Below are 144,179 nucleotides of genomic sequence, written 5' to 3'. Positions count from 1 at the left end.
AAAGTTATTTAAAAAACAGCTGAGGGAGAATTTTAAATATTAAATCACTCTGTTATTTTATTGCCATTTAAAAAGTATTGTTCTTAAAATCTACGTTATCTAGGTCCTGAAATAATTTTAGAAAAGGTACATATTTTTCAAAAGGTCATGAGTTAGTACAAGAAAAAGCTTTCAATCATGCTTAGTTACAATCTTCCCCATACTATGCCATCCTCCTCTAATGTAGAAAACTAAAGTATACATAAAAATTTCAAGTAGCTGTACATTTCCTAGAATGGGAAAATATAGAAAATATCCAAGTTAGATTAACTGTGTTCAAAAATGAAGAGGTGAAACCTTATTTGTGTTGGAAGATGGGAGCAAATGCTGTTGGATGCTTTTTGAACTTGATACTGTATGTCCACTTTCATTAATTCATTTGGATTTAGTCTCTCAGATCCCTTTGGCAACAAAATCCATGGTCTAACATGATCTCAGTAGAAGCAAAATAATAATAATAATAATAATAATAATAATAATGGTAATAATAATAATAATAGTAATAATAATAATATAATGAAACAAATCCCACACACAAAAATAACAAAAAACAGCAACAAAAAATCTAACACAGAAAATACATTGAGAAGGTAGTAGCCCAGACATCTTGAAAGAATTTTCTGTACTCAATTAGAAATTTCTTTTCACCCTCATAGTATTTTTTTTTTGTTGTTTTTTGTTTCATAATGTTGATTACTAATGAGTTTTTGGCTTGGTCTATGATTTTGGATGATGATGGGAGAGATAAGAGTGCTCAGAAGGTTTATATATCTGAGTATATAAAAGTGCATTGTGGTAGAGTCCTTAATTTAGAATAGCACAAAGAATTTGAAGATTATGTCAAAGGGCATTTAAAAACCATGTATTTGAAATTCATGATAAGAATGTGTGTACTTTCTGAAGGAACAAAGTTCTTAGGTAAAGTTTCTACTAAGACTTTCAGTGAGAGGTATTTTGAAATTTGATGGCAGAAAATGTGCAAACTAGAGATATGTTCATTTTCTTGCTCCTTTATATTTACAGACTAAAGGTAGTATGAGGTGCTTTCCTATTTGGTTGAAATGCCTTGAGAAAGCAAACATTTTAAAGAGAGCTGCTTATCTGCTGCTTATTTCAACTATCCTGACCCTTCTTTAATAATTTGGCTTTTCATTTGTTTCAACAGGTACTCCATTCCCATCTTATTACCAGTCCCTAGCAATCCTCCCAGTCCCAGGCTGCTAGACAACTCAGAAAACCAACTCTGTGTGAGACCTTCTCACCATGTAATTAAAATGATTGTCACTGTGATTATATTGTTCTCATAGGAGGATCAGGAAAATTAGTCATCTGCATTATGGTATACCTTAGAGTTCTAAAATTGAAACACAGAGAGTCAGCCTAAAAACAATGTCAACTATTTTTTAAAACTGTATTATTTTACCTAAGAAAAGTAATATGTAATCACTGCAGAAAATGAACAAAATGTGAAATTTCAAGGTTAACACTTCCTGTCCACCTAACCTAACTTTTTCAAATTAAGGCATGATGATGTACAGACATCCAGTTATCTTTTCTTATTGAGTCTTACACGTTTTATGGAGTCTCTGGACTATACCGTTGTATAGTAGGTATGACAGATCTCAGATTAGGCGAGTCTGGAGCCTCATCAGTGGCCTCAATAAAAACCAGATCTTTACCCTACAAATAGTTCCTGAAGTCTTAAATGCATGTTGAGAGAAAAAACATTTTTATCCAGACTAGATGAAGGTAGACAAACCATAGGATACAGTTTTTAATAAGATTCCATGATTAAAGTTCTCTAAGCTATATTGGTCTCTGTTTTGTTATTACCATTTGACTTTGGAATCTATAGTCAGTTTTGGATAACATTTCAATTTATTGGAAAAGAGAAAACAATCACCCTATTTAAGTCTGTGATAGATAATTGCTATAAATTATGGTGAGCAGATTGCATTTAGAGGACATTTCTATGTTTCTGATACAATAGCTTTAATGATATTATATGGAACCTTAATCTGACTCTTAAACTATTGTATTTTGTGTCCCTTTAACTTATTATAAACAAACAAAAAAGTAAAATTCCCCAAAGCAAATGATAACATTTCAAAGGCAATTTGGAATTTCCTTTAAGAAAGTAATTGTTTATTAATTGGTTTGTTTGTTAAAGGGCATAAGTATAAATTATAAAATTAAATGTTCCATATTACTACAGATTTTACCCTTTTTGAGCATGGTTACAAAGATGAGAGATGCCAAAGAGAAGGAAAAGCTTCAACACTTAACCAATAAACATTTAATTTGACTTTAATGGGAATTGTTGATGTGAAGGAAATGAAAATTGATTGCCAAATTCCCAAGGATTAAGAACAATCTGAGAAAAGGACATTCCATTTCTATGGATCTGGGATGAAAAAAATCCCCAACAGAGCTTTCCTTTAGTAGTCTTCAATTTATCAGACCATTTCTAGGTCCTCACTCACTTATCAGCTCCAGTAAGGGAGACAGTAATGCTTAATAAAAGTGACCGGGGCCTCTCACCACAGTGGAAAGCCACTTTTAAAATGACATCAACAAATCCTCACCAAGCCTTGTGACTTTACATAAATAATGGCTTTTCCCCATTGAGACTGGCTGTGATAATCATTGGTGATGATGTGGACAAAGATGTTGGACTAAGGGACCCAAGGTCTGGCCTTACAAGGGGTAACAACAGAGAGTGTTCCTTTTACTTTTACCCCATGCAGTGAAAAAGTGCAAGTTCATCAGGCAGAGCCCCAGAAGGTAGGCTGGCAGGTCAGATGTATCATACTGTTATGGTTCCTTTTTGTATTTGTATTTGTTATGGACTATAAACCATGATGATGCAATAAAGGACTTGGACCATGAATTCTAATTGGCTGTGCAGAGCTATTTCATGGAGGGGCAAGTTCAACTGTAATGAATTCAGACGACATAATGATTTCAGTTTCACTGCATTGCTCTGCTCCCTGGGAACATGCGAAAGATAAGTGAATGGGCAGCTACCATAAATCCAGACATGTATACAATATGAAAACAACTGGCAAAGCTTTAAATCAATGCAGAATGTTATACCAATAAAAATGTTGATTAAAATATTTGGCGAAAAATATTAATTAACTAGGAAATTTTGATAAAATGTGTTTCTAGAAAAGATGAAACTGCTGAAATATCTTTCTTTGTGCTTATTTGTATCTGCATGAATATAAAATGTCATTGGTTCCTCATCTTCAATACCTAGGGGATTTATAAGCATATTGCTTCAATAAAACTTGGTTCATCTGTACAGTACGTGGATCAGATATGCATATTTAATTACTCTGAAAGTAATTTACTTGTACAGATGGTAGTATTAGAGTGTCTTACTTCAATTTAAATTACTTTCATTGGGAAAAAATGTATTCCTTGGCTATGATTTCCAAGTAAAAATTTAACTTTTATAACATATGGAATATATCTGCCTGTAGTAATTATACATGAATAATCCCACACATGCAAAATAAACATTATTGTAAAAATTTTAAACAACTCACAGGGAGTAGTATCATAACAAGATAATTCAAGAGTCTTTCAGATGCACAGCTTATGGTGTTGTAAACTCTAAACTTGCAGCCAAAGTATATAAATGAGCTTAGAAAAAAGCATGGGCATCAATTTGTAGCTGAAAGTACTGAGCAGTCTCCTTAGCAGAACACTGCAATGTAGCTCATATGTTCATTAAAACCTCTCAAGTGCCTCCTTCGTGTGTGGAACCTGAAGGAATTAGGAGATAATATGTTAGCCATATCCCTGGGAAGACCTTTAAGAATCACACAGACCTGTGTGGCCCTAGCAGAGTGTGCAGTCATTTTGGACTCCCCTCTCTAGAAAAGGAAAGGCTACTTTCACATTACAGCCTGGTGGCTTCTGATATGGAATATTCATCCTGTTGAAATAAGCACTCAAATAAAAATCATTACTTTCAGAGGCAAGCCAGTCACAAAAACAGACAAATGGCTTATAGCGTATTGTATTGATTATCAAACAGTAGCTGGATATTAAAAATCGGGAAAATATAAGTGATTTTGATAAAGATATTGTTTTCTATTATAAGCTTATAAAAATGTGTCCATGTGTTTGTTCATTCTTCACTACAAATATTTCTTTATTGAAGCACTGTATCTCAGAGGCAGCACCTGTGCCATCCACTGCTCCGGTTGCTATGGTAAGTAGTAAGGTTTTATTGAAAAATAAATGGCCACCACCCATATGAATGGCTCACAAATGACGTTAGCATAAGCTCCCTCCTCACCTTTTTTTTTAGCCATCCTGATTTGTTTTTGATAAATGTGAATTTTCTTCTTATTTACAGTATGACAAAATCTTTCTGTTGCCTTATTCCAAATCTGTCTTTTAAAACAACTCTATTCATTATGGGCCATGAAGACCAAAAAAGAGTCCAATTCGATAAAAAGAAGGGAAGAAAACACAAATGTAGGTTTTATTACAAATTTAAAAAATACTTTATTAATACTTTATATTTTATATATTATAATTTATAATGCTTTTTCATATACTTGAATTTATTTAATAATCCTTGCTTTGTTAGTCAAGTCATATCAGCCTTAAAAATGTTTGTGATTTCACACATATATGATATATATGTATATGTGTGTATACACACATATATACACATATATATATACATATATATACATATATACACACATATATGTATATACACATATATATGTATATACACAAAATAAGCATATAATACTTTGGAGATTGTATTGCAGAATTCATATTAAATACTGAAATGAGAATGCAGACAAAAAACATTTTGGTGGTGTGTGCATGCTTGGGGATTTCTAAGACATCTCTACAATGTGAATTCACATCCATGAAGCATATTTTCAAATCTGCTGTACTGTGTATCTATAATGGGGGGGGGGTGTTATATGTTGATAATCTGACTGATTGCCAGTCTGAAGACCTCGAAGCCAAGTAGGGTTTAAGTGAGGTCCCTTATCACTTCAGCTCAAGTCATGACTGTTTGGTGTGGGTATTACCAAAAAAAAAAAAGCCCCACAGAAGTGCTTTACCAAAACACTTGCGTTATGAAGACAAAATCTCCCATGACAGTGAAAAAACATCCTCTTGGAATAAAAACCCTGCAGTTAATCAACATCATTCAGTTTCCTTAACAAATTCAGCTAACAATTTCTGACCTCTGTCATTTTTTTTTTTATTTTTGCTCTAGCTGCCTCAAATTTGTCTTGAAAATGATTAGGCTGTATCGCTCACTTGGACCACATACATATACCTTGGTGCACAAGTTTTTCTATCATTTGGGGTTAGCTGAATTGTTATTTTCTCACCAAGACTGAAAAACTACTACCATTTCATGAAGAAGAAAAACACAGGGCAAGGTGAGAAAAGAGATAGTGGAGAACAGTGGGATGGATAAGAAGAGTGTTTTTTAATTATGCCATAGATTGTCTTTGGTGGGCCCTTTTCCTACCCTGTTATGTGCAAAATTAACTGGCACAAGTGACTTCCACAGCTGTGCCTCTGAGACATGCAGGAGGAGACTGTTTTTATTTTTAAGAAAAAAAGTAAAAGAAGAAGAAAAGAAGTTGATCAAATGTGTTTAAGATTTTTGTCTTTATTTTATTTTTTCATTCCTGTTTATTTACATATTCTCAATTGTAAGGGTATTCCCCCCCACCCGCCATATAATTCTTTTTATTGATTTGCACATTAAGCAATTTAAAGCAATGCAGTATCATTTTCTGGTATAATAGAGCCATAGAAGCATAACAGCAGACACCTCACTGGGGAAAATAACACTATACAAATTAGCCTCTTCTAATACAGTTAATAAAAGAAAATAAACACTTGCAGATGGAGTAGAATTAAGCAATACATTAGAGCTCAGTACAGGAGTGTACTGTAGCCTTTTCTTTTTATTATAAATGACCATCACTAAAATGTTTCTAAATACTCCATTAAGGAAAACTTACTTGCTGATAGGTAGAGACTAATGAGGCAATAGAAAGTATAATTGGAGAACTCGCTACCTCAACCACAGAAAATTATACTAGTATGCATAACCAAGTACCAGTGTCTGTTCAAAAATTTTACTTAACCCTTAAAAGTGAAAAGTGCATATATACTTCATTCACTCATGAGTTCATTCATTCAAATTTTATTTATTACTTCATATGTGTAAGTGTTAAATGCCAGTGGAGATAAAAACATGGGACCAACGAGTGGAGTTATAGCAGTGTGAGAAATACGATTCTTTACTTGTCATATAGAGAAAACTATTTCATTAAGATTGGCAAAGGTATGAGAAGCCCTAGACCTTAGAAAGAGAACTCAAAATGGTAATGAGTGTCCAGCCATGACAATAAATCTGAATAGAACAAGTGAATAACCACCACTACTTCCCATGTGTGCCTTTTTATTAGCTTCCTCCCACTGTGATCTCATGTTTCCCCGTGGACTTTGGTTCTCTCACATGCCCTATGTGGATTAAGTGTGCCTTGTTCCATTAGCCATATCTTCAACTCTGCTTCCATGAAAGGAACAGGAATGCAGTTTTGCATTTCAACAATAATTCTTCAGTATCCAATTCCAGACCCGCCCCTGACTTTCAGCTTCATTACTCTCACGTTTTTCTGACAGGTGGTAGTGGCTTGCCCTGAAATGCCATCAAGATAAAATAAATAAATAAAAACAAATGTAATTCAAGATACAACATGATATGTACCATTAGAAATAGATAAACAATGCTGTGGGATTTGGGGCCGGAAAATGCCACAAGAATGTGTTCTCATGCATTCAGATACAATCTACACTTTTACCAGTTACATGTTTCTTGGAAACAGGAGAGTGGGAATCTTCATTTTTAAATCACTGCAGGAGATTCTGACTCAGGAGATTCATGGATTTCCTGTTGAGAAACAGCTCCAGAGCCTCCACCCTCTGGTCTGAGACTAGGCTAGCTGAGCAGGCGCAGCGGATAAGGAAAAGCAGTCTCAGAGTTACCTGACTTGTCTAGATGTGTCTGAGGAAATATCCCATCGAAAAAAGAGAACTTATATTAGGAATCCAAAAGAATGGAGTTAGGGCTCAGAGTACTAAATGGACAATGAGAACTGGATGTATGAGGTGGAGCTGAAGTGGAGAACCAGAACAGTGATGGTGTGTGGAAGGGAAAGTGAGTAAATGGGAGCAAAGGAGAAGGTGGGGTGGAGCAACGCTGAAGGTCAGTGAACTAATCCTTCCATGTGAACAGCTCTGAGTTAAACAAACCAGGAGTCTTTTGATTTAAGGGGCTGAGGAGACTGGTAGGAGCCAACACCTGCTTAGCGAAGAGGGAGTCAAGTAGCCTAGATTTTCTAATTACCATTACAACAGTTCTCAGACAGATTCTAACTACAACAGAGTCTCTCTCATTCACTTAGTTTCATATCTGGGGCCTAGGGAGAAGGAAGGCTGTGAAGAAAAACTAAAAGATCTATGCTCACTGGGAACTCTTGTCATAAATTAAGGAACAAACAGTATAGGTTGGGTGCGTGTTTCAACAAGGAATTACAAGAAACGAGGGAGAAGGAGCAAGAGAGAAAGAGAGAGAAGAAAGAAAGAAGGGAAGGAACGAAGGAAGGAACGAAGGAAGGAAGGAAGGAAGGAGGTAAGGAGGAAGGAGGAAGAAGGCAGGAAGGAAGGGTGAATGAGAGTGAAGGACAGATAGAGAGATGAGAGAGGAGAGAAGGAAAGAGATAGAGGAGAGAGAGAGAGAAGAGAAGAGATAAAAGAAAAAAGAAGAAAGAAAAAGAAAAAAGAAGAGAAAGAAAGAAAGAAAAAGAAAGAAAAGAAAAGAGAAGAGAGAGAAGAGGAAGAAAGAAAGAAAGAAAAAGAGAAAAGAAGAAAGAAAGAAAGAAAGAAAGAAAGAAAGAAAGAAAGAAAGAAAGAAAGAAAAAGAAAGAAAGAAAGGAGGGGAGGAAGGAAACAATCTTCTCTATTTTGCCACAGAATTCTTTGACACTTCAGCTCCATAAAGACTCCAACGTATGAACAGCCCCAGCAAAAGAGGAGGCAAGGATACCAGAGGGTTCTGCAGGAAAGCCTGGATAGGTGGCCATGCTGTATGGGCTTGCATAGTAGAGGACAGGACAATATTCTTAAAAGTGGGATTCAGGAAATGGCAGCAGTGACTGTCAGAGCCATATTGTGCTTCATGGATTTTATTCCTGAGCACATTTGAGAAGCTCTTGGGGACTTAAGTGGTGGGAAAATGTTTATTAGAGAGCTTGAAGGCTCTCTAATAGCAGGTAGGAATTGGATCAAACAAGTTAAATATTGTTATTAAATCAAACAAGTTATTAATGTCAAAATGACCTACTTATTATCAGTCAGCCCACTGGATCTCAAAACTGACTGAGAAAAAAAGTTGCACCACACGTAATCAGTCTCCATATCAATTAAATGTGAATATTACGATTGTTGAGTATTGTAGAGAAACTAGTATTGTGTTAATGTTTTCAAACTAATTCAGTAGAGAACTGTAGAAACATGTAAAATACAAAGACCTTTGGCACTGAAAATTTTCAGTTGATGCCACATATTTATTTAATATAAAGGAACGATAAGAGCTGGAGAACTAAAAACCATATTGGGCAATAGATGCAAGAGTAAGTAAAGAAATAGTTCTGGAAAAAAACATCTAGATAAAATTTCTATAACAGTTAATGCCAAAGAGGCACACGGTTTGCAGAAGTCAAACATAGATGTCAATGACCAGAAACTTTGTAAATAAGATAATTAGAATTTCTTTTGGGAAAAAAAAAGTCAAAAGTTATGTGGCACTTGATAATATTATATTCTACTATGTTATTTCTTTTAGATTTTACCACAATTCATTATCCTTCCTTCTCTTTCTACTTCCGTTTTTTCTTCTTTCCTTTTCCCTCCCTCTTTTTCTGTCCTTGTCTATACCCCTCTCCTTTGCCATAGCTCTTTTTCCCTCCTCTCTTCCTTCCTTTTCCCTCCTCTTTTCTCCCCTTTTCCTCCCTCTCTCCCTTTTAACCTTCCTTTTTTCTAACCTTCTCTCCCTTTTTCCTCTTTCTCTCCTTCCCTTCTTCCTTTCTTCCCTTCCTCCTCTCAGAAATGCTTAATCAAATGCCTGTATTATCTTTCTCAGGAATCTACAATTTACCAAAGGACCTTTTTTACGTGGCAGTTTTACCCCAAAAGTCAGGATGTTCCTACATACCCAGTATGTAGTACCAGTCAATGACAGGATAGATTTAGGGTTTAAAGGGAAAGAAGCAACTCCTCAATGGTCATGGAGGAAAAGTTGTCCATGCAAAACTAACATATTTAAGTTATCTCTCATCATTCCTAACTGACATTTTCATATCTGAAAGACTCTTTAATTCCAAAAGTATCTGTAGGATTGGATTACTCGGCATTAAATGTTAGTTCTGAGTGTCTACTGAGTGAAAGGCCCTTACTTAACACGTTAAGGGAATGAAAAATGAAAAAGACATATTCCTTGGAGGGAACAATGAATTCACTATGAAACAAAGTAATATTGAAAAAACAAGAGACAATAATAGAATAATAGAATGATTCCTTAAACAATTAGGATGAATTTGGTTTTAATAGAGGATGTGAAAGGTAAGGACATACCATACTGAGGAACTAGCATAAACAAAGGCATGGATTGGTGAATGTGCATGGAGCTGTTTGGGAACCAGGACCTGTTCGATATGACTGAAATGTAGAGTGTGTGCAGGCATGTAGGTTTATTAAAAATAAAATAACTTTTCTTGAATGTGCAGAACTTTTGAGCAGAGATTTCGCAATAACCTGCCTCAGAGACACTGTATAGGAAGAGTAATCTTCTATGTTGCCTTCTTACTTGAAGATTTTTTAAGACCTGTTGGCAAATACATGCAGAGAACAAATGCATTCTGGAATTAAAAGAGAATGTACGTTGAGTTTTGAAATTCTCATGAGCAGAAGAAATAGATTCAGATTTACCAAGGCATTTTACAGTTGCTTAGCTTATCAGTGATTAAGTTAAAGGCCTGAGTGATTGTAGAGGGATCTGCTAGATGAACCACATGTTAGAACATGGAGCCTAAAGGAGAGATAGACTTTCATTCCCAGTGGAACCAAAATGTCTGAGAACCACTGAGCTCTATTATTCTCCAAGTCTTCACATTTGAGCTTAAAATAATGAATTCATAATGAAGGTGAGTCATTATGTTTCTAGTCACCATTCTAGAATCGACAATATTATTCTTCTTTAGCTAAATTTAGTTGTTCTCTTTAAAAGGATTCATAATATACAACAGGAATCTCTGAATTCTCATCTTAGAGCTATCATTCTTGTCAAATTTACTAAGAGAAGTGGTATACCTTTCTCTGGCTTCTTAAAATATGTTTTCTTTTTAAAAATACTGATTATGATAGTAATACAAAATGACTGTATACATTTTTAAAAAATACAAATAAGTACAAGTAAGAAAAAAATACTTGAAATACCCTAGCTGCTATTATTTTGGCATGTTATCTTTTAAGGTGTTTTTTCATACTTTATGAGCAGCCAGCATGAAACAGTAGTAAGTGGAAACAAACACATAGACACATGCACATACACATAGACATTCCAAACTAAAACAGCTCTATAAGTTATTTTTACTTAAAACATATATTTTTATATCAATTATGTTTCCTTCAGGACATAATTTCTAATTATTCCATAGAATCTTAATATACAAATATACTATAAAATAATTAATATATAGATACCATTATTTAGCCAATCTCCAGTCTTCAGTCATACAGATCTTTTCCTAATTTTTCATATTAAAAATGTAGTATGTATTATACCTAACTAGTTAGTGAGTTCGCTATCATTTCCTTTCAATAAGATTACAGGGTAAAAGCGTTCACAAAATTTTAAGGGTCTGGACACACATTGCCAAATCACATTTCAGCTGAGCATGAGTGATTATTTCCCTGCATACTTTCTGACATTGGATATTGTAGTTAAAAAAAAAAGAAGAAGAACAAAATTTTTAAATGTGGTATATTATTTTCATGTTTTCTTGAGTAGCTTTTTTATCACTATTGAGGTTGAGCATTTTAAATATGATTATTAGCCATTCATTATTTTTCATTTCTAAAGCTTGTGTTTATTTGGAAACTTGTGTTTTATTGGTTTCTAAGAGCTCTTTAAATGTTAGAGATGGCAAGCTTTTATTTATCACATATGAATTCTTAACCTAGAATCACAAAAATGCAATTCTACTCATCATGGATGTACCATAATGTGGATACATTTTGCCATATACAGTAAGTTATTTTAAAAAATAATATACAGAAATAGAAAAATTTGAAAGTAAAATATATTCCACCATTCTTATGAGAAAAAAGAACAGGTCTTAATTGCTCCACTACAGATTTTAATACTAGTCTTTTAAGTTAGAAATAGGATAATTAACTCCATAAACCTGCAGGAATCAGAATGAAAATCAGAGAATGAGATACTGCTTCATCAGAAAAGCAATAGGTATGTTTTTAGTTGTCAAACCAAATTTCATACAAAACTGTGGGGAACAATGACTGACAACACATTGAAAATATGTACAACAGTGAGAACCAGGGTTTTGTGTTGATGTAATTATTTTTATTTTTATTTCAGACTTTTGATCAAGATTATGATGTTCCAGAAAGAAAGTCATAGCTTAAAAATAAATTGTTCTATTGGTAGAGCCACTATGGAAAACAGTATGGAGGCTCCTCAAAAAATTAGAATTACCATATGAACCAGCAGTCTCTCTCCTGGGTATCTATCTATGTACTCCGATGTTTATTACAGCATTATTTACAATGTTCAAAAACGGCAACAACCAAAGTGTCCTTTGATAGATGATTAGATAAAGAAGATGTACCAAAATAATGTATGTACATCTTAAGAAAGGAAAATTGTATTAAAATTGTAATACTCAATATATAACAATAACAAAAGATGAATACAAGTCACGTTTAACTTCTGCAATTACAAGAGGTGCTCAAAGTGGTTATCATCAGCATCCAGACACTTCTGATTAGGCGAACTACTGCTTGAGCAACGTTGACCAAAGTGTCTATTTGTATACATTTTTTTGGCACCCCCAGTATACACAATGAAAAGATGAAACACTGCCATTTGCAACAACATGGATAGATCTTGAGATTATTATGCTAACTGGAATAAGTTACACAGAAAAAGTCAAGAACCATATATGACTTCACTCATATGCGGGTACAAAACTGAAAGCAACAAAGGAACAAGACAAACAAACAAAGAAACAAAAACTCATAGACACAGACAACAGTTCAATGGTTACTAGAGGGTAAGGAGGGTGGGGGTGGTAGAAGAGTGTAAAGGGGATCAAATATATGGTGATGAGAGAAGAACTGACTCTGGGGTGGTGAGCACACAAAGTGATATATAGAAGATGTACACTTGAAACTTATGTAATTTTACTAACCATTTTTTTGTCACCCCAATAAATTTAATAAAAAAGGAAACAAAACAAAAAAAAATTGCTCTGTTAACTTTACTAGAACATATATATTTAGTGATAAATTACGAAGATTTATTTGACTTCTAGGAACAAGCTATTCAAACAGAAAATCAGGACCTAAACTATCTTCCAGAAATCTCTATTCTACAGCGTTTTTTAAATTCAATTGGAAAATTGCATTAATCATGATTAACTTTATCCTTTTCCCTCTTCAGTTACTTCCTTCATAAGAAAAATCTTCAGTACCAGAAGAATGCATTGCAGGTAAACAAGGTTCTTCCTCATGCTTTCATTTCTGAGTCCAGTTCAGACCCTTAGTTAAAAACATCCACCCTGAATGGCTCAACAAACTGGTACATCCATACCATGAAACACTGCTCAAAGATAAAAATGATGCACAACTTGAATGTATCTCAAGGACATTATGCTGAGCAAAGAAAAGCCAATGTAAATGGTCACAAACTATATGATTTCATTACTGATATAGCATTCTTGAAATAAATATGGAGGACAAGTTAGCCAGAGGTTAGGAATGGTAGGGGGAAGAGGGTGGATATGACTATAAGGAGGAGTGATGGCATAGTTCTATATCTTGATTGCAGTGATCGTTATATAATCTAATATGTCATAAAATGGCATAGAACTATACACACACATTGTACTAATGTCATTTTTTGGGTTCTGGTATTATACCATATTTATATAAGAGGTAATTATTGGGAAAACTAGGTATAAAGATCTTTCTGTACTATCTTTACAACTTCCTGTAAATACATAATTATTTCAAAATAAAAAGTTTTAAAAGTCCACCCAAATGGGGGAGGAGGTAGGAGAGAGCCTTTCTGAAGGTTCAAGGGTGAAGAAACAATTTTCACCAGTCTACAAGCCAAATCTGTTTTTAAAAATAAAAACAAAACAAAAAACTGCATGCAGAAAGTGTGTACTGACCCTTCAAAAGTACACTTAAAATTAATATAAAATAATATTAAATGTCAACTATAATTGATCATTTAAAAAAGGGAGGGAGGTGAAAGAGAATAAGAGGTTCAAATTTTCAGGTATGAAACAAATAGTCATAGGGATACAGCATAGGGGATATAGTCAATAACATTGTGATAGCATGTTATGGTGTCAGATGGTTGCTGGACTTATCATGGTGATCATTTCTTTAAGTATATAAATGTTGAATAACTATGATGTACACCTAAAACTAATATAATATTATCTGATAGCTATATTTTAATAAAAATCTTAAATAATATACTATAAAAAAGAATTTAAAAAAGTAATTGTTCATAATTCTCTTTTTCAAGGTTTAGAAAAAAGTATGTGTATAATTTTGTTGAGTAATTTTACAATGTATACTTTTAAATATAATATGAATATATTTTATTTTTATTTTATTTTACATATCATAGACTTTTTTAGTATATACATATTATGTACTTTCTACTATACATAATACATAATTTTCTTTAGCAAGTTTATCTTTCTAAATTTAAGAAAGATGCTCGTGGTAGCCATGGAAGTCCTTAAAAAATTTAAAAAGGTGCTATCTTCAGGTCTCTGAGTGGAATCATCAATTCTAAAGTATAATAAAACTAAAGATATATAAATCCAAATTTTTGATTTGAAGATGTAGTACAGTATGCTAATTAGCTTCCAGGTAAACTAAATTTAAATAAATTTGAAATCCTGATTTGAAGATATAGATTAGAATGTTAACTGGATTTGTGTAAATTGAACTTGTATAAACATGAAGTCTTGATTTAGAAATGCAGTTAAAGATGTCAGTTGACTTGTGTGTGTATGTGTTTGTATTTAATTTGCATAATGTGACAAATTATATAATTTGCATATTTTATCACTTAATAGTTGGATGACCTGGGACAACTAATGTAAGCTCACACTACATTTCTGGACTATATAAATGACAATAATATCTGTTTTACTTTCTTCACAAGGTACAACACTGAACAAAGGTTATTATTGCTACTAATAAAAATAATTACAACAGGGCTGTTCTGTGAACCTGTGGATGTGATCTGTTGATAAAGTACATCATTCCCACCTCTAAAGAAATACATGAATGAGTTGGAAACCAAAGATGTTCCTGATTAGATCTTCCAAGTAAATAGCATCAAATGAAACTCTTAAATAAGCAGAAAGCATAGAAATTTAAAAAGACATCCACAAACAATGGTACAGGATACGTATGTTGCTTCTATTGCTATAATTTCCTGCCCCCATTTGTGAAATTATTTTCTTCTTTCTAGCATCCAAACTTTCAAGTTATACTATCTCTTTGAAGACTGCTTATTGACTCTAATTTTAGAAAATAATGGTAGCATTTTTTATAATAGCAAAAAATGTAAACAGACTAAATATCAAACAAGTAGAAAATGAATAAATCTTATATTTATCACTACCATATATATGACATTTTCAGAAACATAATTGAAAGCAACCAAGATTTGCATGCTATCATTTTAACTATATAAAAATTCATGATAAAAACTCTCAACAGAGCAGATATACAACAAATTTACCTCAACATAATAAAAGCCATGTGTAGCAAACCCACAGCTAACATACTCAATGGTGAAAAGTTGAAAGCTTCCCCTCTGTGATCAGGAATAGGACAAAAATGCCCACTCTTACTGTTTTATTCAACATAGTATTGGAAATCCTAGCCAGTGCAATTAGTCAAGAAAAAGAAATAAAAGGCATACAAACTGGAAAGAAAGAAATAAAACTGTTATTATTTGCAGATCACATTATATTATATATAGAAAACCCTAAAGATGCCATCAAACACAGAATAAACAAATTCAGTAAAGTTGCAGGATACAAGATCAATATACAAAAATCAGTTACATTTCTATATTGTAATAATGAATTATTAGATAAATTAAGAAAACAACCCAATTTAGAGTTGCATCAATATAATAAAGTACATATGAATAAATTTAATCATAGAGGTGTAAGACCTTTACACTAAAAAAAAAAAGACACTGATGAAATAAATAGAAGACACAAATAAATGGAAAGATAGTCTATTCTAATGGATTGAAATAATTACTATTGTTAAAAAAGAAATGGAAAGAAATGAAAAAAAAAAATCTACAAATTCAATGCAATTCCTATCAAAACTCCAGCGGCATTTTTCTCATAAATAGAACAAACAATCCTAAAATTTGTATGGAACCACAAAAGACCCTAAATAGCCAAAACAATTTCAAGAAAGAAGAACAAAGATGGAGGCATCATGCCTCTGGATTTTAAACTATTTTACAAAGCTATAGTAATCAAAACAGCATGATACTGGTATTAAAAAACAGACACAGATCAATGGAACAGAATAGAAAATTCAGATATAAACCCACACATGTGTGATCAATTAATTTATGACAAAGGAGGTAAGCATATGCAATGAGGAAAGGATAGTTTCTTCAATAAATGGTGCTGGGTAAACTGAACAGCCACATGCCAAAGAATGAAACTGGAAAACTACCTTACACCATATACAAAAATTAATTCCAAATGGATTAAGAACTTGAACTTAACAGCTGAAACTATGAACTCCTAGAAGGAAACATAGGCAGTAAGCTCCTTGACATTAGTCTTGGCAATGACATTTTTTTTTTTTGACTCAAAAAGCAAAGACAACAAAAGAAAAACACAAGTGGGACTATCTCAAACTAAAAATCTTCTGCACAGCAAAGAAATATTCAAAAACATGAAAAGCTAGTATATGGAATGGGAGAAAATATTTGCAAACCACGTATTGGGTAAGCTGTTAAGATCCAAATTATATGAGTTCGGGCAATTACTTTCATGAACTCATCCTAGAAAAAGTGCTACATACCTCACTGCTGAATATCACTACAGTCACCTTTAAGTACTCTCCTTGGGAAGATATGCACTGACGCCAGTGCCTAGCCCACCCTTCAAAACAATTTTGGAACTCTTTTTCTGGAATGGCCATCAGAGCTGTCATCATACGACCCTTGATGTCCTGAATGTCATCAAAATGTCTTCCTTTCAATATATCCTTTACCTTTAGGTAAAGAAAGAAGTCACTGGGGCCAGATCAGATGAGTAGGGAGGGTGTTCCAATACAGTTATTTGTTTACTGGCTAAAAACTCCCTCACAGACAGTGCTGGGTGAGCTGGTGCATTGTCGTGATGCAAGAGCCATGAATTGTTGGTGAAAAATTTAGGTCGTCTAAGTTTTTTCACGCAGCCTTTTCAGCACTTCCAAATAGTAAACATGGTTAATTATTTGTCCAGTTGGTAAAAATTCATAATGAATAATCCCTCTGATATCAAAAAAATGTTAGCAACATTGTTGCAACAAGTTCACGAACTTAATTGTCGTCCTCGTACAAAGACCATATATGACTCAATAATGACACAAAAACAAACAACCCAATTAAAAAATGGACAAGGGACCTAAATAGACATTTTTCTAAAGAAGACATATGAATGTCCAGCAGATACATGAAAAAGTACTCAACATCACTAATCATTAGGGAAATGCAATTCAAAACCACAATGAGATATTACCTCACAACTGTTATCAAAAAGACAAGAGATAGCATGCTGGTCAGGAAAGTAAACTGTTCGTGGGAAGGTAAACTAGTACAGCCACTATGGGAAACATTATAGAGGTTTCTGAAGAAATTAAAAATAGAAATACCATATGTTCCAGCAATCTCACTTCTGGGTATATATCCAAAGAAAATGAAATCAGTATCTCAAGGAGATATCTGTCTATACTGCCATGTTCATTGCAGTATTATTCATAATAGCCAAGTTATGTAAACCTAAGTGTCTGTCAACAGATGAATGGATATATATATTTTTTTCAGCCTTAAAAAAGAAGAACATCTTGTCATTTGCAACAACATGGATAAAACTGGAGGGCATTATGATAAATAAAATAATCCAGAAAGAGAAAATACTGCATTGTTTCACTTATATGTGGAAACTGAAAAAACAAAAAATGTCAATCTCATACAAACAGAGTTGAAAAGTGGTTACTGTGATTTGGGGGATAGAAATAGGGAGAGTTAAGTAAAAATGTATAAACTTTCAGTGATAAGATGAATAAGATCTGAAAGTCTGACGAATAACATGGTGACTATAATTGAAAACCCTGTGTCGGATAATTGAATTTTGTTGAGAGAATAGAAGTTAAATCACACAGAAAAGATAAATATTTAAGGTGATGGATATGTTAATTAACTAATAGGGGAATCTTTTCACGGTGTATATGTATATCATGTTGTACACTTTATCTTACAATTTTATTTGTCAATTATCCCTCAATAAAGCTGGAAAAATAGGTCAGCATAAGCATATATTTAAGTTATATGGAGGTTAGGACTACCAAGTAAAACTGAAGGTTAAAGGGAGTTGCTTCTGGATGATAAGGAAGTGAACATATGGGACATGAGATAATTAAAAGTTTCTCAAAATTAGCTCTTCTCTGCCATTAGATTGTCTAATTGTGTTTCTGTACTAATTTTGGTAAACAAATCTACTCCCCAATTTTTTTATTCTGATCTGCACTGCTTTTATACCCTGCTTAAAAAATTATTCAGACACTTCCTGTGCTTTTGTTCTCTTGCCTGCCTGGACTTCAGTGACTCTGCTTTAGTTCAGTATCTGAACCCCAGTCTTTAATTTTGCCCTTCCATAGACTCAGCTTTGGTTTTCCTTTGATCCACTGATCTCCATGCTGTGTTCATCCCTAGCGGGATGGAGCTGAGAGTATTTAGCAACTGTGCTTGTTATGGCTTAGCTCATCAGTCTCAGTGTACATCATCCTTACCATCTGAGAATTATGTTTAGTTACTTATTAGGCAATATATTTCATAAAAGAAGATGGTATCATGAGGAAATCATGGTTTAGACTTTACTGACCATCTCTAAATATCTTGTGTGAAAATAATTTATGACCTCATCAACAGAGAAGTGAGCCAAGACCATCTAATTGTTCAAACAGAGAAATAATCACCAATTGTTATACTGCTTATAGCTCACCTTACACCTCCCATTTCCAGGGAATATCTATTAAACCAACAATGTCGTTTTACTTGTGATGGAAAGTGTCAGGGTCAGTAACACAATCTTCTTAAATTCTACTTTCAACCAGGCCAAAATAAAGGGAATAGGCTCCTGACTGGTGCTATTTTGATGATACAAATGTGAAAATGCCCACTATTAATAGTTAGCAAAGTAGATCTTCCATGTATATTTATATTGTAGATGATGCTGCAAAGTGATATGGAAAGATATGACACACAGCACAAATATTTACAGCAGACTCAACTATTTGTTACAATACTCATTTCTAAATGAACTACCGTGTGGGTAATAGTAAAGCTGAAAACTGACATACAAGGGTCAGATTCCTCCTGTGAGATCTCCCTTGTAAAATTATCCTAAATGTAATAATACCACATTATTGACTTAAGCACACTTCCCAGTGACAAGCCATAGCTGACCTGTAATTTTTATTCTACATGATGCCAGCCCTAATAAAATGGCACTTGTGAATGTAAATTAAGCTCACAAAGGGGACAGATTGCATGATTCTGGTTTCTCTCAGATGCCTGTAGGCTATCACAGGTTCCATATGTGAAGTAATTATGTTCACTGAAGGAAAGAATAAATGCTGTCAAATTGTGTACTGAGAGAGAAAGCAGCTATTATATTTCAGTAGTCGCTAGAGCATTGCCCCCAGACAGTAGAAAGATGTATAAGAAAATAAAAACTGTGCCAGCCATATATTACACATCTGCCTTTACATTTGTAGCTTCCTTTGAATGCGTATTATACACAGCCAATAACTTATCAATGAGCGTTTCAGCTGTCTTCTTTGGCATATTTTCTGTGGAGCCATTTTGGAATATGTGGCATGATGGTTATAGAATAGATAATGAATATAGATGTTTCTTAGTTCTTAGTTCTGTTTTCATTTATGTTGTTCTGCAAAGCAACAACCCTGTTGGATTTCTGATGTTTGGACTTAGCTTTTCTTTCTTTCTTTTTTTTTTTTTTTTGAACAATATTTCAAATTTAACCTCAGACCTGCCTACAGCTGTTTTCATTATAGCTGATAGACATTCTCCATTCTAAAACTTCCTTACTTTAAGTGCATTAAAAAAATGAAGAAGAAGAATTTAGATGGGATAATAGCTAGCAATGATTTTGTACTCATTGTGCATCATGTAACTTATTAGATGAATTCTCATACTTTACCTTGTTTAGCATCTCAAGTAAACAAAGGAATGATAAAGATATATATTTTTTAAAGCGTATGGTTTCCAGCACAGAGCTAAATGGGACCTCTCTAAACCATCCTTTTTTTGCCTAGGGGAAATAGCATTCAGACATGAGCAACACAGCCAATGAGCTTTAAGGCTGGATAATCACTGAAGGAGGAAAGTTTTATCTTTTAGGGGATCTTGTCTCTATTGTCTGAGAAACTTTTTAGAATGGGGGCCTCTCACTCCTCTTCTGAGCCCGCTGAGGAGTCTGTTGCCCTTATACTTGTTCTTCTTTGACCAAAGAGGCTTGCAGTCAGGCTCCTAAACTTACTCTAAACTACCTCATGCCCCAATCTTCCTTTCCATCCTCTGAAAACAAAACAAAACAAAATCTGACGTAACTCTCAGAACGTTTTTTTTTTTTTTTTTTTAGCTGGGTATTAAAATAATAACCACAACAAAATACAGGGGGTACCTTGGTTTTCTAATGTAATCCGTTCCGAAAGACCATTCAAGTTCTGAAACATTCGAAAACTGAGGCATGGTTTCCTCATAGAAAGTAATGCAAAATGGATTAATCTGTTACAGACCTTTAAAATCAACCCCTAAAACTGCAAATTTAGCATGAATTTTACTATCTAATGATACCATAGATCCATAAAATTTACGGCATTTGTAACTGAAATGTTCATCAATGGAGATGTTCGAAAACCGAGGTACCACTGTATCCTAATACATTGTTCACTAGTGAGAGGTGGTTATAATTATTTGCACTTTACAAAGAAATATTCATGAAACTAAATGACTGATTCCAGACTGGGTGATAAAATGAATTATGGAATTTCAGGTGGAATAGATTTTAATGTCTTTCTATATCAATTAAGAAACAGAGTTTATCAATTTCAGTGTGAACAATGCCAGTGCCTGGGAATGTTAGACCTCATGGAGGTTCTATTTTATCCATTAATTGCTAAAAGATTCTTTTTTGTAACATGGTAAAATTTAAAACTGACATTGATAATATTTACTCTATGATGGCAGATTTCTCTTTTGGAGCTGCAAAGAAAACCCCACTCCCTCTCCAGCACCCTTCAAAATTGGAAAGCAGTGACTACATTCCCATTCCCCATACCTTTTCATTGAGAGATTTTCTCCATTTCTTCTATGCTTCATTTTATAATATTGTTTAAAAGCTGTGCTATGCCTTGCATACACTGAGGAAATACAAGGGGAGAACATGTTGAGAGAACTTTGTATCTTTTAAGTCATACTACATTAGTACCCCCTACTATGGCAATTCTAGCATTTTGTGCTTATATCTGTCTTGGATTATTATCAATGAAGGCTGAATTCTGTGAGAATGATATGAAGAAATCTAAAGTATTTAAACTTCTAATTAGTTGTTTCCTGTTTTCTTTTAATATCTGGAACTGGGCGAGGTTATCATGCTGGAATGTAGAACAAAACAGTGATGTGGGATGTCCATGAAAATGTCTACTGTCTTAAAGTCACAGGAGATCATCTCAGAAAATGTATTATGCCTTGTGAACTAGGCAGAAGCTAGATTCTCTCTGTTAAAGCAAAATATTTTTCCTAATTCATCAAACACTGTAGTTTGTGTTCCTGAAATTAAAAAAAAAGTTAATAAAATTATTTGAAACATGTGACTATGAAGGTGCTGTTGAGTCTATGAGCCTCCAACAATTGGTTTTAAGTGAGCTTTTAATGTAAGTTACTTCAAATAATCACACAGTAGGTCAGATGAATCAAAGGAGAGGTGTGAAAAGCCCTGCTGAAATGAAGAGGAATTTTGCCTAATGATGGGTTTCCATTTTATCTTTAGCAGCAAAATTCAACTTTATAATAACAGAGGAATCATTGACTGTCTGTACTGGGGAAGAAAATTCTTTGCAAAAGCTTTTTTACTGGGAACTCAACAGAAGAAAAGGAAATGGAGGCTGGGAATATCTGGTATGGACATTTAACAGCTTTATTGAGATATAATTCACATACCATACAACTCACCCATTTAAAGTGTATAATTCCGTGGTGCTCAGTATATTTTACACAGCTGTACAACCATTATCATAAATCAATTTTAGAACATTTGCATAACTACCAAAGAAATCCTGCATCTATTAGCAGTGGATACTTCCCATTCCCTTCTCAACACCATTTCTGACAACTTCTAATTTAATTTCTGTCTCTATAGATTTAGATTTGCCTATTCTGGACACTTCATGTAAATGAAATCATATGTGATTCCATATATTGTTGACCCTTGAGCAACTGCATTTGAACTGTGTGGTTCCACTTATGTGTGGATTTTTTCAATTGACCCACACAGTTCAAGCCCACGTTGTTCAAGGTGCTACTGGTGGTTGGGAATCCGAGTGTGTGGAGCGCTGACTGTAGTTATACTGGGATTTTTGACTTTGCAGATGGTTGGCACCCCTAAAACCCACATTGTTCAAGGGTCAGCTTTAAATGGACTTGTACAAAGAAACCTGGCTTCTTTCACTTCGTATACTGTTTTCAAGGTTCATCCATGTTGTAGCGCATATCAGTACTTCATTTTTTTTATTACCAAATAATATTCTATTTTATGAATATACCACATTTTGTTTATTCATCAGATGATGGACGTTTGGGTTATTTCCAACTTTGGCTACTTGAATATTACTTGTATGAATATTTGTGTATAAATTATTATGTAGATGCATGTTGCATTTCTCTTCTTCCATAATTTCTGGGTCATATGGTAACTCTATGTTTAACATTTTTGAAACTGCCAAAATATTTCCAAAGTGGATGTAACATTTTACATTCTAACTAACATTGTATGAGAGTTCCAATTTCTCCACATTCATACCAACATTCTCTGTCTGATTATAGCATCCTAATAGGTATAAAGTGGTATCTCATTGTGGCTTGATTTATATTTTCCTAATGATTAATGATATTGACCTTTTTTTAAAAATTTATTGGGGTGACAATTGTTAGTAAAATTACATAGATTTCAGGTGTACAATTCTGTATTACATCATCTATAAATCCCATTGCGTGTTCACCACCCAGAGTCAGTTCTCCTTCCATCACCATATATTTGATCCCCCTTACCCTCATCTCCCACCCCCCACCCCCTTACTCTCTGGTAACCATTAAACTATTGTCTCTGTCTATGAGTTTCTGTTTCTCATTTGTTTGTCTTGTTCATTTGTTGTTTTTGGTTGATATACCACATATCAGTGAAATCATATGGTTCTCTGCTTTTTCTGTCTGAATTACTTCACTTAGCATAATACTCTCAAGATCCATCCATGTTGTCACAAATGTTCCTATATCATCTTTTCTTACCACTGAATAGTATTCCATTGTGTATATATACCACAACTTCTTTACCCATTCATCTATCGAAGGACATTTTGGTTGTTTCCATGTCTTGGCCACCATAAACAAAGCTGCAATGAACATTGGAGCACACGTGTCTTTATGTATAAACGTTTTCAGATTTTTTGGGTAGATACCCAGGAGAGGGATTGTTGGGTCATATGGTAATTCTATTTGTAATTTTTTGAGGAACCTCCACACTGCCTTCCATAACTGCACTAGTCTGCATTCCCACCAACAATGTATGAGGGTTCCGTTTTCTCCACAGCCTCTCCAACACTTGTTACTATTTGTCTTGTTGATGATAGCTTTCTGACTGGGGTGAAGTGATATCTCATTGTGGTTTTTATTTGCATTTTTCTGAAGATAAGTGATGTTGAGCATTTTTTCATATGTCTAGTTGCCTTTTGTATGTCCTCTTTGAAGAACTGTCTCTTCAAGTCCTCTGCCCATTTTTCAATTGGGTTGTTTGTTTTTTTGTTGTTGAGTTTCATGAGTTCCTTGTATATTTTGGATATTAGTCCCTTATCGGTGGCACTGTTTTCAAAAAACTTCTCCCATTCAGTTGGTTGCTTCTTTATTTTGTCAATGGATTCTTTTGCTGTGCAGAAGCTTTTAAGTTTCATATAGTCCCATTCGTTTATTTTAGCTTTCACTTCCCTTGCCTTTGGAGTCAAATTCCTAAAATGCTCTTTGAACCCAAGGTCCATAAGTTTAGTACCTATGTTTTTTTCTATGCAGTTTACTGTGTCAGGTCTTATGCTTAAGACTTTGATCCATTTTGAATTAGTTTTGGTACATGGTGACAGACAGCAGTCCAGTTTCATTCTTTTGCACGTGGCTATCCAATTCTCCCAGCACCATTTATTGAAGAGGCTGTCTTTCCTTCATTGTATGTTTTTAGCTTCTTTGTCAAAAATTGTCTGTCCATATTGGTGTGGTTTTATTTCTGGGTTCTCAATTCTATTCCAAGGACCCATATGTCTGTTTTTCTGCCAATACCATGCTGCTTTGATTATTGTAGCCCTGTAGTACAAGCTAAAGTCAGGGAGTGTGATACCTCAAGTACTGTTCTTTTTTCTTAAGATTGCTTTGGCTATTTGGGGTCTTTTGTGGTTCCAAACAAATCTGATGATTTTTTTGTTCTATTTCTTTAAAAAAATGCCATTGGGATTTTGATGGGGATTGCATTAAATCTGTATATTTCTTTGGATAATATGGCCATTTTAACTATGTTGATTCTTCCAATCCATGAACACGGAATGTCTTTCGATTTCTTCAATTTCTTTCAAAAATGTCTTATAGTTTTCAGCTATAGGTCCTTCACATCCTTGGTTAAGTTTATTCCTAGGTATTTTATTCTTTTTGCTGCAATTGCAAAAGGAATTGTTTTTTGTATTTCTTTTTCTGAGATTTCATTGTTAGTATATAGGAATGCAATGGACTTTTGTATGTTGATATTGTAGCCGGCAACTTTACTGTATTCGTTGATTGTTTCTAATAGCTTTTTGGTGGAGTCTTTAGGGTTTTCTATATATAGCATCATATCATCTGCAAAGAGTGATAATTTAACTTCTTCATTCCCAATGTGGATGCCTTTTATTTCTTTCTCTTGCCTGATTGCTCTGGCAAGAACTTCCAACACTATGTTGAAAAGCAGAGGTGATAGGGGAGGGTCCTGTCTTGCTCCTGAATGTAGAGCAAAGGGCTTCAGTTCTTCAACATTAATTATGAGATTAGCTGAGGGCTTGTCATATATGGCCTTTATTATGTTAAGGTATTTTCCTTCTATACCTATTTTATTAAGTGTTTTAATCATAAATGGATGTAGTATCTTGTCAAACACTTTTTCTGCATCAATTGATATAATCCTATGATTTTTGTCCTTTATTTTGTTTATGTGATGTATCACATTAATGGATTTGCAGATGTTGAAACATCCTTGTGTCCCGGGGATGAACCCCCCTTGGTTGTGATGAATAATATTTTTAATGCATAGTATTCGATTTGCTAGAATTTTGTTTAGGATTTTTGCATCTGTATTCATCAGAGATATTGGTCTGTAGTTTTCTTTTTTTGTGTTGTCCCTACCACGTTTTGGTATCAGGGTAATGTTGGCCTCAAAAAATGAGTTAGGGAGTACTGTCTCTTCTTCAATTTTTTGGAAGAGTTTGAGCAGGATTGGTATTAGATCCTCTTTGAAGGTTTGGTAGAATTCACTAGTGAAGCCATCTGGTCCAGGACTTTTGCTTTTGGGAAGGTTTTGGATGACTGATTCAATTTCATTACTGGTGAACAGTCTGTTTAGATTTTCCAGTTCTTCATAGATCAGCCTTGGAAGGCTATATGTTTCTAAGAACTTGTCCATTTCTTCTAGGTTATTGCATTTGGTGGCATATAGTCCTTCATAGTATTCTTGGATGATCCTTTGTATTTCTGTGGTGTCCGTGATAACTTCCCCTTTTTCATTTCTGATTTTGTTAATTAGTGTCTTCTCTCTTTTTATCTTAATGAATCTAGCCAACGGTTTGTCAATTTTGTTAATCTTTTCAAAGAATCAGCTCTTTGTCACATTATTTTTTTGTATCGTCTTTTTGTTCTCTATTTCATTTAGTTCTGCTCTGATTTTTGTTATTTCCTTTCTTCTGCTAACCTTGGGTTTCACTTGTTTTTCTTTTTCTAGTTCTTTAAGGTGTAACATGAGCTTATTTATTTGGGATTTTTCTTGTTTCTTGAGATAGGCCTGTAATGATATAAATTTCCCTCTTAAAACTGCTTTCGCTGCATCCCCCAAAATTTGGTAGGATGTATTTTAATTGTCATTTGTTTCTATGTATCTTTTGATCTCTCCTCTAATTTCTTCTTTGACCCAGTCGTTCTTTAAAAGTATGTTGTTTAATCTCCATGTATTTGTGTTTTTTCCTGCTTTCTTTTTGCAGTTGATATCCAATTTCAAAGCCTTGTGATCAGAGAATATGCTTGGTATGATTTCAGTCTTCTTAAATTTGCTGAGGCTGATTTTATGTCCCAATATATGGTCTATCCTTGAGAATGTTCCATGTACACTAGAAAAGAATGTATAGTCTGATGCTTTAGGATGAAGTGCTCTATATATGTCAATTATGTCCATTTCATCTAATGTGTCATTTAGGGCTGCTATTTCGTTATTTATTTTCTGTTTGGATGATCTATCCATAGCTGTCAATGATGTATTTAAGTCCCCTAGTATAATTGTGTTTTGGTCAATTTCTCCCTTTATTTCTGTTAGTAGTTGCTTGATATGTTTCGGTGCTCCCTGATTGGTGGCATAAATATTGATGACTGTTATGTCTTCTTGTTGTATAGTCCTGTTTACCATTATGAAATGTCAATCTTTGTCTATTGTTATCTTTTTCACCCTGAAGTCTCTTTCACCTGATATCACTATGGCTACACCTGATTTTCTCTGGATACCATTTGCTTAGAGTGTCAATTTCCACCCTTTCACTTTGAGTCTATGCTTGTCCTTGTAGCTGAGATGAGTCTCTTGGAGACAGCATATGGTTGGGTTTAGTTTTTTGATCCAATCTGCTACTCTGCGCCTTTTAATTGATAAGTTCAGTCCATTTACATTTAGGGTGATTATTGATATGTGAGGATTTCCTGTCATTCTCTCTTTAGTTTTCTGGTAAGGCTGTGCCTCCATTGTTTCTTTGCCTTTTTGTTGTTGTCTATTATTTCTGTGTGGTGGTATTCTATGATGTTTCCCTCTGTTTCGTCTTTTATTACAGTATATATTTCAGTTCTGGATTTTTTTTTGAGTGGTTACCCTTAAGTTTATGTAAAAGAAAGTTTGATATTTAGAGTATTCCATTTTCTTCAGCACGCTTACTTTCTCCATTCCCATATTCCAGTTCAGGGCTTTACTCTCCCACTTTTTATGTTTTGGTTGCCACAAATTGTCCCTGTTGATGGCGGTCAAATAGCCTCCTTTAGTATATCTTGTAGTGTAGGTCGTGTATTAGAAAATTCCCTCAGCTTCTGTATGTCTGGGAAGGTCTTTATTCCTCCTTCATATCTAAAGGATATCTTTGCTGGGTATATTATTTTTGGCTCATAATTTCTCTTTTTCCATAGTTTGAATATTTGGTCCCACTCCCTCCTGGCTTGTAGAGTATCTGTTGAAAAATCTGATGCTATTCTAATGGGCTTTCCTTTGTAAGTTACCGTCTTCTTGTCCCTGGCTGCCTGGAGGATTCTTTCTTTGTCGTTGATTTTAGACAGCTTCAATACAATTTGACTTGGAGATGGCCTGTTGGCATTGAGGTAATTAGGTGTCCTATTCGCTTCTTGGAATCGAGGAGCCAGTTCTGTCTACAAGTTTGGGAAGTTCTCATCAATAATTTGTTTGAATATAGTCTCTGTTCCTGTCTCTCTTTCTTCTCCTTCTGGTATGCCCATTATTCTTATATTGCTTTTTCTGATGGAGTCAGAAAGTTCTTGTAGACTTCTTTCATTTCTTTTAAGTCTCAAGTCTCTTTCTTCTTCCATCTGTGTAATTTCCAGGTTTCTATCTTCGATTTCATTGATTCTTTCCTCCATCTCGTCAACTCTACAACCTAAGCTGGTTATTTCATTCTTAATTTCTTCTATTGAGTTCTTAATCTCCAGAAATTCTATTTGGTTCTTTTTTAAACTTTCAATCTCTTTCGTAAAATGTTCATGTTGTTCTTTGATTGTGTTTCTGAGTTCGTTAAACTGCCTTTCTGTGTTTTCTTGCATCTCATTGAGTTTTTTCAGAACTGCAATCTCGAATTCTCTGTCATTTGTCACATATTTCCATATCTTTAAGTTCCGTTTCTGGAGACTTTTCACTTTCTTTCTGAGCTGCCTTATTGCCTTTGTTATTCATGGCAATTACTGATTTATTATTTCTCTTCTTAGACATCTACAGGAGTGGCTTCTGCAACAGGTTGATAGGAAGAGGTCTTTCTTTTGTTTCCCAGTACTTGTTGGTAGAATATTTTGTTTTCTCTCTGACTACAGCCTTTTTTCTCTCTCTCACATGGTAGTGCTATGTTTTCTCTGCACTATTCCAGCTTCTCACACAATGGGGGCATTCCCTGGGACATGGGCTTCTCTTCTGTTAACAGTTCGCCTGGGTCACAGGGTGCAGTGTCCGTGTGGGTATGCGGAGAGCTTTTGAAGTTCCAAAGCTCTTCCTGCACCAGATTCAGAGCCTGTATGTTTCAGCAGTTCTGTTTACTCCTGCAGGGATCCGCCCAGATAGGTGGGGCCAAGGGTGGGGTGAGTTGTGATAGGTAGCCCAGAGCAATGGTGGGGAACACCACCACAGCCGGTCCTGCTTCGACAGTTCCCTCCCCTTTGCTGGAACTAGTTGGGCTGCGATTTTGTGTCTGTGGTCCACAGTTCTCAGAACAGCAAATATTCTGTTCTTTTGATCTGACACCGCTACAGTTCTGCTTCTAGCACCAGGCAGGTGGGGGCTGGCCGAGCTCTGGGAAGATAGGGAGGGGGCGGCTAGTCTCAGTGCCTAAGGCACTCTGCTCGGCAGTGAGGGCTGAAACCACCGTTTTCAGCCTTCTTCCCTCAGTCTTTCCTCCGAGTTCTCTGCTGTGAGCATTGGGTTCAGCCGTGTTATATGCTGCCCCCTCAGCCCTGTGGGCCATCAGCGGAGCCCTAGCAGTCCAAGATCTTCCCTCTCCCGCAGCTGCAGTAGTTCCGGGATGCAGCGAGCTCAGAGCACTGAGCTAGGTCTGCGTCCTGTGCCCGCGCGGCTCCCTGTCCGCACTTTTCCCTTCCCTCTTCCCCCTTCGCGCAATTTGCCCACCTTTAGGTGAATTCAGTAGTGGGCCTCTTCGTTTTGCCTGTCTGCTGTGCAGGGAGTCCTTTGTGGAGTTATTGTTGTTCAATTAGTTGTAAATTCCAGGGGAGCTTTACAGAGGCTCACCTCACGCTACCATTTTGATGATGTCCGAGCTTTTTTTTTTATTATTGGGGAAGGAGAACAGGACTTTTATTGGGGAACAGTGTGTACTTCCGAGACTTTTTCCAAGTCAAGTTGTCGTCCTTCCAATCTTAGTTCTGGAGGGCACAGTTCAGCTCCAGGTCTAGTTGCTGTTGTTGGTTGCAGGGGGCACAGCCCTTGCGGGAGTTGAGGCATCAAACCGGCAACCTTGTGGTTGAGAGCCCACGTTCCAACCAACTGAGCCATCTGGCCACCCAGGAGCTGAGCAGCAGCTCATTGACTTCGTTCTATTTGCAGAGGGAGCAGCTCACTGGCCCATGTGGGAATCCAACTGGCAACCCCATTGCCCAGAGCTCGTGCTCTAACCAACTGAGCCACCTGAACACCCGAGCATTTTTTGAATGTGTGCTTATTGCTCATTTGTATATTCTTGTAGAAATATCTATTCACATTGTTTGCCTATTTTTAAATTGGGTTATTTATATATTTATTGTTGAGTTGTAATACTTCTTATATATTCTAGGTCCTTGTTTCTTATTAAATATGTGACTTGTAAGTATTTTCTACCATTTTGTAGGTTGTCTTATTACTCTCTTGACAGTTTCTGTTAAAGTATGAAAGTTTTTAATTTTTTTTTTGTTTAATATGTTTGTTTGTTTGTTTGTTTTTAGTTTCAGGTGCACAAGACAAAGTAATACTTAGACGTTTATCATTTATATCCCTCACACTGTGGACCACCCTCCCCCCCATCCACTATCTCTCTGACATCGCACCGAGCCATCCCATTTCCACTATCTCCACTCCCAATGCTGTACTCTGCCTCTTGTAAATTTATACATACCTATATATACATATATATATATATATATATATATATATATATATATATATATATATATATAATATTATAGTTGGCATTCATTATTGTTCAGCTTCAGGTGTACAGTGCAGTGATCAGGCATCTACATCTTCCCTGAGATGGTCTCCCAAATGGGACACGTGTCTATCGGATACCCTACACAATCTTAACAACATTATTGATTACATTCCCCAGATTAATTTTCAAAACCCCATGGCCATCTTGTGGTTACTGATTGTTTTCTAATCCCCTCACCTTCCCCCTTACCCTCACCCCCCGCCCCTCTAGCAACCCTCAGTTTTTCCTCTTTGTCTCCAAAACTGTTTCTGATTAGTTCATTCACTTATTCTTTTCTTTAGATTCTGCATATAAGTGAGATCATATGGTACTTATCTTTCTCTGTCTGACTTATTTCACTTAACATAATGTTCTCTAGGTCCATCCATGTTGTTGCAAATGGTAAGATTTCTTTCTTCTTTATGGCTGCGTAGTACTCCATTGTATAAATGTACCACATTTTCTTAATCCAGTCATCTACCGATGGGCATTTCGGTTGTTTCCATGTCTTAGCTATTGTGTATAGTGCTGCAATAAACATAGGAGTGCATAAAGATTTTTGAATTGGAGTTTTGGATTTCTCCTAGGAGTGGAATTACTGGATCATAGGGTAGTTCCATTTTCAGATTTTTGAGATACCTCCATACTGTTTTCCATAGTGGCTGAACCAATCTTCAATCCCACCAACAGTGCACAAGCGATCCCTTTTCTCCACATCCGCGCCAGCACTTGTTGTTTTTTTGATTTATTGATGATAGCCATTTTGACTGGGGTGAGGTGGTATCTCATTGTGGTTTTTATTTGCATTTCTCTGATGGTTACTGAGGTTGAGCATTTCTTCATATGTCTGTTTGCCATCTGTATGTCCTTTTTAGAAAAATGTCTCTTCAAGTCCTCTGCCCATTGTTTAATTGGGTCGTTTGTTTTTTTGGAGTTGAGTTGAGTGAGTTTTTTATAGATTTGTGATATTAATCCCTTATCAGATATATCATTGGCAAATATCTTTTCCCATTCAGTAGAATCCCTTTTTGTTTTATTGATGGTTTCCTTTGCTGTGAAAAAACTTTTTAGTTTGATATAATCCCACATGATTATTTTTTCTCTTACTTCCCTCGCACGAGGGGATATATCAGTAAAAATCTTACTCCAGGTAATGTCTGTGAAGTATCTTCCTATATTTTCTTCTAGGTATTTTATGGTTTCAGATCTTACATTTAAGTCTTTAAGCTATTTGAATTTATTTTTGTATATGGTGTAAGGAGGTGGTCCAGCTTCATTTTTTTTGCATGTGTCTGTCCAGGTTTCCCAGCACCATTTATTGAATAGACTGTCTTTACCCCACCGTACATTCTTGCTTCCATTGTTGTAGATTAAATGGCCATATAGGCATGGATTTATTTCTGAACTCTCTATTCTGTTCCATTGATCTATGTGTCTGTTTTTATGCCAGTACAATGCTGTTTTGATTACTATAGCCTTGTAGTATAATTTGAAGTCAGGTATTGTTATACCTCCCACTTTGTTCTTATTTCTCAAGATTGCTGAGGCTATTCAGGGTCTTTTATGGTCCCATATAAATTTTAGGATTATATGTTCTATTTCGGTGAAAAACGTCATTGGTAGTTTGATAGGAATTGCGTTGAATATGTATATTGCCTTAGGCAGTATGGACATTTTAACTATATTAATTCTTCCTATCCATGAACATGATATCTGTTTCCATCTATTTATATCTTCCTTCATTCCTTTCTTCAGTGTCTTATAATTTTCTGAGTACAGATCTTTTACTTCTTTGGTTAAATTTATTCCCAGGTATTTCATAGTCTTTGGAGCAATTGTAAATGGGATTTTTTTTTATTTCTCCTTCTGATGTTTTATTATTGGTATATACAAATGCAACCTTTTTCTGAATATTAATTTTGTATCCTGCTACTTTACTAAATTCATCTATCAGCTCTAATAGCTTCTTGGTGGAGACTTTAGGGTTCTCTATATATAGTATCATATCATCTGCATATAATGATAATTTTACTTCCTCCTTACCAATTTGGATGCCTTTTATTTCTTTTTCTTGTCTGATTGCTGTGGCTAGAACTTCCAGCACTATGTCGAATAGAAGCGGAGATAGTGGGTAACCTAGCCTTTTTCCTGATCTTAGGGGGAATGGTTTTAGCTTTTCCCCATTGAGTATGATGTTAGCTGTGGGTTTGTCATATATGGCCTTTATTATGTTGAGATATGATCCCTCTATTCCCACTTTCTTAAGGGTTTTTATCATAAATGGCTGTTGGATTTTCTCAAATGCTTTTTCTGCATCTATTGATATGATCATGTGATTTTTATTTTTCATTTTGTTAATGTGGTGTATCATATTAATTGATTTGCGGATGTTGAACCACCCTTGCATACCAGGGATGAATCCCACTTGATCATGGTGTATGATCTTTTTAATGTATTGCTGAATTCTGTTCGCTAATATTTTGTTGAGGATTTTTGCATCTATGTTCATTAGAGATATCGGCCTGTAGTTTTCTTTTTTTGTGGTGTCTTTGTCTGATTTTGGGATCAGGGTGATAATGGCTTCGTAAAAAGTGTTTGGGAGTCTTCCCTCCTTCTGGATTTTTTGGAAGAGCTTGAGGAAAATAGGTGATAATTCTTTTTTGAATGTTTTGTAAAATTCACCTGTAAAGCCATCTGGTCCAGGGCCTTTGTTTGTTGGGAGATTGTTGATTACTGATTCAATTTCCCTGGTGGTAATCAGTCTATTCAGGTTTTCTGTTTCTTCTTGAGTTAGCCTTGGAAGTTTGTATGCCTCTAGAAAATTGTCTATTTCTTCCAGATTGTCAAATTTGTTGGCATATAGTTACTCATAGTATAATTTCTTAAAATTTTTTGTATTTCTGCGGTGTCTGTTGTGACTTCTCCATTTTCTTCTCTGATTTTATTAATTTGGGTCCTCTCTTTTTTTTAATGAGTCTGGGTAAAGGTTTGTCAATTTTGTTTATCTTCTCTAAGAACCAACTCTTGGATTCATTGATCTTTTGTATTGTTTTTCTAGTTTCTATTTCATTTATTTCTGCTCTGATCTTTATTATCTCCTTCCTTGTGCTCCCTTTGGTTTTATTTTGCTGTTCTTTTTCCAGATCCCTTAAGTGTGAAGATAAACTGTTGATTAGTGATGTTTCTTGTTTCTTTAGGTAGGCCTGCAATGCTACGAATTTCCCTCTTAGGACTGCTTTCGCGGCTTCCCATAGATTTTTGGGTTGTCGTGTTTTCATTTTCGTTTGTCTCGAGATATCTTTTGATTTCTTTCTTGATATCCTGCTTGACCCATTCATTATTTAGTAATAAGTTATTCAGCCTCTATGAATTGGTGTGTCTTCCAGTTTTTTTCCTGTAGTTCATTTCTAATTTCATAGCACTGTGATCAGAGAAGACAATTCGTATGATTTCCATTTTGTTAAATTTATGAAGACTTGTTTTGTCACCTAACATATGGTCTATCTTGGAAAATGTTCCATGTGCACTTGAGAAAAACATGTATTTTGCAGCATTGAGGTGAAATGCTCTGAAAATATCGATTAAATCCAAGTGGTCCAACGTATCATTTAAGGCTGTTGTTTTCATATTGATTTTCTGTCTGAAAGACCTGTCCCTTGTTTTCAGAGGTGTGTTGAAGTCCCCTACTATGATAGTGTTACTGTTGATCTCTGTCTTTATGTCAGTCAGTACCTGTTTTATATATTTAGGTGCTCCTATGTTGGGTGCATAGATGTTTACTAGGGTTATGTCCTCTTGACGGATCGATCCCTTTATTATTATATAGTGCCCATCTTTGTCTTTTAATATGTTCTTCATTTTAAAGTCTATTTTGTCAGATATAAGTATTGCAACTCCAGCTTTTTTCTCATTTCCATTTGCATGAAATATCTTACTTCAACCCTTCACTTTCAGCCTGTGTGTGTCTTTTGTTCTGAGGTGAGTCTCTTGTATACAGCATATACAAGGATCTTGCTTTCTTATCCACTCAGCCACCCTATGTCTCTTGATTGGAGCATTTAATTCGTTTACATTTAAAGTGATTATTGATAGGTACATAGTTATTGCCATTTTTAAATTTGTAGTTAGATTGTTTTGATCTTTCTTCTATTTACAGAAGTCCTTTTAGTATTTCTTACAATGCTGGGTTGGTGGTAATAAATTCCTTTAGCTTATTTTTTTCTGGGAAGCTCTTTATCTCCCATCAACTTTAAATGATAGCCTTGCTGGATAAAGCAATCTAGGTTGTAGGCCTTTGTTTTCCATCACTTTGAGTATCTCCTTCCATTCCCTCCTGGCCTTCAATGTTTCTGTAGAAAAGTCATTTGATAGTCTTATGGGAGTTCCCTTGTATGCAACCCTCTGTCTTTCTCTTGCTCCTCTTAGGATTCTCTCTTTTTCTTTAAGCTTTGCCATTTTAACTATAGTGTGTCTTGGTGTGGACCTGTTTGGATTTATCCTGGTTGGAACTCTCTGCACTGCCTGGGCTTGTATGTTGGTTTCCTTCATCAGATTGGGGAAGTTTTCGGACATTATTACTTCAAATATGTTCTCAATTCCTTGCTTCCTCTCTTCACCTTCTAGTATTCCTATGATGCACATGTTGTTGCACTTGATGTTATCCCAGAGGTCTCTTAAACCATCCTCATTGGTTTTTATTCTTTTTTCTTTCTGTTGTTCTGTTTGGGTGATCTCTGCTAACTTGTCTTCTAAGTCGCTGATTCGATCCTCTGCTTCATCTAACCTGCTGGTAATTCCTTCAAGTGAGTTCTTAATTTCTGTAATTGTGTTCTTTAGTTCTAACTGGTTGTTCATTATGATTTCTACATCCTTCTTTATGTCTTCTCTAAGCTCCTTAAACATTCTTATCACCAGTGTTCTGAACTCTGTCTCTGATAGGTTGGTTACCTCTGCTTCATTTGGTTCCAGTCGTGGAGGTTTCTTCTGTTCTTTTATTTGGGACGTGTATCTTTGTTTCCCCATTCTGGCTGACTCTCTGTGTTTGCTTTGATGTATTAGGTAGATCCCCTAGAGTTCTTAGTTCTTGCTAGGTTATCTTATGTAGTATGTGTCCTTTATATTTGACTTGCACTACTTCTTTCTTCTCTGCGTGTGCTCCAAAGGTGACTCTTGTGTTGCGTATATTGTCCTGTCCAAGAAGATCTTTAATTGCTTTTTGCTTGTGAGTAGGTGGGGTTAACTCCTAGGCTGACTCATTGTGAGACTTGGCTCTGCCCACCACAGGGCATTCTGCTGCGTGAGGGTTGACCACTTAAATGTGGTTTGGCCTCTATGGGCTCTAGTGCTTGCAGAGAATCCCCTCTGGGTGTGTGACTTGTAGGTCAAACCCGGTAGTACTCCGGTTTGGTCTGGAGTTGGCCTCTGGTTATGTTGAATCTTGTGCTTCTTAAGCTGGGCCCTGGTAAGGCAATTTCAGAACAAAGCAAATCACCAAGCACAACAACAACAACAACAACAACAACAAAGAAAAAAATCAAATACATTCAGATGTAAGAAACTCTCGATAACCCCCACTCGACACAGGGAAAGATATCAAAGATATAAAGACAAAACACAACAAAACAAAACAAAGCAAAACATAAAGCAGCACCAGTCTTGGCTTAAGCCCACCAAGTAATCTCCAGGTTGTCCTCTGCTGTACCAAAGAGCCCCCTGCTTATTGCGTAGGCAGAGCCGGTCACCTGGTGCCAAGAGTGACTTTGGGACTGTAGATTTAAATGCGTGGGCCTGAGGGATCTGGATGATAATTTTTACAAAGTCAGTGCAGTTTCTGCCCTTGCCTGCACATATGCACACTGAGAGTAGCACCACCAGCCCCGTGTCCAGTATTCCTGAGTCTTAGGGCACTTCTTCTGTGTGTGTGTGTGTGTGTGTGTGTGTGTGTGTGTGTGTGTGTGTGTGTATGGGGGGTGGGGGATCTTGCGGGAGATTTCTGAGCTGCTGAAAGCCCAGAGCTGCGTCTGCCACTTACTGCTGATCCCTGGGAGTGTCTCTGCAGTTTGCACTTGCCCCACCCTAGGCAAGCCAGAAAGGGTGGGTGCTGGGGATGGAGGGGTCTTCTCTCTCCCAGCCCAGCCGCATCATACTCTTCCCGCAGGCCAGAAAAGGTGGTGGCTGGGGGTGGAGAAGTCTCTTCTCTCCTAGTCTAGCCAAAAATCACACTCTTCCCTGCCTTTTCCCTGGGTCAGATCTGCCTGTCAGTTTCCCAGAGCCTGAGCACTAAGGCTCCTCTGTAATCTGACCTGCTCCTCAGTTCAGGGGCCAGTTTAAGTCTCTGGAAGGGCGGGGGTAGGATTGGAAGAGCGGGGGGCGGGGCAGGTATGGAGTCTGTGTTCCTTGTCCGCCCTAGGGCCCACTAGCCGCCCTCCCTGCGGGAGAGATCAGCCATGGGACGCAGGGCAAGAGCCCACCTCCTGGTTTTTGTGTTCTCTGTTCAGCTCTGGGATCCTGTGCTTATTTGGAACTGCAGGTGCCACCGCGGTTTTTGCCGCCACCGTGGCCGCTGGGATTCCATGGCGGGCCTTCCTTCCTTCCCCTGCTCGCCCAATTAATGCACCTTCAAGTAATCCTTCCAAGAGTCTCTTAGCTGTTGTGTGTGATGAGCAAAGAGTTCTTTGATGGGTTATATGTCCTGTTTGTAATGATATCCGGAGGAGAACTCAGAACGTGCGCCCCGCTGCCGCCATTCTTATGACGTCCTCAAAAGTTTTTAATTTTGATGAAGTCTAATTTATGTATTTTTTGTTGCTTTTGTTTTGGGTGTCAAATCTAAGAAAACTTTGCCTCTGAAACCATACCCACTGCTGAAACACAAAGGCTTTTATCAATTCCTATTAATACTTTTTAAAGAAACTATACTACAACTTGAATCGCCTTATTTAAAGGCTTAAAACACATTTCTGTACTTGAGTATCAATTCTGAAAGAATAGTTATGAAGAAAAATATCACAGTAAAATATATAATTGTAATGAATTTTGTTATCTTTAAATGTATCTGTTGGCTTTTGATGAAAATTAAAAACACATTGTGACCTCCAACCTTCAGAGGTTCCTTTTGGATACTGTGAATTGGAAAAGTCAAGGCTGAAATTACTATTAACACAACAATTTAAACACAGAAAAATTGGGGCTGAAACATTCATGAGCAAATGACCATTGTACTCAAACTCTTTACTAACAACTCATTTGTCATGGTTGTTGCTGTTAATTTCATAAGAGATTTACATCAAGGGAGGGGGCCTAAATAAATTCTTAGTAGCTTTCTTTATGGCTTTTGTTGTAAAAATAGTTACAAAGTAACTATTTTTTATTTCCAGTTCAAAACTATAATTATTGGAATATTTTTTCCCCCAAAAGACACCAATTCTGTATCTGTATTGAGTTGTTTTGTAACCAATTCAGGGTAACAACCAGTCAAAGTTATGTGTGTGTGTGTGTGTGTGTGTGTGTGTGTGCGCGCGCGTGTGTGTGTGCACATGGATTAAGGATAGAGTGGGGAGAAGACAAATTGCTTCATACTACAGTAGTATCTTGTTTTGTAAGCAAGGAGGTTTGTTCAGTTTACGTGGTTGTTATGGTGCCCCCACACAGGCAAAGTTTTGACAAACATGGCCCTAAAACTGAAGGAATGTGTCTAAATTATCAGAGTTTCTGTTTTTTTTTAGACTGCTTACTTCCCTGTTTGTAAGAGAGTTCTTATCTTTCAGGAAAGAGAAAAGAACTCAGTTGTTTTGAATTACAGAAAGGGCTGCTATTGAAATGTATGTGGTTATTATGCCTGACTACACAAAAAATAGAAATAATTAGATTACTATGACTACACTGTGAGACACACTGGACACACACACACACACACACAAATTAGCTAAAAAAGAAATGCTAGAAGACCAACATGGTAGGAAAATTGGGACATAGGAGATGAGCAGCCAAGCTTTGCGCATAGTTTTAGTCAAAATAGTGGACACTCTCATTTAAAGATAATTTAGTGAGATTTGAATAGTAGTAACTACATCTATCTCACTATATTAACTGACCTTTAAAAATGATTGCCCCTTTCATTTGACCAAAGGACATTTACCTTGTAAAAGAAGCTAGTCATTCACTCTAGAAAACCAATGTAGGAAAATATGCTAAATTGACATTTAGAATTATCGCAAAACACTTTAATGATAACGAATGTTATTATTTCCATATGATTTGAATTTGAGATTTTAAAATGAGTTTTAAATCCATTTAAAATAATAGCCAGCTATCAGGTGGCTATTAGGGTTATCTGCTAATGATTAGGATTTTTCTTAACAGCTGAGTAATTGCTTCTTTTCCATGCTGAAAGCAAGTTGAACTCTGTGACTTCTTAAAGATTTACACCTGTATCATATGAGGTAATGGAGCAGCAGAATGTTTCATAATAAATAGAAATGCTTTTGTACATTGTCTTAATAATTTGGGAAATGGTGAGTACAAAGCAGCCGAAAGTTATCAAGGTTGCAGACACTGGTGGGTGATCCAGAACTGTGGGTGGGTCAGCTAGATTTTTTTCTTTAGGACATCTTTTTTACTGCACACCAACACATCTTGCCACCCCACTTGCCCCTACTGCTTCCCAGAATTTTACAAGCCCTATGGAATGCCTTACACAAAACCATTTCAGTAAGTTTCATTGCCTTGGATATCTGCCTTAATTTGACATAAATAAAAAGACCTTGGACACCTAATGGCTATAATCACATCAAAGAGAGCACAGGCAATTTCACTCTCTAGTCTCATGGAAGTTGAAAAGTATAGGCCTTGTAATAAAGCAAAATTCAATTGGAGGTGTATTCCTGAATCCTTTATCCCTTGGAGGAATTTTTTTCTACATGATTTTAGCATACTTGACACTAGTAACTGAATGTTTTTCACCCCCCAAAATTTCAGAAATAGGAAGTAAACAAATGGATACATTTAGTATTAAAAGCATATGAAAAAGACCAGATATTCAGTCCCTAGAATCTAAATAGATTTTGATATACCAATCACTGCTCTATTGTAGTGCTAAGTATGAGATCTGGACTAACAGGTATAGTCAAGGGGACCCAGTGAGCACTTTAAATGCACTTTGTTAACCAAACAGTCAGAGGGGTGGAGGGGTGGGTGTGTTTTATATATACACCTGTTTTACAGAAAGAACTCCTGTTGCTCTGCAGGAAAAGAATGCCCAATTTTAAACACCTAGTGAGCTTGGTGGAGTGATCCAAATTTCTAAAGATTTCCATAGATTTAGAGCTAATGAGAAACAAGTTGTGAGCTGATTTGTATCAGTGGGAGTCTCTCAACTTTTTGCTTGTCTAAAGGATAGAAGAGAAGTGTATAATGGCTTTTGCTTAGAGGCAATTCTCAGGCTAGGTTTTCACTTAAGTAAAGGTCTACAGTACAACTATATGTGGAGGACTTCTTAGAGGTAAGATTATTTTTAGATACACAACTGCTTGAAAAGAGATATTTCAGTCAAATCTATTTATTTAGAGACAGACACCAAAATTTTTTCAATATTATTCCCATCCCCTCATCTCCACCTGTTTTTTTTTTTTAAACTTAATTTAGTAAAACTAGTCGAATTCAAGGACAGTTTACTATTATAAACATTAAACACATTCAATTCCTTTTAGCTTTCATCATAACATACAATTATGATACGTAAATTATTTCTTCCTGTCCTTCGATATGAGTTATTTTTGTGAGTTATTTATTATCCAAATGGTACAAATTGGAACCATGGAGTTTCATGAAAAATAACCATTACCTCTCTGGAGTTATTGATATTAAATTTAGTAATATTAATAGCATAATAACAACAGGCACAAGCACTATTACTTTGAGCAGAGCATTATCCACAAGACCTAGGATTCAGTGGCATTAAATAACTGCCATTTTATATTCATCACTTTGCAGTAGGTGGGTATATTAGTTTTTTTTTATGGAAATGTTTATATGCATTCAAGAAGCACACCCTAAATGACTGACTGAGTCTTACACTCATTATCTTTCATAGTTATGTAGTCCATGGTAACTACTATTTAAGGGGGAACATGTGAGAGGGAGACACCTAGGATTAGGATGCACTTCAGAAAGCTTTTTGATCAAATATATGGATTGATCACGTGTTTTTCCTCTCCAATCTGTCTCTCCCTCCTCAAACCACCAATAAGAAGATTCTCAGAGGAGAATTGCTGGGAGAAAAAAAAAGAAGCTGAAGGAATGGAAACAGAAGAGAGAATTGACCCAGATAGGGGCCTACTTGCCCTGTAAACCCCAAAGAGCTCAAGACTCAGATACCAAGTGTGAAGGGAAGTCAAGAAGAAAGCAGAGGTGTTAATTAAAGTCTATCTACAGAGAATTTGACCTTCATCACCACACCATGTCCATGCATTTCACAGAATGCCTGGTATTTAGATGTTTTTATCAGGCAGAAGATTGGAGGTTTCTTCTCAAAAGAAAATGAAATGAGCTGCTTAAAAAGAATTAGAGTATCTAAAGTGGGCACTAGGACACGAGAGAAAGCCCTGGAATTTGAAATTCCCAGTGTAATAGTGGGCCCTAACAGTCATCATATCCTGCATATACATGTGTGTGTGTGTGTGTGTGTGTGTGTGTGTGTGTGCGTGTGTATAGTCTGACAATTAAGTTCATGAACTCCTCCTAGAAAAAGTGCTACATACCTCATTGCTGAAGATCACTATTCACCTTTGAAGTACTCCCCTTGTGAAGCTATGCACCAATGCCAGCACCTAGTCCACACTTCAAAGCGATTTTAGAACTCTTCTTCCCGAATGCCCACGAGAGCTGTCTTCTTATTACCCTTGAGGTCCTGAATGTCATCAAAATGGCTTCCTTTCAATATTTCCTTTATCTTCGGGAAAGAAAGAAGTCATTGGGAACCAGATCAGGTGAGTAGGGACGGTGTTTCAATATGGTTATTTGTTTACTAGCTGAAAACTCCCTCACGGACAGTGCCATGTGAGCTCGTGAGCTAGTGTATTGTCGTGATGCAAAAGCCATGAATTGTTGGCGAAAAGTTTAGGTCATCTAATTTTTTCACACAGCCTTTTCAGCACTTCCAAATAGTAAACTTGGTTAACTGTTTGTCCAGTTGGTACAAATTCATAATGAATAATCCCTCTGATATCAAAACAGGTTGGCGACATCATTTTAATTCTTGATTTGGACTGATGGAAATTTTTTGGTGGTGGAGAATTGGCTGACTTTCATTGTGTACTTTAACATTTTGTTTCAGGGTTGTATTAGTACACCCATGTTTCATTATCAATGATAACACAACCAAAAACATCGTCATCTTGCCTCTCCAAAAGGTCTTGGCAAACTTCAACGTTCCTTTTTTTTTCTTCATTGATGAGTTCCTTTGGGACCATTTTTGCACACACCTTTCTGAGGCCAAGGTTTTCAGTTAAGATTGTTCTAACTGTTTCTCTATTGATGTTTACTTGGTCTGCTATGGTTCTCTTAGTCAGCCAACGATTTTGATGCACAATTTGATGAACTCTCGCTATGTTTTCATCAGTTCTGCTTATTACTGGCTGTCCTGACCTCTCTGCATCAGTGATGTGTTCTCTCCTCTCACAAAAATGTTTAATTCATTTGTACACTGCCGTTATCTTCATGGCATTATCCCCATAAACTTGGACTGACATGTCCCTGATTTCACTTTCACTCTTGCCAAGTTTAGTAACTCAAGCTCAGACATTCTTGCAACAGCACACAAAAACATGCAACAACAATAATGAATCTCACTCAGCAAGACACCACCACACGTCGACATGAACACAGCTGTGAGACACCGATAAACCAAGGTTATGAAACCTTACCGAGCCATTTGTACAGTGCTGCAAAGGTAAGCGCACAGTGGTAAGTTCATGAACTTAATTGTCAGACCTCGCATAGTGCTCATAAGCAGTGTTTTTAAACATCATTGTTCAGAATGAAGTCAAAGATCATTTTAGGAAGGCCAGTCACATGAAAGTGCATGACTATAATAAACATCCAGAAAAAAATGTCCCTTACAAAAGATAATAAAATGAGCAACAAAATAATCTTTCTAATTAGAACTCAAAGAGATTTTAAAAGAAATTGCAAATAAACAAAAACCAGATATGAGATGTTAGAGAAACATTGAATGAATCCTCTTGGAAAATAAAAATATAACACTGAAATACACAATTCAACAGAAGTAGTAGGATTTAAATACACATTACTGCCTTAGAACATAGAATGAGAAAAAGAAGCATAAAATATGTGAGAAAAGGTAAGAGGCATAGAAGAACAATCTAATATGTCTAATGATCTGATTAATAGAATTCATAGAGAGAATAATTGGTAGAACAGAAAATTATCCAAGGAATAATACAAGAGAATTTCCTTGAGAATTTCCTTAAGCATCCATGTCTTCAGAGTAAAACAATATACTGAATATCCAGCACAATTAATGCAGAAAGACCTAAACCAAAGTACATCATTTTGAAACTTTTCTTCATTAGGACCCAACCACAGACAAACAACAAGAGGCTTTTTTATGGATAAAAATAGAATATTTTTTGAAAGAAAAATAGAATAAAAAAATGAAATCTACTTTGACAATATAAAAATAAAGATAGATTGGGAGAGAGGTTCAGAAAGGGATTGAGAAGTAGAGGTGGAGGAAAGTTTGGGAAGATTAATGTCATTGCTTTCAAAGTTTAGAATGAAGAGCTAGTGGTATGAGATAAGAAAGAGAGGTTCAAAATGCTGTTTGAAATTACAAGGCTGACCAGTGGAGAAACTGAGAATAATGTTGTAAATATTTTCCATGATTGAGGAGAAAGTGGGGAGTGGTATAAATGCGTTAAATTATAATCCATCTTAGTCTAAGGTAGGAGACAATGTCTAAAGTAGGCAATTAAAATATGTCAGTGTGAGTGTCCTATGTGGAGGGGTGGGAGAGACATATAAACACCAGGAGAACGGAACCAGTTACTATATGTGGAACGTCTTGGGAAGCAGAACTGGGTGTGAGGTGGGGTGAGGTGAAGCTGTTTTCCTTCATTACTGGCCTCTCTTTCTGTGTTAAGTACTATGCTTGTATTCATTCAATAAGCATAAAAAAAAGGTTTATTGTAAGAAGCTCTCTACAAGGAGAGAATGATGTGATGGAACACATACATACAAGTTTGCCACTCAGGGTCATAATGCTTGAGTGAATCTGCTGCTGACTTTCTAGGCGACCAGAGGTCAGATATTTAACAATATGAAGACAGTTTCTTCAACTGGAAAAGACTCAGACCTTTTTCCACCTCTCTGATTTTCTGTGATTCCATGACTTTCTTCCATCCTTGACTTTGAGAAGCTACATAGTACATGGCATGATCTCAAAACAAAACAAAACAAAGCCCACAAATTGAAAATGTGGTTGTAGCCCTTTGGTAACTGCAAAATGGGCATGCTCATTCTTTGACACTCCCTTTACAGCTGCAACAAATATCTGAGGATGAAATGTTTGGCAAAGACATGTGGCTTTTTAAATAAAATCACCCTGGCTTTTTTGTTATTTTTCACCTTTCAGAAAGGTATTCTTCATTATTTGGAGGTGAAAATGTGAACCCACTAGCTTAGGCTAATTTCAGGCTAAAATTTTGATATATGCTTATTTTATAAATGGCAAAATGTCTTTGGTTTTGTATTATTATAGGCATAATATTCTGCATTAGGCCCTCAAAGAAAGACACAAACTGATTTTATTAGAGATCATAACTCAGACAGACAACACTTACCTATGTACACCTGACAATCATGAATAATTGAACTGAAGGCTGTAAAACGTTAAAAGGATCAAAATTTACTGTATAGCTAAGTATTTCCAAATGCTTGTTGGCTTTTATATTTAAATCCTTGCTTTTCTTTCAGTCTATAACATCAGTTGGCAATAAACATTCTTCCCTGTTAAATATTTTTTAGGAAGGAAGCTTTCAAATGTCTCTTTATATACCCAACACCACAGTCTAGAGTCTTTCCCTGTGTGTTTGAAATTTAAAATTACACACAAATGCTTTCTTACCTTTCACACTCCTTCATGTCAATTCTGAAAATGAATGCAATGCATTGAAATGCTAGATCCCAAACAGTTATGGCTAAGCAGTGTGATGGAACAATGTCTTCTGAAAAGAATGAAACGATTTGAAATAATCAAACCAAATATGAAATGTAATTAGTATCAAATGTGTGTGTGTGTGTTTGCGTGTGTGTGTGTTTCCAAAACAAATATCCAGTTAGTTTTAAGGAATACCTTTTGTTGTGTCTACCATCTCAATGGCTTGAGGCACAATGTTTTAGTAATTACTTTTGAGACCAAAATAGTAATTATTTGGAATCTCTCCTATTGGTTTTCAGAACTCCTAGTACCTTTATTATCACTTTTCTAGGCAATGATCATATTTGAAACATTTAATTAGCAAATGAGCCATTTTGAATTTATAAGGATATTTCAGGAATTTCCACACTCCAAATGGCTGTGTTTGAGATATTTATTATTTGATGGATAGTTTAATGACATTGTATAGATAGTATAACATCCTATGGATAGAAGTACATAACATTTAAATGCTTTGTAAATGGAAAACACTATTATTAAATTATTACAGTATTAAGAATTGTATTCACATAAACAAAAAAAAATACTGATAAATATAACCTAGTGATAGGTGTCATTTAAAAAAGTAATGATAAGCCTGCTAGCAAATTTTCCATTTTAAAATCAGAGGTGGTGATTTAAGAATGTCCTGAGTACATTTGTACTGAGTTATTAATTGAAAAGTCAATGTGTAGTTTTTACATAGAGACAGGGTAAAGTGGTCCTTTCATTAATTTTTGCTGTTAATTTGGAAAGAGCTTGTCACTTATTTTTACAGTTAACATACAATATTGCATTAGTCTCAGGTGTGCAACACAGTGATTACGCATTTATATAACTTATGAAGGGATCACCTTGATAAATCTAGTATCCATCTGACACCATACAGAGTTATTACAATATTACTGACTATATTTTTTATGTTGTACTTGACATTCTCATGACTATTTTGTAACTACCAATTTGTAGTTCTTAATCCCTTCCCCTTTATCACCCATCACCCAACATCCCCCCAAATGGCAATCATCAAAATGTTCTCTGTATCTGAGTTTGTTTCTAATTTTGTCTGTTTATTTTTTTTTTCGATTCCACATGTAAGTGAGATTATGTGGTATTTGTCTCTCTCTGTCTGACTTATTTCACTTGGCTTAATACCCTCTAGGTCCATCCATGTTGTTGCAGATGGCAAGATTTCATTCTTATTTATAGCTGAGCAATATTCCATTGTTTCATCTATTGATGGACACTTAGGATGCTTTCATAACTTGGCTATTGTAAATAATGCTGCAATAAGCATATGGATGGACATATCCCTTTAAACTACTGTTTTGGGTTTCTTCAGATAAATACCAAGAAGTAAAATTACTGGGTCCTTCTTTGTCTCATTATAGCCTTTGTTTTAAAGTCTATTTTGTCTGTTATACATATTGCTATCCCAACTTTTTTCTGTTGTTGTTACTATTTTCATGAAATAACTTTTTCCGCCCCTTCACTTTCAGTTTGTGTGTGCATTTTGATCTCAAGTGAGTCTCTTGTAGGTAGCATATGAGGTCTGAAAATTAAACTCACGAACTTGTTGCAACAATGTTGCTAACCTTTTTTTGATGTCAGAGGGATTATTCATTATGAATTTGTACCAATTGGACAAACAGTTAACCAAGTTTACTATTTGGAAGTGCTGAAAAGGCTGCATGAAAAAGTTAAATGACCTGAACATCTTGTCAACAATTCATGGCTCTTGCATAACGACAATGCACCAGCTCACCCGTCACTGTCTCTGAGGGAGTTTTTAGCCAGTAAACAAATAACTGTATTGGAACACTCTCCCTACTCACCTGATCTGGCCCCCAATGATTTCTTTCTTTACCTGAAGATAAAGGAAATATTGAAAGGAAGACATTTTGATGACATTCAGTACATCAAGAGTAATACGATGAAAACTCTGATGGCCATTCCAGAAAAAGAGTTCCAAAATTGCTTTGAAAGGTGGGCTAAGTGCTAACGTCGGTGCATAGTTTCCCAAGGGGAGTACTTCAAAGGTGACTACCGTGATCTTCAGCAATGAGGCATGTAGCACTTTTTCCAGGATGAGTTCTCGAACTTAATTGTCAGACCTCATATGTAAGGGTCTTGTTTTCTTATCCATTAGTCACCCTATCTTTTGATTGGAACATTTATCCATTTACATTTAAAGTTGTTGATAGATATATATTTATTGCCATTTTATTATTCATATTTTTTAATTTTTTATTTTTTTTCATCTTAAAGAAGTCCATATAAGATTCCTTGTAATGCCGATTTGGTGATAATGAACTCCTTTAGTTTTTTTCTCTTGTCTGGGAAGCTCTTTATCTGTTCTTCAATTCTAAATAATAGCTTTGCTATGTAGAGTAGTCTTGGTTGTAGGGCCTTGCTTTTCATCACTTTGAATATGTCCTGCCAATCCTTTCTGGCCTGCAAAGTTTCTGTTGAGAAATCAGCTGACAGCTCATGGGGGCTCCCCTGTAGGTAACTGCTTCTCTCTTGCTGTTTTTAAGATTCTCTCTTTGTCTTTAACCTTTGGCATTTTAATTATGGTGTGTCTTGATGTGGGCCCCTTTGAGTTCATTTTGTTTGGGACTCTCTGTGCTTCCTGGCCTTATATGTCTATTTAACTCACCAGGTTAGGGAATTTTTCTATAATTATTTCTTTAAACAGGTTTCAATTTCCTTGCTCTCTCTCTTCTTCTTCTGGTACTCCTATTATGCAAATAGTATGACTGAGCTTCATGTTGTCCAGAGGCCCCTCAAATTTCCTCATTTTTTTTTATTTTAGTTTTGCTGTTCTGATTGTTTTCTGCTACCTTATCTTCCAAATTGCTGATTCAATCTTCTGCTTCATCTAATCTATTGTTGATTCCTTCTAATGTATTCTTCATTTATTGTATTATTCATTTCTGGATGAGTCTTTTTAATGTTTTCTACCTCCATTTTTATGTTTTCTATCTCTTTGTGGAAGTTCTCACTGACATCATTGAGCATCCTTATAGCCAGTGTTTTGAACTTTGCATCTGGTAGATTACTTGTCTATTTTGTTTAGTTATTTTTCTGTTCTGTTCTCTCATTTGTTTCTTTGTCTCCCCATTTTGGCTGCCTCCTGTGTTTGTTTCTATGTAGTAGGTAGGGCTTCTAGGTCTACAGGTCTTAGTAGAGTGGCTTTATATAGTAGGTGTCCTGTGAGCCTCAGTGGTGCCATCTCCCTGGTTACCTGAACTGGGTACTACAAGTGTGTCCTTGTGTTGGTTGTATGTGCCCTGTTGTTGCTGTTGAGCCTTGGTTGTTGCTTGCATGTCAATTGGATGGATTGACTGTTAGGCTGATTGGTTGTGAGGACTGGCCATGACTACAGTGGAGAAGTTGCTGTGCAGGGGCTGATACTAATGAATAGGATTCAATTTAGCAGAGTCTGGTGCTGCTAAGTCTACCCTTTTATTTGTGGAGCTTGTTGGGTGGTGTTCTGGTGTGATCTGAGGCTGGCCACCAGGTGTGTTGGTTCTGGAGCCTCTTGTGAGGGCCTCTGAGGCAGGCCAAGGTCTGTCACTGCCTCTGCCCTCCCTGAAGCTACTTGGTATGAGCTACAAAGTGATCTTCAAATGCTTATCACTTGTGCTGAGCTTAGTGGTGCCTGGGAGAGGCTAGGCTGTGAACTGAGGCTGGCTGCCACTAATGCTGGACTTGTGGCTGCTTAGCAAGACATACGGGACCCACCAAGGCCAAATCCTGCTTGTTTGGGGTTTGTGAGCTTGGAGAGATTGTAGGAAAGTCCACAGCATGAGCCAAGAGAGAGGCCTCTTGTATGTAAAAATCCAATGGAAGTGGAATGAGTGGGCCTGCTAGTTGAGTAGGGTGGGATCTTAGGGAATTGTCAGGGTTGGGCAAATGGTGTTAGCATGGTTGATGGAGACTTACATATGATGCCCACCTGTGTCTGCACAAACAATGTGTATGTGGGGGGGTCGTGCAGGACGGCCTGCAGGGTCTCAGCTCCCGCTCCCCACATAAGAATGCAGGATGTGGCTAGGCCAAAAAGGAACACCCACGGAGCCATAGGTAGGGGAGTCATACCACTATAGTCTCACTGGAGGCTGGATTCACACGACATGTGACCTGCTGTCCGCTTTTCTGCCTGCCAACTGACCGACTCCACTCTAGTGCAGCTGTGGCAGTTATATCAGTGGCCAATTGGCTAACCGGTTACAGCCGATGGCCATCTACTATATGAGCCAGCACCCCTCCACGTGAGGCCGAGAGCCTGGAAACTGCTCTCTGGGGCTCTGTCCCCACACTCCAACCCTACCGAGTCTGGCCTCACAATCTACGCGACAAGCATCTTCCGCGAGGATCCCTGTGCCATATTAGCCTACAGGCACCTACGAATGGAAAGAAACAGTAGTCTTAGGAACCAAAAATGGCAAATCCCTTCCATCTGGGAGGACACATGCTAGCTTTTTGTCCAGGGAAAGGAAGGTCGCTGCCACTGGCACCTTTCCCGGTTTGTGGTACCAGACATTTATGTCAGTGCTTGGGGTCCCTTGCATAGTTCCAACATGTAACAGAATAGGCCATAGTGAGAGCACATAGGTTCCCCGCAAAATCATCCCCATATCGGGACCTCCGTATACTACAGTCACTTGTGGTGGCCATTCAGCCACCACCCCAGCATCACTTGCAAATCATGAGTCAAACCGGCCCCCATGGGGCTATCAGGCCCAACCATCGACAGTGGGGGCTTTTGACCTGCCAGGGCCAAGTCCGTTGCTGCCGTTCCCCTGCTTTCAAGCATGTGGGTGCTGGCAGCAAAATGTTTCCATTTCTGCCGTAGCCTGGCTTTAACAGAGTCTCACTTCTGGTAACTTGTAATTGAATGGGAGCGGCTGTTCGATGTAGCAGAGCTTCTACTGGTGCGGGCCCTCCCTTCTGTGGTCTCTCATTCCGGATTCTCAGGACGTTCCATAGACATGAGGGCCAGTCACGCATCGTGGGAGGGTGTTTTGACACCCGGAGACCTTGCTTCAAAAGGCCGTTATAGCGTTCAATCATGCCAGCTGCTTGTGGGTTATACGGGGTATGAAACAACCATTGCACGTCCATCCTGGTAGCCCAGCGCTACACTTCTTGCCCCGTAAAATGGGTTTCCCTGTCACTTTCATTGACTTGGGGGCACCCATAGAGGGCGCACAGCCATGTAAGAGCGACCACTGTATGCCGCTGATCCGCAGCCAGACACGGCCAAGCAAACATCAATCCCGTAGCAGTGTCCACTGCTGTAAACGTATATATCGCATTGCGGGCCTTAGGCAAAGGTCCAATGTAATCCACTTGCCAGCGAGTGAGGGGCACCCTCCCTCGCGTAATCTGCTGTGTCTCCCAGGGAGCCTCCGCCTTTGGGGGCTCTCCTGGGCACAGATGGCACAATCATAGCAGGCATCTGCTATCTCCTGCCATCTCAAAGGCAGACCCCAGCGTCTGCTCACCTGCCACATGGTTTGGCTTCCAGCGTGCTGCAATTTCCTATGCAGCTAATGGGCCACATCAATGACAAGAGCCCGTTCTAACCATCGGACCCGTGCTAGGGCATCTGCTTCATCATTACGTGGGTACACTAAGGGGGAGTGACCTGAGACATGCATTAGGGTTACCTCCTTTCTCTGCCCTAGGTCCCAGAGGTCCTGCCACATGGCTTGACCCCACAGTGGACGGTGTCCTACCAACCTGTTTTGGTGTTTCCACGAAGGGAGCCACAACGTTAGGCCCCGGAACACCGCCCAGCTGTCAGTACAAATAACTAGGGGCCCGGGCTCGTGGCTGATTACCATCCACACAGCCTGTAGCTCAGCCCACTGGCTACTCTGGCCCATCCCAGTATCAAACCAAATGGTGTCTGTTTTTGTCTGCACACCAATAGCTGTCCAAACAGCTGCAGCCCCTCGGGTACAACCATCAGTAAACCAGGCATCCTCAGGTACTGGGGACTGTCCTTCTTTATAGGGCGAGGGCTCCAAGTCCTCCCCTCTAGGCAGAGCGCTTTGCTCAGTCTGGGCTACAAGCTCCACAGGCCCCAGGACTTGTTGTAGCTCTGTGCTCAAAGGGCTTGAACTAATGGTGCTACATTGCTCTAAGTAGGCACCCCACTTGGCGAGGGTGGTGGTCTGTGCCACCCCCGTTTTGGGTCCCTGGATCTACGTACGGACCCACCCCTGGATGGGATGGGTTTATCGAACCAACACCCGTGCTGTTCCTGTGATGGCTTCAGTGGCCATTAGGGCTGCATACACAGCAGCCAGCTGTTTCTCTATTAGAGAGTAGCGGACCTCCGCTCTTTTCCATAATTGAGACCAAAATCCCACTGGCAACCGAAGACGCTCCTGCTGTTGCCAGAGGCCCCAACCATACCCCTCTTGGGTTACGTGAACATCAAGTTCAAATGGGCGGCCGGGGTCCACTACTTGCAGAGCCTGTGCCTGCTGCACTGCCCATTTTGTGGCAATGAAGCCTTGCTCTGTAGCCTCTGTCCAATCCCATGATGTCCAATTTTTTATCATGTTATACAAGGGCCTTGCCATTTGTGCTAAATGGGGTACTAACGCCCTCCAATATCCTAGCAGACCCAAATACGTCTGCGGTTGGGAGACCTTGGTCAGCCGGGGAAAGGCTTGCATTTTGTCAATAATCGCCTCAGGTATGACCTTTGTCTTACCCGACCAGACAACACCCAAAAACTTGACGGATAAACCAGGGCCTTGGACCTTTTCCTCATTCACCGCCCAGCCACGTGACTTCAAGTGGCGGAGAATAGAGGAGCTGCTTGCTCTAAATCTGAAAGAGAATCTGGTGTTAATAACATATCATCGACATGATGAAACAAGGCCACAGAGGATGGGCGATCCCACTGTGCCAAATCCTGGGCCACGAGCCCGTGGCAGATAGTGGGGCTGTGCAAGTATCCTTGCGGAAGGACTTGAAAAGTCCACTGGCGCCCGTCCCAAGTAAAAGCAAACTGCTCTTGACACTCGGGTGCAATGTCAATGGAGAAAAAAGCATCGGCCAAGTCCACTACATAGTGATATGTTCCCAGGCGGATAGTCAGATGATCCATTAAATCGTGAATTGAAGGCACTGCAGCGTGCAAAGGTAGTGTCACCTTATTTAACTCCCTATAGTCCACAGTCATTTGCCAGGTCCCATCTGGCTTCTTGACAGACCATACTGAGGACTTAAAGGGACTGTGCGTTGGCCTCACAATATGTGCCTTCTCCAATTCCAATATTGTACGACCAATCTCTTCCTGCCCTCCTGGCAGGCGGTACTGTCACACTGTAACTACGCACCAGGGCTGTGGCAACACTTGAGGTGGGTGGCGAGCATGCCCGCGTGTCACTGCTTTCACCACCCAGATCCAGAGATAGAACTCTCCTACCAACGTCTGTAAGCCGAGGCCATGTAGCACGTCCACCCCTAGAATACACTTCGAAACAGGGGAGATATCAACCTTGTAGGTATGAAGGGGAAGGCTTCCTATACCCACTGGTAAGGAAACAGCTTTCACAGTCACAGTCTTTCCCCCGTAGCCATCAATGCAGATTGCTGGTCCGGGGAACAGTTCTGGGATCCCATAAACAAGACTGCAGTCTGTGCCAGTGTCAACTAGGGCCAAAACCTTCTGCACATTAGAAGGTTACCAATGTATGGACATTTCCACGTGGGGCCTCCGGTCCCTGCTTGTCCTCTCTGACCGGGTACCTTGGCCCCACCCCTAATCAAGCTGAAAGGAGTCGGCCTCAAGTGGCCGCATGAAGTCCTGGAGGGACATGGATTGTGTTTTCCCAGACTTCTCCTTTAGGCTTCTCCGGAATTGCTGTTCCAGACGCAACTGTTTCCAAAGTTCCAACAATAGTGCATTGGGTTGTCTTTCGGTTTATCTTCTCCCGATCAACCCCTGCTGCCACGAGACTACACCACATCTGTGCGAGTGTTACTCTCTGAGGCCCGCAACGTCGCCCCTTTACTTTTGATTAGGGCTTCCACGTCTCAACTGTGCGGACCTCCTGTCTTAACTTCCTTCGCCTCTGGCTTTCAACATCCCCTAGAGTAGCCATGACAGTTGTAACTTCATGGATCCGTCGCCCCACATAGGGCATAAGAATGGTGACCAAGGATCCAAAAGCACTCGCATGTGCAGTATCCAAAACCAGATCTCTCATGCTGGCTGTAAAAAGCTCATCATCTGGCCCCTGCATATGAGAGTTGAAAATAGAATGTCTCATACCCATTTCACGGATGATTTGAGTAAGTTCCATATATGACTGCCTTTGACTCACAGTGTCTGGCAGCTTGCCAGCCTGTCCCCATACTGTGTGTACCGCAGCAGTGAGCCACTTCATTAGAGAAAGATTGTCCTGGTTTTGGGCCAACCTATGGCAGTTCTGTAACCTTTGTCGCAGGGACGGATGCACTGTCACAAAGGCTACCTTTTCCATCTCGCCTGGGGAGCAGAGAATGTTGTCTGCTCCCTCATCCCATAAACATAATAGCCAAGCTGAGACTGGCTCTCCAGGGCGCTGTCGGTACTGCCTCCTCAGCTCCTGCAACTCAGTGGGCGTGTATGGAGTGTAGGTTGGGAACTCAGTCACAGCTGGGTTGCCTGCAGCAACACCCCCGGGGCCCAAAGGTTGCTCACATTTTACCCTTTGCTTCAAGATAGGCCGGGCTTGGGGGTTGGGAGCTACATTGTCTCCACTTGGTTCCTCCACCTCTGCCTGAGTCTCCACTGTGGGGCCTCTCTTCTAACAGGTGGACCCGGGCTTCCAGTACCTCTAACCGGGACATTTGTTCCGGCACCTGGGCCATTTCATTAAGCGCATTTTCCATGTTGAGACTCAAGGCGGTGAGGAACATCCAGCCCACGCGGCCGGCTATAGCCTTCGCCTCCTCCAGCAACCGCTCAGCCAGAGCCTGCAGGGCCCTCTCCATGCTGGCCGGAGAGCTGTCCATGTCCTCCCACCCCTCCTTGGGGATCCAACTCCTGAGAACAGTGGCCACCGGACACCACACACTCTGTGGGAGCCACACATCCTCCTGCCCAGAGTCAGACTCCATTCCTACCTGGTCGGAATCCTGCTCCCCGTGCCAGGTGTCTGAGTGGGTGGAGGCCTCCTTGTAAGATGTCCACAACCCTCGGATCCTAAGGCCGCAGCAGATCACCAAAATTAAGGCAACGCCTTCCATGGCCAAGAATGTGGTGTGCCAGCTGGAGGCTTGAGTCTCCCAGGCGGACCGCGCCTCCCGTTCCCGGTTTGGCTCCTCACGGGCCTCCCGAAGCTGAGCTCTCACATGCACAAACCGCTCCACCATGCTTCGGTAGGTTTTGGCCGGCACCGTACCCTGCTTACGAAACTGAGCTTTCATACGTATAAACTGCTCCATTACCTTCTGGAGAGTTTCGGCCTACACTACACCCTGCTCGTTGCACCATGTGTCATGCAGGGCGGCCTGCGGGGTCTCAGCTCCCGCTCCCCACATAAGAACGCAGGATGTGGCTAGGCCAAAGAGGAACACCCACGGAGGCATAGGTAGGGGAGTCATACCACTATAGTCTCACTGGAGGCTGGATTCACATGACGTGTAACCTGCTGTCCGGTTTTCTGCCTGCCAACTGACCGACTCCACTCTCCAGCGCAGCTGCAGCAGTTATATCAGTGGCCAGTTGGCTAACCGGCTACAGCTGATGGCTAATTAGCCACAGCCGATGACCATCTACTACCAGAGCCAGCACCTTTTCACATGAGGCTGAAAGCCTGGAAATTGCTCTCTGGGGCTCTGTCCCCACAGAGGGCTTAACAAAGGAACAATAGCATCTGCCAGCACTTCTGTCTGGGAGAAAGCTGCCCCCTAGGCCTCGCCCTGAAGCCAGATAATTTAGCTCCTCCCTGTATGTTCCTGGCACCTTTTGCCCTGCTGCTCCAGTGCTGGAGCTCAGAGTGAATGAGTCCATTGGCGAGTAAGTCCATGCATGGTCCCTTTAAGAGGAATGCCTGGGACTCCAACAGCCATTTGTATCACTGAGCCACAATCTTTGCTGGTTTTCACAGCCAGAAGTAATGGAGTCTCCTCTTTCTGCCACTGGAACCCTGAGCTGGGGAGCCTGGTGTGGGGCTGTGACCCTCACTCCCTCAGGGGGACGTCCAAAGCAGAGATATTTGTCCCAATTTTTAATTGCCACATGTGGGTGTGGGACCAGCTGGTTAGAGTCTCTGCCCCTCCTACCGGTCTCAACAAAGCTTCTTCTGTATATCCTTAGTTATAGGACTTCTGTTCATCTAGACTTTAGGTGATTCTCAATGATGGTTGTTCTGTAGTTTAGTTGTAATTTTGATATGGTCACGAGAGGATGCAAGCACAGCATTTACTTATTCCACCATCTTGATTGGAAGCCTCGAGCTTGTCACTCTTTGAGTCTTGTATCTTATACCACTCACATTGATCACTTGCCGGCAAGAAGAGTTATGTGAAGAAACCCTACAAACCTCAGATCCAAAGAAGTGTCCCTTTTAAGTTGTCAAAAGTTAGTAAGTCTTGGTTGGCAGTATTTCTGAGTGACCAAATAGAGCACATGCTTTATGGCTTTGCTACATTTTCCATTTTGTTCACTTATCTCTCTTCAGCAAAATTCCATTTCATTAAGGGTGGAATAATGGGAAATTATATCAGCCCTAAACTGTTCTTTTTTTATGGGGTATAAATCATGACATTGGGATCATGTGATGGTCTCATCTTCATCCTCATTCTACTGAGAACACTCAGTGTAATGTCAGGTGAACTTGGTGGCAGCAGTGTATCAAGGCTCAAGGCTGTTAGCCACCAAAGAGTGCAGCCTGAGGCAGTGATTTTGGGATCTACTTGTGGAAAGGAGCAGGAAAATTCACTGTTCACTGAGACAGTAGACAGCAGTTATGGGGTCAGTGGTGTTCACTTGCTATCACTCGCATAATTTCTTTTCCACCCAATGAAAATAAGGAGTTTTCCAGAGGGCTTAAAATGTGACAATATTGTTTACTTAAATTTTACTATTTCGGGAATATAATGCCTCTTTGTATTCATAATTAAATTAAAATAGCTTGTCATGTTAGATTTTTTTTGGGGGGGTGGGGTATGACATGCAGTTAGGAGAGCTTTAAGTTTTTCTTGCTGCATATCATAAATATGAGGTCCATTTCTCCCTATTTATTTGTAAAATTCACTATTGAGTCTGGGTGGAAATCTAAAAGGACCCTCCCCCTAAGCCTTTATAGTCTCAGAAAATAGGAAAAATATCAAGAATATCGTTAGGACTAATATATATGAAAGTAATTTGAATTGCATTTAATGCATAAAGAAATTTAGTGTTGCAGTTCTTTACTTAGTCAAAACTAAAATTGGTGAAAATAATATATATATATATATATGTATATATATAAATAAAATATACCTTCTAGAAAAATCCAATAATTGAGAATCGATTAGATTAAACTTCTGTCAAAATTTTAATTAAGAGACAATATATGTTGTCATTTATTTTTTAACATTTAAAAGTTTAGCAAGTGTAACAATGTGAATGTATTTAACACTACTGAACTGTATATTTAAAAATGATTAAGATGCTAAACTTTGTTATGCGTATTTTACTACAATTTTTTAAAAAGTGAAGCAAAAATTTTATTACAGAAAAAGTATGCTGGGTCTCCCATGTGGCAGGCATTGTGAAAGGTCCTAGAGGAAAATTGAACTCAATGACACAAAACGACTGCTTTATAGTCATAGAAGGCAGTAGCTGAAAGGAATTTCTGGAGATCATGCCATCTAGACTTCTCTTTTTATAGACTAGGAAAACATAGCCCAGATAGGTAGAGTTACTGGTCTAAGATCGTTTAAGTAGTAAACAGAGGGGGCTTAGAAATCTAGTCTCCCCACTCTTAGCCTTGGCTCTTTCTGCTGCACTGATCTGACTTTGTCAGTAATATCAGTGTTGGTCCCTCTTCTTAGAAATCATCTACTTTGTGTGTATCCATGTAACAATGTCAATTTGATCATCTCTGTTTTTCTCTACTTTGTCTCCATTTCCTTTTTTCTCCCATTCTTCCCAATAACTTCCTATACATTTCATTTTTGCTAATATTTTCTATTTTCTTTACTTCTTTTCACCAACTTTAGAAAGCCAGGCCTTGTAAGATGGTAAGTATATTTTTTTCAGGGACAGGCAAAACAGAAGTAAAAGCAATTGTTTTCTTATCATCACTGCCACAAATACATTATGGATATATGCTATAGTTTACGGTAAACTTTCACATATATTTTCTATTTAATCCTTTAAGAGTATATAATTGCAGAATATAAGTCCCATGAGGGAGGGGCCTTGGCTTACTTTGTTTCCACTGCTGTATCCTGGTACCTAAAACAGTACCTGGCACATAGTAATTATTCAATAAACATTTACTAAATGAATAAATTAGTATCACCCTCATTTTGAAATGAGTATTTGCTCAAGGCCACATAAATGAATGGTGGAGCCTAGACTCAAGTCCAGTGCTCCAGATTCCAAATCCAGTGCACCGTGCAAATTAAGACAGTTCCATTTGAAAAATGTGAGGAGGTGATATAAGGGAAAGCATGTGTAGAAAACTACTAGGAGTATTAAGAAAAGACATAAGAACATTGCATCTGAGGCCATAGTTTTGTAGGCCTTGAAGAAGATTGATAGTCATAGAAACAGGGAAATGGACTGGGATTGGGGAGATAGGATATAAAAACTCAGGATGGGGATAGTCAAGATGGAGCTTACAGGAATATACCAATGAGATGGACTCAGTAAATTGGAGGAAAGGGTCCTCATGCATCCCTTCTCTTTACCCATCCCTGTATGATTCTTCTGCAGAAAGAGTGAAGATACCCAGGCTTAATTTTATCCATAAATGAAGCCTAAACAAACAAATAAAGCAAGAAACAAACAAACAAAACATTCGTATCTGGCTACAAAATATTTATTTATGAGGCTGCTACATCAATAGCACTAATTATACTGTAATTGCCAAGAACTGAAATTAATGTGATTTTGTGGAAATCCACAATCAATCTCATGCCTAATTTCTGTGAATGAACATACTCATAACAAAATTTCAGTTTAGAGAGCATATTTCATTCTTAGAGTACTTGGCAAAATGACACTGGGGAGGAGAACTGTAAGATGTAATAGTGTACTTCCATCCTAAACTATAAAGGCAATAAAGTCAGTCCATTCAATACTGCCTGATTATAAGGCAGCTCCTTAATGGTTGCACAGTGAAACTAGTCCTGTGAATTATCAGACTTTACCTCTAGCCATAAGAAAATTCTCAAGATATCAGACTGAAAAATTGAGTGATTTCAGCATCATAATAATATTTCCCCACCTGTACACTGAGGTACAGTAAAATTGAATTATTTTCTGTTTAGACAGCAGGCATAAATGAGAGAAACAAAGGACATCTGATCTGCTTCAGCATATGGAAAAGAAATGTGTTTTTCATGGCACCTAATGTGAACGTTACGTTCTCTACTTTGTGGTAAATGTTGAACAAACTATGGTCTTGCTAGAGGTTTTAAAAATCCATCTTGCTTTCATTTTGTGAATGCTTCTTATCTGGAGTGTTCCGACATTATGGAACTGGAATGGAGCTAGACCTCTTGTTTGTATTTCTGAGACTAAACAAGAGCTGCTGAAAATAAGGGACCATATTCTAAACATTTAATTTTAGCATGGAAAACACTGTTTACACAGTCCACAGTAATGGCAGCTGTTTCAGCTATTTAAATAGTATAATTATACATTTCATTCCAGAGTATAACAGTAACAGTTACTTTACTAGTAAATCTCAAATTGACTGTACTTGTTCCTATATAAACATGTATAGGTAACCTATCAATAGTTACTGCCAATTATATCTGAACTGTAATTTGGTCTTTATTGGAGCTGCAGTGCTTGAAAAGAACATTTTCTTTTGGAATATTGAACCTTCCTCTACCCCCACAAATGATGAAAAAAAATACAGTTGTCAGCATAATGTCTTGACATTCACGATGCCAGCCTGTCTTTACTGGTGTCAGATGTGAAAATAAATAGATATTAAACTGTCAGTCAATGAAATTGCAAAGTCAAGAACAGCTCTAGCTGTGATCCTGTGTGTTCTATTTGATGGACACAGGTGTTTAAGTGTTATGAATTCAACAGGACCGGGGAATAAGAGAAACATTTTCTAGCAGTTTTCCGTTTGCTAAAACATCTGAGATGAACTTTTCTACATCACAGGACTTCAGCAGAATCTGAGACCTGAGAAAGTGCCAAGAATTCCCCCATTGTTTTCAGTGCTAAAATGTGAAAAGTCGGCCCCAGTTCCTGGAGGTACATTCTGCTATTTTCTGTGCATGAAAGGTCTCCAAATCAACAAAAAGGGCAGCTCCACTGACTGCGAATACACATGTGTGACAGACACCACACACTCACCTAGTTTATTTGTTATTTATAAGACATGTAAAGCCAATCACGTGTCACTAATAAACATTAACACTATTAAAATAAAAATCATAAAAAATAGCAATCATCTCACTGCATTCTGAGACCAACCCTTCTGCTTGATGAGTACTGGAGCAAAGCACATCATATTCTTTTATAATACTTATAATTGTTTTTCTATTGTTGTTGTTGTTAATTATTATTAGCAATATAATGGTGTTGGCCTTTGTGAGATATGTCACCCTCTTGATGATACAAAGTTTTCATTTTTCAAAAAGTACCATTAAATTTGTATCTCAACAAGTATCATTAAATTCTCCTACCAGAAAATGTTTTATAATGACATCATAAACAAAATCCTACAATTGAATACAGACTAGTGGTATGAAGAAAGAATTGCATCATTGTTCCTCTGGCACTCAGGCTGCATCGCTGGCTAGTTCTGAGACCAATGTTCTCAAAAATCAAGAGGTATAGCAGATGATTTGTGTGTCAAAAGCTAGTTTAAATGTCTACTGTGATCAAATTGAAATGTTGTTCAAGATTGATAAAACACTAGTTATATACCTGAGATAATTTATTAAATTATGTGTAGAAAATCCTAGGTTGACTGTTTTCCTGATAATTTTCTTGCATTTCCAGCTCTGTTTTGGTATTTGCTTCTCTAAGAACCTGAACAACACAGTAGAAAAGACAATTTAGAAATATTACTCTAGTGGCTAATTGGAAAATGGCATTTGACAGAAATAAATCCTGATAAAAATGGTGGCGTGAGGAGAGCCTCTTGAAATCTCCCTTGCAATTTACAACAAATTAAACAACTATAATTCTACAAAGGACTCCCTGCACAGCAGAAAGGAAAGACTAAGAGGTGCACAACTGAAATCATCTAAAGGTGGGCAAATTGGGCAACCGGGGGAGGAGGGAAGTGGGAAGTGAGGAGATGCAGGCAGCCTGAGTACAGGACACAGACCTACCGGTAGTTCAGAGCTCTGAGGTCCCTGCATTCCAGAGCTACCACAGCCATGGAAAAGGGAAAAATTCAGACTGCTAGCACTCACCTTATGACCCACAGTCCTGCCTGAGGGATCAGCATATAATACAGCTGAACCCATTGCTCATGGCAGAGACCTCAAAGTAAAGACTGAGGGAAGAAGGTGAAAATGGAGGTTTAAGCCCTCACTGCCGAGCAGAGTATGGAAGGCTTAGGCATGGAGCCTAGCCATCTCCTCCCCACCCTCACAGATCTCGTCCAACTCCCATCTGCCCAGTGCTAGATGCAGAATGGTAGCAGTGTCAGATCAAAAGAAGAGAATATTTGCAGCTGCAGCCAGCAGCCACGGACTCACAGCCCAACTAGTTCTGGCAAAGGCGAGGGAGTCTTGGGTGCAGGACTAGCTGTGCTGGTGGTCACCGCCACTGCTCTGGTCCATCTCTCACAACCCAATCCACCCCTATCCCACCTATCTGGGCTGATCCCTACAGGGGTAAACAGAGCTGCTGAAACACACAGGCTATGAAACCAGTGCAGGAAGAGCTTTGGGATTGCAGAAGCTCTCCACATCCCCCCACAGAGGGAGAGCCCTGTGACCCAGGTGACTTGCTCACAAAGGAGAAACCCGCATTCCAGGGATCCCCTCCATTGTGTGAGAAGCAAGAACAGTGCAGAGAAAATACAACACTAGAGCATGAGAGAGAATAAAAGACTGCAGTCAGAGAGAAAATAAAACATTCTACCAACACCTATTGGAAAACAAAAGAAAGACCTCTTCCTATCAGCCTATTGCAGAACACACTCCTGCAGATGCCTAGGAAAAGAAATAATAATTCATTAACCATTAATAACCAAGGTAACAAGACAGCTCAGAAAGAAAATGAAAAGTCTTCAGAAAATGAATTTAAAGACATGGAAATATGTTACTTAAATGACAGAGAATTCAAGATTGCAGTTCTTAAAAAACTCAACGAGATGCAAGGAAACATAGACCAGCAGTTTAATAAACTCAGAAACACAATTAAAAAACAAAATGAACAGCTTACCAAAGAGATTGAAATTTTAATAAAGAACCAAATAGAATTTCTAGAGATTAAAAACTCAATAAAAGAAATGAAGAATGAAATAGCCAGCTTAGGTAATAGAGTTGACCAGATGGAGGAAAGAATCAGTGACATCAAAGATACAAATCTGGAAATGACACAAATGGAAGAAGAGAGAGACTTGAGAGTTAGAAGAAATGAAAGAACTCTATAAGAACTTTCTGACTCCAACAGAAAGAACAATATAAGAATAATGGGCATACCAGAAGGAAAAGGAAGAGAGAAGGGAACAGAGAGTATATTCAAACAAATACTTGACGAGAACTTTTCAAACTTGTGGAAAGGACTGGATCCTCGAATCCAAGAAGCAAATAGAACACCTAATTACCTCAACCCCAACAGGCCTTCTCCAAGGAGCATTGTATTGAAGCCATCAAAAATTAATGACAAAGAATCCTCAAGGCAGCCAGGGAAAAGAAGATGGTAACCTACAAAGGAAAGCCCATTAGGTTATCATCAGATTTTTCAGCAGAAATTCTACAAGCAAGGAGGAAGTGGCATCAAATAGTCACACTACTAAAAGAGAGAAATTATGAGCCAAGAATAATATATCCAGCAAAGATATCCTTTAGATATGAAGGAGGAATAAAGACCTTTCCAGACATACAGAAACTGAGGGAAGTTTCTAACATATGACCTGCACTACAAGAAATAGTGAAGGAGGCTATTCGACCTGAAACAAGAAAGCAGAACAATACAAAACCATGAGTAGTATTACAAACAGATAGAAGCAGGAAATGACAACCCCTACACCAAATAAGACACTATACACTTAAACATAACATACAAGATAAAGAAGGGGAAAAAAACATTTAAAAAAAAAGAGAAAAAAAACAACATGTTACTGCAGCACAGAAATCAACTCACAGCATAAAGAAGGATAATTTGTGATAACAAAACCATAAAAGGGGAGAGAGTAAAGGTCTGAACAGGTACAAGGGAATGGAGAAAGTAATCATACTGAAAAAAATGGAATACTCTAAATATGAAAGTTTCTTTTACATAAACATAATGGTAACGACTCAAAAAAAGAAAAAATGCAGAACTGAGATATATAACATAAAAAAAGAAGAAATAGAGAGAAAGCTCATAGAATACCACCACACTGAAATAATAGACAGCAACACAAAGGCAAAGAAACAATGAAGACACCATCCTACCAGAAAACCAGAGATAGAATGATAGGAAATGCTCATATATCAGTATTCACTGTAAATGTAAATAGACTGAACTCACCAATAAAAAGGCACAGAGTAGCAGATTGGATCAAAAAACTAAACCCAACCATATGCTGCCTCCAAGCATCTCAGCTACAAGAACAAATATACACTCAAAGTGAAAGGGTGGAAACTGACACTCCAAACAAATGGTATTCAGAGAAAATCAGGTGTACTCATACTGATATCAGATGAAACAGACTTCAGGATGAAAAAGGTAACAAGAGACAAAGATGGACATTCCATAATGATAACAAGGACTATACAACAAGAAGACATAACAGTCATCAATATCTATGCCCCCAACCAGGGAGCACCGAAATATACTAAGCAATTACTAACAGAACTGAAGGGAGAAATTGACCAAAACACTATTATAGTAGGGAACCTAAATACATCATTGACAGCTATGGATGGATCATCCAAACAGAAAATAAATAATGAAATATCAGCCCTAAATGACACAGTAGATGAAATGAACATAATTGACATTTATAGAGCACTTCCTCCTGGAACCTCAGATTATTTATTCTTTTCTAGTGTACAAGGAACATTCTCAAGTATAGACCATATATTGGGATATAAAACTAGTCTCAGCAAATTTAAGAAGATTGAAATCATACCAGCATATTCTCTGATCACAAGGCTTTGAAATTGGGTATCAACTGCAAAAAGAAAGCAGGAAAAACAACAAATATGTCAAGATTAAACAACATATGTTTAAGGAATGACTGAGTCAAAGAAGAAATAAGAGGAGAGATCAAATGATACATAGAAACAAAAGACAATAAAAATACACCCTACCAAAATTTTTGGGATGCAGTGAAAGCAGTTTTAAGAGGGAAATTTTATATCGTTACAGGCCTGTCTAAAGAAAGAAGAAAAATCCCACATAAATAACCTCACGTTACACCTTAAAGAACTAGAAGAAGAACAAATGAAACCCAAAGTCAGCAGAAGGAAGGAAATAATAAAAATCAGAGCAGAACTAAATGAAATAGAGAACAAAAAGACATTAGAAAAAATTAATGTAACAAAGAGCTGGTTCTTTGAAAAGATTAATAAAATTGGCAAACCCTTTGCTAGATTCACTAAGATAAAAAGAAAAAAGACACAAATAAACAAAATCAGAAATTAAAGAGGGGCAGTTATCACGGATGTCACAGAAATACAAAGGATCATCCAAGAATACTATGAAGAATTATATGCCACCAAATTCAATAACCTAGAAGAAATGGACATGTTCTGAGAAGCCTTTCTAGGCTGAATCATAAGAACTGGAAAATCTAAATAGACCAATCACCAGAAAGGAAATTGAATCAATCATCCAAAAGCTTCCCTAAAGCAAAAGTCTGAGACCAGATGGTTTCACTAGTGAATTCTACCAACCATTCAAAGAGGATCTAATACCTATCCTACTCCAACTCTTCCAAAAAAATTAAAGAATGACAATACTCCCTAACTCATTTTGTGAGGTCAACATTACTCTGATACCAAAACCTTGTAAGGATAACACAAAAAAAGAAAATTACAGTTCAATACCTTTGATGAATACAGATGCAAAAATCCTAAAGAAAATTCTAGCAAATCGAATGCAGCAATGCATTAAAAAGATTATACATCATGACCAAGTAGGATTCATCCCAGGGGCACAAGGATGGCTCAACATATACAAATCCATCAATGTGATACACCACATAAATAAAATAAAGAACAAAAATCGTATGATTATATCAATAGATACAGAAAAAGCATTTGACAAGATAAAACATCCATTTACGATTAAAACACTTAATAAAATCGCTACAGAAAGAAAATACATTAACATAATAAAGGCTATATATGGTTTGGTATCTGTACTCGAATTCCAACCCACACTGTATTTTTAAATCATTTTCCTTCTTTTCCAAGTTTATAAATAGTGTATGTTCCACTGTGAGTGAAAATTAATTCTTCTGTGATCCTAAGATTTTTGTATATTTGTTTTTGACATTCCTTAGGCCCCTGAGCTCTTTACTACAAAAAAAGCATGGAAAGCTTTGGAGATGGCAGAAAAAAAATTGCTTGGTCCACTTGGCATGAAAACTTTGGATCCAGAGTAAGTTACAATATAAGTGCTAAGAATGCTATTCATATTATATTTAATATTTAGTTATATTTAATCTTGACACGAAAACTTGGATCCAGAGTAAATTAGAGTGTATTAAGAATGTCGTTGATGGGGTGGTCAGATAGCTCAGTTGGTTAGAGCATGGTGCTCTTAACAAGGTTCGATCCCCACATGGGCCACTTTGAGCTGCGCCCTCCACAACTAGATTAAAACAACTACTTAACTTGGAGCTGATGGGTCCTGGAAAAACACGCTTAAAAAAATAAAAGTTAAAAAAAAAAAGAATGTCAGTGATATTGTATTACATCACCCATAATTGTTTTGCTTGTCAATAAAATCTCTAAAATTGCATACAGAGTTTTTAAAAATACCTTCTGTTCATTAGCTAAATAAGCCTGAAGTTTTGATAGAAAGTAAAGATACATATTCTGGAGTCTAAAAAAAAAAATACCTTCCGTGTCTTCATTAGCCACCATTGTTCAAAATGTCTTTGACTTCTCATATAGTCGATAATCAGTGAAAGAGTTTTTAAGTTTATAAAACTAATGTCATGAATATTTTCTAATGCCTATTTTTTCTTATTGTTATAGTGATTAGTATGTACATTGGAAGTATGGACATATTCTCTCCTTAGAGATGATTTTTTTGCCTAAGTTGTTACTTCTTGTAGTTCCTTTCATATTTTTAAGTAATATGTGTATGCAGTTCTTTATTTCTTTTTTTTTTTTAAGAGCACTTTTATTTGAGACAAGCTCATGACATGCTGGGAAGCAAGTTCTCAAATGCTCCCTCTTTTTCTTGATTTTTAAAAAATACTAGACTTTGTTTGCTTCTTGTGATGATAGATGAGGATTTAATGCTTTCCTCACCTCACCACCAGCCCATTCCAACCTTCTCTGTAGTTAAACCACTATTTTTATTTAAACCAATAAATAGTGTTGTTTTTATTTTATGATTACATGTACCGTATTTTTCTTTTCCAACTTTTGCTTTTTCTTGAATTTCTAATGACCATTCTGTTTTTCTTCTTTTTTTCCTTTAAAGTTTGATAACTGTCATCAATTTGCTTTCTATGTAATTTATGAGAGAGCTCCATTTCTATAGTACCCTCAACTTTGCTACTATTATAATTAATGGTGAAAAATTGAAGCCCTTTGCTCTACATTCAGGAACACAACAGGGCTGTCGCCTATCAGTTGCTGGCTACAAAATCAATGTACAAAAGTCTATGGCATTCCTATATACTAACAATGAAATCTCAGAAAAAAATTTAAAAAAACAATTTCTTCTGCAATTGCAACTAAAAACAATAAAATACCTACGAATAAACTTTAAAAAGGATGTGAAATACTTATATACTGAAAACTATAAGACATTTTTAAAAGAAATTGAAGAAGACACAAAGAAATGGAAAGACATTCTGTGTTCATGGATTAGAAGAATAAACATAGTTAAAATGGTCATATTACCCAAAGCAATACACAGATCTAATGCAATCACCATCAAAATTTCAATGGCATTTTTGAAAAGAAATAGAATAATTATCAGATTTGTATGGAACCATAAAAGACCCCCAATAGCAAAAGGAATCCTTAAAAAAAAAAAAAAAACAGAACGATGCTGGAGGTATCACACTCCCTGACTTCAGCTTGTACTACAGAGCAACAATAATCAAAGCAGCATGGTATTGGCAGAAAAGCAGACACAGAGACCAATGGAATAGAATTGAGAACCCAGAAATAAATCCACATAAATATTGACAATTTTTGACAAAGAAGCCAAAAACATACAATGAAGAAAAGACAGCCTCTTCAACAAATGATGTGGGAGAATTGGAAAACCACATGAAAAAGAATGAAATTAGACAGTTATCTGTCACTGTGTACCAAAATTAACTCAAAATGGATCAAAGACATAAACATAAGAGCTGAAACAATAAAATACATAGAAGGAAACGTAGGTACTAAACTCATGGACCTGGGGGTCAAAGAACAGTTTATGAATTTGACCCCAAAGGAAATGGAAGTAAAAGCTAAAATAAATGAATGGAACTATATCAAACCAAAAAGCTTCTGCACAGCAAAAGAAACCATCGACAAAATACAGAGGCAACCAACCGAATGGGAGAAGATTTTTTCAAACAACGCCTCCGATAAGGGGCTAATATCAAAAATACATAAGAAACTCATACAACTCAACAACAACAAAAGATCAAACAGTACAGTTAAAAAATGGGCAGAGGAGCTGAGTAGACATTTCTCCAAAGAAGACATACAAATGGCCAACAGACATATGAAAAAATGTTCAACATCACTAATCATAAGAGAAATGCAAACAAAAACGACAGTGAGATATCACTTCACACCAGTTAGAATGGCTATCATCAACAAGACAAATAATAACAAGTGTTGAAGAGGCTGTGGGGAAAAAGGAACCCTCATATACTGTTGGTGGGAATGAAGATTTGTGCAGCCGCTATGGAAGGCAGTGTGGATATTCCTCTAAAAATTAAGAATAGAATTACCATGTGACCCAGCAATCCCTCTCCTGGGTATCTACCCAAAAAATCTGAAAACATTTATCTGTAAAGATATATGTGCTCCAATGTTCATTGCAGCTTTATTTACAGTGGCCAAGACATGGAAACAACCAAAGTGTCCTTCGATAGATGAATGGATAAAGAAGATGTGGTATATATACACAATGGAATACTATTCTGCCACAAGAAAAGATGAAATATTACCATTTGCAACAACATGGCTAGATCTTGTGATTATTATGCTGAGTGAAATAAGTCAGACAGAAAAAGTAGAGAACCATATAATTTCACTATATGTGGTATATAAATCTGAAAACAACAAAAGAACAAGGCAAACAAATGAAGAAACAAAATCTCATAGACACAGACAATGGTATAGTGCTTACCAGAGGGTAAGAAGGGAGGAGAGTGGTAGATAAGGGTAAAGGAGATCCAATATAGATGATGGGAAGAGAACTGACTCTGGGTGGGGAACAAACAATGTGATATGTAGATCAAATATTACAGAATTTTACACCTGCAATCTATATAACTTTACTAACAATTGTCACCCCAATAAACTTTAATTAAAAAAAAGAAAAATCTTACCAGATTAGATAAATCATTCTGATTTGTATCTTTAAATCAATATTAATGTTCAGGCATTTCCAGACTTGGGGTTGGGTGGTGTTTATGGTGGCACATAACTGAAAATAAGATGGATGCTGATGATGAGCGTGAGCACCAAAAGAAGCTGAAGATGGAAAAATCCTTAAAGGCAAACTTTATTTTTCTGCTTATGGAGTAAAAGCCCTTCCACATACTTCCTTTTACATTAAAGTTCTGCGTTATTTTCTCATCATGATTTTATTGACAAGGATAGGCAATATTGACTGTGATTGATTGCAAAATAGCCAGAATTCTTTATCGATTTCTGTGTCCTTTTGCAGTATGTTCGCCATTCCTTCCGAGAGGTAAAGTTCATTTCCATTCTCCTTAAATCTGGCTGCCCTTGTGATTGGCTTTAGCCAATACAGTGGGGCAGTGGTGATAGTATGCCATTTCATGCATAGATTTCAAGAGTCCTTATATGCTTCTGATCATTCTCTTGGATCCCTTCAGAGCTGCCTTGTGAGCAAATCTGGTCTAGCCTGCTGGGTAGTGAGAGACACATGGCTCCCCAGCTGACAATCAGACAACCACCAGAAGCTGACTGGCAGCTGACTAAAAATAGCATGACTAAGTCCAACTAAGTCCTGAAAAATGAGCCAACTGAGCCTGGCCTAAATTACTGTCCCACAGAAATGTGAGCTTACCAAAGGTTTGTTATTTTAAAGCAGAGCAAAAACTAACTGATGCTTCCTATTTTTAACTCATTACAAAGTAACTTATTTCGTTATGGTCACTAATTAGTGACAACTGTAATTCTTGCCCCTCATCCCTTCTCATCGGCACTGTTGTTGATTTCCCTTTTCTTATATGCCAGCAGGACAGCCTTCTTTCTTCTTTCTTTTATTTTTTTATTAAAATTTATTGGGGTGACAATGATCAACAAAACTACGTAGGTTTCAAGTGTACAATTCTATAATACATCATCTATATATTGCATTATGTGTTCACCACCCAGAGTCAGTTCTCCTTCATCGCCATATATTGGACCCCCTTTACCCTCATCTACCATCCCCCTCACCCCTTACCTTCTGGTAACCACTTAACTGTTGCCTGTGTCTATGAGTTTTTCTTTCTTTCTTTCTTTGTCTTGTTCCTTTTTTTGCCTTCAGTATTATATCACACATATGAGTGAAATCATATCGTTTTCACCTTTTTCTGTCAGAACAGCATTCTTTCTACCTCTCTATTGACAGTGCTAGTTGTTTCTTCTGGTTGCCCCTTAAATATTGGGGTTCTTTAGGGATTTAGTCTTAATCATTTTTTCTATCTCTCTACGCTGTCCTTGGGTGATTCAACTCACTTGAATGTTCTCAACTTGTACATATACTGATGATATCTAAATGTACACCAATTAGCCCGGTCAGATATTTGAGCTAGCTCAGTTGGGATAGCTAGCAAATACTTAAAAATTGAAATAAGTTTGAATTTTAACTCAAAATTTGTGCTCCCTCCATATGTTTTGTGGCTGTAATAGTTATAAATTTCCAATCTGGACATCCTCGGAGACATCCTTGTTGCTTTCCTAAATCTTCCTTTCCACATCCAACCTTGACCACAAAACATCAGCTCATACCATTGCAAAAGCCCACCTGTGTCTTTGTTGCCAGTCTTTCCCCAGAATATTCCCAAAGAGAAATATTGTCATGCCATTCCCCTCCATACATCTTCTGCTACAGGTAAAGTCAACACTTTAATATGTCCTTTGGAGTCAGAAATCTCTAATATCTTAGCCACCCAACTAGATATCTGACTTTGGGAAGCTTTGTAGCTTCTCTGAGCTTCAGTTTCTGTCTGTATAATGTACTTTCAAATCATTCTGACCATTGAAAGACATACTTTATGTAAGATTCTTATCAGAAGGAATGGCACATAGTGAATATTTAATGTTTCACCTAAATTTCACAGTCTGCCTCTAAGTTTCCTCCCTAACATGTATTTTTCCCTTCTGCTTTGGCCTTGAAAGGTTAATGTGTTGTTCCCACTTAGTTTTGGACTAGTTCCTAAATAGTCTACCATATTTTATTCATTCTTAGAGAATTTTAATATCTCTAATATGAAGATATGTCTTACAATTAATGACACATGATAGTTTAGTTGGTAGCTTTATCTGTTTTGTTTTGGTGACATGTATGGTATGATTGATTAAATGATTAAATGAAATATGACATTTGCTGATTCCTTGTGTTTGCATATGCTCTTTGTTTTTCCTAGAATAACATTCTTTCCTTAACTTCTAGATAAACTCAGGTTTTTCTGACTTCCCAGACATTTCCTTCTTTGCACTTTCCCATGATTCCACAACTCACTTTTTATAACTCTATTTCCTTGGACTTAGCCGACTGTGTGCAGTTAGAGAGAACACAGTCCACACAAGACCACACTCACTTCTGATACCAACTATATTTTCTAGGGATTCCAAAAACCACCCAAAGTTTCAATAATTCTCCAGAAGTACTCATAGAACTCACTGAACACTGTTAAAGTTAAGCTATGGTTTATAACAGAGAAAGGATACAGATTACAGTCAGCCAAAGAAAGACATTCATCGAATGGAGTGCAGGAGCTTCCTTTGTCCTTTCCCTGTAGAGTCAGGGAACATTACTTTTTTGACATCAATGTATGACAATTTTCATGGAGTGCTACTAACCTAGGAAAGTCCTCTGAGCTCAGGGTCCAGAGTTTTTATTGGGGCTCCACCATGTAGAATCGTTGAGTTCCAGCTTGGTGCATCTCACTGTCCAGGTGACCGATACCAAAAGCTCCCACTCCAAATCACATTGTTGGTCTGTCTGGCATGGTCAGTCCCTACCCCAAATTCTATCTAGTATAGCCAGCCCCCACCGTAAATCATACTGCTGGAGAATGCATCATGACCTCAAGCAAACAAAGATACTCTTATCAGTCATGACATTCCATAGGCCTAGAGATTACCTCCCAGAAGCCAAAGACAAAGGGGAGACCTCTTTCTTGACAAGGTTAAATTCTTTACTACATACTATTATATAAATACTATAAATTATTATTTTTTATATGTCTCTTCTCTATAGGCTATATTCTCCCAGAGGATTAAGAATGCATGTTTTGAAGTCAGGTAGACCTGTATTCAAATCCTGGATCCTTTGATTACCCCCAGTATGATTTTGGGCAAGTCACAAAACCTTAGTTTTTGTGTTTAAAAAATAGGTGAAATTATACTGATATTATAAGATTCTTTTAAGATTGAATTAGATAATATATAAGAAATATTTACCATAATATCTGGCTTCAGTAATCACTTAATAAACAGTAGCAAATTTTATGATTATCATTTTTCCTTTAATATCCACATGGATTATAATCAATACTCTAATCCTTTTATTAGGAAGAGGGAGCAAAAGTAACAGAGGAAAAAATAAGTTTATGTAACTTAGAGACTGAATCAAGTTTCATTAAATATCATATTTCAGTCATATCTAATTTGTATTCAATCCATGAGTTACTATGTTTTAGATTACTATTTCTAAAATAAGAGATCTATGGTTATGAGGATATTAACAACACTGTAAGAGAAAAACTATAGTTAATAGGCATCTTTTTCATTAAACAATACTAGCCTTTAAATTAAATTAAATTAAAACAAGAGTGTTTATAAAAAGCAACATGAAACTTCAAGATCAGTGATTGAGTATGAAATACTCAATCCCAGATTTAGGATTGTCTTAACAAATAATCTCCTTCAAGTTCCCCACAAAGCAGAAACATTTGGAGCACCAACATCAAGGGTACATACAAGGCCTGACAATTAAGTTCACGAACTTCTTGCAACGATGTTGCTAACCTTTTTTTGATATCAGAGGGATTATTCATTATGAATTTGCACCAACTGGGCAAACAGTTTACTTTTTGGAAGTGCTGGAAAGGCTGCATGAAAAAGTTAGACAAAAACGACCTGAACTTTTCCCCAACAGTTCATGTCTCTTGCATCACGACAATGCACCAGCTCACATGGCACTATCTGTGAGGGAATTTTTAGCCAGTAAACAAATAACTGTACTGGAACACCCTCCCTACTCACCTGATCTGGCCCCAGGAAAGAAATATTGAAAGGAAGACATTTTGATGACATTCAGGACATCAAGGATAATACGATGACAGCTCTGATGGCCATTCCAGAAAAAGAGTTTCAAAATTCTTTGAAGCATAGACTAGGCACTGGCAGTGGTGCATAGCTTTCAAAGGGAGTGCTTTGAAGATGACCTTAGCGATATTCAGCAATGAGGTATGTAGCACTTTTTCTAGGATGAGTTCGCGAACTTAATTGTCCGACCTTGTACAACTCCGCTTGAATACTTTCAATGTAAGCAAGAAAAATGAAACTTTGTCAAAAGATGGATTTGGTTTAAAAATATTACCGTAAAATTTCTTTTGTTGGACTTTCAATTCCAGCAAAATTGCAAATAAGATACCATAAATACTTTCTTATTACAAAGGTCTACAAATGCATGATAAAATAAAACACTTATGCTTTTAAAAGCTAAGTTCTTGAGAAAGCTGGGAAAATCTATAGGGACAAGCATTGAAAATGAAAACAAACAAACCAAAGAGAGCTGAAAACAAATGAGCCAATGCTGAAGCTATACTAAGGATGTCTTTCTATTAGGCAACCTACACATTCTTGGGTTCACATCTAGGTGGAAATAGGAGACCAGATTATGGACTAATCAAGGTGGAGAGTAGAAACTGAAAGCCACTGAAAAAATTAGGGTTTTGGAAGAGTACTTAATGAAAAAATAAATGGACAAAGTTTGCGGAAGCAAGGGAAACCTGCTAACAACATAGTGCATACGAGTATATGAGGGAATTTGAAACTTTCCATTTTTACCTAGTCTCTAGGTAGAAAGTCCACTCTCAGATTTTTTCCTATAAAGCTACCCTATCCTCTTTATAGTTTTGAATTTAAATTTAATCTATGCCTGGGAGTTTAGGAATCCTCAAACATAAGGGAAAAAATATAATCCCAAATGATTTTCAGACTGGTAACATCTCTCTAGCATCTGTAATGTATGTATACATTCAAATCTACTTTTGAGGGACATGCATTTCAACTAGGCTATATAGGACTCCCACAGATAACCTCTCAATTAAACATTAGGTAAAAGCATAAATCTATAGTAACTAGAATCCCGAAAAAAAGAAAACAACACATGAACACCCCCCCAGGAAAGACATGATAAATAGAAAGGAAAATATATAGTGATAGAAACATGTTTAAATATGTCAGTAAACAAATAAATACAAACAAACTAAATTTAACAGAAATTAGAGATTTTAAAATCAGTTCAAAAAAATCTTCTTATTTGAGTAAGGCACACCTAAATCATATAGGTATAAGAAATTTAAAGTAAAGAGATAGGAAAATAATCCAACAAGCAAATTACAATGAAAATAAAAGCTGTGACAGCTCTATAATATTAAATAGAGTTGAAGACATTATTATGGATTAAAGGGTACCAACATAATGAAAGAAGAACAATTCACCAGGGAAATACAGAAATTCTAAACTTTTCAGTACCCAATAAGATAATTTTGGAATATATTAGAGAACAAACTGATAGAATTACATCTGAGATAAATTGGCTGAGTTGAACAGCATACTTTCAATAACTGGTAGAGATTACATAAACTAATATATTAGTACATGCCTAGAATACCTGACCAGCCTAGTTATCAAGCTTATTCTAATGGATTTATATATAATCCTGGGCATTATTCTCAAGTGCAAATAGAGCATTTACGAAAATTGACATAATAATTTCAAAGCATATCTCACTGATAGCAATCAATAAGATATAGACCATGTTCTCTAACTAAAACGCAATTGACTCATTGCATCATCATTGAAATCAATAATAATTAATGCAAAAACAATTCCAGGGAAATTCAAACAAACTTTTAAGTAACCATGGGTCAAAACAAAAAAAAAAAAAACATAATAGGGGCAGCCAGATGGCTCAGTTGGTTAGAGCGCAACCTCTGACCAACAGAGTTGCCAGTTTGATTCCCACATGGGCCAGTGAGCTGCGCCCTCCACAACTAGACTGAAGACAATGAGGTGCCACAGAGCTTCCAGAGGGGCAGCTGGATGGCTCAGTTGGTCAGAGGGGGAGCTCTCAACAACAAGGTTGCTGGTTCAATTCCTGCATAGGATGGTGGGCTGCATCCCTTGCAACTAAAGATTGAGAGCGGCAATTGGACTAGAAGGTGAGTTATGCCCTCCACACAACTAGTAAATAACTAGACTGAAGGACAACTACTTGGAACAGATGGGCCCTGGAGAAACACACTATCACCCAATACTCCCCAATAAAATTTGTTTTAAAAAAAATACAATAAATTTTTATCCATGTTAAAAATTGATTGAATGAAAAGATTATACATTAAATTTGTGTATATCACTAAAGTGATTTAGAAAGATATTTTTATCTTTAAATATTTGTTAGAAAAGAAAAAGGTAGACTTAATATCGGTGAGTTGAACCACAAATTAAAAAAATTGAAAAAGTTAGTTAAACAAAGGAAGTATAATAAAGGAACTAATAAATATGAGTAGAAAATATTGAAGTAGAAAAAAATAGAGAGGAAACACACAAAAATAAAGTTGGGTCTGTGGGAAAAAGTAAAATAAGGTAGATACTCATGGTTCTAAGAAAAGACTAATATAATTGACTAAACTAAAAGTTAACAAAAAGGGAAAATGACATTAGGAATGACAAAGAAAACATAACTATAAATAGATTTTTTTAAAAAATTATAATGCAATGAAACTTTAAATAAGCTGACTTGCAATAAATTAAATATATGAATAGATCTATAACTATTAAATAAATGTATTTACTATTTTAAAATATACCCTGTCTGTATATCCACAAATTATACTTAGGCAGCTTAAGATAATTCTACCAATGCTTTTAATATAGGTAATTCCAATTTCATGTAAAATGCTCTAAAAAATAAAAAAAGGAAAAATTACTCGACTATTTTAAAAAGGCTATTGGAGGAAAAGAAAATTACAGACTGTCATCAGTGATGTATGTGGTATGTAATATGCCATCAAATTGGGTGTACCCTAGGTTTAATACTTGGAAATATACATTAACATAATTTCTCATGAGAGATAAAAGATGAAAGAAACATAACCACATCAATAGGTACAGAAAAATCCCATATCGGTTCATAATAAAATAAAACTATAATCAAAATAGGAATAGATGGAAATTTCCTTAACCTAACCAAGAGGTATTTACTAAACCTATAGCAAATGTGATATATAATGGTGAAACATTAGAAATTTTCAAAGTCAGGATCAAAACATGCTTACTATCATGTCTTCTAATTCATACTGGTCTGGAGGGCCTAGCTAACACAAAGAAATAAGAAAAAGAAATAAAATATATACAGATAGAAAAAGAAAAAAGAAAAATCTCATTTTTCAGGGACAATATGATTGTTTGCATAGGAAACCTGAGATAATTTACAGACAAACTATTAGAATCAATAAGAGCATTCAACAAGTATTCTGGACACAAAAATAAATTAGAAGTGCAATGTTAAAATCGTCATTTTAAAGGAGCACAAAAACTGGAATGAACATAGTTACAAATTTTACAACTTTTATGTGGAAAGTTTTATAAAACTATATTGGAAGGCATAACAAACACCAAATAAATGAAACAATTTGGTGTGTTCATGGGTGGAAAGACTCAATAAAGTTAAAACATTTAGTTTCCCTAAATTAATATATTAATTAAATACAAACAAATTTAAGCAAAAGTATTTTTCATGGAATTTGACAAACTTATCCTAAAATTCATGTGGAAATGCAAAGGCCATATAAGCCAAGACAATTTTGAGGAAGTGCAAAGTGGAAAGATTTGCCATATCAAGCTTCCAGAATTATTACCATAAAACTATAATTATAAAATATTGTGGTACTGGTGTAGAAAAATATTTTTGGAACAGAATAGATTGCCTAAATACAGGCCTCTTAAACTTACTATAATAATAATAGTGTAATAGCAAATTACTATATTCCAAAAGTGGTATTGCATAACAGAAGGAAATTAACAAAAACTTAAATAGGTAAGACTATCAATTATGCATTAATTATATTACCTCCTTAGACAATTTATAGAAATTAATTCCAAATGGATTAGATATAAATGTAACAAGCATAATTTTAAAAAGAAGACAATATAAGAAAAGGTCTTAAAGAACTTCAGCCCTAAACTTATAAGCCATAAAGAGATAAAAATGACACATTTGGCCACATCAAAATTAAAAATGTCTATGTATTAAATAACATTGAAAGCATAGTGAAAAAAATGTATTTAGCTTCCACTGTTTATCTGAGAATTTAATCTCAACATCTTGCTTTGTTTTCTTTAACTTTCAAAACAACAAAACAAGTCAGCCTACACATTGTATTACTTCATTTAAACTTCTATTCAAAAGTGTTTATTGAACATATTCATGTGATTTATAGATGATGTAATACAGAATTGTACGCCTGAAATCTATGTAACTTTACTAACAATTGTCACCCCAATAAACTTTAATTTGAAAAAAAAGGGACATATTTTGTTTAGAATGCCCAGTAATGCCACATGCTTACCAAACCGACAACAGAACAGCTCTATCAAGAGATTCAAAACACCTCCACTGTAATTTGCTGTAAATCCATCCTTTTCCCATTTAGCTCATTCTCCTCCTTGATAATTTTCTTAATTTAGTGTTTACTTCATTGGGTGAATTCTCTGCTTGAGACATATTTGTTATTCTGAAAGAAACTGTTTATTTCCATCCATGTTTTTACTGGTGTGGTTAGCTTAAAAAGTCAAGGGAGCACACATGGGGACAAATATAAACATGTTTATGTATACGTTTGTATGACTAGTCTCACTTACTACACATATATATAAATAGCCTTGAAAGAAAACCAGTAGTTTCTGTTCACACTCTCTTCACACCACAAACTTTCCAATGTAATCTTGTTTACCCCTTTAGACCTAGTCCTAATTTGTCTTTCCTTTAGCTCAAAATTCCTGGCCTGTCAAGCCAAGTTACTCTGAAAGGGACTCTGGGAATTGCAGTCAAAAGAAAGATGTATTAAACAATCATTGTTCAAACATAAAAATTTAATAAAAATATTAACAAGGTATCCCCAAGTTTGGGGTGTTTATTATGTTGTTTTTTTTTTTGTTTTGTTTTGTTGTTTTAACAGCACAATTATGTTCCTACAGATACAGGTCAGGTGTAACTTATTGCTATAAGTTGCTATTTGAAAACAATGTGGGAGAAAGAAAACACTCTCCCCCAAACATCATATGCACAACTTTCTTTCCTATGCAATTTTAAACTCTTATTTTTTTCCCAGTTTCAAAGGGAAGTTCAATCATGAATGATTGCAGTGGCTTTTCTTTTAATTTTGACATCTAATCTTTACTTTAGGCTTCGCCAGTCACATCTCCCTATGTCTCATTGCATGTGCCCTGACACAATACATCATGGCCAAGGTGATCCAATATCATGTGCCTTTTTTAAAGAAAAAGGATATTAAATGGCAGAAGATGCCAGAAACACGTCAATGTGGGCCCAAGCGGCATTGTTCTTCTCTAACTGTTTGCTCTCTCAGAGTCTGGCTAGAAGAATTATTATTGCTCTTTACACACAAACATCCTTATCCAAATAGTCTCCTTTTATGCCTAACATATGTATTCCTGTCATCTGAAAGCCACTTGCTTAAGCGGCTTTTCTACCTATTTGTAGTCTGTTCAGGCACACAGTCCTCAGCAGGAGTCCAGCTCCATGATTCATTGCCTCAGATTTCCTACGGAGCTTACATGATGCTCGCTCAGCCCCATACGGTTTTGTATCCATTATAACCAGGGACAAGTAAGCAGGGCTCAGGAGTCTGAGCATCTATCTAAGAATAGCTCCCTGATGCCTTGCTTTACTCATAATAAATGAACAATGAACTCTTTACATTCTAACTCCGTATGGTGAAAAGAAATTATAGGAGCTTACTTGAGTTAAATAAGGGAAGTAGCATTTAGAGTGAAGCTCCTTAAATGAGAAGGTCAATAACTAGTTTACAGAGACCAGGGCATCTAGCTAATGGGAGAATAAAGAATTGTGCTTGTCACAGAAAAAGAAAGATGCTGTCCTCGTTTAGTGATAAATAATTACATTCATTATTCTGAGACTAGCTCTGCAATTGGCCGGTTGCATTATTTAATTCATTAGCAAAACTAATTGTCAAACCACAAACAACAATTGGGTGTAAATATAACCAATTCTAACAGAAGGTTTGGCGAAACAGGATTTTCTTTATACTAGAAAAGGAAAATTATACTGGAAAACTGCACACATAATTGTATGTATTGTCTAACTATCCTGAGTTTCAGTATGAAAGAAGGAAATCACAGCTAAGGCAGAGAAAAGACATGTACAAATGATGATCCCACTGAAATATTTCAGATGACCTAAAATATCCTAGAGTTTCAATGTTTTCCTGACAATGGGTAGAAAACAGACTCAATTAGGGGTTTTCCATTATCTTTGCTTTATGAGATTTGTGATTATATAATTAAATATAATGATGTATGTGGTATTTAATAGCTGCAGTATAATTCTCAAGTGTTAATAATATAACTTAGAACCATATAACCACGAGAACCTTGGAGTAGTGTTACCTATTAACCACACTGTTTGAAGATTAAGGGGTTCAATTGTGATTGATACAAAACTCCCGCGTAAGTAGAATGGTTTTCATTCTTCCTTTTGTGAAATTAATTTGTTCATTTTGCATTCAATATGCATCATAACTTGAGACAAAAATTCTGCAAGGGAAACAGTAAGTTGCCTTGATGGATAGGTGAGGAGTGGTTACATATTATAGGGCACTAACACTCTCTTTAAATAGATAGCTTTTTTCTTTGTTTCTGGAAAGAAGATTTTATTTTCCCTTCTTCGTAGAGAGGAAGAAAGAATTCAAGCATACAATGCTAGGCAAGAATGGTAAGATTGAGGGATAAAATATAAAGAGTCTACCGAGCCCGGCAGGTTTATTCTGTCACCACAGAGCAGCACTATTCATTTAGAATTCCAAAAAAACCATTTCAACTCATCTGTGAATTCAGAATAAAATCACTGATTTGATCCATTATAGATACTGTATTCATCGTATTCTTATCCAAATAAATAACAAGTCTGTGGCGGGAACTTTGTAGAGTCCAAGGATTCATCCATAGGTCCTAGAACCAATATAAAGATATAACTGTATTTATCACTGACTTATCTCTTCCAGTAATGGCCAGTAATCTCTGCCACCACGTGCTGAGAAGAACATTGATATTAAAGTTTTTTTTCTTCGGATTCTCTATTCCAAAAAACTTAGAAGTGTGTAGGAGGATCATAACTTCTACTGTTGTCTAGCCCAGGACTTCTCAACCTTGGCATTACTGACACTGTGGCCCAAATAATTCTTCATTATGGTGGGCTGTTCGGTGCTCCTAAGTAGGATATTTAGCAGCATTCCTGGATTCTACCAACTAGATGCCAGTAATAACTCCCTCAAGTTGTGGCAACCAAAAATGTCCCCAGACATTGCAGAAAATACCTCAATTTCTCCCTACCCCACCCCACTCTCTGATGAGAACCAGTGCCACCTCCCATTACTCTTTTATGCACATCCCATATGTCAGCCCCTTTGAGCTGGGGTCTCCCAAGTCTCTCTAACTTTGCATACCTTGCTCTATCTAACAGCCAAATCCTTTTACTCTCTAGCCCACTGATTCATCCTTCACATTTGAGTTCCTGTCAGCTCCATACTGACTTGATACACTCCTGCATAAATATCTTTATGAAAGCACTTTGTCTCTTTTTAATTGTCTATTTAGGTAGCTGTTTGTGCTATCCCCTGAAAACTCCTCGTGGGCGGAGAACATATCTTATATAGCCTTAGCTCCTAGCATACTTCCTGGTATATTGGGGGCAAATTCAAAGGAAAGAGAAAAGGAAAAAAGTAATATGGCATAAGCGAGAAAGTTATAATAAAAAGTGGCTTATCAAATAATACTGAGTGAATAAGTTTATGGAAGGGCATTTATAACCGCTATTAATCAGCAGCATTGGGGTCAAATTAATAAGTGTATCCTTGGTTGTTCCATACAGCTTCTAAACCAAGTTAGCATGACTAAACTGTTAACGCAAGTTTGATATCTGTGCTTTCAGTTGGACAGATGTGTTTGCCCTCCCCTCAATACCTCAGTTAATCCCTGAAGCCCTACTTCTGGTTTGAATTGTGCCAAGTATTCTCTACTGATATTAAAAATTACTTTAATTTTGAGTTATGATCTTGAACTTTCATGGAGGTTGATAGTTTTTGCCTTTCTCACTGTAGAAAATATTTTTTCCAATTAAGTTTTGCAGTATGTTTGTTTTGGGGTTCCTTAAGTCTCATAGAATGGTTACATGTATAACCAATTTTCATTTTGAATATTGCATTGAGAATTCTGTTTAGTATCTAAAGCAGGCAATATTACAGTTATTGCATCTTCAAAAAGTTACTACCTTTGAATTGAATGTTTTATAACAACAAGAGAGAAAAGAAGAGAGGGCCCATGAGAATGCATAGTTAGAAGAACTCATATTTACTTCTAATTTGATCTCTTTTTTTTAGCAGTTTCTTCTTTTAGCAATTATTCTCACCTAGTTACCCCCAAGCTACAGATTAGATCACATTATCAGTTCCTTTTGCACAACAGTCTTTCAAGAGAACATAAATGCACTCTGAAAACCTGATTTTACCTGGTTGTTGTGCTGTAAATGTTTCCCCCATCATATAATGGTGATTTACTTAAACAAAGTTGTCTTTGGACTGACTGAAGTCATGTCAGATGTTCTTAGAGTTGCCCACTCAGATCAGAACTTGCATGAAGCACTGGTCCCATCTGGATAAACTTCTTCATCCAGCACTCAGTGTCACTCACATTTAAATGCATTTAGCAGCTTTTGATAACAATGGGTATGGTCTCAAAGAAAAGCCCTTTGATTCATTGACTGTCTATGAATAAATCAGATTTTCATTTTGCTTTGTATTTAAGAGCTTCACCTGACCCTCTGCAAAAAATCCACATAGTAGAAAACATTAAGACCAAAACTAATTGTCATAATATTATTGACATTATGATTATTCCTATTATGGATAATAGGAAGATATTAGATTCATATATTTAAGCTTCTTCCCAGGGCTCAACTTGTAAATTAATTATAGTTCCAAATAGAGTTCTTCTTGTACAAACGTGTAAAAGAGGTTAGTTTTTCATGTATTTTGCTTTCCATTTAATGTATATTTCTATCTCTCTGCTTCTTTTAATGAATCTTGAATCCAGGCATCTGCACTGGGTCGCTGTTTTACTGGTCTTGTTCTCAGCCAACTGCCAGTTAATTAAAACTAAATATGTTAATATGCGCTTTAAATTTTACTGACAAAATTTGTTAGTAGAGATGATAGATGATAGATGATAGATAGATAGATAGATAGATAGATAGATAGATAGATAGATAGATAATAGATAGGCATGTTTACATATGCATAGGCTGGCCAAAAAGAAAGATTGTATATCATCTTCTCTTCTATGGCCTCACACCACAAACAAACCTAGTGGATGAATTTACAAGAATATGAAGCTTAACATAGCTGTTCAGAAAGCAATCAATGGCCTGTTTACTGCACTTATCAACAATTTGTGAAAGAAGAGAGCAGAAATCAGTCTAATTATGAGAGTGCCAGTTGTGCTTGTTAACACCAGCTTTGTGACCAAATATTATTCCACAGTTGTCATATCACATAAGGGTTTCATTACCAACATAATAGTGAACAAGATCACATGAAAAGCTATTGATTGACCTGACACACAAAGGAAAGACACACTTGTCTCTATTATAACGTGTTACATCCTCGACTATAGGCAGCATAAAGAGAGCCGCTATTCCTCTTCTTAGAAAAGTGTAATTTCATGACTGTTCTGTTTCTTTAAGCATTTGTCAATTAGGGTCCCCTTTCTATTTGCATATGTCATCCATGGGCTGAAGAGGCAAGAAATTATTCTACTGTAGCCCTTCCTGATCTTTAAGCCAGACTCAATCGATTCTCTTGAATTCAATCCAGGAGATGCTTGGGTGTGCACAGTGCTTACTTTATCAATTGTCATTTCTGGCAATAAAAACAAACTTCTCCTCTGTGTTAGGTTGGTTTCATGTGTTTTGCTGAAGACTCAGCTATAATTAGGCAATCCAGAAAGGATAAAAGAGAGGAAGCCAACCACTCCTGTAATCTCTCTTTCCTGAATTGTCAGAGTTAGGTGGCAGAAATGTGCCTGTGATCCCAACTGAACTGTAGCCATTATCACCAGACTTGTTCAGTTCTTGCATTTTGATTGTCTGCCTCACAAAAGATGGACAAATCCTTTTATTTGGTCCACATTTTTCAAAGGAGGAGTTGCCTTTATTTTTAAATGAACTCAACGAATATGATAATCTGGAAGTGGATTGTTTACCACGGGAGCAAACACCTAAACAAGCACACTGCCTCATCTTATGTGAAGATGAATGATTTAGCAGGCAGGACGTTCGTCTGCTCCTCACTAGTTCCATTTTCCTATTTATACTTGTTGAACAGATACAATTTAACAAAGAATATAAAGTACTTAAAATCTGTCTTCCATTAATAGTTTAATTAATACACTGACACATCCTTCAAAAACAGAGCGACAGAAAACATTAACTTTGGTTATAAAGGGCATGGCATTCTTAAAGTGCAATTAGAAACAACATTCATTTGGAGTTAGCAGCTAAAACAATGTAATTATTTAACACCAGACTGTCACTGGTGACTAGCTTCACCTCTTTGATGTGGGGATAGCCTGGGTCCCTGTTGATTGTTATGGTTTATTCCCTCAAATTCCAAGCTAATTCCAAACGGGGTGATATTCATAGAGCCTGGCATCTTCTTCAGTCCCTGCTGGCGAGCATACATTATAAAGTATGAAAATATAAACAACTGTTGTATCGTAGTAAGAGCTACCCTACAAATAAATGTGATTATGCAGCATATGTGAAAAGTTTCACCTACTCTGGAAGCCTTAACCAAAGTTGTGCTTTCTCTTCAGGCACTTTGAATAATAAGAGGCATTGAAGAACCTAGATTCTGGAACTGCACTGCCTGGTTTCTAACAGAAGTTTCCTCACTTCTTGTTAGGTAATCTCAGGCAATGTTTTAAGCTCTATATGACTCTATATCCTGGTCTGAGGATGGAAATAATAATAGCACTTATGTTTTCAGGATTAAATTGATAAATAGATTTAAAGTACTTAGAATAAAGTACTTCGACATATAATAAGTGCTCAAAATGTTAACTGAGATCAATATTATTAAGCTATGAATATAAAAATAATACCTGTTAAGCATAATCTCAAACAGTCTCAAATAGGCAAAAATGAATGCTCCATAACAAGGAGTAATCCAGCCATCTGGAGCCACTAAACTATATGAGAAGAATTTCCTATTCAGTACCAAAATTGCCCTCAAATTACAAAAAACATACCTAGTACCTCTGTATAAATGCCATTTGCACTTTAATTTGACCTCATGAATCAATATATTGTAGTCCCACTTGATCCAGATCTACTTTCCATGGTTTCAGTTACCCATAGTCCCTGTGCTCTGAAAATGTTAAATGAAACATTCGTAAATTTTAAATTGCGCACTCTTCTGTGTTGTATGATGAAAGCTCGTGCTGCCCTGTTCCATCCTGCTGGGGTTGTGAATCATCCCTTTGTCCAGTGTATCCATGCTCTACGAGATGTTTTGAGAGACAGAGATCACATTCACATAACTTGTGTTATAGTACATTGTAATAGTTGTTCTATTTTATTAGTAGTTATTATTGTTAATCTCTTAACACTGCCTAATTTATAAATTAAACTTTAGCATAGGTATGTAAGTATAATTTTAAAACATGGTATATGTGGGGTTCGGCATTATCTGTGGTCAGACATCTACTGTGGGTCTTGGGACTTACACTTACCACTATTTTTGTAAGTAAGAAATAGAGGTATAATGGAGTTTCAGAACGTGTCTTTATGTCAGAGTCAGAGATCTTAAAGTCTAGTGCTAATTGAAAGTTCTCCAGTATAGGCAACATGTGTGAGATGTTTAAAGTATTGCTATACAGATATCAGGAAAACCACTCAAAAATATTTGAAAGGGAGGCATGCATATAAGGGCCAGTACACATTTATAGGACCGTAGTTAATAAAAGTAATTAAAAGGCACTTCTCTGCCATGATTATAAATTGTCTGTGGCTACCAGAATATACTCAGAGTCCTCAATAGAAGATAGTGGAGAGCTGCTTATTGAGAAGAGAAATTTGGCAATTAAAACAATCTGGAGTCATCTGTTGAAAGAAACTGCATATAAAATTTTTATTTCTGACCTTAATGATGGCTGGTCAGTGATCCTTAGTGTACAATGTCTGAAAACTTGGTAGGTAGGAAAAATTTTTAGATTGGTAGACTTCAGGGAAAAATATGTTAGTGGACTTTAACTTGAATGTTTTCTACTTGACATAGATTGAGCTGTTCCCAGGACACGAGCTTCATTGATACTCTTTTGAATGGACTTTCATTAATGAGCCAGCATTTATTGAGCACTGTTTATGTATCTGTCAGAAACTGTTAGGCTCCTGTTTCCTCACTTGCCTCTGCCCTACAGATATTCCCTGCTTATAACCTGAGCTTAGTTTGGAGGCTGAGCCTTATATACTTATAATCATAGACACTTCTTGGTACTTACCCATTTTGGATGCTGGAACATCACCCTTGTTACCCTGTTTAGATCCTGACTTTCTTCATGCTATACTTTTAGGCTGAGTCCTTGACCCCTGCATCCTATCTTCCTGAAACCACTTACTTTTCAGGACCTAGTTCTCTCTAACTTACTTGCTACCTCACTTTCCCACACACCTGTGTGATAAGATCTATTGCTATGCAAAGTGAGGAGAAAGTGACACAAAAGACACACAAAAAAACAAGCCTTCGGACGTCATAGGCATAGCAGCAGCGACGTGGTCTTCTTGAGTTCTCCTCTGGAACTTACCACAAATTGAACATCTGTAACCCATCAGAGGGCTCTCTGCTCATCATACAGAACAGCTAAGAGACTCGCATGAGGATTACCTGAAGGTGGGGAAATTGGGTGAGCAGGGGAAGAGGGAAGGGGGCGGTGTGGAGACCCCGCCCGCATCTACAGCTGTGGTGACACAGGGCCCCGGGATGCAGACTGGGCCCCGGGATGCAGACTGGGCCCCGGGATGCAGACTGGGCCCCGGGATGCACACTGGGCCCCGGGATGCAGACTGGGCCCCGGGATGCACACTGGGCCCCGGGATGCAGACTGGGCCCCGGGATGCAGACTGGGCCCCGGGATGCAGACTGGGCCCCGGGATGCACACTGGGCCCCGGGATGCACACTGGGCCCCGGGATGCAGACTGGGCCCCGGGGTGCAGACTGGGCCCCGGGGTGCAGACTGGGCCCCGGGGTGCAGACTGGGCCCCGGTATGCAGACTGGGCCCCGGGATGCAGACTGGGCCCCGGGATGCAGACTGGGCCCCAGGATGCAGACTGGAGATTGCTGTAGCCTTGCTCTGGGCTCACTCCCTGAGACCCACAGCTGATCTCTCCTGCGGAGATGTCAGCATATCCAGTGTTTGAGGCAGTAACCTCAGCTGAAATCTCCAGCTGGGCCCTAGGTCAGACAAAAAGCAAATACCATACCTGGGCACCTCCCCCCATTCTCATACAGCTCTCTCACCCCCTGTCCTTCCGGAGTCTCTGGCTGGTCCCTGAACTAAGGAGTAGTGTCAGATTACAGAAGAGCTGTAGCGCTCAGGATCTGGAAAAAGCCTGGTTTGCAACTGTGACCTAGGGAAGACGCCTGCCTTTCCAGCCCCCACCTTTTCTGGGCTGCTTGCAGCAGGGCAATTACAGCTGCAGAGACACACGCAGGGGTCAGCAGTGGGGGCAGAGGCAGCTCTGGGCTTTTGGCATCTCAGAAATCTCACGCCCTCCACACCTCCCAACAGAAGTGCCCTAAGACCCAGGAGACCTGTGCACAGAGAAGAAGCCCACCTCCCGGTGGCTAATTGTGCTGCTCTCAGCACGTTTATGCAGGAGAGAGCAGAAACTGCACTGACTGTAAAAATTACCAACCACACCCCATAGCCCCACTCATCTAGAACTGCATTGCCAGGGTCACTCTGGACACCAGGTGACCGGCTCTGCCTCAGCAAGACGCAGAGGAGTTTTTGTGCAGCAGAGGACAATGTGGAGATAGCTTGGTGGGCTTAAGCCAAGACCGGCACTGCTTTTTTAAAATTTTAGCACTATTATCATTTTTAGCATATATATATATATATATATATATATATATATATATATATATGCTATGTATTTAGCATACATATATAATGTGTGTGCATATATATATGTTGTATGTATATACATATGTTGTGTGTATATATATATATATATATATATATATGCATTTTCCCCTTTCTCTCTCTTTTCTTTTTTCTTTTCCTTACCCGACTTTTCCTCCCTCTTTCCACTTTTCTGCATTGATTTTTTTTTTTTGGTGTTGCTATTTTTTATTTTGTTTTTTTTAGTTTTGGTTTTTGGTTTTTGGGTGTTTGTTTTGTATTTTTGATATTTTTGTCTGTGCTGAGTGTTGTTTCTCAGTTGTTTTTACATGTGAGTGTATTTGGTTTTTTCTTTGTTGTTGTTGTTGTGGTTGTTGTGCTTTTGATTTGTTTTGTTCTGAAATTGCCCTACACCGGAGCCCAGCCCAAGAGGTACAAGATTCAACACACCCAGAGGCCAACTCCAGACCAAACCAGAGTATTTCCGAGTTTGACCTACAAGTGACACACCAAGATGGAATTCTCTACAGACATAAAAGCCCATAGGGGCCAAGCCTCATCTGATGGGTCAACCCTCACATAGCATCTCATCCAATGTGGGCAGAGCCAAGTCTCACAACTAGTCAGCCTAGGATTCAATCCCACCAACTGACAAACTAAAAGCAATTAAAGCTCAACTTTAACAGGAGAATACACACAACACAAGGGTCACCTCTGGAGCACATGCACAGGAGAATACGGAAGAGGTGCCAGTCAAATATAAAGGACACGTACCACATAAGACCACCCTGCAAAGACTAAGAACCCTAGGGGATCTACCTAATACATCAAAGCAAACACAGAGAGTCAGCCAGAATGGGGAAACAAAGAAATATGTCCCAAATAAAAGAACAGAAGAAACCCAGAACTGGAACCAAATGAAATAGAGGTAACCAACCTATTAGAGACAGAGTTTAGAACACTGATGATAAGAATATTTAAGGAAATTAGTGATGACATAAACACAGAGAAATCATAAAGAACAACAAGTCAAAACTAAAGAATACGATAACTGAAATACAGAACACACTTGAAGGAATTACCAGCAGATTAGATGAGGCAGAGGATCGAATCAGCGATTTAGAAGACAAGTTAGCAGAGATCACCCAAGCAGAACAACAAAAAGAAAAAGGAATAAAAAATGATGAAAATGGCTTAAGAGACCTGTGGGATAACATCAAGTGTAAGTGAGGGAGTGTTACAGATACCAGGACTGGAAAGAACCCAAGCAGCACTCAGAGAGTTACGAGAGTCAGCTTTACTACGCCGGTGGGCTCAGAGGGTTCCTTCCCCAAAGATTGAGCCTCTAGCAAGGTTTTGAGCAGGTTTTTATGGGTTGGGGACTTCCTTGAGTTGGGAAAGGGGTAGGTGTCATCTGGGGATTGGCTTGGGATGTGGCTTGGAGGGGGTTATGCAGAACTGGGCTGGGGCTTAGGCTGGGGACTTCTCTCTCCACTTTGGCCACCATTTTAGGTCAGTTTCTCCATCAGGAGCAAGGGATCGAGAACATGTTTGAAGTAATAATGACTGAAAACTTCCCTGACCTGGTGAAGGAAATCGACCCAGGAAGTCGATTTCGTTCACCAGGAAGTGCAGAGAGTTCTAACCAAGATTAACCCAAACAGGCCAACACCAAGACACGGTATAGTTAAAATGGCAAAGGTTAAAGACAGAGAGAGAATCCTAAAAGCAGCAAGAGAAAGATAGCAGGTTACATACAAGGGAATTCCTATAAGACTACCAAATGACTTTTCTACAGAAACTTTGTAGGCCAGAAGGGAGTGGGAGGAGGTATTCAAAGTGATGAAAAACAAAGGCCTACAACCTAGATTGCTTTATCCAGCAAGGCTATCATTTAAAAGTGAAGGAGAGATGAAGAGCTTCCCAGAAAAGAATAAGCTAAAGGAATTCATTACCACCAAGCCCGTAATGCAGGACTTGTTAAAAGTGCTTCTGTAAGCAGAAGATAAATGAAAACAGTCTAACTAATGAAGACCAGAAATACAAATAACAAAATGGCAATAACTATAGATCTATCAATAATCACTTTAAATGTAAATGGAGTAAGTGTTCCAATCAAAAGGCATAGGGTGGCTGAGTGGAAAAGAAAACAAGACCCTTGTATATGCTGTATACAAGAGTCTCACCTCAGATCAAAAGACACACACAGGCTGAAAATGAAGGGTTGGAGTAAGATTTTTCATGCAAATGGAAATGAGAAAAAAGCTGACAAAACAGACTTTAAAATGAAGAATATATTAAAAGACAAAGATGGGCACTGCATAATAATAAAGGGATCAATCCAACAAGAGAACATAACCCTAGTAAACATCTATGCACCCAACAGAGGAGCACCTAAATATATAAAACAAATATTGACTGACACAAAGACAGAGATCAATAGTAACACTATCATAGTAGGGGACTTCAACACACCACTGACAACAAGGGACAGGTCCTCCAGATTGAAAATCAATATGGAAACAACGAATTTAAATGACATATTGGACCAGTTGAATTTAATCAATATTTTTAGAGCATTTCACCCCAAAGCTGCAGAATACACATTCTTCTCAAGCACACAGGGAACATTTTCCAAGATAGATCATATTTTAGGCCATAAAACAAGTCTCAGTAAATTTAAGAAAAGTGAAATCATATTAAGTGTCTTCTCTGACCACAGTGCTATAAAATTAGAAATCAACTACAAAAAAAAACTGGAAGACACACAAAAACATGGAGGCTGAGTAACATGTTATTAAATAATGAATGGGTCAAAAATGAGATCAAGGAAAAAATCAAAAGATATCTCGAGAAAAATGAAAATGAAAACATGATGACGACCCCAAAATCTATGGGATGCAGCAAAAGCAGTCCTAAGAGGGAAATTCATAGCAATGCAGGCCTACCTAAAGAAACAAGAAAAATCACAAATCGACAGTTTATCCTTACACTTAAGGGATCTGGAAAAAGAACAGGAAAATAAGCCCAAAGGGAGTACAAGGAAGGAGATAATAAAGATCAGAGTGGAAATAAATGAAATAGAGACCAAAAAAACAGTACAAAAGATCAATGAAACCAAGAGCTAGTTTTTTGAGAAGATAAAGAAAATTGATAGACCAGACTAATCAAAAAAAGAGAGAGGGGACCCAAATTAATAAAATCAGAAATGAAAGAGAAGTGACAACAGACACCACAGAAATACAAAAAAATTTAAGAAATCACTATTAGCAACTATATGCCAACAAATTGGACAATCTGGAAGAAATGGATACTTTTCTAGAAGCATACAATCTTCCAAGGCTAACGCAAGAAGAAACGGAAAACCTGAATAGACTGATTACCACCAGGGAAATTGAATCAGTAATCAACAATCTCCCAACAAACAAAAGCCCTGGACCAGATGGTTTTACAGGTGAAGTTCACAAAACATTCAAAAAAGAATTATTATCTATTTTCCTCAAACTATTTCTGAAAATCCAGAAGAAGGGAAAGCTCCCACACACTTTTTATGAGGCCACTATCACTCTGATCCCCAAATCAAAGACATTACATAAAAAGAAAACTACAAGCCAATATCCCCAATGAACATAAATGCAAAAATCCTCCATAAATATTAGGAAACAGAATTCAGCAATACATTAAAAAGATCATACACCACGATCTAGTGGGATTCATTCTGGTATACAAGGTTGGTTCAATATCTGCAAATCAATTAATGTGATATACCACATTAACAAAATGAAAAATAAATATTATATGATCATATCAATAGATGCAGAAAAAACATTTGACAAAATTCAGCAGCTATTTATGATAAAATCTCTTAAGAAAGTGATAATAGAGGGACAATATGGCAACATAATAAAGGCCATATATGATAAACCCACAGCTAACATCATACTCAATGGGGAAAAGCTAAAACCATTCCCCTTAAGATCAGGAACAAAGCAAGGTGCCCACTTTCTCCACTTTTATTCAACATAGTTCTGGAATTTCTAGCCACTGCAATCAGACAAGAAAAAGAAATAAAAGGCGTCCAAATTGCTAAGGAGGAAGTAAAATTGTCATTATATGAAGATGACATGATACTATATGTAGAGAACCCCAGAGATTCCACCAAAATCTATTAGAACCAATAAATGAATTTCGTAAAGTAGCAGGATACAAAATTAATATTCAGAAATCCGTTACCAATATATACAAAAATATACCAATAATAAACTATCAGGAGGAGAAATTAAGGAAACAGTTCCATTTACTATTGCTTCAAAGACTATAAAATATTTGGGAATAAATTTAGCCAAAGGAGTAAAAGATCTGTACTCAGAAAATGATAAGACACTGAAGAGAGAAATTAAAGAAGATACAAATAGATGGAAACACATACCACACTCATGGATAGGAAGAATTAATATAGTTAAAATGTCCATACTGCCTAAAGCAATATACAGATTCAACACAATTCCTGTCAAACTACCAAGGACATTTTTCACAGAAATAGAGTAAGAATCCTAAAATTTATATGGAACCATAAAAGACCCTGATTAGCCTCTGCAATCTTGAGAAATAAGAACAAAGTGGGAGGTATAATGATACATGACATCAAATTATACTACAAGGCTTTAGTAATTAAAAGAGCATGGTAGTGACATAAAAAGACACATAGATCAATGGAACAGAATAGAGAACCCAGAAAGAACTTCATGCTTATATGGTCATTTAATCTACGACAGTGGAAGCAAGAATTTACATTGGGGTAAAGACAGTTTATTCAATAAATAGTGCTGGGAAACCTGGACAGACACATGTAAAAAAATGAAGCCATACCACCTCATTATACCATATACAAGAATATATTCAAAATGGATTAAAGACTTAAATGTAAGATCTGAAACCATAAACTCCTAGAAGAAGATATAGGAAGAAAATTTGCAGACATTACCCTTAGTAATATTTTTGCTGATGTATCCCCTGAATCGAGGGAAGTCAGAGAAAAAATAAACATATGGGATTATGTCAAACTAAAAATTTTTTTCACAGAAAAAGAAACCATCAATAAAACAAAAAGGTTTCCTACTGAGCGGGAGAAGATAGTTGTCAATGATATATCTGATAAGGGGTTAACATCAAAATTTATTAAAAAACTAATTCAACTCAACACTGAAAAAACAACCCAATTATAAAATGGGCAGAGGACATGAAGAGACATTTTTCTAAAGAGGACATATAAATGGCAAACAGACATAAGGAAAAATGCTCAACCTCACTAATCATAAGAAAAATGCAAAGAAATACCGCAATGAGATACCACCTCACCCCAGTCAAAATGGCTATCATCAATAAATGAACAAATAACAAGTGCTGGCGAGGATGTGGAGAAAAGGGAACCCTCCTGCATTGCTGGTAGGATTGCGGATTGGTGCAGCCACTATGGAAAACAGTATGGAGGTACCTCAAAAAACTGGAAATGGAACTACCTTATGACCCAGCAATTCCACTCCTAGGTATCTATCCAGAGAAATGCAAAACACTAATTCGAAAAAATTTATCACCCTATGTTTACTGCAGCACTATTCACAACAGCCAAGACATGGAAACAACCAAAATGCCTTCCAGTAGGTAACTGGATCAAGAAACTGTGGTAGAGGGCCGACCTGGTGGCTCAGGCAGTTGGAGCTCCGTGCTCCTAACGCCGGAGGCTGCCAGTTCGATTCCCGCATGGGCCAGTGGGCTCTTAACCACAAGGTTGCCAGTTCGACTCCTCAATTCCAGACTCCCGCAAGGGATAGTGGGCTGCGCCCCCTGAAACTAACAATGGCGGCTGGACCTGGCTGAACTGCACCCTCCACAACTATAATTGAAGGGACAACAACTTGACTTGGAAAAAATCCTGGAAGTACACACTGTTCTCCAATAAAAGTCATGTTCCCCTTCCCCAATAAAATCTTAAAAAAAAAAAAAAATGGGTCACTCATTTAAAAAAGAAAAAAGAAACTGTGGTACATTCATACAATGGAGTATTACTTGGCCATAAAGAAGAGTGAAATCTTACCATTTGCAACGATATGGATGGACCTAGAGAACATTATGCTAAGTGAAATAAGTCAGACAGAGAAAGACAAATACCATATGATCTCACTTATATGTGGAATCTAAAGAATAGAGTAAATGAACAAACTAATCAGAAACAGCCTCAGAGATATAGAGGAAAAACTGAGGGTTGAGGATAGATGGGAGGGGTTGGGGATCAGGGAGAAGGTGAGAGGATTAGAAAGCACAATTGATAACTGTAAGATTGCCATGGGGATACGAAAGACAGTTTGGGGAATATAATCAATAATGTTGTAAAGATTTTGTAGGGTATCCGATGGACACTTGTCTCATTAGGGAGACCACCTCAAGGATGATGTAGATGCCTGACCACTGCACTGTACACCTGAAGCTGAAGCTGAATAAGAATGAATGTCAACTATAATTTAATATATATATATAAATATATATGCTAATATAATATGCTAATATATATTTATATATTTATAGTCACAGGATGTGGAGTACAGCATAAGGAATAGAGACAATGGAAATGTGGAAATGTAACGGCTGTGTGCGAAGTCAGAGGCATAGTAGATTGGGGGAGGGGGAGTTATCACTTTGTGAAGGGTATAAATGTCTAATTATTACATTGTTTTATACACCTCAAACTAATAAAAAAATAATAAGAAAAAGCCTACTGACATTACCAATCTAATGAATGTAAGACAGACACATATGAAACAATTAGATAACTAGGAAGGTTATAAGGTGTTAGTTGCAGAAGATGACATATGAGCAACAAAAGAGTTACAGAAGTGAGTGGGAGATATAGAGTAGCCACATCAGGATGGGCTTTCCAGAGGCCACAGGACTTAAACTGATGTTCAAATGTCTCAAGGAATTTAAACAGCAGAAAAAAAGTATGTATCTCTCCATTAGTTGAATGAAATACAAGTGATAGAAATAATAACTAAGGCAGAGAGACTACAGTAAGTATAGAGATGTGGTGAAGGAAAAACAGAGAGGGGCAGAAAGAGAGCTGAGATTAAACCAAAAATTGATATTGAAAAGTGTGTGTTAAAGTTGGACAAGGGATCTGGAGCAGTTTAATGACTGACCTTTCTACTTAGTATTTTCATATCATAATCTAAGAATAAAATAAAAGAAATAAAAGCTCATGACAGTTGAGCCACAGTTGGGCTCTGGGAATAGCTTTGGTTTTTCTTGCAAAATTCTCTGCCTAATGAGTACAGCAAAGATGTGGTAATGAATTATAATAGGAGGCATGTGATGGAGATTCCTGGCTGGTCTGTCCTTTTTTCACTTTACCTTATTGAGTGCATAGAGCTGTTACAATTGCACAACCCAATTTCCAGAAAAAAAGTCTAGGTCAACTTATTTAATTTCACCCAGACAATCTTGCCAGCTCACTCAATGAATCAAACAATAATCCTTTAGTTAGTGGATCAATAAGAAATTAAGAAAGAATTAAAGAGAAATGACGAAAACTTAAAAATTTACATTGATCTGGCAGTAAGCTTTTCTTTTCCTTTTAGAAAATCAAGATTTAAAAATAATTGAACTCATTGTACTATTCTTGCATTCCTCTTGTTAGTTTAGAAATCATTTCAATGAAAAGTTAGTGAAAAAAGTAAAAACATAAAGAACTTTCTCTTAAAACTCAAATAACAAATAACATAATTGCATCTATATTAGAATATTAAATATCTTCTCTTCCCACTCATTTAAGCAAAGGGGACACAAACATAGTGAATGGAAATAGCCATGACTATGTAGAATTGTTATAGAATAAGAATCATTTTTCCAAATAATCATTTCATTTACAGCACAGAGACATTTCACAATTAAAACTATCACTTTCAACTAAGATCATTTCAGTACCAAACCCTCTCCAAATCACCAAAGTTTAGAAGCACTATTACTGCATCCACAAAAACAAAACAAAAATGTTTCTCTATTTTTTGTTTTTTGAACAAGAATTCTTCATATGGTGCCCAGTTTTTATATTTCTCAGGTCCAGTAATTATAGCTGCAAGCTAGGAAATAGAAATACATTCTTTGATATATTTCTCCAACTGAAATATTGGCTAACCTTTGATGAATTATTTAACCCCACTGTGTCTTTGGAGCCACCTCTGTTTCAAAGGTGAGGAAAAGTTGTTTCTTACCTACAGGAATTGTCTGGTGCAGGTGAGTAAGTACAAGTCTATTAAGGGCTTAGACTAGAGACATGATATACAATGAAATAGTGTGATTTTTAAAGCAAATCTTCAATTCAAGTATCAAACCTACTCATCATGATCTTCTAGAAAAGTTTCTCTGAGATAGAAAATGGCCCTTTTCCTTAAATGGATCACACATAACAACAACAAACAAAAAAGTAAAATAAAGGTGGCAAGAAAAATTAAATGAAACAAATAATGTAGGTCTCTTGTAAAGCAGGGCCTAGAAAGAAGTAAATGGGTCTTGAGGTTTGTTCTCAAGCAGGCACATCCACTATGCACTGTTGCTCTAATTACTAAGCTGTTCCTATTTTATGGGCATTGACTACTATGGGGGCATGGACTTCAGAAGGTGCTGATGTTGGATGAAGTGTTGTGTACCATAAATAACTGTATTTTTCTTTTGATTTAAAGATGTTTTTATTAGACAATATATGCCATCTTTCCTTTGTGTTTCACACTTAATCCTTCAGATAGAGAGCTATTATGTGAGAAACTGTGTGGGGTGCTTGCAGACCTGCACACCATCAATAATGCAATTAAAATTGGCATTTATAAGAGTATATTTTGAATCCTAATCCTGTTTTTACAAGTGCAAAATCACATTAGAAAACAATGTGATGCTAATTAAAGCTTTGTCACCCATAAGACCTTAGTGAATTGCATTTGCAATAGGCTCTGATGCAGAAGCAATTTCTGCTGGGGAAACTTAAGCAGAATATGTGACTATATTTCTTGTTACTCTATTAAAATCGATGCTACAGTTGTGTATATTACTATCTTGTTTTCCTCTCTAAACCAAGTTTGAAATGTCACATCATTTAAAGTTAAATTCAAAAGCTGAAGAAAAGTATTGCATTATATTTGCATATGTAAAAAGCAATCAAAAGGCCAGAGATATTATTGATTTCCAGTGATAAGCTTAAGAGGACTGATTGAAACATCAACATACAATTCAGATAACATATGAATCCCACCTTGAAAAAACAGAAGTGGCTGTTGGGGAAAAAAAAGAAAAACTAATTTGGATAATGTTTTTTATGTTTATATAAAAGCTACCTATAAGGTTATAAATTCTGAATGAAATAACTTTTTTATTCATACACAGTTTAAAGATCTGAGTTTTTGTCAGATCTTCAGGTCAGCCTCAATCCACTTACACCACTGTACTTAGTAAAATCCCAGACATAATAGGCACTCAAGCAAAAATGCAGCCTCTGTTCCTCTTGATTCCAGGAGCCATCACTAGGGTCCTGATTATTGATAGAGAAGGAAACCATACGGATTGGAATCTGAAAATGATCCAGAGCTTGCTTTGACCTTTACAAATGTCCACTAACATTACTTAACACCTATATCAATGTAGATGTCTATGTGTATATGTTTGCAATTTAAATAGTCCTCGGACTGTGTCATTTTTATAATGAAAATCCCACTATAGTAATAAGTAACAAACCCATAGCATTTTTAATGACTTACCCAAACAGCATAGTTTCAACCATCAAGAATAGAACTAATGACTACTATGGCCTGCAGGAAGCAAAATGGACATGGATAAGTGATGTCTATGAGGCTAATTATAGGAAAGTTTTAAGCTCTTAAAATTCTCAGAAAGTGATACTGCATTAAAATTATTCTGAAATATTCAGATATGAATCCTTGAGGTTTGTTTCAAAATGTGGTTATACATAGACATCTAAGCAATAAGAGTCTCCAGTCCAGCATGCTTTCTCCCCACTACCAAAAAATGAATAAATAAATAAAATGACAAAAAATCCTGTTTATCATGTATGTATTTATTTATCTATGTATCTATATCTCTTTATATATGTGTATTTTGATCTTGATAAGTCAGAGAAATGCATAAATGGAGATACAAATATTCGAAAGAGATAAAATGATGTAATTTTGACAAAGAAGTGCATACAGCAGATAGGACAGCAAAAAAACCCTAAAAAGACCAAAATAAGGTGGACACAGTGCATATAGACAGTGGTGCATTAGGGCTTGTGAATTACAAAATTATGCACAAGGCAAATAAAAATAGCCAGAGATTTAACGGAATGTATGAACAATAGGTAAAAAAGAAAGAAAACATCAAATAAATCCAAATATTTGGAAGAAAGAAATGCTCTATGGTAAGATAAAGGACAGTGCAAAGAGAAATAAGCACGAAACCAAAGGAAAAAAAGTGCATATTTCATCTTGTAAGAGAGTCATGGCCATTGAAAACACAACCCATAATTATAGTAAACCCAATAAACAAAGAAAATATAAAGAGAAGGAGAACTGGACATAGAAAAAGAAAATTACGAGGTTATTTTCTTCTCTTTTAAAGCTTCATTGCTCTTCCTTTTGTATTCTGCTTTTCTCATCCTTTCACTACTCTTCTCTTGAAGAGACAAGCAAAAATAATTTACAATCATAGATTATCAGTACCCACAGTCCATCTGTTTAGTTCAACCACAACAGAATGTGTGAGAGTGTTTGCATTTGGGAAAAGACGGGTGGTGGACGCTATTATGTACCAATGAAACAATCTAATGTATAAAACCCAGATTCTGTTCAGCAATAAATTCCACTATCTATGTTATAATCCTGCTTGAAAATGCTCATAGGAATTCAACTTAATAATTCCCCTTCTTCTTCTTCTTTTTTTAAAGAAGTCAATTGTTTTTGCAATGAATATTCACAATACATATCCCCACAAAGGACAGCTAATGCATCCAAAAGTGAAACGGGTAAACAGCCACCGGCAATAGAATTTATGGAATTAGAAAAACTGGACTGGTTAAAATACATGACTGCATTCATTGTTGCAAAATGATTGGATTCATGTCTCATCAAATTTACATTGTGAAGACTGAATATAGTATGATTAGGCATTATTTTAACAACTACATTAAAATACAATTTAAAATAAAATGGCCCTTCATATCATTCTAATATCAGTGTTTTAAATAACAAAGGGAATTTTTTTAAAGGAAAGGATTAGCATTTTGTTTCAATCTGTACAAGCAATGAGATTCCAGTTGAGGTCTCAAAGATTCAGGATTTTATTAATATTCCAGAGATGCATTTGTGTTGCCTCTGGGTACACTGAAAAGCCACTTAAACCGCACTTAAAACAGCACTACAGGATCAAATTGATGTGCATCAACCATTTACAATAAAACTTGATTATTATAAAGGCATACATATTTGCATAATTACATGTTTGATTTTTTGATAATGCAGCATACAGGACAAAATGTTGCTTCATGTAGAAACACATCATCAAAAAGCACCATCTGCTGTAGTATTTAATGCACTGCACACTGATCAAAAATGTTGAAGATAGATTTCTGAGTATAAAAAAGGAAAAAAAAAACTGAGTTGTATTTACACAGGCAGTATGTCTGGCTGCATCATGTAGAAAGGAGAAATAATATTTAGGCTAAACATGGTATAAAAAGATAAGAGCCACACATCTTTAAACACAGAAATGAGCACTTTCATGAATATGGCATAAAAGATTTGGATATCTGTTTATATGATGTCATCCTTGCATTTAGTAAATTCTCAGATTCTATATTTAGAAATGAAACATTTTAGAATAATTGCTCATGAATAGGGTTATCCTTGAAAAGGCTTCCATTATATGTATGCAGAAAGGAGGAAAAAAAATAAACTCCATTTTTCATTGTGCACTAAAATAAGGGTAGTAACAATGATTATCTTGGATAGTGGAATTATAGTTGATTATTTTCTTTTCTTCTCCTTTCTTTTTTTCCCTTAAATAGTCTTCTAATTTTTATGTAATGTACATTTAAAATCTATAAAATAAATAGTAAAAATAAAACCCATAAAAATATCAAAGTTGGAAATCCACTTTCTAAAGGAATAGTTCTTAAGAAAAGAAGACGAAACCAAGAGAATACATACAAAAAAAATATTACTCTGCAAAGAAAACTTTCCAAATGCTTTGCAGAGCACTTAGCAGAGTAGAAGACACATCTGTGAAATGAATAGAAACTATCTGGTCATGAGGGTGATGATGTTGTGTTATTATTGGTGAGATTAAGCTACAAACCATAAGACCACAAAGTCAAAAATGGAGGTGCACTTGTCAGAAGGAAGAAATGATGTCTTCATTAGAACTCCATTAATTCAGGGCCTACAAGAAGTATTTAAAACCACAAATATTCTCATCCAGGTCTTGTGAATCGCCAGAGTTCTGACTTAAGAAAAGGAACCCTACAGATGAAGAACAAGTGGTGAATTAGGGAAATTGGGAACTAGTGAACTTGAGATAAATTAAATTGGTGTCCTACCATTAGTTCTAAGCCAAAAAAAATTTCTCTAATCAAAGATTTATTATTACAGACATAAGAATTCAAGTCTTGTTTATATTCTGTACAAGTATTGGGAACTGACAAAATCAGTTTTATAATACTACCAGTTTTTTCCAATTAAGTTTGCCCTGGTGGGGAGGGGAAATGTTCTGAGGAAAAGTTCTAAAAGCCGTGCAAAATGAGAAACCTGGAAACCGAAGAGAGCAAGGACCATAAATCAAACCCTGGAACTATCCCCAACTTTGAAGCTGATTTTCGGAAATTCTAGACCTAATGCTCCTTTGACATTGGCAAATCCCTACTCACTATTTCTTGCCTGGAACCTACTGCAGGAAGTTTTATCTGTGGAAACAGAGATGGTCATGCAGGCACCCTGGCAGGTGAAGGAAGGCAGCTCTCGTAAGGGAAATTTTTGATTGGCACTCATTCTTAAGACCAGGAAACGTGTAAACGTGTGTGTGTGTGTGTGTGTGTGTGTGTGTGTGTGTGTTGGGAGAAAAGCATTTGGAAAGTATGCCCTGGCTCACTAGAAAAAAAGATGGTAATTCTTTTTTTTTTTTTTTTGCCTATATGTGTTAGTATTAAACTCTCTTTTAGGAGGTGCACCATTTATTTTTGAAGTCTTCTTTTTTCATTTTTAATAATAGTTTCATTTCTAATTAGGAAAATAATATACATTATTATTTAATGTAGTATTTCCGTAGTCTATAAGAATGGGCAAAGAAGAAAATTAAAATTATCAGTAATTCTACTTTTCACTTACTTAGCTTTTAAATTTCCTGTATAAAAGCTACAAAATATTCTTAAAATGAAAAAAAAAGACAAACTTTGATTCATTTATAACACCCCTTTTTAAAAAAAGTAAGCTTTTTATGATAAAATAAATAAATGTTAATGGTAGAAATTCAAACAGCACTGGTAAAACATATGGTGCCCACACTTCTAACAGCTCTCTTCCAGGCTGCCATGGCCAATACTCCTCTACAGTGGGTAAGGAGTTCACAGGGTCAAGGAAAGTGCCCCTAGCCCACTCATAGAACACTCCATGGCCCAGAATTCTCTCCCCAGGAGTTCAACTCCAAGGCCTTCACATCTTCTCTGGGCATTCCAAAGGTTGGTTGCTTTGTGGTTGGGTACACACCTTTAGGTCTGTAGGGTAGCCAAAGGGCAGCTGATTGAAGATGATGTGGAGAGAGCTTGGGCAGTGAGACTGGGAGGCTATGAAGCTTTTCATAGTGTGAGGCACAATTTAAGATGATTACAGAAGTAGGATGGGCAGCAGGATGAGGACTGGAGGGACTTTCAGCAGAGTCTGAAAAATAATACATTTGAATCTGGCCATCTAGATTATTTTGAAGACATATTTGTTAAGGAAGGAAAATAAAATACATCTCATTTAATAGCTTTGTTAGCTTGATTTATAAGCCTTAAAGATTTTGGTGTATGGTATGTTGGCCTACATGTGTAGTTTTGCTCCTCGATCTGTAAATGTTGGGGACAAGCCTGATGGCAACAAAGGACATTTTTCAGTAGGGTTTCCTGCAGGAAAGCAGCCATAGTTTAGTTCTGAATATTCCCATGTTTCCTCCTTAAAAAAAGAGAAACAAGATAATGTACAGAAATAACCACAAAGTCTATTTTTACTGAAAGTAGGAAACAAAAACAACAACAAAAATTTATAATCTTCTACTAAGACCGATGAAACTCACAATCTGCCCTGTAGATACTGAGACAGAATGGTGAGAAGGTGTGGGCAGGCTGAGGGGCTGATTGGATATACTCATAAATCTCAGAATCCCTAGAAAACATTGCTGATAGGAAAGAACGCCATCCTAAACAGGAACTGCTGGAGCTAGACTGAGATCTTATAGAATCTAAATGGTGGGAGAAGTAGAGTGAGAGGTGAGGAAAGTACCCAGTGGGCCCCAAAGGTAGACCTTGGAATGCTACCATGAAAACAAACAAATAATAAGCAAATAAGTAAATCAATAAAAGTACCTTCTAAAAATTGTGGATGATCTTGGAAGGTAAGGCCTGCACCCATCTGGGTGAGGAGGGGTGGCAGCTAGTGAAGGAACCAGGCAAATGTAGGACTAGCTGAATGCAACCTCCTGAACTAAATTAGGTTCTAGAAGAAAGACACCATATTTTAAGGAAATATCCATCAACAGATGTCTTTGACCTACAAAGGCTTGAAGGATACATTTCCCCTTCTCCTCTTCTCCTTTCCCCAGGAAACTGGCTATTACCTAATCTAGAAAAATTCAACTCATTCAATATGAGTATCAGACAAAGAATACTGATATATAAAGACACCGCAAGGAAAAATGTTCTAAAAATTAACAATATTTGTCTACAAATTAAGAAACTTCAACAGGAAAAAATTATACACAAAGAAGATGAAAATTATAACACAATATTAAAACAATACTTAAGCAATTACTGTAATAAAAGAAAACAACAAAACGGAAATATAACAAATCATGGAAGTGTTTCTTAGACCAAAGATGTCAAAAATAGGAGAAGGTAAAGCAGTTACTGGCAGAACTCAGGAAAGAAATGGATAGAATAAAATTATTTTAGAAATGAAAATTAATTATTAGCACATGGGAAAATAGATACTACAGAAAATAAGAGTCAGAGAATAGAAATTAGAAAAACAAAGTGAAATAGAAATGAAGGAAGAAATTTAAAAATAACCATAGAGAAAAATATGGTGAATACAGAAGACAGTAAAAAGAGATCCAATTGGTTCAGTAGTGAATTTCCCCCTAAGAAAGACAAAACAATAAAATAGAAAAAAATTCAATATAATTTAAGCAACCTTTCCTGAAATGAAAGAAGACTTGAGTCTACATGTTGAAAACTCATCAGGAAAACTGACTCCAAATGATCAACAATGACAACCTATACTTGTTAAGTAGGGCTTGTAATCTTAGTATCAAAGTTGATTTTTGGTTAATCAGCATAACAAAATAAAGAAGGAAATTTATAATTTTAAGAGGGACAATCAAATTATAAGTATATATATATTTATAATTATAAATTTATATATTTATAATATATTTATAATTATATATTTATATAATTATATATTTATATAATTTATATATAATATATTTATAATTATAAATATATATAAATATATATATTTATAATTATAAATATATATATCATATGCATATATATATGCATAAAAATGGCAGCAACTATAATAAAGCAGAGTTTGCAGAGTTCATGTGAAGAAATAGAAACACATCCACTGTAGTAGACTTCCATTTACTATTTTGGTTCAAGACAGAACAAGTGAGCAAAAAATAATTAAGTTCAGAGAGGACCCAAACAATATAATCAACAAGGTAAAAGAAATTGTGTTCACCTCTCTGGGAATTTTGAGTTTATTACCACAGTATATGTATTCTAGTCTTGCTGAAACTCATTTCTGAGATGATTATATATCAGCATCATATTTCATGGGGAGACTAAAGAACCATTTTCATCAAAGTTAGGAACATGATATGCCTCTTGACCATCACCTCTACACCACTATTATTTAATATTATGAGAAGTATTCACTAATGAAATTAAAAAATAGAAATAAGTTAAAGATAAAAATTATAACTAAAGAGGTAAATTTATCATTATGTATGAGTGTTCAGCCACAACTGCAAGAGAATAACCACAGACTACAAAAAACATGAAAAAGATTACTATTTTATGTGGATTACATTAAATTTATCTACTTCTATTTTTAGGCTTTTATATATGCAACTGCCAGGTGAAAATATTTTTAAAAAGTTAAAACTCCATTAATAATAGCAAAAGAAGTAAAATGTCTAGGGAAAACTGAACTAGAAATGTAGACAACCTCTATGAGAAAAACTGTAGAAGTAACTTGAACACACAACGTAGACTTTTAATTTTAAACTTCATAAATCCATTTTCAATGTGCTATATATTTGTGATGGTTAATTTTATGTATCAACTTGACTAGACCTCAGGGTGCTCAGGTTTAGTCAAACACTATCCTGGGCGTGTCTGTGAGGGTGCTTCTAGATGAGATTAACATTTGAATCTAGACTAATCAAAGCAGTTTTTGCCCTCCCTAAGGTAGTGAGCCTCATCCAATCAGATGAAAGCCTGAATAGAACTAAAAGGTAGACCTTCCTGAGAGTAATAGGGAAGTTCTACTGCCTAACTCTTGAGCTGGGACATTAGTCTTTTCCTGTTTTTGGACTCAAGCTGAAACATTGGCTCTTCTTGTGTCTCAAATCTGTCAGCTTTTGGACTGGAACTTACATCATCAGAGCTTTTCTGGTTGTCAGGCCTTCAGGCTTGGAAAACACACACACACACACAAACACACACACACACACACACACACACACACTCACGAAGGTATGACAATTAAGTTCGCGAACTCATCCTAGAAAAAATGCTACATACCTCATTGTTGAATATCACTACAGTCACCTTTGAAGTACTCCTGTTGGGAAGCTATGCACTAACGCCAGTGACTAGTCCACCCTTCAAAGCAATTTTGGAACTCTTTTTCTGGAATGGCCATCAGAGCTGTCATCCTATTACCCTTGATGTCCTGAATGTCATCCAAATGTCTTCTTTCAATATTTCCTTTGTCTTCAGGTAAAGAAAGAAGTTATTGGGGCCCAATCAGGTGAGTAGGGAGGGTGTTCCAATACAGTTATTTGTCTACTGGCTAAAAACTCCCTCACAGACAGTGCCGTGTATTGTCATGATGCAATAGCCATGAATTGTTGGCGAAAAGTTCAGGTCATCTAACTGTTTTTAAGCAGCCTTTTCGGCACTCCCAAATAGTAAACTCAGTTAACTGTTTGTCCAGTTGGTACAAATTCATAATGAATAATCAATCCCTCTGATACCAAAAAAGTTTAGCAACATCATTGCAACTTAACTGTTCATAAGTTTGTGAACTTCACTGTCAGACTGTGTGTGTGTTTGTGTATTGTGTGTATTCTGTTAGTTCTATTTCTTTGGAGAACACTAATAGCATATTCACAATAAAATATAATGTTAAAAAAGAACCTTTTAGCACAATCAAAGATAATCAGGATATTATTTCTCCTGAGGATGAATTTTTAAATGTCAAACTTCAGGTATTCATGGTTCCAAGCCACTTTCTATTTTATTCTTATGGAAAAGGTCAGTAAGTAGAGATGCTAATGTGCCAAAATCACTAGAGTGGATAATGGCATAATAGTCCCAGGAATGCTGCTAACTATTTCTTGAAGAGTTGCTGACTTTGAAGTGAAATTTTATCCCAAAGTGGTGCCATCTTGTCCTCACTCTTTGATCCTACATGTCACCTCAGGCAATCTATTTTCAGTTAATCAAAAAAAAAAAAAAAAAAAAAAAAAAAAAAAAAAAAAAAACCTTATATGACTGCAAAAATCATTAAGTTATTCAACAAATAATTACTTAGGGCTACTAGGTGATGAGTACTCTGACAGTTACTAGATATATTTTGGTCAATTATGCAGAGCCTTCTACTTAGTCATGTAGAAGAAATGGCAAGAAACAAATAGGAACAAAAGAAATAAACAAATATATATTTACAAATTATGGAAACAAGACTTAGATGTAGAATGACAGGGAGATTGATAAAGTTACCAGGGAAAATGTTCTGAAAAGGTGACATTAAGCCAGTACCTAATGGATATATGAGTCCTTTATGAGAACATCAGAGAGAGTGGAGTTCTAAGCAGAGAGAATACTATGTGATGGATTTAGGTGAGAAGAAACCAATTTGCTTGAGAAAAGTTCAGGAATCAATAAATCAAGATTGCAGAGGATGAGGAGATACTGTGTAAGATGAGCTTTGGGAGCTGGCCAGCAGGGCTCATAGGCACATCTATGTGCCTGGACTTAAGATGGTGCACAAAGAGAGATTTTATGTCAGGGAGTGTCATGCTGCAATTTATGTTTCAAGAAAGACTATTTCTATGGTTGTGTACAGAATCAATTAGGGATGGGAGTGGCTGTTTTGTGTGCATGGAAATCAGTTTGGAGATATTGCAGTAGTATCAAATTTAAAATCATGGTAACTTTGACTAGAGTGTGGCAATGAAAATATAGCAAAGTAGATCACCTTGAAATACATTTAAGAGATGGAAATAATTGGACATAGTGATCAATTAGATGTACAGTAAGAGAGACAGGGAGGAATTATGAATGACTCTCAGGTTTCAGGTCTGAGCAACTGGGTAGATGATGGGGCCAAAGAAAGGAAAGACTGAGGGATGTTTACAGAGGGAAAAAAAAAAACCTGGGTCTTAGATGTGATATATGTGAAATGACCATTAAGCACCCCTGAGAGGGTGTTACATAGATAGTCAGGACATCAGAGGAAAGATTAAGACCAGAGGTACAAATGTTCCTACAAATGTTGGTCTGAAAATGGTATTTTAAGTGATGAAGACATATAGGGTTATTTATGAAAACATAAGGGTTGGGGCTCAGACCAAAGTGTTGAAGAAATGCAGTACTTGGCGATATGGTACTTGGAGGAGATGCAAAGGAGACTTAGGAGAAACAAATAGAGAAATGGGGGAAACTAGGGAAATATACAACCACGTGAGACAGGAACAGACAGAATTTTGAGAGAAGAATGATCAATTGCTGGATATTGCTGAAAGTTCTAATGAGATGAAAATGTAGATTTTGCAATATGGGAGCCATTAATGACCAATTGGGTTGTGAGGATGAATGCCAGTTTCAAGTAAATTACAAAGTGAGCATGAAGTGAAAAAGTGAAGGCACTGTGTATACACAACTATTTTATGGAGTTTTATTGTGAAATAGAAAGAATGGGATAGTAACTGGAGTGAGATGTAATTAATACAATGTTTTTTAATTTCATGTTTAGGATGGTAATACCAGATTGTTTATATGCTGATGGGAATAATTCGGTAGAGAAAATATGACAGAAGTATCAAATTTCCTGAGAAGATGAGAGGAATGAGACCCCTAGCAAGTATTGAGGGACAGTCCTTTGATTAAGAGAAGACACACCCAGTTGTAAAGAGGGAAGGAAAAGATAGGAATCATGGATGGAGGCTTTCAGATTTTGTGGTATAATAGAAAGCTCCTTTTCTTTTCAGTGAAGTATGAGGTGAAGCGAAAGAGAGTAAAGGTTGGTGCCTTGAAGGAGGAGATGTGGTTCAGCAGAGTCTTCAAAGAAGAGTAGATATCCACAAGGCAGATGGTGGCACACGGGTGGAGAAGTGGGGTTTAGTGAAGGAGCCAGAATGAAGGGCATTCTTGATGAAGAACAGTCTACTGACAAAATCACCGAACAAAGATGCCAAACCGCCTGGTACATTAGACAACATTAAATAGGTTCAATAGATTAATATAGCTGGAGCAAAGGATGCAAAAGATAAGAGGGAGGGCCTTGAATGAAATGCTTAGGAGTTTGGACAGTTTTCTTTAGGTGATATGGAGCCACTAAAAGCTATAGACACTTGTAAGAAAAATGTCACTTAGAACAGGGTAGATAATGCATTTGAGGGATGTAAAATTAGTGCCAAATCAATGAGGAGATCACTGCAGTAAACCAGGGGAGAGATGATGATATCCTGAATTAAAGAAATAACAGTAGGAATAGGTGGGAAAACACAGACTAGAAAGACATTCAGGTTTATTTGACAGGATCTAGTTATCAAACAGTGATAATTATAGAGAGAGACAAGTGAGAGGAGGTAAAGTTTAGGGCATAACACTGGTGAGCAGCTGCAGTTAAACTGCAGCAGAGAGGGAATACCATGTTTCCCCAAAAATAAGACTGGGTCTTATATTAATTTTTGTTCCAAAAGACGCATTAGACCTTATGTTCAGGGGATGTCATCCTGAAAAATCATGCTAGGACTTATTTTCCGGTTAGGTCTTATTTTTGGGGAAATACGGTAGCTAGAGAAGTGAGAGATGAATCAGGAAGAAATGGAAATGGCACACAATTGAGGTAAGAGAGAATTATCAGTAAGAAGGATCATATCAAAGGCACAAAAAGGTAAAGACCACAGGAACCTGAAACAGAAAACTATTTATTGCAACCATTATTTGTTAAAAAAAAATTTTTTAAAAAACCATAATAATAAATGACAAGAAATTTTCAAACAGTATGTGAAGAGAGAACCTACAGAGTTGGTAATAAGGAATTCTCAAAAGTAAATGAAAAATCAGTTTGAAGGGACTCATTATTACAAATGTTGAGTATGAAGTAAAGTGAATATCAATGTCATCTGTATCATTTTATGTTAGTAAATATAAAACAATGAGGATAACTTTCTCCAATTCACTCACTATCTTAACTCCCCAAACTCTGTTTTTCTCTTAAGGTCATAAGTTTCTCAAATGTAATTTCTCTTTACCAAGGGGATTTTTCAGGAACGTAACCTTCAAGGTTGGGAAGGAAATACTATATCTGAGAATAGTTCCACAATCAGTTAGCCACTGAACCTCCCTAGGCTTTTGTTTCCTCATCTGTAAAATGAAGTATTTGAATTAAATGACCTCTAGGGTCTCTTCCATGGTGAGACATCTATGAGCCTGTGAATTTAACCATTATCTCCAAAATGTTCCTGCAATGCTTGTGCTCTTGGCAATCAGACTAAAAGTGATGGGTCTGCAAACCACAGCCAGCCTGTCTGCCTGCTTACTGTTTACTTAAAACAAGTTTCTTCTCCTTTTGTGTCTCAATTTCCATTTTTATGAAAACAGAGATACATTTGCAAAGACAAAGCTTAGAACTATAGAAACTGATCAAGCAAGATGCCTTGCACAAAGTAAACACCCAGTATTTTTTGAATGGATGAATACAGAAATAAAGACTCAGAGATCATCTGCTCCAACATAGATAGCAGAGACTACTAAAATCCCTTCTGTAGCATCCCCAACCATCTACCTCTTTTTTTAATATCTCCAGACATGGAGAACTCCTAATCGCACAGGGGGCCTGGGAGTTCTTATAGCTGGCACATAGAGTGACAATAATACAGTTGGAATGGACTGAGTAGCACTTCCATTCAGCCTGAGTATGTCAGATGGCAGTGGCAAAAGTAAAGGGGCAAGAAATGCCTGTCTATGAACTTGAAGTTAAGTAGGGTTGAGGGGATTCCAGGGACATCAGTGAAGGAAGAGTGCTCAAAGAGATGCTGCCGTAAAGTAAAGCTTTATCTGGGCATGGCCGGGAAATTTTGCAGGAAGAAATAAATCGTTATTCTTGAAACAAAGACAAGGCCACTCTGTTTCCACTGTGAGTTGCTGCTCCTGAGCACTGAGCTCCATTTCACTCCTTAGCCATATAGGTGACACCACTCATCTGTTATACAAGTCTCAGGTTTTTCCAAAAAACAACCTAAATGTTGCCTTCGTAATAGCTTCACTCACAAGTCATGAGATACTCTCCTTCATCAGATCTTTAAGTTTTTATGCCCATTATATCATCTGATTCTTGTTTTTAATTATGAAATATTTCAGGTACCAAAAATGGTTTTGAGTATATTGACACCTATGTACTCTTTACTCAGCTTAAGGAACAAAACATTACAGATTAAATTCAAATCTTTTTGTACCCCTCATGATGTCATTTTCTTTTCTTTCTATGAAAATGAATCTCCTAAACTTTGTCTGTATTATTCTTATGCATTTCAAAAGTATTTTTCTACCCATGTGTGTATCTATAAAAGGCTAGTTCACATTTTTGTTTTTAAACTTTATATACATGGTATTATACTGCATCTCTAATTCTACAAATTGCCTTTTCTCTTAAAATTTTGTATTTGAGATATATCCACATTGCTACATGTAGCTGGAGTTTGTTCTTTTTCTTTTCTTTTTTTTTTAACTGGTATATCCCACAGTATAACTGTGGTACAATGTATTCATTATTTCCCTGGACACTTAGACTGATGGACTACCGTCCTTGAAAGTGGAAATATTCAATTACCTAAATGTTCCTGAACCCCAGTGGTGTTTTTCACTTAGTGGTTGGGAGACTTGAGATAGAGAGATCTCATCTGTAACCTATAAGAAAATGTAAAGACTGTTTAGTGAACAATGTAGTAAGAGGAGGAGGCATTTTGATTTTTTTTTTTTTTTTTTTACTTTTCCCACGTGGAAAAATTCAGGGCATATGGTAAAATGTAATTGCAACTACATTTAATCTTATTTATGATATAAAAGGATGTTTCTCTCTAACTTATACACATAAGTAAGATCAAGAAAGCAGGGTACCTCTACAAAGAAGGGGAGATTTAAGCGTTTTGCAGAAGTCATTTATTCTCTCTCAAAGCAGCTGTTGAAAGATCAAATGTTAGGACTACTAAGAGCAATGTTTTAGTCTCACCCTCCTATGGCATTACCCACAGATACGTTATAGTCATCTGACTTCGTGCTTTGTAAAACAAACTACATAAACACACATTCTTACACACCCTTGCTTGTGTATCTTTGCTTGTTCGTGTATGAGACAGGAAAATTATGTATCAGAAGGTAAAGATAATTATCTATTGGTATTGAAGTCATGGGTGGTTTCCTGAATTAATTCTCTGGCTGGAGCCCTCCACATCCTCTCTGCCAGCACTAAGCTGGACATTGAAGACTCCGAGGGGAAGTATACAAATGTGGACTTGCCCTGAACTAGAATTTTCTAAATGCTACTCTGTAAACATGAATTAATTTTGAAATAAGACCAATAAAATTTAACATTTTAAATGAATCTATCAGATATACTATCTAAATTAGGCTATGAATGGAAAGAGGTAATTTGTTTTAATTACACCTATTTCACTGACAAGATAAAATTGCATCATTTTAGATGCTACCAATATAGTTAAGCAAATTCTTTTGCTGAGGTCATTATAGCCATTTAAAAAGAAAGTATTGGGGATATGGAGGACAAAAAGGATCTTTGTCCACACTTTCTATTTGTCAGGTTGGGGCAGGAGGTAAATTGAGAAGAGCAATGTGAAATCATCCAGCTAGGCTTTGGTTCCTGTAGCCCTCTCCTGCTTGTTCTCTCCACCTGTGATCATGCTGCCCAAACTCGTCTTTAAGGTCTTTTTACTATTACAATCATTCTCGTTGCCCTGATTCCTCTGATTTCCAATTCCTGTCTAAATCACTCTGAACATTGAAATAGAAATAATTCTAATATTCAGGTCCTCTGCCCATGTTTTAATTAGCTTGTTTATTTATTTTACTGATGCCAAGTTGTATGAGTTCTTTATATATATTATATTGTATTGTATTGTATTATATTATATTATATTAAGACTGGGTCTTATATTATAGTAAAATAAGACCAGCTCTTATATTAATTTTTGCTCCAAAAGATGCATTACAGCTGATTGTCTGGCTAGGTTTTATTTTCAGGGAAACATGGCATATATATAGATCTATCTATCTATCTATATCTATATATATAGATATGCATATATCTATATATATAAAATATATAATTATATATATTCTGTATATAAATCCCTTACCAAATATATCATTTGCAAATATCTTCTCTCATTCAGTAGGTCATATTTTTGTTTTGTTGATGGCTTCCTTCTCTGTGCAAAAGCTTTTTAGTTTGATTTAGTTTTATCTTTTGTTGCCGTTGTCTGGGAAGACATATCAAAAAAATATCTCTAAGACCAGTGCCAAAGAGTTTACTGCCTAAGTTTTCTTCTAGGAGTTTAATGGTTTAAGGTCTTACTTACATTTAAGCCATTAATCCATTTTGAGTTTACTCTTGTATATGGTATAAGAACACGGTCCAATTTCATATTTTTGCATATACAGTATCTGCCCAGTTTTCCCAACACCCTTTATTTAAGAGACTATCCTTTCTCCATTGTATATTCTTGCCTCTCCAGAAAAGACATACAGATGACCAACAGACACGTGAGAAGATGCTCAACATCACTAATTATCAGGAAATGCAAATCAAAACGACAATGACATATCACCTCACACTGTCAGAATGGCTATTATAAAAAAGTCAACAAATAACAGAGTGTTGGTGAGGCTGTGGAGAAAAGGGAATCCTCATGAACCATTGGTGGGATTGCAAATTGGTACAGCCACTGTGGAAAACAGTATGGAAGTTCTTTAAAAATTAAAAGTAGAGCTACCATATGACCCAGCAATTCTACTTTTGGGTATTTTTCTGAAAGAAAAAATAAACTTTAATTTAAAGAAAAATATGCATCCCTATGTTTGTTGCAACATTACTTTAAAAAGCCAAGATATGGAAGCAACCTAGATGTTCATCAATAAATGAATGGTTAAAGATATATATATATTACCACTGAGCCATAAAAAAGAATGAAATCTTGCCGTTTGTGACAACATGGATGGACCTACAGGATATTATACTAAATGAAATAAGTTGGACAGAGAAAGACGAATACCATATGATTTTACTTATATGTGGAATCTAAAACACAAACAAATGAACAAACAAAACAAAACGGAAATAGACGCATATATATAGAGAACAAACTGATCGTTACCAGAGGGAAGGATGTTGGGGGGATGGGTGAAAAAGGAAAAAGGGAATAAGAGGTACAAACTGCTATTTATAAAGTTAAAAAGTCACATGGATGTAATGTACAGTTTAGGGAACATAGTCAATACTATCTTTGCACAGTGAGCATAGACTATGAAACCTTCACTATGACATTGACTATATAGTGATGGCTGCCATTTCTCTCAAGAAGGGATAGAACATGTGGCCCCTTTAAGTACTACCCCTGGGTATGCTAAGAGCCTCTGGCTAACTTCCTTCTTGGAAGACCTCAGAAGTTGCAGTGGTAAAGAGGAAAAAAAAGTCTTGTGCAGTCTGGCAGCTCACTTTTGTAGATAACATTTCATGATATCCAATTATGACAGGCAAGAAAAAAGACCAAATTCCATTGTAAGTGAAAAAAATCTCCACATATACACTATTGAGATTGTTGTTAGAAATGTTGCAAATGACATCCATGGGCTTATAAAATGACCTTCTATCTGAATGAGAATCCCAAAAAAATCATCTATTTTGGCCTATGTACCCTCCTGGCTTTTGACTGTTGTCTTGCTGAACCCAAAAGGGGACTGGCACGTGTATTGATGCTGATTCATTGTATGTAAATATGTTTTAAGTTGATTGACAGAAGAGGATGAGGTTGGACATAGAGCATTTGTTATCATAGGGGGTTTTCCTTTTTTTTAAATGATTGCTATTACTAATACGTTGGGCCTCCTTGGCTGCCTTCCAGAGGTGACTCACAGTCAAGGGGGAATGAGCCAAATTCTAAGAATTGAAAAACAGAGATAGAAATTCCTTTCCTTGAGTCTTCATAGGGGCAGCTTTGCCAGTTGAGTCGGCTGAAGCTGCCATAAGCAATATTACTGTCTCTACCAAAAACTAGTTTTTCTTCACTCATTGTGCACGAAGAGGGCAACATTCTTTATTCCATATATCAAGTTCAGCTGCCTTGGGGGATTCGGCAAAGAGAAATATCTGTAGAAAGTTAATGAATGCGGAACATACTGGTGGGCTGTTTCCTGTAGGGGGAGGTGGTGCAGTTATGAAAGTTTGACTCCGTTGTCCAAGGCTGGCTGCATCGAGCAGCTTCACACATGGTTACCACCACTGATGTCCTTTTCATTGCTTGGCACTGACAGGTTATGATAGCAAAGCCATTTATCTTAAGTTAATAAGTCAGATGGAGGTTAAAAAATGGCTGGCTGTGATGTTTCATGTAGCAGCTTGGGGAAGTCAAAGGACACACTTGATCCTGATTTGAGCTTAAGATGAAAACTATTTATCTTCAAGTTGTTAAGTAAGAAGAAAAGAAATACGCTTTGTTTGACTATTCTATTGCATCCAGGGACAGTTCATAATAACAAACTGCTGGGACTGCTCTATCTGCAGTAAGTCACCCTACTAGCCCAACACCGTCTAACAGTTTTCACCTTTCCTTGTGTTTCCCACGACAGTGATATTTCATCCAAATAGGAAGCGCTTTGTGCTAATTGTATGCCACTGAAGCTAGTCAGAAAACTGACAAACGTAGCTAAAGAAAGAGATTAAGCCAGGACTCTTCTTTCATTTAAAAAATATATATTATTCTTGTTGTCATTATTATTTTTGAAAGTAAGATTACTGCATTTTCCAGTTTATTGACCTGTTATGAAGAGAAACATTTGCTAGGCAGAGAGGCAGAGGACAGTCTTCCTCTAGAAGATTTGATGCTTCTATGAATTCTGTGCATGCAAATAACACCTTCTACTTTCTTCACTTTAAGCTCATTCCACAATTATTTTTAACTAAGCACAACACTGAGAATGTACATGTACTTCCAGGAAAGGAAGAGGGGCTGTAAAAAAAATCACTGTTGTGATAAAAATGAAGGTATTGCAACAAGTTCCTGCACTGAGCCTGCTATCTTGTGATACAAATGTCTCCAGGAATAGCTTAGGAAAAAGACTATCTATTGACTGGATAGGAGGGGAGAAATGAAATAAAATGCTTCAGCCATTGAGAGATATTCCTGAAACTGGATTCTTTTAGCAAGATAGCAGATTATAGCTGGGCTGTCTACCACTTCTGTTTCAGCAATTAACATCATTATAATGGAAATAATGCTGTACTTGAAGGGACAGCGAGTTATACCTTTGTTCAATGTCCAAGACACATATGGATGAGCTTGGTAGATGCTGTGTATCAAGGGGCCAGAAAATAGGGCAGCGCAGCTGGACTAAATGTAATGTGTTTTGCAGCTTTTCTTGGTTTATGTTTTCTTTTCCTTTTAATGGAAATGCGTATTTGCTTCTGGCAGGTACTTGACTTTAGAGCTTTCCGAAAATAAGAAGGGAGGTGATCAAAATGGAAAAGGATCTATTTTCACTGAGGTCAATGCAGATTTGGAAGAGCACCCCCAAACTGAAAACTATGATATTATCATTTCAGTGTGATGAAATGTCAGGAAAAATTATTCCTTAAGCAAAAGTTGAACAAGATGTAGTGGGGACAGAGCCCCAGAGAGCAGTTTCCAGGCTCTCGGCCTCATGTGGAAAGGTGCTGGCTCAGGTAGTAGATAGCCATCAGCTGTGACTGGTTGGCCATCAGCTGTAACCATTGAGCCATTGGCCACTAATATAACTGCCGCGGCTACGGAGGGAAGTCGAGGAGAGAGGAGGAGCGAGGAGGAGACTGAAGGAGAGTGGAGGAGAGTGGAGGAGAGTCGGTCAGTTGGCAGCAAAGTGGACAGCAGGTCGCATGTCGTGTAAACCCAGCCTCCAGTGAGACCATAGTAGTATGACTCCCCTACCTATGGCTCCGTGGGTGTTCCTTTTTGGCCTAGCCATATCCTGCGTTCTTGTGTGGGGAGCGGGACCAGAGACCCCGCCAGATGCCCCGCACAACACATGGCGCAGCGAGCAGGGTATGGTGTCGGCCGAAACTCTCCGGAATATACTGAAGCAGTTTACACGTACAAAAGCTCAGTTTCGTAAGCAGGGTGTGGTGCAGGCCAAAACCTACCGAAGCATGGTGGAGGGTTTGTGCGTCTGAGAGCTCAGCTTGGGGAGGCCCGTGAGGAGCGACACCGGGAACGGGAGGCACGGTTCGCCTGGGAGACTCAAGCCTCCAGCTGGCACACCACCTTCTTGGCCATGGAAGGCGTTGCCTTAATTTTGGTAATCTGCTGCGGCCTTAGGATCCGAGGGTTGTGGACATCTTACAAGGAAGCCTCTACTCACTCAGACACCTGGCACAGTGAGCAAGATTCCGACCAGGTAGGAATGGAGTCTGACTCTGGGCAGGAGGACGTGTGGCCCCCACAGAGTGTGTGGTGTCCGGTGGCCACTGTTCTCAGGAGTTGGACCCCCAAGGAGGGGTGGGAGGACATGGATGGCTCTCCGGCCAGCGTGGAGAGGGCCCTGCAGGCTCTGGCTGAGCGGTTGCCAGAGGAGGAGAAGGCCACAGCCGGCCACGTGGGCTGGATGTTCCTCACGGCCTTCAGTCTCAACACGGAAAATGCGCTTAATGAAATGGCCCAGGTGCCAGACCAGGTGTCCTGGTTGGAAGCACTGGAAGCCCGGGTCCTCCTGTTAGAAGGGGGGGCCCACAGTGGAGACTCTGAGGCAGAGGCAGAGGCTGAGGAAGCAAGTGGAGACAATGTAGCTCCCAACCCCCAAGCCCGGCCAATCTTGAAGCAAAGAGTAAAACGTGAGCAACCTTTGGGCCCTGGGGGCGTTGCTGCAGGCAACCCAGCTGTGACTGAGTTCATAACCTACACCCCTTACACTCCCACTGAGTTGCAGGAGCTGGGGAGGACAAACAGAGCCCTGGAGAGCCAGTCTCGGCTTGGCTATTACGTTTATGGGATGAGGGAACAGACAACATTCTCTGCTCCCCAGGCGAGATGGAAAAGCTAGCCTTTGTGACAGTGCATCCGTCTCTGCGACAAAGGTTACAGAACTACCGTAGGTTGGCCCACGACCAGGACAACCATTCTCTAATGGAGTGGCTCACTGCTGCGGTACGCACAGTATGGGGACAGGCTGGCGAGCTGCCAGACACTGTGAGTCAATGGCAGTCATATATGGAACTTACGCAGATCATCCGTGAAATGGGTATGAGACATGCTATTTTTAACCTTAACATGCAGGGGCCGGATGACGAGCTTTTTACAGCCAGCATGAGAGTTCTGGTTTTGGATACTGCACCTGCGAGTGCTTTTGGATCCTTGGTTGCTATTCTTACACCTTATGTAGGGCGATGGATCCATGAAGTTACAACTGCCATGGCCACCCTAGGGGATGTTGAAAGCCGGAGGCGAAGGAAATTAAGACAGGAGGTTCACACAGTTGAGACCTGGAAGCCCAAACCAAAGGTAAAGGGGCGAAGTCGCAGGCCTTAGAGAGTAACACACGCACAGATGTGGCGTGATCTTGTGGCAGCAGGGGTCGATCGGAAGAAAATAGATGGAAAACCCAATGTACTCCTGCTGGAACTTTGGAAACAGTTGCGTCCGGAACAACAATTCCGGAGAAGCATAAAGGAGAAGTCTGGGCAAGCACGACCCGTGTCCCTCCAGGACTTCATGCAGCTGCTTGAGGACAGCTCCTTTCAGCTTGATTAGAGGTGGGGCCAAGGTACCCGGTCAGAGGGGACGAGCAGGGACCGGAGGCCCCACGTGGAACTATCCATACATTGGTCCCCTTCTAATGTGCAGAGGGTTTTGGCCCTAGTTGCCATTGGCGCAGACTGCAGTCTTGTTAATGGGAACCCAGAACTGTTCCCTGGACCAGCAATCTGCATTGATGGCTACGGGGGAAAGACTGTGACTGTGAAAGCTGTTTCCTTACCACTGGGTATAGGAAGGCTTCCCCCCCGTACCTACAAGGTTTATGTCTCCCCTGTTCCGGAGTATATTCTAGGGGTGGACGTGCTCCATGGCCTCAGCTTACAAATGTCGGTAGGAGAGTTCTGTCTCCGGATCCGGGTGGTGAAAGAGGTGACACGCGGGCATGCTCACCACCCTCCTCAAGTGTTGCCACAGCCCTGGCATGTGGTTACAGTGCGACAGTGCCGCCTGCCAGGAGGGCAAGAGGAGATTGTTGGTACAATATTGGAATTGGAGAAGGCACACATTTTGAGGCCAACGCACAGTCCCTTTAACTCTCCAGTATGGCCTGTCAAGAAGCCAGATGGGACCTGGCGAATGACTGTGGACTCTAGGGAGTTAAATAAGGTGACACCACCCTTGCACGCTGCAGTGCCTTCAATTCATGATTTAATGGATCATCTGACTGTCCGCCTGGGAACATATCACTATGTAGAGGACTTGGCCAATGCTTTTTTCTCCGTTGACATTGCACCCGAGTGTCAAGAGCAGTTTGCTTTTACTTGGGACGGGCGGCAGTGGACTTTTCAAGTCCTTCCGCAAGGATACTTGCACAGCTCCACTATCTGCCACGGGCTCGTGGCCCAGGATTTGGCACAGTGGGATCGCCCATCCTCTGTGGCCTTGTTTCATTATGTCGATGATATTCTATTAACATCAGATTCTCTTTCTGATTTAGAGCAAGCAGCTCCCTCTCTTCTCCACCACCTGAAGTCACGTGGCTGGGCGGTGAATGAGGAAAAGGTCCAAGGCTTGGCTTATCCGTCAAGTTTTTGGGTTTTGTGTGGTAGGGTAAGACAAAGGTTATACCTGAGGCAATCATTGATAAGATACAAGCCTTTCCCCGGCCGACCAAGGTCTCCCAACTGCAGACGTATTTGGGTCTGCTAGGATATTGGCGGGCGTTTGTACCCCATTTAGCACAAATGGCAAGGCCCTTGTACAATATGATAAAAAAGGGGGCCTCATGTGATTGGACAGAGGCTGTAGAGCAAGCCTTCGTTGCCACAAAACGGGCAGTGCAGCAGGCACAGGCTCTGCAAGTAGTGGACCCCGGCCACCCATTTGAACTTGATGTTCACGTAACCCAAGAGGGCTACGGTTGGGGCCTCTGGCAACGGCAGGAGCGTCTCCGGTTGCCAGTGGGATTTTTGTCCCAGTTATGGAAAAGAGCGGAGGTCCGCTACTCACTAATAGAGAAACAGCTGGCCGCTGTGTATGCAGCCCTAATGGCCACTGAAGCCATCACAGGAACAGCACGGGTGTTGGTTCGAACAACCTATCCTGTCCAGGGGTGAGTCCGTACGTGGACCCAGGAACCCAAAATGGGGGTGGCACAGACCACCACCCTTGTCAAGTGGGGTGCCTACTTGGAGCAACGTAGCACCCTTAGTTCAAGCCCTTTGAGCACAGAGCTACAGCAGGTCCTAGGGCCTGTGGAGCTTGTAGCCCAGGCTGAGTCAAGCGCTCTGCCTAGAGGGGAGGACTTGGAGCCCTCACCCTACAAAGGACAGCCCCCAGTGCCTGAGGATGCCTGGTTTACCGATGGTTCTAGCCGAGGGGCTGCAGCTGTTTGGACGGCTATTGGTGTGCAGCCCAAAACAGACACAATTTGGTTTGATACTGGGATGGGCCAGAGTAGCCAGTGGGCTGAGCTACGGGCTGTGTGGATGGTAATTAACCATGAGCCCGGGCCCCTAGTTATTTGTACTGACAGCTGGGCGGTGTTCTGGGGCCTAACGCTGTGGCTCCCTACGTGGAAACATTAAAAGTGGTTGGTAGGACACCGTCCACTGTGGGGTCAAGCCATGTGGCAGGACCTCTGGGACCTAGGGCAAAGAAAGTAGGTGACCCTAATGCATGTCACAGGTCACTCCCCCTTAGTGTCCCCATGTAATGATGAAGCAGATGCCCTAGCACGGGTCCGATGGTTAAAACAGGCTCCTGCCACTGATGTGGCCCATTGGCTGCATAGGAAATTGCAGCACGCCGGAAGCCGAACCATGTGGCAGGTGAGCAGACGCTGGGGTCTACCTTTGAAATGGCAGGAGATCGCAGATGCCTGCTATGATCGTGCCGTCTGTGCCCAGGACAGCCCCCAAAGGCGGAGGCTCCCCTGGGATACACAGCAGATTACGCGAGGGAGGGTGCCCCTCACTCGCTGGCAAGTGGATTACATTGGACCCCTGCCTAAGGCCTGCAATGCGATATACGCATTTACAGCAGTGGACACTGCTACGGGATTGATGTTTGCTTGGCCGTGTCCAGCTGCGGATCAGCGGCATACAGTGGTCGCTCTTACATGGCTGTGCGCCCTCTATGGGCGCCCCCAAGTCATTGAAAGTCACAGGGGTACCCATTTTACGGGGTAAGAAGTGCAGGGCTGGGCTGCCAGGATGGACGTGCAATGGTTGTTTCATGCTCCGTATAACCCACAAGCAGCTGGCATGATTGAACGCAATAACGGCCTTTTGAAGCAAGGTCTCCGGGTGTCAAAACACCCTCCCACGATGCGTGACTGGGCCTCGCGTTTATGGGATGTCCTGAGAGTCCTGAATGAGAGACCACGGAAGGGAGGGCCTGCACCAGTAGAAGCTCTGCTACATCGAACAGCTGCTCCCATTCAATTACAAGTTACCAGAAGTGAGACTCTGTTAAAGCCAGGCTACGGCAGAAATGGAAACATTTTGCTGCCAGCACCCACATGCTTGAAAGCAGGGGAACGGCAGCAATGGACTTGGCCCTGGCAGGTCAAAAGCCCCCACTGTCGATGGTTGGGCCTGATAGCCCCATGGGGGGCCGGTTTGACTCATGATTTGCAAGTGACGCCAGGGGAGGTGGCTGAGTGGCCACCGCAAGTGACTGTAGTATACGAAGGTCCCGATACCGGGATGATTTTGCGGGGACACTGTGTGCTCTCACTATGGCCTATTATGGGGCCCCCTGTTCTGTTACATGTTGAAACTATGCAAGGGACCCCAAGCACTGCCATAAAGGTTTGGTACCACAAACCGGGAAAGGTGCCAGTGGCAGCGACCCTCCTTTCCCAGGACAAAAAGCTAGCGTGTATCCTCCCAGATGGAAGGGATTTGCCACTGTTGGTTCCGAAGACTACCATTTCTTTTCGTCCGTAGGTGTCAATAGGCTAATATGGCACAGGGACCCTAGGGAAAGATGCTTGTGGCGTAGATTTTGAGGCGAGAACCTGTAGGGGTAGAGTGTGGGGACAGAGCCCCAGAAAGCAGTTTCCAGGCTCTCGGCCTCATGTGGAAAGGTGCTGGCTCAGGTAGTAGATAGCCATCAGCTGTGGCTGGTTGGCTGTCAGCTGTAACTATTGAGCCATTGGCCACTAATATAACTGCCGCGGCTATGGAGGGAAGTCGAGGAAAGATGAGGAGAGAGGAGGAGAGTGGAGGAGAGTCAGTCGGTTGGCAGCAAAGCGGACAGCAGGTCGCACGTCGTGTAAACCCAGCCTCCAGTGAGAGCATAGTAGTATGACTCCCCTACCTATGGCTCCGTGGGTGTTCCTTTTTGGCCTAGCCATATCCTGCGTTCTTGTGTGGGGAGCGGGACCAGAGACCCCGCCAGATGCCCCGCACGACAGATGTTTAGAATCTTTGCTTCCTTTTCTCTTCCTTCTCCTCCTCTTGCTTCCCCTTCCATTCCTCCTCCTTCTTTATGTTTTTTACAGTTAAATTCCAACCTCTATCATTACAATACTACAAAGTTCTCCAGGAACCATATTTTCAAGTAGTTATTACCAAGATGAGATAAATAACTGTATTGATAAACAATCTTTATAATTCCTTTTTACATTTCAAATAATCTTGCTTTTGAAAGCATTCAATAGAAAGGAATACAAGCGATGATTATGGAGCTATCACTATATGCTAAGCGCTTTCTCACAGATTATCCAATTTAACTCATTAGCTAGGTATTATTATGTCTGATTTTATCAAAAGAGAAAGAGGCCCTGGGAGGTTAGATAACTACCTCAAATTCATAGACATGGAGCCATAATCTGAACCCAAATCTAATTCCTAAATTCCTATTTGTTCTCAAAGTTGTACTATTCCATTATTGTTTATAAATACTTTTCTCATAAAGGATTATGAAGTCTTTCTTACAGGTGGGGATTGCAGCCAGGGATTAATATTAAACTTTCAGGCAGCCCCATAAAAGCACTTGCAAACCCTCTACTGCAGTCAGTCTCTGTGTTAGTAATGACCTTCCCTCCTTCTCACAGGCTTACCCTGATGTATCCTTCAAGAGCCAGTGACAGCTCCTCTTATAAAAAATAGTTGACCCTTTTAAGGTAGAATCTGGTGCCCCTCATTTGGACCCCTTTGAGACCTTGGGTGTCTTAAATACAATTTTATTTAATGTTATAAATCTGAGGCACAGAGTTTCTTCTAGAAAAGAAATTACTGAAAAACATATTTCTGAATTAATTTCTGTTGGAGGCCCAAAAGTGATTAGTATTAGTAAATATGCCCATTGGAAGGAGGCATATTTTATTGTCACAAATGTGGTGGTGAGTACAATCTAGCAGCTGATAGCTCTTAAAAATTACTGTTCTCACATAATAATTTCAAACTTTTTAAATTTGACTATCAACATTTTAATAATAAAATTGTAGCCAAAATTTAATTTTTGTCAGTTTTCATATCTGAGCTCTCTGCCATTATTAATCTGTGAGCTTGAATTTTGGCAATAATCACTGTGCTGTGTTTTGTTTCTCTCCTGATTTAAGTCATAGGACACACATTTAAGGAGTTTCTCTAAGGTAGGTAATAATAGCTGACATTTACTGATCTTTTGCTACATTCTGGACACAATTTCTGTACTTTTGATAATCCAACTTTCTAATCCTCATGTTAACCATCAAGGCTGGTAAATTTTGGAGCTACTTTAACCCTGGTTTTACATTTTGAGTTAACTGGAAACTAATTATTATTAAGGAGCATTTCTTGAGCACTTACCATGTACTTTGGTGCTTGATTCATACATCAAGCACTCAGTACATTACGATGAAATATATTAATTCATTCATGTATTCATTCATTCATTCAACAAATATTGAGTGCTGACTTTGAACCAGCACTGTTCTAGATATTAGGGATAAAACATCAAACATATCTCTGCCTTTTGAGGTTGATTGTCAATCCATCAAGCAAATGAATAAATAATTTTAAATTGCAAAACAGGCACAAAGGAAACAAGTAAGAAGGCAATATACAAAAACAAAGAGGTCTACATAAATGAATGAAAAAAACAAAGGGATATCTTCCTGGTTAGATTTTTTTAAGGGAATTATAATTTCATACTATAAAAGAACCAAATAAACCTTTTAGTTCAATGGGGAATGGTTAGTTGTTAAAACCAATAGTCAACTAAAAGTGAATGTCACCATCATGAAGAGAAGTCATGGAAGAAAATAAGAAATTTAAAATTATATTTAAAAATTTAATTATGACTACAATTTTATTATTAAAACTTCGATAGTCAAATCTAAAATGTTTGAAATTATTATGTGAGAACAGTAATTTTAAGAACTATCAGCTGCTAGACTGTACTCACCATCACTACACTACACATTTGTGACACTAAAATATGCCTCTTTCCGATGGGCACATTTACTAATACTAATCACTTTTCGGTTTCCAAAAAAAAATAATTCAGAAATATGTCTTTCAGTAATTTCTATTCTAGAAGAAATTCTGTGCCTCAGATTTATAGTTTGGGCAACTTTCAAAAATTCTTCCTTTTCATCTACTGAAAGTGATTAACAGTCTAGAACAGTGATTCTTATACTTCGGTGCACCCATGCTTGGGTTATTGGAGGGATCCTAATAATACCCACTGTGGGCCCCACACCCCCAGGTGATGCTGACCTGCTGGTTCACGGACCACACTTTGAGAACCACTGGATTGTATCATTCAATTTGACAAAATTCAAATACTACCATATTTAACCTCCACAAACTCAAGATTGAAAATATTGTCTTAAAGTCGTCTCTCAGTGTCCATTGCCTTAAAGTTTGATGGGTGATAAAATGTGTGGACTATTTTCTTATTTCTCTCATGTCACTTTATTTTGTTTGGATCTAATATTTATTATGGGTACAGTTTGAATGACTCAGGAAATTTTCCTCCTCATGAAAAGTTTTTGGTGGCCAAGTTAACATCCACTTTCAATTCATCCTCAAAAATCATTAAAAATTCCAAATAGGACAACTTGGACTAAATAGAATTAGATAGCTAAATGCTAAATAAGTACAATTTTGTCTTAAGTACAATTTTGTTTAATGTTATAAACACTACTATGTCAAATAATTTTACAAAGATTAAAATTATGATTTATTCTAATCTCAATTATTTTGCTTTTTATTAAATTTTACAAACATGTGTGACTCAAAAAAGGATATGTTCTTCCTGAAGTTATCTATCCAACACTTTAGTAACATTCATAATTACCATCTATTTAGTTTTCTTTGATTCTTTGAAAATACCAAATAATTGTTTTTGTAATAAACCAATTACTTTCACAATAATCATTAATTATGGCAGCGCATTTCTTTAGCAGTAATAAATACATATTTCTATTTCATTTTTAAGAACATCACAAATGTTACATCAGAAAACTAAAAATATTTATCACATAAATTCCATTGGTGTACTCGTATGTCAAATATATTATATCAATATTAAGATCTGTGTGAAAATTTATGCTGTGGTTAGAAATCTGCCTAGTTTAGGACTTTGGATTTGCTTAATTTTATAGGCTTTTAAGCCAATCAAGTTACACGGAAGGAACAAGAGAAATCAACTTAGGAAAAGAGAATTATTCAAGGAGTGAACATTTAAGATCACAGGAGGAAGAATAAAGGTAAAAATACAAATCCATAAGAGAGAAAAGGAAGGTACAGAGCATAAGTGCCCTTTCCTTAATCTGTGTGTTCCTCCCTCCATCTTTTCAAGAGAAGTGGAAAAGACCAAACACACTAGGTAAAATTATGTTTGTTTCTGAGGAAGAATGCTTTCGGGTACTTACAATTTACTTCTTCTTGTGTCTTCCTGAGGATCTGTGGGCTCCTAGCAATTGTATATTCTGTGTATCAGACACTAAACCAAAGACAATCTGCAGAGAAACCTCAGTTATCAAAAAAATTCAGTCTGCTTGAGCAGTGGGTGATAATTCTATTCTCTTCAGTGAAGATTTCCTGGCTCCACAAGCATACAAATAGTTTTTAGCTTAGAGGAAGGACAGGGTTAACCAATGATTGTGCCAACCCATACCAACCATAATTTGCCCATCTTCTCTGTGCTGATTTCCTGCCTCCTCCAATTATCCAGCCTCCTGAACTACACCTGGTAGTCAAGGTCCTGTCTCCGCAGTGCAGGACGCTGGTATGGCTGCCCTAAAATACACCTGTTGTGGGCAGATTCCCGCAGGTTAATTTCCACTGCCAGCGAAATTGCTCTAAATTGCATTGACTTTCAGTGGGTTCCCACTGGCAAACACCTGGAGGCATCCGCCTACAGATGACTGCCCAGAGACCCAGGTGTGTTTCTGGAAGCTGCCTTGCCCCAGTTCATCCTGATGAGATGTCTTGGTGCTCAGAGTGCAAAACAACTACCCCAGGTTAATGAGTCGCAAAGACATTAACATTCAAAAAGAAAAAGAAGCCTTAAAGGCAACAGCCTCTGTTAGCCAAGGAGCAAAAATTATCTCAGAAGAGAAGCAATAAGCATGAGGTTTTATTCTAACAACCAGTCCCTGAACTTCTTAGCAGTCCCTCCTCTTGATGGAAATGAGTTTTTCAGTAACAGCAGTCCATATGGTAACTGTCTTTTCTGGATATTACTTGCTAATGAGTTGAGTGTCTACTTGTACACACTCTTAAAGTTATTTTTCTTTCCTCTTTTTTTCTCCTGCATATGGTTTCTGAATCATCTGACTTTATTAATACAGTCTAAGAAAACGCAGATGAAAGATAAAATCCCTTAAACATATCTGAGTACCACCAAGCTTTTTGAGAACATATTTTTATTATTATCATTAAGTGGATACGTACAATATTTCCAATTGTAATTTTCTACCGGACTCCCCACAAAGAAAGTAGATTGTCTACTTAAAATAAGACTACAGACATAAAAGAAACTCCTTAGACTCAACTCCTTTTAAAGGCTGTCTTGTATACCAGCTATTATACTATTTTGTGTTTGATGATGGTCACAGTTGGTATTTGGATCTCATCCCAAAATTGGTTCCTGTCAGTACATGAGTGTAAAAACCTCACTGAAATTAATAGCAATACTAATGAAAATAACTCATATTTATTGACGATTTGCTATGGGATGTGCACTATTTTTAAGGCCTTGGCAGAAGTTCCATTTAGATAGGAAGCGATATCAGCAATGTCAGAGTGAATTTGATGCCAATATAAATTCGGGAGGGTGAAGGGTAAAGAGCTTTTGAATTATAAGACTGCTGAGCCACCCTGATTATTTGCCTTCTAGAAAGAAGCTCGAGGAGACCCCAACACCTGCTCCCTCCTGACAGCTATTTCAGTGCAGGGTGCAGGAGCCATACGTTTTGATATCTAATTAATCCTTCTTTCCTCTTCATTACTTTTCTTTATTAATTGGGTTTGATGTGGTTGGGCTTCATCAATCCAAAGTCCCTTGCCTTGGATGTGGTCTTGTAGCAGAAAGATCCAAGACTGTGAGTGGAGATGATCACATACTACAAACACGACTGTGTGTCGGGTTGATGGCAGGCAGCAGGGTATGTAGCTGCAGGGAACAAGCAGAGAAACCCAAGGCCACAAGCCCAAACCAGGACATGGCCACTGGTAGTGCACTCTTGTCTGCCAGTCAGTGCCCACTTGGTCCCTGCTTTGTGGGGAGTCATTTATCTCAACTCTTTTTTTTTTTTTTTTTTTATGTTATAGACCTTTAGCTCCACTCTCTCTGAGGGAAAGGTAGAGAGAGAAAGGCAAAAGCAAAATACAAACCATAGTAGGCAGAAACAAATTGAGATGGAGTCTTTTAATTTATTCAAAGGAGCTGAATTCATTGGAGCCACTGTTATTTTGATCCCAGTTAATATAGAGTTTACTAACCAGTTTCATCACTAATCAGGTTCTTTGTAGAACACAATGTCATGTCAAATCACTGGGCCACAAATTGGCAATGTTTGGATGGAGGAAAAATCAATAACTTTGAAGAGTCACCAATTCTATGAACTCTTTAAGGCATTCTAACCATCTGTGCTAAGTCTGGAGATTGAGTTGATTGTATCGAGCCAGGTAACAGAAACTAAGGAAGCACAAGTACCATAACTAGTAGCTAAAGCATCCAGGAAGCATTGATTGGATTCTCACTGTGTCTCAGATAGCAACTTTTGGAATAGTAATCAATCACGAGCATTCATGTATAAACAGTCCAAAGCACATTCTACATTCACATCACACCCATGAGCCTGTTATCTATTGCCAAGACAAAGAAACATGAACTAACACCTTCTCAAGGACTGAGCATTAATAAATATAGCTAATGAGTCTTGTTATTGAGGAAAAAAATCAGCATTCATCTATTCATTTAATAAACATTTGGTGAGTGTCTGTAATGGCCAATGTCTGTGTAGGTACTTAGGAATAAATGCTGAACAAGACAGACCCAGTCCTTGACTTCAGGTAGTTTATCATGGAAGAAAAATGAATAAAGGGAATGTTTTTTTGTGATTACTTAGTATATCAATGCTGCTGGTATATAAAGTTGCAATCATTGTTATTTCTATAATCCAGTTCAACTATGAAAATGAAACAAATTTGCAAAATTGTTTTTTATTTTTTAAATTTCTATAAAGAAGCAATCTATTTCTACTGTTTATTACTAAGTATTTAATAATAAGGGGAATATTGACAAGATGAATTATAGTTGGAGACTTCAGGGGACAGTGACTGGGTACTTCTAAGGACTACAGATCGGTCAGATAGCAATTGAGGCCGCAGGAAGCAGTGATTACTCATATGCATCCTCACATAAGGGTAAGACACATAAGACCTAAAGAGAGAGGTCGTTGTAGTTTTGAGTCTACATTAAGCTTGGGGAAAATTTGAATAATGATAGAAAAAAATCATTACTAAAAGTTAAGTGTAGGATTTAGGCTTTGAAAAGGTGGAGGAAAAAACTAAGTTTTGGGAGGGAGATAGGTACTTTGGCTTCTGTTTTACTGTTCTGAAGGTGTCTGTTTCATGCAATAACAATTAGAGCATGTTTAGTTAAGAGAAAAAATATTTTAATATATATTTATATATTTATTACATAAATTTATATATTTATTATATAAATATATAATATATTTATTATATAAATTTAATATGTAATACATATTAAATATATTTATATGTTTATATATATTTATATGCGAGGTAAGACAATTAAGTTCATGGATTCATCCTAGAAAAAGTGCTACATAACTCATTGCTGAATATCACTACAGTCACCTTCAAAGTACTCCCCTTGGGAAGCTATGCACTGATGCCAGCGCCTAGTCGACACTTCAAAGCAATTTTGGAACTCTTTTTCTAGAATGGCTATCAAAGCTGTCGTCGTATTACCCTTGATGTCCTGAATGTCATCAAAATGTCTTCCTTTTAATATTTCCTTTATCTTCAGGTAAACAAAGAAGTCACTGGGGGCTAGATCAGGTGAATAGGGAAGGTGTTCCAATACAGTTATTTGTTTACTGGCTAAAAACTCCCTCACAGACAGTGCCAGGTGAGCTGATGCATTGTTGTGATGCAAGAGCTATGCATTGTTGGCAAAAAGTTCAGATCGTTTTCATCTAACTTTTTCATGCAGCCTTTTCAGCACTTCCAAATAGTAAATTTGGTTAACTGTTTGTCCAGTTGGTGCAAATTCATAATGAGTAATCCCTCTGATATCAAAAAAGGTTAGCAACATCGTTGCAACAAGTTCACGAACTTAATTGGCAGACCTCATATGTTAATATATATTCTCAATAATTATATACATTTTAATGTATACTGTAAAAAGTTTTACTGTACGACCTAAAGAAAGGTGGTTTCAGAACAAAGTAACTTCTTCTCTCTCCCTTAACAGGCTAAGATGGGTGCTCCATGTTGATATGAATAGCTGTGCTGCCGTCATTCATGAACTCAGCATTTTTGCCATCATCCATGCCTGGTCCCATATTTGCTCTAGTCATTACTGTTTCACCTACTTGGAAGGACAAAGGATTGAAGCCTAGGGCCAGAGAGAGAAGTGAAGCAAAATACATTTTCACATCAGTTGTGCTCACATTCCACTGGCAGAAGCTTAGTGTGTAAGAGACTGTTAGCATGTGAACTGCTATCTTCAGGTCAGGGTTAACAGCCCCTAGCCTGAAACAACATAATTATAAAATTCCAGGATGTGGGCAGTTGCAGCATGGAGACTAGAAGTCCTGTAGCTTATCTTATACTCCTGGTCTCCTTGTCCTGTAGTAAATCTTATACTCTTTGAAGCTATGCAAGTCCTGTAGCTTATCTTATACTCCTGGTCTCCTTGTCCTGTAGTAAATCTTATACTCTTTGAAACTATGTAAGTCCTGTAAGTTTATCTTGTACTCTCAGAAGCTATGGAAGGCCTTGAAAATGCTATATAACCCCTTGGCTTTAAGTGTTTGGGGTCCTTGTTAAAAACCCGCTGCGTCGGGCAGAGACTGGGACCCCAGCCGGCTGGTAATAAACCTCGCTGTGTGACTTGCATTATTGTGCGGGTTCTCTGTCTGTCTGAGGGGGACAATTCCGGACCTTAACAAGTGCTTTGGCCACCTCTACAAGAAAGGAAAAGGGGGGCTGGGAATTGCAATCTCTCTCTGGGCAGCCAAGTGCCCAGTTACAGATCTATTGTTAGAAAGGATGGAAGGTATAAAATTTGGTAGAACACTAAGAGACTCCACACGTATAGGGGATCAAATTATAGAGAAGCACTTGCCTTTCCACATAACTTTAGAAAAGTTTCCAGTAAAACATAGCAGTTATAAATGGAAATACAAATTTGTGCTCCCACATTTTGGGATGATCCAGGCTCTTGCTTTCTGTCTCTACAAACTCTTTCAGAATTAGCTTAGTACATGGTATACAGAAATGGAGATTGGACAGAAAGACAACTAAAGGAAGGCAACCTATTTCACGACCCACTGCTTTATCAGAGTTTACACTGGAAGTCAATGTAAAAAGAGGGGTCCTTCATTTCAAGGCCCAGAAATGGTTCTTATGTTCTCAGCCCCACTTAGCAGGCATGTGGTCATTTCTCTTACTCTTCTTTGATTTAAACTCTGATGCCTATAATAAAAATCCTCTTTCATTGTCTTGTATATACTTAAAAGGTAAGGATCAAAACTCAGCCTATAACAATAACTAACAATTAATAAATTTGGCAATTACATTTCCATTCCCATAGTGCCGGTCAGTCATTTGGGTTTACTTGATTTATGGAATGAGTATACATAAGTCAAGAAAATGTGTTCTAATTCCCCAAATCTTTTGTGTCATGGCAGGAATCCAAACTTGGATTTCTATGCTTTATTCCTAACTGAAAGTGACTCCCTACCAACTCTTCATTTGTTTCCAGAGAAGTAATATTTGATTGGACTTAGAGCCAAAGTGCTCCTTCTACTGCACTGTTCTGCTTTCTCCTTCACTTCTAATTCCTGTTGACTCTCATCCCTATTCAACAAAGCATTTCGTTTTGAGTTCCACACAGCTCTGGTTTAAAGTGAAAGTAATAACTCCTTTTAGAAATTCAGGGCTTTATTGCGTATTTGGTAACCTGTGATGAACTGGAAATACATAAGCAGTAAAACAAATGCAGAAGGTAAAAGCTGCATAATTCAGGTGGTCAGTCTGAACAAGTAAACACTCCTCATAAGAACTTCTCGGGATTCGTGAGTCATCTCTTTCTGGGTCTCTGTGATCTTTCACCTAATTTTGACCCTATTTTGACTTTCGTCTCTTTTTGGCTTTCATATTACTCAGTAGGAGTAACTCTGGTAATGGCTTTTCTCTGCCCACTTTATCTTGCATTGTATATTCATAAATGTTTGAAAATTTTCTAGTTATATTCCTTAAGAAATAATCTGAGTTTTTATAGGACTTTTCAGTTAAGCAGAAACAATTGAACTGCCATTAATTCTCAGGAGAAAAGGGAAGATCATTTTGAGATCAGTCACCAGCAGGGTCCCAGTCTGCAGGATAGTCAGAAGCAGAAGATGTGCATTTCCTAGAAATACAATCAGTGATTTAGAGTTGGATAAACATAACTGTGGGACCAACAGGGTGGTTTCACCTCCATGTTAATAGTTTTGGGAGCCTCACTAGAGGGAGAAGAGCCCTATTTGCTTGCCGATCTCTGGAACATTTGGTGAGGACAATGAGACATTGTCTTGGTGTTTGAGAGAAAGTGCTGGAAATACTTTGGAGCTGTTGGTGTCTAAAAAGGGTGGCGATGGAGAGTGAATAAAAAAAGAACTGCCTTAATATTCTCAAGATAGGGGAAGAGATTTAAGGTACCTCGTCTTCACTCCAGGGCACTGGCTTAGGGTTCCTCACTTTTCAATAATCAGGTCATAATATCATCTTCATAAAAACTCTCTATTTCTCATATTTTCAAGCTGAAATTAATACATTAACTCAGTGCAGCCTAACTGCACTTTAAAAAAATAATGCTTAACATACACGGCTTTCATTATAGTTAATTCTGAGGACATCTATGCAAGGGGTTGGCAAACTTTTCTGTAAAGGGCTAGATATCAAATATTTTAGGTCTTTGCCATAACTACTCAACTCTGCCTTCATAGCACAAAACAACCATACATAATAGATAAATAAGTGAGTGTGGCTGTGTTCAAATAAAACCTTATTTACAAAACCAGGTAGTCAGTCATATTTGGCACAGGATTGTGTATCCCTGATCTGTGTGAATAGCCTGTAAAGTCACTGAGGGCAGAACTATGCTTTACTATTCTTAGTAAACCATATCAGGTACGTCATGATTAAAAACATGGCCTCTGCACTTGACTCTTTGAATTAAAATACCAACCCAATAGCTTCGGGATCGTGGGCAAGTCATTTAACTGCTGTGTTCCTCAATTTCTCATGAAAAACTATTATAATAAAACCTGCTATATAGAGTTATTACGAGGGTCAAGGGAAATAATCCCTTTAATGTACTAGCATATGTTAAACACTCAGTAAATGTTAGCCACTACTGTCTATTACAGTACGGATGTTTAATAGATAGTTGTTGGATAGATATGTAGTGAGATATTAAATTTATGTTTCAAGTTTATCTGTAATGGATCAACATTATTTGAATATAATGAATATGAAAAATATTTATTAAGATGTGTTCATAAAAGACCTGCTTAAAAATCTAAATATCTGTAGAAATTAAAGTTGACTATTATCATCTTGAAAAACAAAACTGTTTTTGAAAAGATGTAGGATACAGATATGAAAGGGGAGACAGAAATCACAAAAAGCCAGTGCTTAATTTCATGGTAGTAAACAAAATTAATTCTGGAAATTTATCATTTTTTAAAAAAATTGAAATATCAATATGTTAATTCAATCAGAAGTAATAAATACAATTTTAAAAGAACAGATCAATGCCAGAATTTTTGATTATTTAATAAAGTTAAAGGATTAACAGATGAGTAGGTCTACCAAATCAATTTCTATGTTTATTTTATGAAATTTTTGATATTTTGTCATAATTGTATTTATATACAGCGTTATGTCTCACCAAATTAATAAAAGTCGGTATACACAAAAGCTTGTTACATAAATGGAAAACAAGGAGAATATTCAAATTACATTCAGCAAAGGAGGGATTTTTAAATGAGGATTTTTCCCATCACACACACACACACACACACACACACACACACACACACACACAACCAGTAAGATTGTAAAACATATGAGACACCCAACCTTCAGAAGTATCGTGATGGTTAGTCTCCCTTTGCCTCCTCAAACATTCTCCACTCTTCTCTGCGCTGTTGTATGACTCGGGGGTCAACCAGTGTACTGCTGCCATTAGGATCCCTAACCTACTGGCTTCCAGTTTGTGGGGCCAATGGAAGGCACCATCGAGAAGTCAAAAATCAGGAGGAAAGAGAGGTCAGAATGTTTTCCTGTCACTGTCCTCACCTGTTTGGAGGCTGTATCTCTGGTAGATCCTATGTTCCTCCACAGCTACTGGATCCTAGGCTCCAGCCCCACAGCCCCTCCTCCATGTCTCTGCTCCCACCGGGTATTGGTTATACACTTAGGTAGGAACCATAAAAATAATTCAGTATGAGATTCTCATATATATGTGACAGGAAAAGAGAGTGGAAGAATATTTTAAAATCACGTTATTGTAAAAATAAATACATCCTCTTCTCCATTTGATGAAGAAGAAATAGTGAGACCTGGAACATATGGATCATTGTTAGGAAGAAAATATTAAGTTTTGGGATATGTCACAGGATTCAGACCTTAGGTTATGTGTATAGGTCTGTATTTAAAAAAAAAAAAAAAAAAAAAAAAAAAAAAAAAAAAAACCTCTTGAGCAGGTAGGGACAAAGTAGACTGAGGAAAGAGAGCAACACTGCCAAGAGCTGGAGCTCAGATTCACATAAATATATGCTGAAGGAATTTTTAAGAATGGAAGACCCAATAATCAGTCTTAAGTGGCATATATTGCTGAAACATGTGTCCTTTCTATCTCCCAAAGTATTATTTAAATTCAACTCTACACAAACAGGTCTTAGAGTGATTGGATTTTGTGATTGCCTTTTTTTTTTTTTTTTTTTTTTTTGCATTTTCGGTGGGGGGAGTGATTATTTAATTATCTTTATTTTGTTGTTTTGGGAATGTAATTATGGTCATTTTTGTGGATAAAAAGACAAAGGGGGTGAATTTCATGTCTGGTTCAATATAGAACAGGGACAGCTCAGATGAGTCATGGATAATTATGAACAGAGAGTTAAGCAAGGTTGCGGGATAATATAAGCTACTCTATCCTCCCCAAACCTCAAGAAAGAATGATAGAAACATAAGCTTAGTAGAGCCCCATCTTAGTCCTTGGGCTGTTAATAACAGAACACCACAGGTTGGCGGGCTTATAAATGACAGAACTTGATTTCTCACAGTTCTGGAGGCTGGAAGTCTGAAATCTGGGTGGTAGCATGGTCTTGTGAGGACCCTTTTCTGGGTCACAGATTTCTCATCTTATCCTCACATGGTGAAAGGGAACAGCTAGTTCTGTGGGGCTTTTATGAGGGCACTAATCGCATTCATGAAGACTCCACTTTCATGAGTTATCACCTCCCAAAGGCCCCGTCTCCCAGTACCTTCACCTTGGGCATTAGGATTTCAATGTAGGAATTTTGGGGAGGACACAACATTCAGACCATAGCAAGTCCTATTTGACCATATTTCATGTGACTTCTAAAGGTCAGGGTATTCCTGGTTGCATCTGAATTTTATAAAATGGAGAAACTGAGACCCAAATTGTTCAAGGGGCTTACCTAAGATTCTATGGCACAATTTAGGTTTGCTGTTTCTCATGGCTTTCCCCCATTATAAGACTCTAATTTCAAACCTCACATTGGTCAGTTGCAGCTAACTGCATATAGCTTATAGGTATTTGAAATGCCATCTTTGAATGTTTGAGGCCCCAGAACTGAGGCAAAGCCAGAGGGCACTGGAATACCTTCTTCTTTCAGCCCAAGAGCCAGGACAAGGACAGCCATTGGCATTTTATAACCATGGCCTAAGGGGCCTGGCATGCTAGCCTTGTTGCTCAACTCCACACTGTTTCCTTCGACAACAAAATTATGGTAGGGAGGTCTTAATGTTGATATGTACACCGAGAGAAGCCTGACTCTCCCCTTGCTGTTCTGCCACCAGCTGTTCTTTTCCTTTGGACCCTTGGATTGCAAAGTGCCCACATCAAAAAGGTGGGCACTTTGGCCTTTAACTAAGCTCATGTCTGGGTTGAGATTTTGCTGATAGATGTCAAGTTAATTATTTCTGTAAATACAGAAATTTTTGTGTACATACATACTTCTCATTTAATTCACATAGCTGCTCTGAGAAAATATTTAGTGTGCATAACTCACTTGAGTTTCTGCTGTGTGATATTATGGGCCTCTCCTGGGGCTAGGGAGGCAAGAGCTGAATTGAAGCTGAAGGTCCATGGCAGGAGACAGTTTCATTTCCTGGATCAAGGAACTGCATAGCTGAGAATAGGTTTGCTTCCCAGATCAAGGGCAAGCACTGTGGGTGCTCAGGAGTAAAATCCTACAAAGGCTGTGACTCTGAGCACTCCTACTGCCTGCTCCAGTACGTTAAAGATTAAAGGAATACAGAAACAAACTAACACATTTTATTGGGTAGAAATTACACCAAGCTCCTGAGAATTGGGAAAGAGAATAGATAACAGTTTCCTTCTTTATTATGTTGGCTGCCTCTTATGAACTATCTTGTAGAACGTGAGGCAAGTATACAATCAAGTTCCAAGTACATAACATCATTAATTCAAATGGAATAAAGTGAGAAACATGATTCAATCTAAACTATTATATTTTTAAAAAAATTAGAATGATCTCATGTGAAAGTGACAGGAATATGCTGTAATTTAGAAATAGATGAATCATCCAGTGTTCCCAGGATAATACTTTTATGGGCTGATGAAAGCTATGTAATATATCTTTTTTTAAAAAAATAAACCTTCTATCCATGAAATACCTTTATTAGACTTTATTGAGTTTCACAGAAATAACAGCTAATATCCGGAGCGCCCATTAAATTGCAGGTCATTTGTTTGATGGTGATTATAGAGCATATTATAAACACGGGCAATTGACAAAATGTTAACAATTCTAGCTTTATACAGATCCACACAGAAAATAAAACTTTTAAATTGTGGGGATTATATACCCAGTAAAATACTTATTGTTGCACAATGTATTATTAACTGTGTTGACTACTCTTCAGTAAGGTGCTACATAGATGAAAAATTAACTCCTGTAGAATAGAAAATAGTTTAAAGTCATGAAATGAGTTTCTATGCATACAAAGTAGCTTTGTCTTGGGCACTGTAATGTGGAAATACTTCAGCAGAGAAGACCCCATAGTAGAACACTTGACAGCAAAACAGCCAACACCAGCACTGAGACTGCTAAATTAAAGAGCTGCACACGAATGTGGGCTGGTCTGAAATAATGACATTGAAGGGCACATGTGGAGTTTGGGAAGATGATGAAATTTCACTGATATAACTGCCTCTTGGCAATCTGAGGCACAAGTTTGCTGCTGTTATGTTGTGAAATTTGAGAGAGATAATAAACTTCCAGATTAAAATTTCTTTTCATATTTACAGATTTTAAAAAATTGATTGCCTTACTCACTCTGTACATTAGAAACCTCTCTGGTGAAATCACCCTTCAGTCTGAAATGTAACTGTATAGTGGATTACATTTTTAGTGTTAATCAGAACATTTCACTCAAAGAATAATCTGAGAATTTTTTCTCCTCTTTGATGTTGTTTCTTTCTCTCTCAAAAACTCAGTGTTAGCAAACTTTCCTTTAGACTTTCGAGAAATGACAGTTTCTCTCTTGTGTGTTCTGGGAATGATCTTTAAAAAATAGCTACCTCACTTTGCTGTCTGCCTAAAACACTTAAATGGGAGCCAAAAGTACCAAATTTTTATCCCTCCGCTACTAACGTAGCCTAAGACATTAATGTGAGTTAGAACCCAACAGGGAATTGAGGTTTGCCTTGGGTATTTTGTGGTGAACTTCATTCTCACAGACACCTCCCAGTATGTAAGCACCATCCGCATGGGAGCCAGTTAGACACGACTGGAAGCTGAATTAAATGCTGTACATTCTTCATTCAGAACATACCCAAACTGTAAATTGTCCAGGAGGTCTTAGAATTTGAAAGGATAACCATACCCTCTTCTTAGTTCAAACGGTGTCACTGTTTGGGGCCTTTGTACTGGAAAGATCATACAGAGTCAAAATAAAAAAATACTTTTAAAAAGCATTCTTTTGGAGCCTATTTCTTGGAGTTAAATAAATGTATCCTGTTGAGACTGGACTATGAGCTACTTGAGTGCAGGCAATATATTTTAAGTCATTTATTTTGAATGTACCTGGTGAGTAGTAAGCATTCAGTAAATATTTGCTGAAAGAATAGGAATGAATGGATGGATGTACTTTGCTACCTCCTTCTACATCCTCCTAATACTGTAGTTGAGAATATTATCTGGAAGTGCAACATTGAAAAGTAGGGGGAAAAAGATTAGAATAAACAGTTGCTTTTGATGAAAAACTTAGAATTTGCACTGTCCTAGAGACAAGGTCGAGAGATTTTATGGACAATGCTACATCTGAACAAAACTTCTTTATCCTTGAAACATATGAAAGAGATTGTGGAAAACAGTTCTAAGAGCTTGTCAGATTTGGTGTTTTGCCAGATTTTTTTTTTTCATCTTTAGCCATCACTTTATTGTCTTGCAAAGTGGGGATTCAATTCTCAGTCCTTTCAAAGCTTGCAGTTCAAATGAGACTGATCTAATTATGCTTATCTGTCAACAGGCAATCTTGATGTAAAAACAATATATATATTTCTCAATGGCAAACCCAGGATATTTCTTTTTACTCAAACTATGAAGAACAGAATTAAGAAAACTATCACATTTTAGTCCTTTCAGAATCCTACAAAGTACACTCTCTCTTTGTCTTTTAACAAAAACAAATGTAAGACAACAGACCAATGGGAAATAATTTCCTTGACTTATTACCAGTATAGACATTCCTAAGGAAATCCAAATAAATGAAGCTCAAATATGGCTTCATGGACCTATAAAATTTGATGGCAGTCTTTCCGATATAATACATTACATAGAATCAGTGTTATTAGCCTGTCCTACGGGGAACAACATTGGGATTACTTGCATGAAGCTTCTGATAAATGCTATTAAAAGCTACAGATGTAGAAACTTAAGTGTGAAGTAAAAACAAATTGGGATAAGGAGCTAGGTTATTCTCCTGTTTCAAACCCAGTTAATCTTTGTTTTTTTACTTACTGAAGAAAGGACTCTAAGTCCTTTTTCCCTAAAACTTGTGTTAGATTTTCCATAGTATGGAGAAAAATATTTCCATTTTTTTTTAAAATAAGGAGGTTGTACTAGATTCACTTTTCATGTCTTAAATATTTTATATGATTTTATGAATCGCTTAAAAAACAATTGTATTCCTCCTTCAAACAAATGAGTTCCAAGATGATAGTTATATGTAATATCAGTGGCCAGTCTAATTCCTAGAACAGCATAGGTGTATAACATATTTTTGTTGTTGCACTGAATTTATGACAAACCTTTCAAAATGAAAAAGGTAAACAATGTTTCCAGAATCTTAGTATGCAACATTACATTTAAGAAGGGAAGTTAGGGACCAATACACATCTTACACCTTTAGATAGTCTTTTTAAAAAAATATAGCATAACAATGAGGATGCAAAGTAGCTTGTGGAACTGATTTTTAAGTTTCTGCTTCTACAATAGCCTTTAATCATGTAGAAAAATTATGTTGAAAATGTCCTCTAATATTGAGTAACATCTGTGCTACACATTCTGCTAGTACTAGCAATTCATAAATTAAAATAACTGGCAATTTTGCACTAAATTTATGCTAGCAAATGCATGGTCACTGTAGTATAGGATGTTAAGTCATAAACCTTAAAGAAATTTTCTTAAACAAAAGACCAGCCCCATTAATTTCAGTGGTTTAAATAAGTGATTAAATAAACCATCCAGGATATTGTAAGAGACTTATATTTTTTTATCCTTAAGAAATCTGAACATATTAGCCATAATTCACTATTAAAAGTCTCCTGACTGCTAGATGATATAGTCAGAGGGCAACAATATGAGGTCTGGCAATTAAGTTCATGAACTTGTTGCAACAATGTTGCTAAACTTTTTTGATGTCAGAGGGATTATTCATTATGAATTTGTACCAACTGGACGGTTAACCAAGTTTATTATTTGGAAGTGCTGAAAAGGCTGCGTGAAAAAGTTAGACAAAAATGACCTGAACTTTTTGTCCACAATTCATGGCTCTCACATCACGTCAATGCACCAGCTCACCTGGCACTGTCTGGGAGGGAGTTTTCAGTCAGTAAACAAATTACTGTATTGAAACACCCTCCCTACTCATCTGATCTGGCCCCGATGACTTCTTTCTTTACCTGAAGATAAAGGAAATATAGACAGGATGACATTTTCTTGACATTCAGTACATCAAGGGTAATACGACAGCTCTGATGGCCATTCCAGAAAAAGAGTTCCAAATTTCCTTTTTGGGGTGGAGTAGGAGCTGGTGTCCGTGCATAGCTTCCCAAGGGAAGTATTTTGAAGGTGACTGTAGTGATATTAAGCAATAAGGTATGTGTACCACTTTTTCTAGGATGAGTTCGTGAACTTAATTGTCCAACTTCATATATCTCAAAATTCGAACAGCTCCTGCATAGCCCAGATATGATGCCTCAGAGATTTATGTATTTATTTCTAAATTTGTGGTATTCCCTAAATGTAATGTTCTCTATTATGCCTTATTTGCACAATTCTCTGCTAACATTTATTTTTGCAGGAAAGATCCCCTTTTTTGTGTGTGATTAGTACTGTAAACGACAGTATTCCCAAAAGTTTGTGCGATAAACTATGGTCTAATTTTGGCCAAAGCAGGAAAAAGTAAATGGGTATGTGGAGGGTGGAGAGAAAACTCCAATAGAAATAACTTGTTTTGCAAAGACAAATCCTTGACAAAGAACCACTCACTGAGATAAATTCTGATTGTCATTGAAATCCAAAAAGGAAGCAGCCTTCAGTAATTCTGGTCTAAATAGCACATAAAATTCAAGCAGAAAAGAGTTCAGGCTGATTTCAGCTCCTTCAAAGCTACATTCAATGTCAGAAGACAAAGGAGCAATTTCTATAAGGTTCTGAGGGAAGGTGTGGCCCAAAATATTAGATCCAGACAACATATGAGTGAAGTGAAATGGCAACCAAAAATATTCTCAAACATGCTTCTGCATTTCTTCTACAAAGAAATCAAAACTCCTATAATATCCATAGAGATCTTATGAACACTTATGAAAACTTCTCAAAACTCAAGAGTTAAAACAAAATAAAACCTCCAAATGGAGAAGCCACTAGAAAAGAACTTGGAAAGGTACCATTTGAGCAAAACCAAGATAATTTCCTGCAATGATTATGGTTACAACATAAAGGTAAATGTAAGCCTAATAACAAAAACATAATATACAATTTAGTAGATATTAAATATTATGTAACTAATAACATATTTGAGAGGGGGAAATGGAAGCTGGGAGCAAGTATAAAGTGCTATTATAATACCTTCATAGCCAAGATTAACTGATACTAAGGTTGAAACATATAGTTAAAATGGCAACTCAAATGCAATGTTTTTCACAGGTTGTTAGGAGTAGAGGACAAATAAATTTTTTTTTTAATGTTCATCCATCCTTTCTCTTATTTCTTATGAAATTTTTCTTTGTTAAATGCAAATAAGTAGAATATTGTGTCACTTCCTTCTGCAATTTCTGAGAGAAGTCCATTATTATTCAAATTATTTTTACTCTATAGCTAAGATGTCATTTACCTCTGGCTGCTTTTAAGGTATTTTCTTTGTCTTTAGTTTCAGAATTTTATGAAATGTCTTGACATGCATATCTCTGAATTTGGAATTCTCTCAGTATTTTGAATATATAGGTCATTGTCTCTTGCCAAATGTGCATTTTTCAGCTATTATTTCTTTAAGTACTTTTTTATAGCCCTGTCCTCTTTCTGTTCTTTTCCCAGGACTCTAATGACACAACATTTAGATCTTTTGTTATAGTCCCACAAATTCTTGAAGCTCTGTTAATTTTTTTCCAGTTTACTTTCTCTCTGTTGTTCATTGGGTAATTTCTATTGTCCTACCTTTTGTTCTCTGATTCTTTCCTCTGCTCTCTTCATTCTACTGTTGAGCCCACCCACTTAGTTTTTAATTTTGATTATTATGTGTTTTAGTCTTAAAGTTTTCATTTGGTTTTTCTTTATATCTTCTATTTCTTTGCTGGAAATTTTTTTTTTGATGATTCGCATTTTTTCGTTTTTTTCAAATGTGTTTATAATTGCTCACTAAAGCTTTTTTAAAATCATGGCTGCTTTAAGATCTTTGTCACATAATTCTAGCATCTCTGTTATTTCACTGCTGGCATCTATTGATTGTCTTTTTCATTCAGCTTGAGATCTGCTTGGTGTTTGGTACGATGAGTGATTTTTGATTGAAACCACATAATTTTCTGTTATGTTGTGAGATCTAGACCTTATTAAAATATGTTTTAGCTGACTTTCTCTGATACCACTCCAGGGGGCTGAAGGTGGGAGGTGGCATTGCTTCGTTACAACCTAGTGGACTTAGAGGTCTAGGTTCTACACTGAACCTCAGTTGACACCCTCTAGGTCTGGGGATTCCTTGTTAGTGTTAGGTAGGAGTGGGAGGTCCAGCTCCACCTGTTGCCTCATTACCACTGGGTGATGGTGAAAGCCCTGAATCTCCCACTAGGGCTTCTCTGACACCACCAAAGGGCTAGATTAGAAATGCCGTGTCCTTGGGATATAGTTTCTTTAGGCTTCTTTATGTCTACTATTCTCCAATAATGTTTAAAAAGATAGATAATTATTAATATTTTTATTTTGTCTATTTATTATAGCAGGAGTAATATTGCAGGTGTGTTGCAAATTTTTATATCCTAATTGAAGCTGCAAGCCCAAATTTATGGTTTGAAAGTGTAGTGAAGTTTTACATAATTTGTTTATAGATGGTTTCTAAAAGTTCAAAAACAATAAATTACAATTGTAACATAGGACTATATAATAGTTATTACTAAGAGCCAAGTAATGTACTAAGATTATATTTTCTTCTCCCAGGATTTAATATTGGATCCACTTTCCACTTAAGAATGTTCCTAGAATTAAGTTCAATGGACTTTTATGCACTATAAAATTCTATATTTTCAATTTCTTTCTTATTTTATATAATGCATCCAATTAACTTCCTCTACTTCTTTCTCTCTAGCCAACTATCTAGTTTAGTAGCTCAGCCGTAAATCTGGAATTTTTAGTGCTCTTCTGAAAAACTTATTAACTTGACATTGAACCCAATAAGGTTATCTGTGTCTTTTTCACCTTTTATTTTGTGTGGTCTGTTTTTTGTTCTCTCTCAAGTATTTTCCAGGAGATTTCCTTGACTTTGTTTTATATGTATATATATATTAAGCATGCTTTCTTGTTTGAGTTTAGTATTTTTTTCTTTTCAAGTAAGGCTGCTCCCATCTTATCTCTCTAGGAACACTAATTAGAATATTTTCTAAGTAGTCGTCTATTCTTTAAAACATCTCTTTTTTTCCTATGGGAGGACATTTCTCTCTCTCATTTTTTTTAAATAAGTATTTGAGTCTTTATCCTTTGCATTGAGGATTGCCCTAATGTCTAGAGATGTTTGTTCTACATTTAATTAAGAGACTACATCAAATCTGACTGTGAACATTGAAAGGGGCTTGGCAAACTTTACTTAATACGAGAGGGCAACGAGCCTGGCAGTTAACTTTTGGGATCTAAATGACAGAATATGCACCACTTAATTCTGGGATGCTATCTCTGACACTAGCTATCTTAGCCCTCCTCTCCCCCCACCCCCCAAAGGAAGCTTCATTTTATTTGAAGAGCATTTCTTGGATATTTTTTGCCATTTTGCTTTTCTCCATGTATACTTAATCCCTTTATGCCAGGCGATCTGTGTACAGATGTTGGAGAGAAGTCAACTGTTCTTCTACAGACTTTTAATTATATCTCATTCCTACTCATTATAGACAAGGTATTTTCAACTTCTCAGACCTACTGACTTTCTGCAGAGAAAATCTATTTCACCCTTAGCTGGGAATTGCCTGAAGTGTCCTTGACTTTATCCTTCTCATTTCTGCATTGTTAGTTACCAATCCCAACATGTTTTTATGTTGTTGCTGTTTCTCCAGAAGGAATGGTTCTATAGAAGAACTAGATAGATGTATACTTCGCCTACCCCCTTTTTTCGGTTTATGCCTTTATGTATATTTTTTGTTTGTTTTACTTGAAGTCATGTCAGTAGAGCAAAAAAGAAACATATAATCACTCTGCCATCTTGAAAAATATTTCTTGTTTTTCTAATTCTTCTTTATTAACTAATAAAATCAGATTAGAATGATATGGTTTCATCCTGGCTATAGTCATAGACTACAGTTCATGGAAAAGTGAGGAGAAAAGGTCACTCAGAGACCACTTTAACTATAGGAGAACTTATAGTAAATAAAAACAATTTCATACACTTATAGCATTAGGAAACAAAATTAAATTTGCTTGAATAGTGTCTTCTCTTTCTATTTCTTCTAAACTATTTTAATGTGCTAGACATGAGAAATCTTAAATGTATCTTATGAAAAGTCTTAAAGTAACACTTAGGTGGAGATGGTGGTGTTATTATAAATCAAGTACGTACATATTTCTTCAGCTAAAGTTAAAACTTATCAAAAAGCTAATGACTAATCAAATATATGGTGATGGAAGGAGAACTGACTCTGGGTGGTGAACACACAATGTAATTTATAGATGATGTGATACAGAATTGCACACCTGAAATCTATGTAATTTTACTAACAATTGTCACCCCAATAAATTAAAAAAAAAAAAGTCCAAAAAAAAAAAAAAGCAAATGACTAGACAGAGGATGGTAAATTATCCAATGACAAGCTGATTATGCTGAGATGAAAGCATGGAAGAGAAAAAAAAATAGTAAATGGAATTTCCTAATTCCTATCTTGACTGCATTTTTGTTATGTGATAATCACTTACAGTCTTTCCAGTTTTATGTAAGAAAATATGAAATATCAATGGAATTAAAAAACAAAGGACATGTATTGTTTCAAAGGCCAAGAGGTCCATGAGTAGAAATTTTCCAGGCTTAGTGAATTTTATGAGTAATTAATGTCTTAAAGAACCCAGATGGTCTTCATCTTTCCAGTCTGTCTTTCTCTGCATATGAGTTTATCTCCTCTCATGGAGGCAAGGTCCTCTTATCATAAGAAGATATTACAATGGCTAGTGGAAGATGAGCTATTTGCTATCCAGCCCTTTTGGTCTCCTAATCTTGCTTTCCAACGTCCATGAATAAGAGAAGTGGAAAAGGCAGGTGGCAGAATATGAGTGACAAGGTGATGAGACACAATCAACCCTATTCTCATATGCATATGGGAATGTGTAGTACTAAAAAACAAAAAGAAACACTTCTTTTTCTTTGTACAAAAAACAGCCACTGGGGCACTAAGGGCTCCAGAGAGGACTCTGCCACCTTTGGTCTTTCAAGAGTGCTTAAGATATAAATATATATTTATAACTTAATAGTCAAGAACCAAAATTGCTGTAAAACCACATTGCCACCAACATTTAAAAAATGTCTCCAGAGATAAAAACTTTAACAGAAGAAAGAAAAACACATTAAAATTTTAAATTATAGTTATTGTTTACAATTTAAAATGAGTTCCCATTTTTGTTTTTTTTTAATAGAGCTAAAATTTGAAAGGACTGTTACTTTAAAAAAAAAAGTAAATACATTTTTCTTTTGTTCTTGAATACAAAAGTAATAAAAGACTTTTGTCAAAAAAAAAAAAAAAAGAGTGCTTAAGACATCAGCTTCTAGGGGTAGAGGTAGAGTTACCAGGGCCCAGTGGAGATACTACATAGCCTATAAAACTAATGTGTGGACACTAAAGCAAGAAGTGAAGAATCTTCACACTGTCATCATATCAGAGACATTGACTACGGACAACACTAGAGGTGATTCAGAAGACAAAGGGAAGAAAATGGCAGATGTCTCCAAAAAAGCTGATGGCTCACTTTCAAGCAGATGTGAAGTGTCACATCTTCACATCTCAAGAATCCCTTTTGTGGGAGTTAAGGTCTCAATTAAAAATAAAATAGAGGTCACACCCATTTTGGAGATGCAGAAATCTCCTGTATCTTGTATCTCCTGGGTGAAGATTTTTTCTTCTCCCTTTTGTGAATTTTTTCAGTTAATAATTGCATTGCCCATGTAGCACAATGAATGTTTATCTGATCCAGTTTTCACTTAATTTGTTGCATATTACACAGTTTGTGATTCCAGTTTTAGGTAGGACGTTGTAAGGTAGTTGGAGATGAGCATATGAACAGCGTCAAATTGCAGATGAAACATAAAGAAGATAGACCAAGAAAAGGGGTGGGGGGTGGATAAATTCCCAGCTTACTGTGATTTATCTTCTTCGAAAATAGCCTTGGTGAAAAGGTTGTATTCTCTATATCCATGCCTATGCTACTTGGCCCTATACTCTTTGACATGCAAGAATTGATAACTGACCCAAAAGGAGCTTTTTGGATCCTCTCCAAGGCATATTTGAAACATGAAAGCAGAGAAATAGAATCTGAAACTCACTGGAATTGAATCATACTAATGTCCGTGCCTAGTGATAGACTAAGAGCACCAGCAAAGCAGAGGCAATAAAAAATGGAAAATTTTGGGATATTGCACATTAAAGTCAATGAAAATATTAAATATTTGAAATTTTTATATTTCAAATTCAATAGTAACAAGAGAAATGAGAACTTTGTTCAGCTTCTTTAAACTCTTTTACTAATAGGGACCGATCTATCTATTGATAGGTAGATAGATGATAGATCCGTATTAGTAAATTTTATATATAAATATATATATATACATATATAATATATATAATAAATATATATAATAAAATAAAACTAAATTTTATATATAAATATAATTTATAAATATAAT

Source organism: Rhinolophus ferrumequinum, chromosome 22 (genome assembly GCF_004115265.2).
Source record: "Rhinolophus ferrumequinum isolate MPI-CBG mRhiFer1 chromosome 22, mRhiFer1_v1.p, whole genome shotgun sequence".
NCBI lineage: Eukaryota > Metazoa > Chordata > Mammalia > Chiroptera > Rhinolophidae > Rhinolophus > Rhinolophus ferrumequinum.
The sequence above is the reverse complement of the archived record's forward strand: the minus strand, read 5'-3'. Positions refer to the sequence as shown.